Source organism: Ammospiza caudacuta, chromosome 3 (genome assembly GCF_027887145.1).
Source record: "Ammospiza caudacuta isolate bAmmCau1 chromosome 3, bAmmCau1.pri, whole genome shotgun sequence".
In the NCBI taxonomy this organism is placed as follows: Eukaryota; Metazoa; Chordata; class Aves; order Passeriformes; family Passerellidae; genus Ammospiza; species Ammospiza caudacuta.
Genome location: NC_080595.1, coordinates 88,483,766 through 88,627,944, shown reverse-complemented (window position 1 = coordinate 88,627,944; position 144,179 = coordinate 88,483,766). Strand labels below are relative to the sequence as shown.

General features: G+C 37.2%; 1 protein-coding gene across 2 annotated transcripts; it reads right to left on the bottom strand.

The window, feature by feature from the left end:
* Positions 1-67,077: 67,077 nt before the first annotated feature.
* Positions 67,078-143,463, bottom strand: MYOM2 (myomesin 2). Of its 2 annotated transcripts, XM_058800910.1 has the most exons (39): positions 143,403-143,463; positions 138,474-138,551; positions 136,493-136,625; positions 135,351-135,470; positions 133,600-133,738; positions 133,269-133,426; positions 132,328-132,420; positions 122,163-122,251; positions 122,032-122,082; positions 121,589-121,753; positions 116,475-116,636; positions 114,436-114,577; positions 112,668-112,867; positions 111,908-111,961; positions 109,280-109,407; positions 106,154-106,337; positions 102,781-102,955; positions 101,337-101,458; positions 100,534-100,554; positions 99,010-99,197; positions 96,410-96,536; positions 93,194-93,372; positions 92,914-93,028; positions 92,209-92,365; positions 92,010-92,116; positions 90,285-90,329; positions 89,673-89,809; positions 84,781-84,925; positions 84,601-84,660; positions 83,105-83,172; positions 79,274-79,387; positions 77,847-77,934; positions 74,774-74,812; positions 73,992-74,097; positions 71,342-71,505; positions 70,980-71,016; positions 70,835-70,857; positions 69,952-70,007; positions 67,078-68,163 (listed from the first exon to the last, which is right to left on the bottom strand). In XM_058800910.1, exons 3-39 carry the CDS (start codon positions 136,597-136,599, stop codon positions 67,837-67,839), a joined length of 4,392 nt encoding a protein of 1,463 aa, XP_058656893.1. In that variant the 5' UTR covers positions 136,600-136,625; positions 138,474-138,551; positions 143,403-143,463; the 3' UTR covers positions 67,078-67,836. The 2 variants fall into 2 exon arrangements, with proteins under 2 accessions (XP_058656893.1, XP_058656894.1); XM_058800911.1 differs by lacking the exon at positions 100,534-100,554.
* Between the last annotated feature and the right edge of the window lie 716 nt (positions 143,464-144,179).

Genomic DNA, 144,179 nt, shown 5'->3' with positions numbered 1-144,179 from the left:
TAGCACAAATAAAGAAAAAGTATAAAAATTAGCTATTAAAATAAGAAAGATTATTTTCAGGACACACAAAGTGAACACATTTCTTGAAATTGAGCAAAAGAGCAGGATAAGCCAGGTAAAAAAAAAATTAAAATTTGAAAGTTGGATGGAAAAAGTGAATGATTTTTCATAAGCATGTAATGAAGCTGCAGGATTCATTCTAGGTTAAAAAAAAAGACATACTGGTATCTTGATTTGGTCAGGAATTAAAATTATATTAGTCAGGCAACTAGATGGAGATGGCCTTTCTGAAACAGTAGCCAATAATAGAGTTTACAACAAGAGAGATGAATCAGCAGCTCTCTTTTGCTGCATCATGCACTTCAAAGTGAATGCTTTTTCCTCTTTGTTTTGTCAACATTACTGTAAAAGTTCTAGGGGATTTTGGGAAATCTTTTTGCAGTAAAATATATTGGACAGATGAGAAAAAGACTGAAATGAGTTTTACTAAGACAAGGAATTTACCGCTGAGGAAACATTGTAAATAAATTGCACCTTTATTTTGGTTTTCCTTAGATAATTTTATAGAGGCCTGAACTAGTGGTGATAAATGAAGTAAACATATTTCAAAGAAACTCAAACCAATTCCATCAAACTTTAGTGACAGAAGTGGTCCCACTAATACCTGATGACTGTTGTATGAACAAGCACTTCAAGTATTCAGAACACTGATACACTGGGCCACACTGCACAGAAAATAAGCCTATTTCATTTATGCTTTACTGCTGAATGGGGGTTTTTTTTGTTTTTTTCCATTTCAAGAGGTACAAGCCTAAATGAAAAGATAATTAAGATTTGGAAGAGGAAACATTAGGATACTATCTCACAAATATTTGCAAATTTTCTAAACAGAAGCAATCTCTTCTGATTTTTTCAGACTAAATGTCAAATTTTATTGTGTTTTTTACTACATAATGCACATGGTCCTTACTGAATAATTTCTCTCTTTCTCTTATTTTTAACCTTTTTAAAGGATGATTCATTCCAGAGATTAATTAGCTATTTTAAAATGGGACTAACCTCTTTTTGGACGTGCCTCTCCCTCCTACAGGTAACAACAGTCATGTTTTAGTAGCTCTTGGTTGCTGGGATGAATATGAGTGATAGAGTCAGGTGTATTTTCTACTTGCTCCTGCTAATTTATATGCTAGCAATGGTCCCACTCTCAAGAAACAGTCTATTTTGGGGGAATTTTTAGAACTGTTAATATCATTGCCTTTTCCTAATTTTCAAGGTCTACATTGCCACAGTTCCAGAAGCAAGGCTGGAATCCTGGGTGGACACATACAATTAATTTATATTAATGCTTATTAGTGTGCGTAATTATGTTTTATGAAGGCATGCTATGTCTGTTAGGATGTATGGCAATAACTTCAGAAAAACTAAAATATCTCCACTGCTTTCTCTACTAGCTGACTTATGGTTTGCTACAAAATGCTTCTTGGGGCTTATACTATGAGAGTGTAATATGTCCTCATCACCTTCAATTGACATTTCTGTTAGAGTCTAGAGTTATAAAGGAAGCAGTTCACTGTCTGCTCTTTTCAAAGTGCTCCTTTGAGGCCAAAACACAAGAACACAATTTGGTTAGAAAATCAAGATGAGAATGTATACAGTGCAAATCTTGGACTCAAGGCATTCTTACTGAAGTTGTGTGTGTACACGCTTACGTGACAAACATATCTTGACACTATTTGTCTTGCTTTTCCTCCAGGCGTATTGTGTTTGTGTGGCAAACTTTCAGTAGCAGCAGGGCAGGGGACAAAGGGAGCATTTAAGCAGTGGCTTCTGTGAGAAACTTCCAGAAGCTTCCTCTATATTCAATAGAGCCAATGCCAGATGGCTCTGAGACAGACATGTCACTGGCCAAAGGTGAGCCCATCATTGGCAGTGGTGGTGCCTCTGGGATAACATATTTTAGAAGGGGAAAAAGTTACTGAGCAGAAGGAAAATGCAGCCAGAGAAGAGAGAAGTGAGTACATGTGAGACAAACACTGGGGTCAGTGAGGAGGTGCCAGGTGCCAGCCCAGCAGCCCGTGGTAAAGACCATGGTGAGGGCAGCTGTGCCCCTGCAGCCAATGAGTTCCATGGTGGAGCAGACACCTACAGGCCCTGGAAGGCCCCATGCTGGAGCAGGTGGATGCCCAAAAAAAAGCTATGACTCTGTGGACAGCAGGTTCGTGTCAGGATTCATGGCCTTGTGGAGAGAAGAGTCCATGCTGGAGCAGGTTTGCTGGATTGGTGACTCCACAAGGGACCCACGCTGGAGCAATCTGTTTCTGAAGGACTGCAGCCCTTGAAAAGGACTTATTTTGGAGTAGTTTGTGGAGTACTAGCTCCCATGGGAGGGTTGCCACATGAGAGCAGGAAAGCATTATTTCTCTTGAGGAGGAAGCGGTGACAGAAACAGTATGTGACACCCATTCCCCATCCCACTGAAATGATGGCAGGGGAGAAGGTAGAGAAATTGGAATAGGGAAGGAGGGATGAAGGTGTTTTAAGATTAGTTTTAACTTCCTATTATCCTACTCTGATTTTGATAGGTAAATTCAATGACTATAACTGTCAAGTGATCTCCCTATCCTTACCTTGATTCACAAGGGGAGTAATAAAAGGGCTTTGGTGGGTCCCTGTCATCCAGCCTACTCAACAGACATGAATTCCTCTTTGGTTTACAGCCCTGTTGAACATAGAAACATGGAATCATTAAGGTTGGAAAATACCTTCAAGAAACTCACTCAACAAGGTTTTTAAAACGGCTTAGAATGTTTCATGTACTCTGAGTTATAGTCATAGGAGAAATACTGACAAGATATTCTCAAGAGGCCAAAACAACAAAAAAGACTTTACTGGCAACCTCAGAAAATCAGAAAACTTTAGCAAAAGGTTTAGAACAACATTCAATCAACATGAAACACTTCTCAAAGCATCAATTAAGCCCATTCAACTTAGCAAACTCTAAGCCCATTCAATTTTAAGTTACTTAAAAATTCTAAGAAGGAATTAGAAGAAAAAGAGGAAGACTGAATGATAAAATAACCAAACAAAAAAGCAGCCAAACATATCTATCACTTCTGGTTCCAGCAATGCTCAGCTGATAGAAATTCTAAGAGGAGGTAGGGTCAAGACAAATGCTTCTTCCTGTTCTGCTCCCTGCGCTCTATTACAATGGGCCCTTGAACTTTGCATCACATTCCAAGACAATATTTGAAAACAGAATACTCTTAAAAAATCTCCAATTAAAATGAAATTATGAATGATGGCAAACCAGCAATTTCTCTAGGGATGAATTAAACAGAATTCATGTACTTCTCAAAATATGCTAACAAATAATAAAACAAGCTACAAACTTGGGAAGTTATTAAAGAGGTGCACATGTCAAACTGATATGCTCTTTACTCATCAGCAGAAGAAATTTTAGAAGATACATTTCCTGTATCTGCTGACTGCTCTACGATTACCTAAACTATGTCCCAGCCTGTTCCAGCTCCAAACCCTCCAATGCAATTACCCCAGGAGCACTGCAGGACACCATCAAGAAGCTGGGAAGGATATGGGAAATGTCTTCACAGTGAAAAGACAATAGATGAAAAGGCAGGGTACTGCAATTAAAATGTAGCTAAGAGCTACAAACCGATATTTAAACTCTTGAAATCCTTAGCTTTTGGGAAAATGAACCAGTGACCCAAAGCAATCTTGAATTGCTGAGAACGAAGACATGTTATATAATTCAGTTTGTTTCCTCTTTGTGGAAGTAAATACGTAAGTGGAATTTTGCTAAGAAATATTTTCCCCGGATTACTTTTTAATTATGCACTGCAATATTAAATAGGAGCACAAGACACAATGCAGTAACACAATATAGATAATTGAAGTACAAAGGAAAAGCTAAGAGTTCTATTTTACCACACACAGGCAGGGCACTGGAGGCCTGTAAAACTTCATTATCTATGTTAGGAAAAAATTCTGAAATGAATGATGTGTCATTTGATAGAAACTAAATTCTAGCCATCCATTGAAATGCTAAGCAGCATATGCAGGAGACACTTTTGTCACTGCTGCAAGAAAAAATATGTGTTTATTGACTGTTAAATTTTGATGCAAACAGCTATGCTAAACTGAGCAAAACTTATTTCAGAATCACCTGCTTAAAGTAAGCCACAAATATGTAACCATATCAATTCTCTCTGCATCATTTTCTGCTTCAACTGATGACGATGAGATTCAAGAACAACTTGTACTGAGAAAAATAGCCTGGTATGTCAATGTACAGTGAAAGTTAATACATAGTTAAGCAGATTCTTTACATACTTTATTCGATGGCATGCCTAATTTTCACTTAGTTACTACAGTTCACTGCAGAATTGGGTATTGCACACAAGTGATTATTGCATCACATATTCACTATATCATAAATTCCTAAAAACTATATTGTCTTTGATTATTTGAGTTGAGAGCGTAAAGACAAATTTTTGGTGTAGCTGCTTAGTAAATACTTCAAAGAAAATTTTCTGTACTAATTGTATAGTTGTTCAAGGATAATGTCCAGTGTATACTCATCCCTGACAATTTGTTAATTATCCTAGCAATTCTCTGCATGATAATTATTTATATTGTACATAAAATGTTTCTTGTGTTCACTAAAATAGAAATTACTCCTCCATATATCATAGACACACGTTTAAATTTGAACAGACTGTTTCTCTATAGCATAATTGCAACAATGGATTTGCCTTTTATTACATTTTCATCCACTCACTACCCTTAATTCTTCATTTACAAAATTTAATTTTTCTTTCAGAGGAAAATATATTAAGAAGTACATTTCTGGAAGTAGAGAGAAATGTTCATTCCGCCACTGAAGATCAGTAGTTCTGGAGGTTAGACGTATTCCAGTTTTGAAGACAAGGCATGAGACCTAAAATTGTCCTCCTCTTGCCCTCATTCCCATCTTTTGCTTTTGCTCTCCTTCTCTAAACATCTTCATTCTTCTGCTCCACAGCATCTGTGTTCTTCCTTTGGCTTGTCCATTCCACAGCTGCTGCCACAAAGGGATGAGGAGGAATATTATATTCTGGCAGTGGGGAAGCGGGTGAGAATATCCCTGTCTGGAGAACTGGCTGTCATGTCCTCCTCTTTCCACATCACTATTTCTACCTTTTTGTTTTAAGAAGGTTCTCTAGAGTTGCTGAAATGAACCCAGCTGATTGCTAGTTGGAAGGTCTTTAGGAAATTTCTTATTTTTCAAACTGTAATAACTTCTCTTGTGGTTGCCCATACAGATCCAGAGGTGAAGGAGTGGTTGTTTCAGCGTCTTACAGAGCTGGAAACATTTTGTTGTTGTTGTTGTACAGTATGGAGATGACTAGGGTGATAGATTCCAGGCAGGATTTTATCAGTTCCTGAATGTCAACAAAATCTGACCTTCTCATACAGCTTGAGTTTAAGGGTCCATGGGGCTCTCTTACTGCAGGCAGCATCTATAATCCAACAATCTGGAAATAAATTTCTGCTTTTATTAATGAGATTTGTTAACAATGGGATCTTTCTTTGTAGCTTACTAATTATAGTATGTTTTGTTATTTCTGAGTCCTCATCAAAGATAAGATGAAGTGAGGTGGGAGTTTATCTGAGCCACGGATTATACAACAAAAAAATAAAATATCTTTCCAGGCAAACCAAAGTCAAGGCCTTTTCTCCTCAGTTGGGTGTGTTACTTCTCCAGCACAAAACATACTTTCTGTACAGACACAACTCACTTGTAGATGTACATCCCGACATTTAAAATAAAGAGAACTAGGAGTCAGAGCAAAAATGTGGTGATGATTTGTCTCAGATGGTATGGAGATTTTTGCCATCTGCTTCTCAAAAGTTTTAAAAATATCCATTACTTTTCTCTGATTTTTAAAATACATTTCTTAAATATTGAGAGAATCTAAATGGGGAAAATGACTGTTATTATTCGTTAGGCACTTTGTGAGACACACCTAAATGTTTGAATTACATAGTCAAGTCTCCATCATTTATATTGTAGGCATGATTGTCATCTGTATTTATGTTATTACCACAATATCTTTACCCTTCGTAATCTACAAAGCATTTAACCTTCAAAAATTCCTTATGGTAGGGTAGTAGTAGTATTCCCTTCATACAGAAGCAGCAGCAGGAGTGGTAATAGCTGCACTATTTTATTTTTGCACTATTATTATTGTATAGTGCAGTAGGAGTATTGTGTGGTATAACAGTGGTAGTATCATACATGTGACTGGGCAGACACATGGTAAGGACCAATATTCCATAAATATTGAAGGATGTACTGGAGTAACTAGGTGTCTAGAGGGCCTTTCAAATTTCAAATTATTTGAGATTTTGAGTTTTTTCTTTTTCGCATCTTTATCCATCCATATAGTTTTACTGTTCCCTCAACAAACATTCAAAAGGCTTTATTTACATTGCATTCAAATATTTTGAACTGTTCTAGCAGCTGCATAATTCTTTCTCCTCATCTCAGATGGAAAAGCAAAACTCGTGGTCAAATTTAGCAGAAAATATTGCAGATTGTGCAACTCTGCAAATTATTGAAATTTCTTAAGCCTATGGTGTTTGTTGATTCTGACTGTATGCAGCCATGACACCCAAATGCAGTATGGAATTTTCTTTGACTGAGTTCAAATATTGAGCTGTTGAAAACTACCAGTTCTCTAACTTTGTCCATATTAAAGATGTAATATGAATAATCTAAAATATACGATACCTACAGTATTTTTTGCTAGTTTTACAACATTATTACACCAAAATAATCTTTGTCCTACTGTTAAGGAACAAGAGAGGTAACGAACCTGTAGGGAGATAACACCTGGATGTCTATGGTAAAGTGGTACAACAAAAAGAAAATTCTTAATTTCCACATCTCAGAAAGATTGTTCCTCTTCATTAAAATGGTGAAGTAATGTAATAACTCATGTGATTACACTCTTTCATATTTTCAGAAGTTTTTAGAAGTACTACTTAACAAAACATTATAATACACAAAATGGCAGGCCATGGTAAGGGGCCATATTAAGTAGAAATATCACATCAAAACAGTGTAGGTAGGAATTTTGCTTCTATTTTAAATACACAATTTTAAAGCTCTCTTCTTTATATCACTCCATCATACATCAAGATCTATTTTCCTCTAATTATACACAAAGTAATAGTATATTATAATAATTTAAAAATCAGACCTGCTTTACTTCAAAACAAATTTAGAGGTGGATGAGAACTGCTACACAGTTCCCTTCAAATGACCACCATTAGGTAAAATTGGTTTTTTCTGCAGCTGACTATACCACTGAGAGCCATACTAGCAAGCAGGTCGATTAGATAAGAGATTATTTGGTTTTAAGTTTGTCCCATGACAGAAAATCAGCATTATCTAGTGCTTACTGGATGATTTATGGGATAAGAAAATATACCCTGCATCTTTTAGCTGGCTAAATGCTTGTTAAATCGCCAGGCAGGGAAGTATTCCAGTGTTCCTACATTTCTGGATTGGGATAAAGGTTACTTCAAGGATAGTTAAGGTGATGCTCAGGGTGGTTATGGTGCTTCATCTGACTCCTTATCTCTTAAATCCAATATTATTATCAATGAAAATCCAATAATATTATCCAATAACTGCCATTACTGATTTGCACTGAAATAAAACACACCTCTAAATATCTCTTAGCAATTTGCAGCCTTTTAATTACCTTTTACATATTCTTCAAATTAAAATATCTCAGGCTTCCAGAACTTCCCTGAGCAGGTAGGGTATACCTCAGCCTGTTAGAAATGAGAACTCATTTTTCAATGATTTCTAACAGAAAACAGGGTTTTTTTTATTCAAAACTTCTCAATTTGAACGAACAAAAGCCCAGATTTTACTTAAATTATAAGGATGTTTTGAGGTAGAGCCTTCATCTCCCAAAAATGTATGAACATATGAGAGTGTCTAACAGGGACAATATTTGGTGAAAGTCAAAATAAGAACACAGGCTAAAAAAAAAGGCTTTATCACTTGAACAAGCACCTGAGAAGAGTGCTTCTCTTCCCTATGAAAGAAGACTTGGATCAAATGGAGGCCAAGAAACAGGACCAGAGGCAAGGTGGCAAGCAGCAGGACAGCAGAACAAGAGGCAGTGGGCAGAAACTGATGCGCAGGAAGGTCCACCTGAACATGAGGATACATTTCCTTTGTGGCTGACTGAGCACTTGAACAGACTGCACAGACAGCCTTTGGAGTCTGCCTCACTGCAGATATTCAAAAACCGTCTGGATGCAACCCTGTGCAATGTGCACTAGGACAGCCCTGCTTGAGCAGGAGGCTGGGTTAGATGACCCACTGGCATTCCTTCCAATCTTACACATTCTGTGATTCTATGATTCCAAGGTAGATGCTTCCCAAAATGGTGTGCAGCACTTACAGGCTATCCCTCTCTCCTGCCGAAGGCTAGCAGCCTCGAAGCAGAAATGAAATGGAGCTTTGGTTAAGACCAGCATGAATCAGCTTCCCAGTCTTCAATAACTTAGGAGACCAGTCTGCCTGGTCTAGAGTCAAGCATAGTTGTATTTCCTACACAGTCACCTGCTGCACACTTGCCAAGGTGTTTTACAAAGCTCAGTTCAGCTCAAAATGAATATTGATAAATGACTGCAGGAAATGGTAGGCTGCCAAAATCAAAAATCTACATATATCTTTTCCAGATGGTTGTGATATATTTTATTTAAATATTATGCCACTGATTAGGTGTGAATAAGTTATTTTCTGTTGAAGTGATCCTTTAAAAGAGTTCCCATGTACTTTAGTAGCTTTTCTACTAAGAGTGTTGCTCAGTGCATTGGAAAGAAAATGGTAGTGAAGGGGAATATTTTTCTCAGCATACTCCAAGTCAGTCTATTCTGTCAGGCAGCAGGAGCAGGTAGTGATTTGAGACTGAAGTCATATCAGTCTTCAGGTTTTGGAGTGCATGAGAAAATACCTTCTTTGAGTCTTATCACTGTCTATTCATCTCCCTGAGCTATTTCTTGAGATACTGTGAAAGCAGTTTGTTCTCCTTCTGTGAACTGTATTAAATGCACTCTATGGGTTTACTGTGATAGTATATTTATAGAGATGCTCACTGTTTCATTTTAACACTAATCTACTAAGATATTGGTTTTACATGGTTCCTTGAAAAACATTATGGGGTCATGGTCATGATGGAATAATGCACTAGCAAAACTTATCTTCTAACTAGCCCTTCTTTTTCCTAAAAGAAGGTACTGAACAGAGTGCTTATTTTCTTTGACTATACAAAATTTATATCCATCATTCACTGAGTTCAAATTTCAGCCACTATTGTTCAAATGTGAAAAAATAAACAACAAGCCCCCCCAAATTAATTTTGTAATTATATTTGGGGGGCAGTAATTGTTTCATAAGACTGATTTGTGTAATTTAACACTACTAATGAAATTTTATTTTAACTGTGATTTTTAAGTTTTGATCAATGTGTAGCAAAGTTTCTATTTTATGCATATAATATGACCAAGGAAAATGATGAATTTGTTTCATCCTAAGAATAAGAGTATTTTCATGATATTCAAAATCTCTATGATTGGTGAGTAGTTTTACCAATTTAAGAGATCCAAAATTTTCAATCAGATAAGCATAAACCACCAAACTGTTAATACAAATAAGATATTTTTTAAAAGAATATTCTGTTATAGCTAGTATCTGTCATGGCAGATGAGGTTAAATATCCACAAAATTTCACAGCAACTATAGGTTGATCTTGGAACCATGACAACAGTGTGCCAGAGGAAGTGAAGAGTCCCCACAAACAGAATACTATAAATCCTTATTTTGTTGACAAATAATTGTTCTGCATAGATTGAAGCAGAAACTCTAACAGAGAATAAGGTTAAGTAATAACTTAGTGGTACCTGACAGGTTGGAAATATAACCTCAAGTTATCTTAGGCAATAATATTGCTAAAAAACACACCCCCACAGAAATTTGTATATGTAGGTGATAGAATAATGAGCTGTGCCAAGATCACCACATGCGCATTAGGAATTTTATTATGTAAGTATGAGTGACTAATCACCTGTTTCTGCATCATTCTTTCGTTGTTATCTCTTTGTATAAAAAACTGTGCTTGTTTCCTAAAAGATATCAGCTGTGTTTGGTGCTTGGCACCCTATTCTGCAGAACTGCAATAAAGTCAAGTATCTCAGCTCAGTATGTTGATTGGCTCTTGCACATTGGGTAAAAGAACTCATATTTGGGACAACAAGTGTAGTACTTGAAATTACTCTGCTGATCTGCACGGCGTGTGACAATGACTCACATTCACCCACACGCTGAAAGGTAAATTCATCATCCTCCCCACCAAACTCCCCCATTTCCTACCATTCCTGTGTACCCTGCTCAGTGGCAAAAGCACTCTTCCTCCATTTGCAAAACATGTCCCTTTCCATCCTTCTCTCATTAGTCTGATTACAAATTCTGAGTGGTCACCAGCATTTATCCTTTCAGAGGTTTAAGTTCCTCTCCCAGCTTTCCCACCTTTCCTGACTCTGTATTACTTTGATCCTATTCTCCCAAGGTTGGGGGTATCCACATGGTACAACTGCAGCAGCAATCCCTTCTCTCCAGACCTGGTCTGCCAGAGACACAAATAGGAAAAAGAAAGACTGGACAGCAGTCTTTGCTTCTGTAAAACTGCTTTGTACTTGGAAACAACTTGTTGTCCCCTCCTAGGTAAACTAAAATGTATAAATAGGTATATCTACTTTCAGCCCTGTTCTTTTGGGCAGCTTTCATGCACAAAGTTTGGCAGCTAGGGGAGGAAGGTAGATCAATGGGATAAGACCTGTAGAGCTGAAAGGGACCTGTGCCTGTGGTGCCAGCCAGGACATCTGCTTAGGCAGGAGTGAATATGTCCATTGATTCTGAGTGAGTTCTGACTTCTTTTTTAACTGCTCAGGTCTTTCTAGAAACCCAGATCATTTCATGTGATGAAAAGTTAGTCAGCTAGGTAGCATAAGCATTAAAGCAGAGATCAAATTTGTCACATTCAGTTCCATTTAGATGAGTAAGTAAGCATCAAATGTGGATCACAAAATATTATAAATTATAAAAGCAAAGTAAACACTTTCAATTCATTCGGCTGATGAATTAAGGACTCATTAATGGCAGTGAGTCACTTTTTAATAAAATCTATCAACAGAACATGAGAAAGCCCGTGTGGTTGTCATGGTATTTAATATAAAATGTATGGTGAGATAAATGGCTGAATTTTAATGAATAGCTCCCACTCTATAAAGGCAGATATTTAGGCTCTAAAGCCATGTAGCACACACAGTAAATTGTGTGGATCCCAGGCTTTGCTACTGGAATTATAATTAGTCTGTCTGCAATACCATGTGTAAAACAATTCCTTCTCAGACCATGCAGAGATTCTGTTGTGGCAGCAAAGAAATTTCATAAATAACAGCAAGAACAACAGCCACAATATGGGAATATCTTTTTAACAAAAAAAAACCCAACCAACCAAACAAACACAAAAAAACAAACAACAAACCAACAACAACAGATGCTAATTGTTAAGGAAAATCTTAAAATAGAAACATCTCAAAAGTGAAAAAAACCAAAACCCAATAAGATAGGTATTTTCTTAGGCAGGAAAAGGTATCAATTTCTCTTCCTAGAAATCCAGTGGAAATTTTTTCTTGACTCACAGGGAATATATGAGTTTTGTAAGTTGTCTCTGTGACAAGCAGCAAAGAACAGAGAAACAGGCAAGTTATGCTTATTTATTAGTTTTCCATTCTTTCAGTTAGTACTACTAAGAATCTTGCTTAAAACTCTTGAGTTAAGAGACACGAAATATTACCTGTTCACCAAATTATGGTGTCTATTTCATTTGCCTCTTCTTTGTGATTATAAATACTGCTTTCTTTCACCTGAATTACATATCACTCATAAAAGAAACTATGATAGCCACACAATACTTTGCAGGGTGAATGATTCCATCCTGGCACAAAGTAGATATTCCTGAGTCTTGTTAAAAGTGAGCAGACACAAGAATATCATGAAAGAGGAGAGGATCTCACTTTGCTAGGACAATGGGGCACACAGGCATGCTTAAGAATAAATGTGTATTTGAACAGGTTTCATTAGAAGTGATGTAACAGGACTAAAACTGGGTCAAAGCCAACTCCCTCATATAATTCTTGGGTGAATATAGAATGAAAGTGTAATTTTTTTTATCTATAGGACCAGTGATTCATTAGAATTATAAACAAATACTGAAAGATCAGTTTTTTAAGCCAGAAAACATATGATTCTGGAGGAAATATAAGTAAAAATAGAGAACTTGGAAGAGGGACTGCACACTGAAGTGTGTGTTGTTATCTGTGCTAGAAATTTATTTTAAACTGTACCTGTGTATCCAAGTTTAGAAATATTTCAGGGGATTCCTGTTGTGTCTACACAAAGTTTGCCCAGGACTCAAGCCCTAGGACTAGGCAGGTGCATTGGCTTGTTCTCAGCTCTGTTTGCCTGACCAGTGATTTATTTTCTCTGTGCACTGGGATGGGACACCAAGATGATAGACTACAAGTAAGAGGAATAAAACCAGGAACTGCAACACTGACTTGTTTGGGGATCATTACTTGTAAAGTGCCTTAGTATAAGTAGTAGCATACAAAAGAGGCAGAAAGAAGAAGATTCCAGTCTCTCTCTATCATATTTAAATACAAGTAAAATAGTGTGGCAGTCAATGTGAAGATTATTTTGAGAATTTGTAAAACTATAAATTACATCATTTTATTAGTTACATTGATTCAAAATTAGACAGTACACATACACATTTCAAGATCTGTGCTCAACTAAAAATTCTGGGATGCATAAAGAAAGCTGAAACAGCTCCCCTCCCACTCTGTAGTCTTTTCTCCCCAGAAATCTGATTTTTCATTTTGATTTCTTTTTCAACCAGGTTCCCTGGGCAGCTCTCAGACATCAGGGAAAAATAAATTATATGGGAAGGAATGATGCACCCTCTGGCATCTGATTTCACTGTCTGTTTGAGACATTCATCTAAGTGTTCAGAAATAGCTTCATATGCACATGTTGTATTCAATCATATGGTAAAAGAGTAACAAATCTGCTTTGTTGATCAGCCTCTGTTACAGACAAGCACAAAGTGTCATGCCATTACATGTTTGTCAGGAGTTCTAATATTGCTAAAAAGGGTCAATTTGCAAAAGCAGAGATTCAATAAAAATATAACTTAGGTTACATTAAGACATGTCTAGATTTTATGGTTTCCCATAAAGTCAGTCATAAATATTTTAGTGTTGCTTATAGGCAGAAGTTAACAATTAACTGTTTTGTGACCATCCTAATTTATAGTTCATTCTTTCAGAAGGCAGACTAAAACGTGTGGTATAGTAAAGTTATAAACATCTGATGTCATAAATAAATTTGACTTAATAATATTGCAAGGTAGTTTAAATACATAAGCAGACACACACTTGTAGTTAAAAGCTTATATCAAGAGTATTTCTTTCCTCTATTACTTGACAAAAAATGATTAAAATTAAATATCTCTGTATTTTACCCTGTTCTGGATAGTCCTCTATTTACTGTGATTGGAACACAAACTGAGGACATCATTATTGAGGGTCTGTTGTTAATTTAGTTAAATTAATATTAGCATTAGACTTTATCTGACCAAAACAACGCCTAGTGACTTGTGGTTTAGGGAGAAAGAGACTGGACAATAAAAGATTTATTTAGTCTGTCATATTCTGAAAAAAATGTTGTTTCAAAGTAATCAAACAAAATTTAATGCATCTTTAAACTGTGTGAGATAAGGACTTCCTGTGCAAACAACTTTACTTTTCCATTACTGAATTACACTTACTTTTTTTTTATCAGCAGAAAAAAAAGTTAGCAAATATATTTACATGTCTAAGTTAAGTTACTATGCTACTCTGTTGCAGTATATAGTAGCCTCACATCTGCTTCCTGTACTCTCAATTTTTTTGTAAAGAATCCATATGTTTCAGAGTCTTTTTAGAGGCATCCAGCTCATTTTTGGATGCTGAGATATCAGTTATCACACTTAACACAAACAAAAGAGGCCTGATCCCTGATTGTTAAAGTGGTTGTAAACACTAAGAAATTAATTGTTTATGACACATGAAAGAAGATTATGATGTGTAACCCAAAGTGATGTCATAATCTCCTTTCATCACTATGTAAAGTTTATGAGCAAAACTGTGATGTTTTCCTATCCCAGCAAGTGAGTTTCTTTTTTTAATTCGGTGGCCTATTGTTGGCAGCTCAAACCATGGGGGCATGCATTAGCATTAGTACTCTGATTTCAGGGAAAGCTTTGGGAGACAGGGGTGGGTCCAGGCTGAGTCTTCCCACTTTTGAGCAAAATTTCACTCCATCCATGTGCCAGAACAGTTTTCTCTTCTAGACTTTTCATTTTTCAGGTTCTTTTTATTACAGAATCGTAGAATTAGCTGAGTTGGAAGGGACCCACAAGGATCATTGAGTCCAATTTCTGACTCTGCACAGGACCATTCCCAAGAATCACACCATGTGCCTGAGTACCCATTTTTCAGCATATCTTTTACTTCTCTTTGAGGAATTCTATTCATTTGCTCTATTTGATGGTTTTAATTTTGTTACCTTTCTTTTTCTTCTTGTTCCTCTTTCCTTACAAACTTTCTCAAGCGCTCTTGATATTGGCCACTATACATTGTTCTATATAAAACCAGAAAGTTATGTTCAGACAGTAAAATTGGCTATCAGTCCAGGCCTCTGTTGATTTTTACATAATTACACTCTTGAAGAAGCTGCCAGAATATTGGTGAGGTCTGAACAGCCCTCTGACTGCAGTAGCCCAAGTGTGGCACAAAACTGACTCTATTCCTTCTCACTAAAAGCTCTGCATACCTCTGAATAAGAGTCCAGAAGAGCTCAACTCCCCACATTTTTGTGTTAGGATATGAATGGGGTTTGAAAATAATTTGCCAAGAGTATGGAGTCAACTGGCAGCTATGGTAAGCTTTCTCCTTCTTCCTTCTGGCAATTTAAAACGTGGTGTTATGGGTAAATCAAGTTTTTAATGCAGTATCATTCTTTGAAACCTAAGCAAAAAAAAAAGAAAATCTAGCATAATAAAATGTCATTTGCTGCTAGGTTTAATCAAGTGATTATGTGTTTCATTCAGTCTCTAGAAACTTCTTTATGTATTAGTAGAGGTTTTTCCCCCAGAATCAATGCATCTAAACACAAGAAACTCCTAGCCTTTTGGCTGAGGCTGTAGTTTTGTTTAGCTTTAGTTTGCACAGAAAGAAAGATTTACTAGTGTAGAAACATAAATCTAAAGAATGGAGGACATGACCTATGGGAAACCTACAGGAAGCAGAGATATGGAAGGGTTTCTAAATGATCTATCAACAGAATGATTAGACAGGTAAAAAGAGAGACATGGTGAGAGCAGTTGCAGAAGCAAAGACAGAAAATTATTTCAAGCAAAACAAAAAGCAGTTTAGAGGTCAAAGATGATGAAGAAATATTGTGAATGTCTAAGGTTTTGCTAAAATGTCACTAAAGATATTAACAAAAATAGTACCCTTCAATGTAAGGGATAAATTGACCATAAATAAATGGGGAAAACCAGTCTGCATTTAATGAGCTTGAAGTAAAAGGGATTAACAAGGTAGTACAACAAATGAGAATACATTTAAGATAAAGGTAGGATATCTTTCAAAGAGAAAAGGCTGCCCTTTTTACATTGTTAAATAAAAGATCCAGAAAGTAGTTAGAAATTATGTGGAAAGAAAATGCAAAGGTAAGAGTTGTGTGGAAGAGTTTGAGAGTTAAAGAGAGGTCACAATAACAAGAGCAAAGTTGAGGGGAGAACTGCTAGAAAGTATGCAGATCAGCAGGGAGAAAGGAGAACTGAATGTTAGGAAGAAAACAAGGAGGCAAAAAAAGATGAGAAGAAAGTTGTGGTGCGTTTCAGTAATATCATCTTGCAAGAAATGGACAGAGTCCTACATGGGGAAGAGGAAAAGAGAGAGGGATGAAGGGAGAGAGACAGAGAGAAAGAGAGGCAGGGAGGGAAGGAGAAGACAGAGGAAGATTTGAAGTCTGAGTCAATGGTGGGGAAAAACAGATGGAACTAAGGAGTTTTAAAGTAGCTGGAAAATAGTTATTTAGGTAAACAGATGGTAGAACTGAACAGAAAAAGCAGATTTGAAGTGAAAAGAGACAGCCTTCACAAGTACTTAAGAAAATATTCCGCTGTGTTGAGGAAAGTGTGAAATATGCAGATTCAATGACATGAGAAAATAGTAGTTAAATGAAGCAGTGGAACGCCAAGGACACTGATCAGGAACCAGTGTAATGACCAAAGAGAAAATAAGAGAGACGCTAAACTCAAATTTTTGCCATGTTTACCTTTCCTTTCATCTATTTCTTCCTGATCAATTTATTAGCTATTCTCAAAAATGATGATGCCATAGCTCTCTAGTTTTCTTGATTCAAAACAGTTCTGAAAAGCACTTAAAATTTTCTCTTGCTCTCTTTTTAAGATAGGAAGTTAAAAGTCTCACATTATTTTTTGATTCCAAGAGATATTCAAAATAAAAACCTACTATCAGCTCTGCTGGCATTTTTCCCCTGAGGAAGTGCAAAGCTGGAACATCAGTAAATATTGCCTTTTTGCCTAACCTTTCTCCCTGACCTCATATTGACTTAACAGAATCTTTACCACTGTAAGGGACCAAGAGTTGGTCAGGTCCACAGGAGCAGCATATGTTTTCACAATGGTAAAGAGCAGAATAATTCCCATTGCTCTAATATAGTTCATTTCCAAAAAGCTTTGTGGTTTCTAATGACATATTCTTTATGCTGTAAAACTGAGCACTAAAAAAGTCACAATACATGTAAGATTTAAATGTTTGAAAAGGCTCAAAATTAGAGAAAATCTGTCTATTCAAACGAGAATAACTATGCTATAAATTACTCACAAAAAACCCTTTCCTTTAAAAGTGACCTTGGTCCCAGTCAAGAATTTAAGGAAAAAAACCCACCAGCTCTTGGGAGTTTTTTTAAATGCATGCCTCATCAAGTTATCATAATTAAATCATCATTTTCATCAAGCAGTAAAATGTGACCAAAGTAGCATGCAAAATTATTAATCACAGCACATATAGAATTTCAATTGCAAACAGTTTAAGATGCATTTATTAAAGTTTTCCTAAGATAACAATGCAATAAAGTCATGTTAATGTTTTGTTATTGGAGGAGGAGTTAGAGGTATTTTACAAAGTTTATTATTGAAAATATGAAATCCCCAATCGTTAAAACTACTGATATGGAAAAGGGATTTGTTTTGATATATGTTTCTAGGATTCTTACATCATCACTTAATAAACTGAAAAAATTAAACATATTCTTTATATGCCTATATACACTATAGTTAAAGTCAATGCCAAAGACAGCCAGAAATCCTTATCCACAGATTTAAGTCCTCTCTACTTTCAATTTTGACATTCTTAAAAAGATTTGGTTACTTTTTTTATAAAAATGAGAGGCATATTAATACACATAATCTATATGTGCATGCATAGAATACCCCATGGGAAATAATTTGATTCAATTATATGAACATTTAGTCTGTTATAGAAAAGGAAAATATGTGATTTAGAGAATATAACTGAGATCACTTTAAGACTCGTATTCTGCAACAAGGATGTAGTATGCTGAGCAAAACTTAATGCCTGGTCAATGTTGTTTTGACAAGAAAAGAAAGAAATGACAAAATTTCTTTGCCTTCTTTACAGAGGAAAGGCTTTCCTACATATGAAGTGTCCTGAACCACTTCTATATTTTCTGAATGTTTTTTGATCATTGAGGAGTCTCCTTGCTGCCGGCCTATCCATTAAGAGGATGTGTTTCTTATAAAAATACAGGGGTGTTCTGATTTCTGAGAGATTGTTCCTTCTGGCTTGGTCATATCTGGTGTTTTGCTGCTCTGATTTATGCTCAGATCTCTGAACTAAGTTTTCAGTGCTGCATTTATCATATTTATCCAAAAGAAATAGGTGGGACAAAACATCCCACTCCCAGGTGCTATGGCTACATCTACACTGTAATTTGGCTGGGAGGCCACAGATGCTGCCTGAAGGTCAGGAGAGCACAACTCCTTCTACCTTCACTGCATCTGTGGACAGCCCAGACTCCAGCTGATTCTGTAACAAACAGCGCCAAGGCTATCCTTTCTACTCAAAATCAGCCAAACCTCAGGGAGATAGGTTGCAAAAAGAAGACAGCAATTCCAAAGTACTTGTCTCCTCCAACACTATGAAACATTAACAAATTCAATAATAAAGTATAAAAATAGGTGTGCTTTACAGATATAAGTATACTTGGAGATATCTTCCCTGAGAAAGAATACAAACTGGTTTACCTCAAACTCAGACACAACTGAAGTTCTGAAAAAAACCAGAGCTGTTATGGAAATTGCTGACTTGAAATGGACTAGTTTTATTTTGTTTGGGTTTTTTCTCTTTATTTTTAATAATTATGACAACAAGGATAATACAAGGAGTTTAATAAACAACGAGGACTGTTATTGGACTTGACAAAAAGGTCATCTTTAAAATTGTACATTTTGATTAAAAAATGTCGCCTTTTCTTCAATTTAGTGGCCAGGTAAAATACAGTTTGGAGAGCTTTTCCTGCAATGCCCTCGTTCAAAAACAGGGTAAGCCAAAGCAGTTTTCTTGGGTCTGTGTTCCATCAAGTTGTAACATCTCTAAGGACAAAGAATCCACAATATCCTTCTGGGAAACTTGTGCCAGAGTTCAGTTACTTCCAGAGTAAAAGTGTTTTACCATGTGTTCGGATTGAACCTCCTGAATTCCAGTTTGTGCTCATTCCCTCTCATCCTGTACTTGAACATCCCTTAAAAGAGTCTGGCTCTGTCCTCTTTGCATCCTCCCTTCAGGCATTTACAGACATTGCCAACATATTCCTCCTCAGATGAAAGAATTGGTATTTCCTTTTGTCTAGTTTCATGAGGTCCCTATCTGCCCAGTTCTTCAGCCTACGAAAGGCAGCACAGACACCTAATTTATCAGCCCCTCCTCTCAATTTTGTACCATCTGTGAACTTGATCAGTGTGCACTCAGTTATGTTTCCCATGTCATTAATAAAAAAAAATTAAAGAGAATTTCACACAGTATTGACCACTGGGGTACCCTACTGGTTATGGCCTGCAACTAGAGCCCAGTCATTCAACCAGCTCTAATTCCACCTCACTGTCTGCTCAGCCAGCTCATACCTCATCAGTTTCTCTATGAGAATCTATCTCACAGGAGACAAGGTTGAAAAAGTTACTGAAATCAAAGTAGATGATATTCACTGCTCACCCCTCAAATACCAAGACATTCATTCATCATGCAAGGTTATCAGCTTGGTCAAGCATTACTTCTCCTTCAACTCATGCTGATGTCTTGTACCTTGTACTCACCTCCTTGCTTACATGGAAATTCTTGAGGTAACCCTGCTTCATCTGTGCTTCATTGTATTTACTTTCCCTTTTTTTCATATTGCTCCAGGTTCTTTGGGCATCAAAAGTGTCCTTCACTACCCCCATCAGACCTTCTGGTAACTTTATTTCTTCTGAAATTCCAACTTAAACCCCTCTTTACCAGGTCAGCCATCCTGCTGTCAAATATACTTTTGCCATTGTTAGTCAGGTTGATCCCATCTCTCCTAAGCAGATTTTGATCTTCTAACAGATCATGGTGATAGAAAACAAAATTCTGCTCCCAGCACCAGCTCTGCAATCAATTGTTAACACATTGAATCACTGCCCTCCTCCTTATATCCCTTGCCCTCACCAGCAGAATTTTGGAGAGCACTATCAGTTTTTATTGCCCTCAGACCTCTGTAGTCACTTTCCATATCCAACCAGGGTGCCACTAGTGTTCCCACTCATGTCCTTACAGAAAAATGGGGGATTTTCAGATGGGGGTTTGAACAGGGCTCAGCACTCTCTCCACATCCCATAACACAGCCAGTGGCAAGCAGCAAACTTTTCTAGACAACAGGCCAGGCTAACATATCCATATTATTTATCAGTGCATTTCTTGAAAGAATTTCCAGTCAGCCCAAGATTTCCTCCTTTAAAATGCCCAAGAGTAGTTCAGGCCATACAGGCGCTTCCCAACAAGCAGAAAAGACAAGGCCATGATGCTTTTTGCCATCTGTGGGGCCAGGGAAGTTTAGCCATATCAAAACATGCTAGGTCGTGCTGTTCTTCCTGAGGTCAGCCTAGGGGACCTTAGTCCATTCTCTCTTCTAGAATAAAAGAGGAAATTGAGGACCTGGAACGAAGGATCCCTCAAAGGAAAAGGTGTTGTTAGTTTAATGAATGTAGGAGAAGGGGAAAATGTTAGTGGCAATAAAAAGACAACATGAGATGGAAAGAGAAATCATCCAGTATATTTTTATTTTTTAATCTTACTACAACAACAGAAAGAAACGTCATATTTCACAAGGGGTTACTTGGAATGGAATGGGTCATATACTGAAAGAATTTGAACAGAGGATGACTCTTTGTTAGTGGACTGGTTTTAAAAAAATGAAAAACATTTTCCAAGTTGGACACAGCACAAAAAGGCAAACAAAGCATGATAAAGCAAAGGAAGAATACCGTAAAGAGGTTGATAGAAATGAAGATAAAACTCAAGTGTGCACTCAACATAGAAATGAGTTAAATAAGAAATTAAATTTGAATTTATGGAGACTAACAAAAATGGGTGTAAAATCATTAATAGAAGATTAGTAAAGTCCATCCAGTTATTTGCATACAAATAAATATGTGATAGAATGAACCTAAGCAGAATTTTTTTAGAAAATAAAAATAAAAGTATATTAATATCATGGGATATAAATTGTCTTTAGAATAGACCAGAAGCGTAATGCTGCTTAAGCAATTAAGATAGAAAAGGAGAACGAGAATTGTGATATATAGGTAGGAGGATGATTTTGCTAATATATCTCTTGTGCAGTTTTAGAAGTGATGCAGTTGAACAATCACCATGCAGGCTGTATGCAGAGAGGGAAAACATGGACTCCTTAGGTAATCACAGGCTCACAGGCCAGACTGTGAACAATTTAAGATGGAGTGGAAATAATTAAAGTGCTTATCTCAGCTAGGATGCAACTTGTGCTATCTTATTTTACCTGTGCTAGTGTTTGTATAGGTGGTGGAGGGAATGTTATTTCAAACAAATATTTTGCTACAGCTGGACATTTTCTCCATAAACTTTATGTTCTGTGTCCAAAATCCCAGAGGCTGTGATTTAATCCTGCCTTTTTTTTTCTTTTTCTTTTTTTTTTTTTTTATTTCTGTTCAGAGCCATGCAATTTTTTTCCTACTAGCATTGCTTTTTTACTTGTCATTTCCAATTGAAGTTATCTCTCCTGATTCTTAAGGATAAGCAATCTTAGATATTGGTCAGGACTATCAGTACATTTGGTTTGTTTTCCAAGTGCCCAGAGGTTGGCAGGATTCACAAAACTTCAAAATTTACAGCTAATCCATGAGAATATCCCTCCCCTTGGAAAGGGTTAATGAAGAATTTAAGAAAGAGTTTGACATCAGCCAGTTATCAACAATTCAGCATCAAGAATTTAAGCTACCCTCTTTCCAAGGGGAAAAGGAAAGGAGAATTCATGGTGATCTTTCCACATTTGACCTGAGCACATGTACCTTATTCCTTTTTCCAATCTATTTTAAGTACATTTATATGCTCTTTTTCCATCTCTCTTAGTTTGATGTGTTTCTTTCAAAGCTGCTGCTTATCTTCTTGACAATAATAAAAAGTAGTTAGATGCCTTCATTTGTCTGTGATTAAAGACTCTGGGCCTTTGAACATATCTGTGGTTTTGTATGTCTTTTCAGGGGAATTTTCAACATCCCTCACGCAATACAATGCATTTGGTTCATAGTTTTCATAACACTGCTTGGAATCATCAAGACAAAAAGTTAAAACATTTAATAAGCACAAAAAATATCTTTGCTGCAACCATTACTTATTTGTACTCAATATGGCAAGAGACTGCAGACATGAAGCAGGATTTCACTGGAGCTTTACATTGCTTAAATATGAAAAGAAAGAGGATTCTTTTAGGTTCTTTTAAGAAATCACACTTTACTGCATTTTTTTCAAAGAAATTAGAATAGAAATTAGAATGGTTTAATTCAGCAAGTGAAGACTGGAATATGGTTACTGTGTTTGAATATGATAGGGGGAGCAAGGAACAAAGGAAGTAAATAAATTCTAACTTTAACAATTAAAGGAAATTAGTCTGACATAACCGTGAATGAATGCTGAAACTCCATGGATTTTTTTTTCCAAGCTATAAGATTAAATCGAAATATTCTGGAACATCTTTTTTTTTTTTTAGATAAAGAAATGTAAATAGCAGTTTTATGGTGGAATTTAGTACATTTGCAAAGTGTTTGGGCTGATAAATTTCCTAGTACTGTTCTTGGGAGACAGTCTGAAATTAATTCATCTGGAGGAAAACATTTGGGGCACATGAATGGAAGCCAGGCCATATCATTTGTTCTCAGAGGCAAATGATGGTCTCTGGCCTGTTACATTAGTAATCTAGTTTGCAAGTCTTCACTCCTTTCTATTGACTTTCTTGTCCCCAGATGCATCTTATTATGGAGTTCCATATTTTCCTTTCTTTCATAAGCACCATTTCTCTCCACAAACATCCTTATACCACCTATGCCTTTTTTTTTTAATTCTGATTTTCCCACTCCTACCATTTCATTTTCCTGGTCTAGGGGCTCTGTGTGACCTGACTTGGCCATGACAGAAGGTCTGTGTATGCCCATTCTTCTTTCTTCCTTTAACTTTTGTTTACAGATGATCAGAGAAATGCTTTGCATCAAAAATATTTTTAATGACACCTCTATTGAATAAGTAGGAACAAACTTGCATATTTCCTCCCCTCTAGGGTCAGGCCAAACATCCTGGGTTTTGAATTAGATGTTTGTTTTGAGAGCTATATCATGCAAACTTTAGTTCCTAGACCTCATTCGTTATTTTAAATTTATGAAAGAGGATTAAGCAGATGTCAATGCCCTTGTGCACGAGCTAGCAGAAAGTACAACATGTAGCATTCCAAAATCATGATCACTTGTTCATCAATATTTAAAGGGATATTTCTGTCTTATTTCAGGAATGACAGGGGAAAAGATATTATCTTCTAGAATGATTTTAAAGAAAAAAATAAAGAGAACACATATCCAAATGTGAAGTAGGGACAGATAAGAAACAAAATTTGGCTGCAGTGCCACTTTTATGATGGGAAGATAGCTTCACCGTCTTAACTTTTTGCCAAGACAAAGTACTTCCACAGTATTCCTCTAGTGGAAGACAGAAATTTGACATAAAGGTACAAAATGGTTGACATCAACCCATAAAATACTTTCAGCATATTATCTGATACTGGAGATTTATATCCTTCAGTAAAAGTATGTTGTCAATCTGTGCATTCCAATGGGAACTTGGCTAACTCATAGATTATTTTAATAGATATATCTCATAAATCAAAGATTCAAGTTGAATCAAAAGGAGTGAAAATCTCAAAGAATAGAACAGAGGGGACATTTAAAAATCCCAGATACTCCCTTTTTTGAAATATGGCTTTATGGGTAGACTTACAATGAAATTTTAAACAAGCTGTCAGATGCATAATTTAATTTTGACTCAGTAAATTTACTCATATGGTAACCTGGTATCTAGAAGAGAAGAAATTCTGCTCTGTTGAGACATTCAAAAAATGGTGAAGAAAACTTTAGGCATTGGAGGGAAACCCAGGTAAATCAGAAACCAAATTAAACACAAATACGAATAGAAATCATAGAAACAGAAACAAAACTAGAAATATTGCAAAGAAACTTGAGTAAATGCAAAATATGCCCCATTTCCCAAGTGAGTAATATATTCTTTAAAGAAAATCGAAAAGTTGTTCACAGTAAAACAAATACACAAATAAACAAACACCAGAAACACTGTCTAAAATAGATGCTAAACAAGTCTGTGTAAGAGGCTAAATTTCTCCCTCTGCTTTCAAGAAATTCGATGCAGAAAGAAAATATTTAATCTACTTGTTTATCCCAAACCTTTAATTTTAATCATGATTAAACTAGATTTAGTTTATTAAGGCTAAATTTTTCTATCACTGGAACTCATATGCAGCACAGTGAGATCAAGCTTGTATTTATAGTAAGAACACTTTTGTGAGAAACTAATGAAAAAATCAAAAGTTCTCCACAAACAGGCACATAGTTAATTCCTATCCAGCCTCCCTGAATTTCCTTCTCAGCCCCAGGTCCGTTGACTTCTCAGGCTAGAGCCAAGGAAAACCCATCAGCTCCATGGTGTCAGAGACTGAACTCAAACTGACATAAAAAAGTTTTGCCCATTGTAACAAAAACTGTGTAAAGAAGATGCAACCAAAGAAGCCTCCCTGAAAATACCTGACTGGAACTTTGGACTGTGAGTTAAACCACCTAGACAGGATGCCACTGTGCAATCATTCCAGCCTAGGGAAAGTCAAGCAAGGCTGAGGCAGAGGAATGCATTCCCAAGTGGCTTGTTGTGAAAGCCAAATGCAGCAGAGATTCTTCCCTGGCTGAGTTTGGGGTGGGGAGACCACAGCCCACAGATACCAGGCTTACTTCCCCCAAAATGAGAAAGGGGAGGAGGTTTCAGGTGTAACCTCTGGTCAGAGGCAGTGAACACCCATCCTCCCTTACACAAACTGGCCAAGCTGCGGAGCCCCCAACCCCACAAGTCACATCCGTGGGACATTCACGTGAGAGGCCGCTGAGAGAGGGTGCCATAATCCAGCAAAGAGCCTCTGCAGTGCCCCCCCAGAGTCATTCCTGAAGCCTTGCACCACAGGACTGCATGTGATTCAACAAACCCAGGGTTGTAGGAGACAATGGCAAACTCCCCCCACAGGGAGATGCCTGGGTTTTCCTACCTAGCCTGTGCATATATTAACCCATTGAATTCCCTGCCAAGAAGATGAGCTGGGAAGAATCAGCAGAGCGTTGTTGGGATCCACAGAGTGGTGATATTTTCCTTATTCTGTCACTCTCTTTCTGTCCCCCCTACATACTTTCTATTTCTTTCTTTCTCTCTCTCTCTCTCTAATATTTGCTATCAAATAAAACCCATACTCTTGTCACTGACATAGGGTCTTGTTTGCACCTTAATTCAGGCAGAGGCATTTCCAAGAACTTCAGTAACTGGGTATTGACACATGGTATGGGGAGGGTCCAATTCCCTGGGCCTTTGACAGCACCTGGGCACAGTGCAGAGGGCAGGTGGCCCCACCTCTGGCATTTTACCCAACACCTGTACCCTGAAAATCTGCAAACATTCAGACTTGAAGTTGAGAATATCTATTAAGGCAGAGCTAGAGGTGTCTATTAATGTTAGTGTGAGGTGTTTGGTGATGTTAGGCTCATATTCTCCCAGTTAAAGAAGGAAAAACTAGAATGTTTTGCTGCTAAATAAATGCTTAAGACAAAAACCACCACCAGAGCTATGCAGACTATCCTGCTGTATGTGCACTGACCACTGCAAGAGGCTGAATGATAAATAGGTTTGAGCACACAGGATGCAGAAGATGAAAACTTTCAGAAGTTAAAATTTTGAGTTTCATAATTCCCAATTATTTTGTAATGTTACCTCACAGCAGTAAGAATCCAGAACCAAGTAAAGAAAGCAGCAGCGACATATTGGAGGCTTTTTAAGTTGTGACAATTTGTTTCATATTTTCAGTAAAAGTGTGGCTAACAGGAAGACATTTCATAAGTATTTTTTTCTGAATAATGATTTTTCACTCTCCAGTCAGCTACATGTAAAATAAAGACTAAAAAAACAAAGTTGATTGAGAGAGAACAAGCCTTTTGATCCCTGAAAAACTCACCTCATTATATCTCTAAGAGACTATCACCATTATATTAACAATAATCATCTCTAGGATGGAATACATTTTTTTGTCTAAGAGACTGAACAAGCTTTCAAACCCAATTTCTCCATTTCCTCCACTTGCTATAGTTTTTTTCATGTTCTGAGAGAAGTCCTGAAGCATATAAACTCGATTACTTTTGGATGGAACTAAATTTCCTGAGCACACATAACATTTTCCAGTTGCTAATGTGCTTGCAGTCCACAGGAGCACTCCTGAGCTGCTGAAGACTAAAACTCTCAAAAGAGCAGTGTGGAAGTCAGGCTCCCAGCACCAGTCATTTGATTGTATCTGCCCTGTCCTCTGATCATACAACATTCTTACATGCAGCATTCCTCAAATCAATGCTAGCATCAAAGATATTTTGATACTTATCTTCTCAGTCAATAGCTGTTACCTGCCTCAGAACCTATGAGTGTGCAGGAATATTCTGATGCAAATAAGAAACAGAGGAACATCAATACCTAGTGTCAGTGCAACACTTCAAGCACTACCCAGCTGCATTCCTTGCAAACAGTACATATTATTTTTTTAACTTTGCTTTCATTCAGTCTTAAATACTTTGACTATAATTATGGGAGGAAAATATATAATTCTTGTAAATAACATCTTGGACTATTAATTTCAGTTTAATGAGACTGTACTCTTTCTCAAAACTTGGGTATGCTATTTGATTTTGATCTATTTTTCATTTTAGTCCAATGGCTTTTAAATCAGGTCACTGACCAGTACATTTGCACATCCTCAATGAAAGCAAATTTACCCACATTATGCTTTGTGGAGCATTTTAATGTAGCAGCAAGTGCTAAGATTGTATTATAAAATCTTGCAGATAAGGGCATATAATTTTATCTGAATAGCAATACTAGTTAAACATACCATGTCAGTACAGCTCTTCTCATTCCTGTTCTTTACCATTTAGCAGCAAAAATTCCTGACTGTCAGTTAAAATATTTGTCTACTGAGATCTCAAGAGTTAAGCAAGTAAAGAAGTGGGACCAATTTTAAAAAAAAATCTTGAAAAAGATACAACAATGTCTGATTTCGGGTTTTTTGCAGCATTTGCTACATCTGATTACTTTGCAGTTCCTAACAATAGTATTGATGCAAGGCACTATATTGAACTTAAAATAAATTTCCTATTAAATTTTTGGCCTTCTATTTATTTTTAATTTTTTTTTCTATGACACACAATATTGGATTTAATTCTCCATTGCCAGATTTTTTAAGATAGAGATTATTTGTGGAGTTATTATTATTATTATTTGTTTATTCTACCTGTCATAAGGCCAACCAGAAACTCTTACATTGTTTTATAACCTATGTAAAATCCCAAAGGAGAAAAACTTTGAAAGGCACATTTAAGTAACCTTTAAAATTACTTCATTTATCATAAAAATCCTAAAATGCTTGTCAAAAAAAAAAACTAAAGCTTTTATGTTAATATGAAAGAAATCTTTGGAAAGACATTAAAGTCATGCAATGAGATATGATTCTCTGATACAATGACCAAAGTGGAATTGAACTTAAGGAAATCTAACCTTTATCAAAAAATTATTCAGATGAAGAGATATCTGATCTAGAAAGAAAGCTCCCAACAGGTATAAATTGATACTACAATTCAATAGTAACTATAAACATGTTCTTTCAGTTGAATAGTTGGGGCGAAAAAAAATCCAAATGTTTAAATTTAAATATTGAACAAGAATATTTCCAGTATCTTAAGTATCAGACTTTGAATAACAGCATGCCAGTTATCTGCTACAGAGGAATTTTTTGATAAATATGAATTATAGGATGTAAAGTATTTTGCATCTCTCTTCATTTTATTTCTAATAAAATAAATATTGCTGACACTGAGGGGATTTTTTGCTCTAACATAATTGCTACCATATGTTTTGCCAATAATCTAAGACATTGTGTCCAATATTTTGGACTTAAAGCCCAAATAGTTCTCTGATGCAGTGACCCACAGATCCCTGACTCTCAGTGGTGGGCAGGGTGTGTGCTGTGTCCCACCTGCTGCATTGTTAGCCAGCTCCCCGTGGGTGGAGGTGCTCTGCTGCTGTAAACCTCCATCCTCACAGGTGCAGAGATGATGGTTTTGATGGTGTGGCTCAATGTGGGCAATTAATAAACCCAAATAAAAGAACATACAATAAAATTATGCTTTTCTTTTGAGAGAAGCAAGCTGTAACATACTTTTCTAAGTTTCCAGGCCTTAGGCAAGAGAAAGCAATCTGTAAGGGACCACAAGGTGCTCTGGTCATAGATTTAGGTGATATAAGTAGATTCAGAGCAATAACACAGTCAACACCTACTGTTACTCCAATGTGTTCAAGCTCTTCTCTTCAAGACCAGGTTGGATGGGGCTTCTGAGTAACCTGGTCTAGTGGAAGGTGTCCCTGCCCATTGCAGGGGGCTTGGAGCTGGATGATTCTTAAGGTTGTTTCTGACCTGATCCATCCCATGATTCTGTTATCCAGAAACACCTTGAGTAAAAACATAAGAGAAATAATATTTATCAATAAATATTAGACCAATAGCCACAATATAAAAACCATTTATTTTCCTTCTAAACTTGCTCAAATTCTGGGAAAAGGACATAATACACACATATTATAAAATAATCTGACTATTAAAATATCTCATGGCTGTTTTAATATGCAAAGTAATTTTTACTTAAAAATGGTCTTTATCTTTTCCAAATAGGAACCTTTTGAGGGAAAATGGATGCAATTATGAAAAATAATATTATATTTTCTCACATATAATAATCTATTTCCTATCACATTAATAGAGACTGTCAGGGCATAAGGGAATGATCTGGTTACAAAAGAATATTAAAATTTGAAAATAGGTTCATTAAGGATTTTAAAAGAAGGGAAACCTAATAAACATTCAACTTTTGTGTTCTAATTACATGATGATTGATCAGTAGTCACCATTGTCTCCTGTCACATGCACTAATAAAAATCTCTCCCAAGTGCACAATAAAGTGCCAAACAGCCATTAACTGAATTACATAACAAGCATTTTTTTATTTAAACATTTTTAGTAGTCTTGGTTGCATTGTTCAGAGTTTGGTTTTGATTTTTCTTTAGTTATAGTGATAAGGGGACATTAGAGATTCTTTCCAAAATATATTTTTAAAAAAGAAGGAAAAGAAGGAAAAAAAAGAGAAATCTAGCATATTCACAAATGAGCTTTAGGTAATGAGCTTTAATTTAATGAGCTTTAGTTAGTTATTAGACTACTGCAGTAGCTTCAGAATAATCTCCAGCAGAATCCTGCCAGTGGGGCCATGGACTGCAATCTATACACTGGCTTGGAGGAAATTTCCACTTCTCTCAGACAGCTCTCACAGGGAGTTTAGAACTGAAATGCCATTGAATTAGTAACGTTACAATTTATCAAACCTGCAGAGGATTCACTTTTTTTCTCTTCTCCTCTTATTGAACAAGTGATACAGACATTATTGATGAAATGGTCATATGCTAGTCCGTCATATGGAGCATTCCAGGTCAGTCTGTAATTTATGCTTTTAGTGCAAAGAAGAAAAAAATCCAAAACCTACAAGCCATTTTCGGAGAGTGACAAATGTCAACATTCAGCACCTTGTGATCAATTTTAATTCCTGTATTATGTAAACACACATGTTAATTTCCTGTCATTACAGTAATTTCAGTAAACATAATTAAAATAAATATGGATCTGCAGTTAATTTACAGTTGTACCTTGAGCTATTACTGCTATTTCTGATTCTAAATGTGTGTACCTAGCTGTAAACAGAATGTAGAAATTGCACAGCTAGTTTTTACTGCACTGAAATACAAAACAGTTCTTACAGTTTGGGACTGGAACTGAACAGTCTCCTCTATTTAATGAAAAGATGAAGCGAGGAGAAGGATTTCAGAGGCAAGACATTCTCATACAAAAGCAAATGGTTTACATTCTTGGTGTTGGCAGAGATTATCTTTACAAAAGATATTAACCTTAGTAAAGGTTAAAATAAAAGTCAGAAATTGGTTGCTAACAGCTATAACTGTATATCAAAATTAGGAAGCATAACTTTTAACAAGTACATATAATTTTGAGAAATGCAGCAAATTAAACTTTTATTCTGGGAAAAAAATAAAGTTATTTTGTTTGAAACACAAAACATAAGGACAAAATTCCCATACAGTTAGTAAAATTTTACAAGACCCTGAAAACAACAAGGAACACTTTGTCTTGCAGACCAGATAAAATTATTTCTTTTTCTTATAATTAGTTTTAGATGCATTTTCAAATTATTTTGTTGGAGGAGTGAAAACAGCAGGTTTAAAAGAACAAAATTTGATACTTTAGGTTCTGAGATTTGACCTGAGCTGAGAAAAGGCTGTGGTGCAGTGAGGAGATGTAGACTCTTTCTGGCAAACTCTGCAGCTTTGCAGAAGTGTTTATCAGGCTTGTAGGGCGCGCTTGGACTCATAAGAACAGTCTTGGCTGTGCTCCAGGGCCTTAACTCCTGACTGCATGGCTCTTGCCTGTTCTCAAGATCAGCACAATAGTGTTTATGCTGCAGAAGAGCCAAACTCAGCAATGCCCAGCTTTAAGCTGGCCTCCCAGCACTTTCTCAAGCAGGGAAAGGACCATAGTCATTAAATCCCAAGCATATTCTGTGTCTGTAGGTCACACACCAGCATTTGCTTGCCTTCACGCCATAAGATGACTAGCCCTCTCATTTACCTGGAAGACCAAGTTACAACCAAAAGCACCTGAAGTCTTGTCAAAAAGAAAGGCACCCAGCTGAGAAAAAATGTTAAAATCTCCTTAAACTTCAGAGGATTCTCAATAATATCACTAAAGGAAGCCTCACCCTCATTGTCAGGAGCGGAAAGGGCTACAGGCAGATTGACACCCCAGCCAAGCATCCAGAAAGCCTGCTTCATGCTGCAGATTAAATGCCTGCTTTTAGTTTTCTGAGCAGAAGAAATTTTCTAGCATTGCAACTCTTTGATACCACAGGTAGGAAAAAATCGTGTGCAGCTAGACAGTACATAGAGATCCTAGAGTCCAATCTGACTCACACCACACATGATATCTGATGCCTTCTGTGCACATTCCCTTTCCCTCCACACCACACAGGAGTTGCCATGTGCACTGCCTTTTGGTTATCGACACTGTACATTCAGAGTCCACAAATCCAAATCAGATTCTCTTTTTTCAGACCTTCCCCTGCCTTGAAAAGTAATTCTGGTTATATGGAGAAATGAGACACTGTAAGTTCTAAGAGTTGTAGTTTTGGCTTAAGAGCATTTAGAGGAACACAGGGCAGGATCATCTCTTACTCTGAGGAGAGAAATTACCATGGGCATGCCTCAGTTCTGAATATTGGTAATTTTCCAATTTCCTGTAGTTTACAGAATCATAGAATAGTTTGGGCTGCAAGGTACCTTAAAGACCATCTAGTTCTAATCACCCCACCATAAATGGGAACCTTCCATGAGACCAGGCTACTCAGAGCCAGCCTTACCCAGCCTAGTCTTAACATGTCCAGGGATGGGAGTTTCATCTCTGTGGGAAACCTTTTCTAGTTCTTCACAACCTGCATAGTACAGAATTTCTTCCTAGTATCTACTCTAAGCCTTCCTTCTACTCTCCTTCAGTTTAAGGCTATTCCCCACTCTGCTGTCACTACACACCCTTGTGAAAAATTCCTCTCCAGCTCTCTTGCAGGCCCCCTTTAGGTACAGGCAGGTGCTCTAAGGTCTGCACAGAACCTCTCCTTCTCCAGGCTAAACAGCCCTCTTCCTTCTGCCTGTCTTCATACCAGAGGTGCTCCAGCCCTCTGATCAATTCAGTAGCTCTCCTCTGGATTTGTTCCATCAAATGTATGTCTTTGCTGTGTAGTTATCAGTTTCTTTTTATGTATAGGTATACATTGTTTGTAAGTTGTGAAATCTGTTTTGGCATTCACTGCAACACCAATATTCTTCTTCATGTTAGAAAGCCTGCACTTAGTAAGCAGCTTGTGTAAGAAGAGTTGTTGGGGAAGATTCTACTCATGAGTCCTTTAATCCTTCTTCACAGATTATGAACCCAGAGGATACTGACTGAGCTAAATCACTGCCTTCTTCTCTATGTGGACTGGAGGGAAAAATCAGCAGTGTTAAACAACACTTTCAAGTTTCAATATTGTTGAAACATGAATAATTTTTCTTTATTACCTTCTTTTCATAAAATATATTCTTCATCCTTTTTTTTACCATCTCAGAATTCTAGAATCATCTTTATTGAATTCATTTTAAGAGTACCTTTGACATTATTAATACTTCTTTACCTTTCCTGGAAAGAAGCATCACAGTGATGATGTCCATGATAACATCTGTCTTTTCATAATTAGACCCCGTTGATAGCTTCTAGTCATTATACTAGCAATGAAAGCACCTTCTTCTGTTTGCAATAAAACAGATATGAGCCTCTATTGCTTAGGATCCATCTAGGCTAAGATTAGCTTAAAAATTAGCAAAATATAATATCTTTGACAATTTCACCTATTACTGAAACTGCATTATGTAGCAGCCTCATTACCTACGGCTACATGGGTTTATATTAGAAAATTATTTGTTTATACATACACTCAAATTTACCAAATTTCAAACTTTCATAAAGTCATTTTTCTGGCTCTGCTTTCTGCCCGAGGCATTTTTGTGTGTCACAGGTGAAAACACTTCAACAACTTTTAAGTACAGTGTGCAAAACAAATACTTTGTCACCATTATTTAAACATTTTAGAATGAATTTAATACCTTTGGTTTGCAATAAACCCTTGACATTTGACAAGAAAAGTCTTGGAACAATAAAAGAAAGCCCACATCTATGTGTAAACTAAGCAAAAAGATTTTTAAATCCAGATATTCCCAAGTTTTCTTGGTACCAGATGTGCATCTATAACAAAGAAACTGAAATAAGGAGGAAGCTGTTAAAAAGTTTTCAGTCATTATGTTTATAGGATAAAACAGGAATTTATTTCATTCATCTGATTTGAACAACCAAAAACCAGCAGAGAGGTAATGAAGGGCTTTGCCTCACTTCTAGAGGACGGCATAATAAGGACTAGCAGCCAGATTTACCCTGCTTAGGGGAGTCTGGTTTTGTGTTTGGAGCTTCCAAATAGCTAGTGATCATCTCTTTGACTTCTTTTCCACTGAATAAGAATTTATCTTGGAAGAAGAATATTGCAGCCCCTGGCTGAGAGCAGGGAGAGACCCAGAGAACATTTAAGATCATGACTTTACCAGTACACAGGAAGTGCCAAGCAGCAATCTTCAAAATGACCTGTCTAGGCAAAGCACTTTGATATATTCTATTAAATTATGCTCCAATATATAAGATAGCTAAGTGCAAGTTGTCCAGTGAGAGTGGTCCATGGTCCATGCTAATCCTGAACCATGCCAAAAAATCTCTTGAGAAAGTGTGAGATCTAAAAGCATGTCATGAGCTGCTCTGGCAACTCACAAAATTAAGTTCCAGCATGCAGAAATATTCCTTGACATTATCATGTTTACTAGCAAAGTAGCAAAAAGATGTGGTTAAACTGTACAACTTTTATGCCTTTCAGCAGGATTCATGTTTGTTTAGTCAGCTGTTATTTTCTAATGGTCTCAGAGAAGGATTAAGCATCTCAGGAGGTATCTGACCGTAAGGACACACAGTCAATATGAAGCGAGATATCAGGTAGAGACGAGTTTGCTTAAGTGTGTTACCAAAAAGAGCTAGGTTTGACAACAACGTCAGTAATGTTGGCCTGAACCTCAGACTGGTCAAAGTTTCCTGCTCTGTATCTCATTTCTGAATCTGTTTTTGATGCTACATAGGGTTAGGAATAATGCTGTGAGCACAGAAAAGGAGACACCTCAGCCATCTAAAAGGAATTTTATTCCTTACAAAGTCATGCTTACTCTTGTATGGTCTTATCAGGCAAATGTCATTACCACATTTGCACATCATTGTAGAAAGTGCAATTCAGTGGAAAGACAGCAATGCTTTTCTACCTAGAAAAGGCCATTTTCTCATGGTTCAAGTACTGTCACGTAGAGCATGGGCAGGAACGCAGAAGCTGAGAAGGGAAAGATATTGATTTGGAGGAACTTCAAAAGAAACTGGTAACTGCAGATGTATTGTGTGAGGAGCAAGATACGATTGGTGTGAGTTGAAATACGCTCTGAAAATTCAGCCTGAACCATGTTTGTGTTGGAAAGGACCTAAAAAATCATCTAGCTCCAGCCACCCTACCATAGGCAAGGTCACTTTCCACTAGAACAGGTTGCTCATAACCCCTCCAAGCTAACTGTGACAGAGATTAGGCATGTACAGCTTCTCTGGGCAACCTGTGCAAGTGCCTCATCACTCCCATAGTAAATTTCTTCCAAACAGCAAATCTAAACCTACCCTCTTTCAGTTTAGAGCCATTCCCCCCTTGTCCTGTCACTTACATGTGTTTGTAAAAAGTCCCTCTCCAGCTCTCTTTAAGTCCCTTTAGGTACTGAATAAGCACTAAAGGCTGCTCTAAGGTCCCCTCAGAACCTTGTCTTCCCCAGGTGAAGCAGCCCCAGCTCTCCCAGCCTATCCTCATAGGAGAGGTTTTCCAGCCCTCTGCTCATATTTGTGGCCTCCTCTGGAGTGCTTTAACAGGTCCATGCTGTTCTTGTGTTGGGGCCCCAGAGCTGGACACACCACTTCAGGTGGGGTGTCATCAGAGCAGAGTAGAAGGGTTGCATCAAATTCCACTTGTTTTATCTTTTCCCTGATATATTCTTTCATCACACTTTGATACCATAACCTTTCACTAGACAAGGAAAGGAAACAGATGAAGTGAATTGATTCTTTTTTCTGATGTTCAATTACCAGCCTTATAGATAAATTCACATGCTTTAAAACTTCCCTCCCCAAACAGGTCATCTTTAGGCATGGAGAAAGACAGGAAGCAAAATAATATGCTTCACTTACATATTCTGTTTTCTGTGTAGCTTTATAATGTGCAAATTATTCAAGAGAAATAGTTTCTTGGATCAAACTGAGCTGAAAAAAACATTAGTGATTGCCTAAAGCAACATAAATAAAAGAACAAAGTTATGGTTTTTATTCAGTGTTTGACTTTTGTTCTTGTTTTCTTTTCCATTGCTGAACCACACTTCTCAACAAAAAAAAGACCCTGGTTGTTTGCAAGTCTTACATAATTTCACTTGGGGACTGTAAGCTTTAGCTCTCCAAAATCAATGCCAAATACAGTCAAAAACACAAAGAGAAAGATCCAGCACCAAGTAGCATTGGAATGTTTCCAATTTTTAATTTTGCTGTAAAGGAAATACAAACTTCAGCATATAGACATAAAGCCTATACTCTTGTAAATAAGTCCTCAAGACAACCCATAGAAGACTGCAATAAGGAAGAAGTAAAATGAGGAAAATCACATGAAAAGGTAGTACTAATGAGAAGAGAGCAAGCTTGTAAAACAAGGGACTTCTCAGCTGAGGTCTTTACAAAACTTGTACACATACATCACCTGTAGCACTCGTGAAACTGAGGGATTTACAATAATTTACATCTAAAAATATGGTAGTGATTATCTGTCACAACTTGCCAAGCAACAAACAGACCATCTTATCAACTTTGATTTCCATTTTCATCAGTGTAACCTTGAACATGCCCTAGACCTGTATAAATAGACATTCTGTTAAGTATTATAATTCTTATTAAAATGAAGTGAAAAAGTAATAATTCCACATATTGCAAAGCAGTTAGTGATATCATCATCCCCTTGTGTTGTATGCATATTTGTTTATCAGCATGAAGCAGCTTCTTATCTCTTTTCAAAGCCCAAGGCAAACAAAGTAAACATTTAATTTGAAACATCAGTAAACTTATTGGCATTTTTGACTTACGGTGAACTCCCAGTTCATTGACAAACACCAAACAACACAACTTTCTCTACAATTGTATCTACTGGTGTGGGAGAAGTCATTATTAATATCACTGATGCCTGTTCTTATACAAGCTCCTTTATTCCAATATCATTTGAGAAAACATTAAGCAGACATGGATTGATGATTTAAACAGATAAACTCAAAACTAGTTTTTAATCCCCTGAATATATATGTAAATGGATGATGATGGCTTTAATGGAAATTTTGCCTGCATAAACATTGCCCTCTAATGGGAGAGGAGGAACAAGAGCTATTCAGAATTTATATTTGGATCCCATGAGTCATAACCATTTTAAAGGAGTGGGTCTTATTGTGCTTTTATGTAGTGCTTTGATTAACCTCCCATCGCTCCATGGAGTTTGAGGCTTCAGGGATCTTCATCAAGACTGATTTCCTGGATAACACAGACCATTTATTTTCACCCAGCAACCCTTTTATTAGTACAAAAAAAATCCAAAATGTTTAATGTTAAAGCATTTCACTTCATAGAGACTGAGACTGTTGCATAGCACTGCAATGAAGCAGAGAAGCTCAGTATCACTTCAGAGCCCCACAGTAGCAGAGAACAAAATAAAGGATATACACTTCAATAATTCTGCAGGATACTCTCTGCTTCGGGTTGCCAAGGAGGAAAAAATGAAGGAACTCTGCAGCCCTGTGAATATGAATGGCAAAAATACTTCTTTCCACTTCTAGTCCTGACAGTTGCTCAGCTTGTATTTTTCTTTACACAAATGATTGTTTTATTCCCCAGCCAAGTGACATGGTTGGCCTCAGGGCACTGCCTTACACTGTCTTGGTCACCTCTGAGGTAAGAGTGAGCAAAACAAAATAAAAATAAAGTTTTTAAAAAACCCACAAACAGCAAAAAACCCCAAAACCTCCTAAACAACTAAAACACCACACAAAAGCAAACACAAAAATCCCCCAATCTCAACATACAAAAAAAAAATCCACAGAAAAAAAGGAAAACTAAAAGACAAAACATAAACAAATAAGCAAAAAACTTCCTTGATTGTGCCTAGAGGAAAACTTTCCTGCGGATCCTGGAGAAAATATTAGAAGTGGTGTTCTCTAATACCATGTGTCCTAACGCTGAGTTACCCTCCTTTGGGCAATATAAATGCTCTCAAAAGGTGAAGTAGAGCTTCTTTCTTTCTTTTTTTTTCCTTTTTTTATTCTCCAAACTAATTTTTATTTCTCTGAACTATGGTGAGTCCAGCACCTCCCCAATGTTTGATTATCTGCACAGCAAGTAAAATTCATCTTACCTTAAGGCTAATTTTTTCTAACATTAACCACCAGTCACTGAATCCTGCTCTGACTTTTTCTAAGAATGTTATAAAGTTTCCACCCATCAGATTCACTTATGTGTGAAATGATCTTTCAAGCTGCTTTTCAACAAGCTCGAAGGGTTGAGTGCTGTAAGTCTCACATTGTTTTGCAATTCATAGATCACTTTGAGTGCCTTCCTTCCAGCTGTCTCTATACACCCTCCTTGAATTGCAGAGGCAGATGCAATGGATTATCATTTCAGGCTGAACAGCAGTGCAGCTAGAGGCAAGCTCATGACCCCATATCTACTCCTTACCTATACAAGGATCACATTACTTCTTCTTGCCCCCAGCATTACACTGTGGAAGACACCAGGAGCTGGATATTCTGGGTATCTTAAAGCCTTATTTTCCAAGATTTACATTCTTCCCCTGCAGACTGCCTTCATTTCTTACCTATACTAACTTATTTTTCAGCATTTAAGTGCCTTTTTTGGGGCATCCCAACACTTACCCTGGTGGTTCTATTTCTGCATGAGAATATGCAGACCTCATTGCTTATTTTTCCATCAATAGTTTTGTCATGGCTGCACTTGCCTGGTAAATTGCTTCATGATCTTAAAGAAAAATGTTACATAAATAAATACTAAAATGATAAACCAAGGGTAGACTTTTGTTATTTGCAAAAAATAAAAAAATAAATTAAGAGATTTGCAGTAGACAAGCCTCTAATTCATCTGATAGAACTGTTATTTCTAAGGTCAAAATTTTTTATTATTTTGACATTGGATACCACATTATACCACACAATATAAATAATAAATAAGTGTAATGCATCCAAAAGCAGTTCTTACTATAGGGTTATAACAATATTTTTAAACACTAAATTTCTTTACTAAGGCTCGGTGAAACAGGAAATCAAGAAAAGACACCAGGTCTGCATGAAATATTGAGATGTTTGATTGAGCAGGGGTGGGAAAAAAATAAGGAAGGTATGGACATGATAGACTAAGTACCTCAGAGTCATGAAGGTGATTAAATGATTGAAGTATCTGACATATAGGGAGAGGCTTAGAGATCTGGGAATGCTGAGAGGGATCCCAGAGGGATCTGAGAACTCAGGAGACATCTTATCATTGTTCATAAATACCTGATGAGAAGGAGCAAAAACTCTTCTCAATAATTTCCACTGGCAGGAAGAAAGGCAATGGGCAGAAACTGAAACACCTGAGAATACATCCAGGCACAGCAAAAGTCCTTTTTACTGCAAGGATGGTCAAACAGCAGAACAGGCTGACCATGGAAGTTGCAGAGTCCCAGTTCTTAAGCCCAGCTGGACATGGTCCTGGATAACCTGCTTTGGCCCTGCTTGAGCTTGGAGAGCATTATCTCCAGTAGACCTTTCCAGCCTCAATTGTTCTGTGCTTCTATGCTTCTATAAAAATGTTGTACCATTTTAGTAGTCTTTAGTCTATCAGTCTCTAATATTTCTATTATCTCTAATATTCTCTATATTGAATCTTTCTCTTTTTAGCCAATAAGAGCAATTATATATAGCTTATCTATTCTATTTTCAGAGAAGATGACAGATTGACTGACTGAATACTGCCAGCAGCAGAGGTTAACACCCAAGGCAGTGAGGTGATGGAAAGAATATTTTCTTAAAATCCACATACCTTTTGGTATTAAAAAAAAAAAAAAAAAAAACAAAGCCATTGGCATTGGCAAAAGCTAGACTGGAAAGACTAGAGGAAAGACTGTCAAGAAACAACACAATAAGTAGGAGACAAGTTGCTCAGCATATCTGAATTTCCTCATGTTTAAAACTTACGTTATACCAGAGTTAATACACTTTTAAAGCACTGGCTTCAAGCTTGGAATGCTGCAATGCCATTTGATAACATTCACTCTGAAGTTCAGCTCTGATCTCAGTGCACTGAGACACAACTTAACCTGCAGATGTAGTAGAGTCATTTCATGACTGGTAAACACCAAAGCATTCAACTTCTATGCATTTCTATTTTTAAAACTGGACTAGAAGTTCATTCATAGGATGCTCAGCATCTCAGTGTCCTCAGCTGAAATGCACACAGGAGACTCCCCCACTAACTCTTAAGATGACTTTGCGTGCATGTATATGTGTGTGTATATTGCATGCCCAAGCTGTAGCAGCAGCAGAGGGTGCAGGGGAGCTCTGTGAGAGGAGGCCACGGCTGCCTTGAGCCAGAGATTCCAGCCCATTCCAGCCTGCTCCAACCAACCCACTACAGGACACAGCTAAGCCCCACAGATGGGTGGGAGCACTTCTGGCAAAGTGCATGTAAGAAAGGGTAAAAATGATACAGAGGTAGTGAGGATTGAGGGGGGAAAGTCAGAAAAACAGAGAAACAGTGGGATGGGGACAGGAGGAAAAAGAGAGAAGGAGCAGGTATTCCCAAAGGCACTGCCGCCATGGAAGACCTCCAGGGCAGCACAGATTTATCATAAACTCCCAAACTTCTTTAGGTCTTTCTGTAATTAATGCCAGCAAAAGTACTTCAAAGGGCTTTTTCATAAAGCAAAAACACACAAAAAAGGTTGAGAAGTATGAAGTGGCAAAAAGGCCCTAAAATATCCAGACTACAGACCATTATGCAAGCCCTATTCTGTCAAGGGAGGAACAGAGTGCCTGTTGCAATAAAAAAGGGGAGAAGAGGAGGTGTCTTTTGAACCTGGGGAAGGAAGAGTTGTGTGTTTTCCCTCACTGTTTTAATGTTCGCATTTTTGTCTCGTTGCTAATTTTCAATACGTAAATTAGTAATTAAGTATTCATATCAATTGGCAACAAATGAAATTAATTTTCCCAAGTCAAGGTTGGTTTTTTTTCCCCACAAGGGTTTACCAATGTAAATTATGTCCCTGTCACTATCTCAACCCATGGATTTTCTCACTCTTCTTTCACCCATTTGCTCCTCTGTCCCATTGAGGGCAGGGAGGGAGAGGAGGGGCTGCACAGGGCCTTGGCTGTCAGCAGAGGCCAGTCTGCCACAGACCAGCGGCTCCTGATATGAATCTAGAACCCTGAAACCTCAGATCTCCCAAGTGTGCCACAAAGGCACTTGGTCAGTGATTTGACTGTGTGATCACTACAGTTTGTTGGGAAAAGTATTAGGAACACTGTTGAGAGATGCTGCTATTTTATGTGGAGCTATTTTCAGTGTCTGTTTCAGTATAGGAAATTTATTCTAAAGAGTGTATAAAAACTCCAGCTGGTGTTGCCTTTTGACAGTGTAGTGCGTGTTAGCACACACAACCAACTGGAGAGATCTGGCTTGGTAGATATCTAGCTAACCCTGATGCACAGAAGCAGTAGAGAGAGGTTCAGTGAAGCTTCCCTAATTACACCTAATTTATGTATATATCTTTTCATAAACATTGGCCCCTTTTCTTCCCACAGTACCATTCTAAGGATCAGCATTCTACTTTTAACCAATCAAATAATCATGGTCCATAAAGGGCAAGAAACCAGGAACAAGAGATCTGCTGTTTGTCACTTAGCATTGTAGTGCTTAGAATTTAAGGAGTGGGGCTGGATGGCTTGGAGGCAAAGCCTTGCTCTCAACCATGGTCTTTGCATCATCTCCCTGAACTGCACGCGTGGGTTAAGTTCAGAAGCTCTTGGAGATTGCCTGTGGGTCTGGGCTTAAGCTGACCTTTTGCTTGAGTGCAAAAATTAGTATGCATTGCAGCCTTGGTAATGCTCAAGAGCTTTTTTTACTGAAGTACTGTGAATGGAAATGTTTGCCTTCTTTGTTTTGCAGTGCATTTTCAGGGAAGTCGCTGCTGTTATTGTTTGTCACTTGTATTTCATTGGATTTCAGAAGAAGTACAATACTCTGGTCCTCAAATTTACACAGTATTCCTGAGAGAGAAACATTGTTGAAAAACAGTGAGGTCTCAAAGGTTCCAAGACCTACTGTCTTCAAAAATGTTAAGATTCCTTCAACAGAAATAACTCTTTTAAGGCTTATTGACAGCTGCTGATTTGGAAATACATTCAATAAAACAGCTAATCAAATCAAAAAAGTGGCAGTAACAAATAATGAACACTCTGTTTGGAATGAGAACATCTGGTCATCCTAAGATGTGGATGTTTAAAAACTACAGCACTTAAGGCCAAGTTCCCATTGTCTTCTGAATATTTTATCATAAACATCCAAATTTACTCAGCTCTTTCTCTAATTAATGTCAACAAAAGTATTTCACAGGGCTTTGTCACAAGGCAAAAACACAAAAGCAGTTAAGTGCATGAAGAGGGTAATACATAACTGAAATAATGACTATAAACAAAAAGTGCTAGAGAATAAATAATTCATAACCAGACCTGTCCAACTGTCTTAGTAAAGCTAAAAAGACAGACATATGTTTATCCAAAATACTCCTATTAAAAAATACATTCTACCACAAAAATAACACTAAATCTCAGATGTTGCTTAGAGCAGACAGAACAAACCATGAAAGGTCATCATATATTTAAAAGCATTGTGGAAATACTGAGTAGTTCTGTATTGCTGCTATGAGGTATAGAGACTTGGTTTGCCTGTTTAATTTGATGCTGTGGGATAAGTGACTCTAAATAAATAATTTGTTTCAACAGACTCTGCCTGCAAGTGCCAAACAGCATGCACATGTTTGTTCATCATGTCATCATTTCTGTTTAGGCCAAGGAGATTGTGAGGACTTGCATATTTTTCAATATGCCTATCTGAGTAAAACTAGTATATACAAAATAAGTAATGCCAATACTACTGTTCTTGTCTAAATTTGATTAAAAGATTAGAAAGCAGATGAGCTGTGGTAAAATTAAGCTCACAGATAATCCACAACCCATATTGCATCTGTGTACTAACATACTCTCCTTCTCATTTGAGTAAATTAGCCCTCATTTAGTGATGTGTTGTGCTGCCAAACCACTTCCAAGCAGTTTGTTTTATCTCTACTAAATCTCACAATTTAGACATCCCATAAAAATTACACATGAGTGCAGACTTTGAAAGCACAGAACTAGGAAAGGAACTTTAAGAGCCTGCTCTTGTGGCAGAGAGAATTTGCTTTTATTATTCATTTAGCTGGGAATGAACAAACACAAGGGGACAAATAGGAAAAAAAGGGGGGAAGAGGAGGCACACTGTGAATTTATAACAGAAAAAGAGGGCACATTTAGGAAAAGACACTCCAGAAATATGGAATCCATATTCCAGAGATTATTTCTAAGGGTTGGGTATAACGAGCAATGTACAGACATGGTTTACTTCTTTTGTACAGACCTACACATCATTTATGCCATTAAAATTAAAGAGCAGTTGTCCTGTAAACCTTTCAGCAGTCCTTCTGCTCTGTTGCTGTACTGCAAATTGACCATGAAAAGGTTTGTTTGATGACAGATACCCACAGAGCAGCCAAGGTGGGCACTGGCACCAGGCAAGAGGGCTTGCTGCATCACAAACTAGAATGATGAGAGGACCAGATTTGGAGCCTACAGAGCATGACAGTGAGACCAAAGAAAGGTAAATTTGTGGAACCCACTGGTACCACAGGAACCATAGCCATCTCCCACAGACAGAATCACAGCAGATTTGTACATGCTGGAAATTTGGGGCTTGCAACTTTTAAAAAATCTGCCTGGTTGTTTAAAGGATAAGCTGCAGGGACAAGAATGTGCAGTATACACTTGTGTATACAGATACAAAAATACACAGGAACAAATATATTTCTGAAATTAAGCCCTCAGGAAAATTAGTGATCTGTGGGAATACCTGGCAATAACATGATTTTGGCATGAAATACTGAGGAGTATGAACATTATTTTCCTGTGATATTGGTTCACAGTCCTGGAGGAGAGGAAAACACTGGGCTGAGAGTTGAGCTTGCCAGGATTCATTGAAATCAGAATAGGAAATGGCTCAAAAGTCATCCTCATACCTGTATTATGTTCCTTCAAATATTCTTTAAAGGTTTTCTTTGCCCCAATGGCTACAACCTAGAGCACATTACACCTATTTATGTTCAGGGTTAGCTGGGGTTCTCTAACAATCTTCTACACTTTCAGCTTTTCCTGTCTCTCTGCTGCCTCCAAATTTTCAATTCTGCAGTTTAAGGTCTTCTGTTCTGTGCCCTATTTGCACATAGTGTCCATTTCATGCATTTGATTCCTCTGTATTACAATATGAATGTATTACAGCAGAAAAACAGGTTTTCTTTATAACATGGCATATTGCAAAGATTTTCTTCTTTCAAGAGTTTCACAGAAGGTAGACATTATTATGGGGGTTTTGTTAAAATAGAACTGTATTTTCCATACCTCTACAAATCTCCAGATTTACGTTTGATACTGTTACAAGTTCTGTTTTACAGAAACCTGCTTTTTCTGTGGCCAATTTATGTAGTAGGTTTATGTGTTAAATTTTACTGAGTTTTTTACCAGAGTCCAAACCCTTTTAAAACAATTGAGATTAAAATAGATTTCTTGTTGGTTTATTTTGTCTCTTTTAGTTAGCTCCAGGGGGTATTGTCCATCAAGCAATTGATATAGATGCAGTATCTACCAATCAGTTTAAAAATTAAAACAATTATTCCCCTAACTATACCAATAGAAATATTGCATAATCCAAAAGAATTATGTTGTGTTTTTTTTAAAGCGAGGGTTCTGTTTCATTGAACAAATATTATATCTGAATGGAGCCTTGAAAGAATGTTCATATGCTTTCTTTAATTTAATTTTAGACATGTTTAGTGAAGAGAATAATTCAAATTATTTTAACTATCCTTTAGAAACAAAAAGTCTGATTCTAACTGATAGTAAACTCCATTAAACTTCTAATACCTTTTCAACGTGTTATTAGCTACACAAACAAAAAGCTCAGAAGAAAAAACAAGATGTAAAAAAGCTGGGTTTATTTTTATCACATTTATCATTTATGTACAATCACTACTTGTAACCCAAGGCTTTTTTATACTGTTGGATATTCTTTTAACTTGGCCTTCAGACAGGAAAATATAATTAATTGTTGACATTTGTTTCTACACCTGTGATATAAATGCATGCTGTGATTGCTGTCACTTTAGTCTTTGGAACATTTCTACATCCCTAGCAATAAGAAGACACAAAGGTGGTGGTGTTTTGTCCTGTAAAATGGTGTCACGCATTTGTCCCTGTCATTGAATGCATTGTTTACTAACACAGAATATTTGAGGTCGGAAGAGGCTTTAGAAGGTCACCCAGTGTGCAAGCAGGGTCACCCAGACCTTGTTACCCAGGACCTCTCTCTCCTCAAGGGAGTCAACAGCTCCTCCCAATTTAGGATGATGGGCCAAGCTACTGCAAATGCCTTGGACTTCTGTGTCCAAGGGCCAGTACAGTGCTATGAATGATACACAATGAAGCCTGAACTTAATTGGTGGGCACCAGGAACACAAGCTATTTTCAATAGTGTAAGGAAAATCACATCTTGGTCAAGTGTTAAAAATATACCCGTAAAAACAGAGTAAACTAACATAATTCCATTTTTTGCTGTTTGCTTATGTGTCCTTGAGAAGCAGCTTATTGCTTTCTACCCTAAGAGTAAATATTGTGGTGATTTTCTTGAGCCAATAGCCTGTGAACAGCTTTTTAGTGGAGGAGAGAATGAAGTGGATGGAAGGCCACTGCTCCTTTTTTCTTACAGAGAGCAAAGCCCTTCTGCTTTGCAAATAACATCTTGAATAACATCAGCCATGGTTAGGTTTATGTGAGTGGGATGACACACATCACTCTAAGGAAATGAAAGAGAACATCAGCAGGCAGCCTAAATGGCAATGTATTTACTTCTACAGTATTCATATATTCATAAATTCACACCAGCTGAGGATCTGGCTCCTGAAGCTCCCTTTCAGTCCAAGAAAGCAAAGTGCCTCATCACAGAGCAACAAACTGCTCACAGTTGGTGCCATTCAAGGTGCAGTTTGCAAAAGCAGAAGTACTTTGGAAATGCTGGAAAAATAGAAAAGACTGTGGTTTCATATCCAGTTCACTGAAATACTCTGTTCCCAGATTCAGGGTAATGACCAGAACAACATAGTGTTTACTGCTAGTTTATAAGACTCTGAGAAAGCAAAAACATGAATAATTATGTTTGAAAATTAATAATTCTTCTGTTAACATGTATATCATATGGTGAATATCATAGAGAGCAGTTTGTGGAGATGAGATTTTCTCATTTTCATAATTCAAAAACTCCCTTTCTCAAGCAGGCAAGCCTCCCAGTCAAGAAAACATACAAACCTGAAAGAGGCAGATCCCATTAAGATGGATGTTGTCTAACAGTGCAGAAAATATGCTTTGTTACAGAAAAAATAATTTTCTAGTAAATTATATAAAAAGTGAAGTAACGATATTGGATTTCTACTTCTTTATCAGGAATTGATTTAATTTACAAGGCAGGGCCAAAAAATGCTTACAGAAGTAACATTGATCAATTATATACTGCTCATATTGTCAGTGTATAATTTTTTTCAGGATGAGTTAATTACTTTTGCCTCATTTTCTGTGCATTCTTAACATCATAGTGCTAGAAAGGATATTTTGACACAGGTTAGATCTTGGAGATGGCATTGAGCAGGAAGTCACTAATTAGTAATAGTGCCTAACAGCACTTTTGCTGGCTCAAGGAGCAGCTTTTTTTAATAAAAGCCTACCTTTATACTACCTCTGCATGGCACATACATGTGGAAGAGAAAAATATGCAGAAGAGAGAAGTCTAGGTGAGGTAAGTCAACATCTCAGCAATATTTTCCCTTTGCAGCAGGCCAGTACAGAGGCAGTCAGTGAAGAGCTGCAGTATGTACTGCTGTGAGCTGTGCCAGCAAATAATTCTGAACAGCAGAAGTGCAGAGAACCACTGAGGTGGTTGACACGGTGCTTGTAGCAGTCTGCAGTGGACCAGCGTTCTGTGACACTGAGAAACTTGCCTTTGTCTGCATCTCCTCACCTTCTAGCCCTTCCATATATAAAACTTTGCACTTGATCTACCCAGTCCTTGGCAAATGCTCTCATCATTTATGCTTTTTTTGGTAGGGAAAAAAAAAGAAATAAAAATAAAAAATAAGAAGAAAAGAAGGTAAATATATAAAGGAAACAGAGAGAGACCAAGGCAGAGAGCTCATAAGAAGCAAATGAAAGTGATAGAGGACAGTATCTTAAGGTCAACATTCATTTAATTTGAGAATTTAGTTGTGCGTCTTTCTTGACAAAGATCTTTCCTCTATTCCTGCAGAAGCTCTGCAAGCAGGAGCAATTTTCACCCATATTAAACATGACAGAGCTTAAAACATCCACCTGTTCAAGCTGCCCATATTTAATGTCTTTTTTACTTTTTTTTAAGGTAAATTTATACTCATATTAGCAAACTCCTTTTCTAAATCACCACCTCTGAAATGAGGGGCTGAGAGGATGACAAGATGAGTAAAATTTTCTCCAAAATGGGGAGACTCGTAATTGGACTGTTAGAAACAGCAAAAGTAACAACTTTACTGCATAGCTTTCTCTGGCACTGCTCCTACCCATGGCAGGCTGTGCTTTAGGAATGAGCAGTCCAAGACATTGTGAAAAAGTCCATGTTCCTGGGCTTCTGAGCTTGAGCATTACCCTTCTGCATCATCCTGTGTGCCATCTTCAGCAAGGGCTTTTGTTCCACCCATTTCCCTCGGGTCTGCTTTCATATAACTCCAGACAAGCTCGTCTTGGGCAAGCAATTTCTTGGGCAGAGCACATGGAACCTTTTCCTGTGTGAGAAAGGTTGGAGTGCCAAAGCCTTCCCTGGCTGAACCTGGGCTGGGGTCCCTTTGTGCATGGGAGGGAAAATTCAAACAGCAGATTTAAACAAAGGGAGGAAAGCAGGATCTGGGCAAGGGGGAGGGAAGGGTGCAGTGAGTGGGCAACAGCATGGGACTGGCTGTAGGAAATTGAGACAAGCTAGATGGTTTTTTTGGAGGGCCAGTTTGCGTCCAGGCTCTGCATCTTACCATGAAACTAAATTTTACATGTCACGATTTTTGTTATATTCTCAGCTCTGCTCTGGAGAGACTAGTCTGGATACACTTTCAGAAGCCATCTGTTCACAATATAGGTGATCAACACGCTTTCTGCATGGCCAAGATCTGTTCTTTATCAGCTGTAAGCAGTGGAAATAAAAATGATTGAATAGCATGCACTTATCTCTGCAGCCAAAATACCAGACCACTGCCTGTGCATAGCCATATATTCATACTTTAAGATACAAGCACAAATATGACAGATTAAAACTTTCTGTGTTCCTTGTTGCCATATGTTCAAAGGATAAAAAACCTAGACAGAATCAATCATCTTTTATATAACCCAAGTATTAATTGGAGTGAGACTAATTAGTTGCCTACCTTTGATGAGAAATGAGAAATTAGTTCTCCTCCTCCTCTCTTTTTTAAACGGAAAGATTTACTACTCAATTTTAATGACATTTTCTTTTCTTTTAATTTGTGGTACAAATTTAATAGTGATACCTCTGCAGCACAAAAGCTTTCTGCAAACTGATTCTGATACATAAGCCGCAACAAGACCATTTTTCAATAAATTCTAGGAGTCAGCAGCAAGCTAAATATAATGCTCTGCTGCTGGTCAAAATTAATAAATTTGGACTATGGATTTAAAATGTCAACATGTGATGTAAATGCCAATAAATTATGTTATCATTAGTATATCTGACTATACTATCTCCATTCCAATCTCTCTTAAAAGTAAACAAAGAAATATACATTGCAATTTCATGTGCTGACCCAATAAAGCCTTGCTCATTATCACAAAGCAATGAATAAATGTGTCATAAATAGTTTTGTAGGCTTAAAAGAGATGTACTTCATGTGAACTATGTATTAATGGCAAAGAGCCTTTCTAGTAAAAATTTACTCATGTCTGCTGAATGGAAGAAAAAATATCTATACTTTTCAGTGTCATTTGAGGAATGATGCTCTGTATTCTCACTGTTCATGACATTGGCAGTAGTAGTATTGTACTATATATTGTAGTATATAGCTACAATGTATTGAAATATAAAATACTCACTATGAAAGTATTCTTCTCTGCTAGAAGTTAATGTAAATGAGAAAGCTGGACCTCCTGAAAATTTTCCTCTCAAGAAAATAAGTGTACAACTATTTTCCCTCACATTATAATGGGTTTGAGGGGTTCTAACACAGCTGGTAGTCTGTTGGTACATCTATTTTATCAGTTAATGGATGATAAATTCAGTAGAAAATGCTTAATGAAAGCTTCATGAACTACCCCAGGTCTCCCGAGGCTTACACAGAAAAATTCTAATCTTTCATAGCATGATTTAGTAAACTGCATCAGTGCCATGCATTTCTAGCACACACAGATTTAGCGAACAACTTAGAACTGAAACAAGGCATCATTATTTTGAATAAAAACATGATATATAGAATTTTATGAGCAAAAATGTACCAGAATTCAAATGCATCCTCAGGAACTTATCTTGAATACTCATTTTCTATTGAGGAATTCTCTTTCCCATAATAATACATTCAAAGTTCATCAACCCTGTGGGGCAAAGTTTTCCTTATATAACTTTATATTTACAGGGAGAAAAAATAGTAACATTTCTCTGCCTTTGTCTTTTTTACTATTGTCTGTTTAAATATTGTGTAAAAATTTTGTTTGTATAATTTTATTTAATTGGAAAATTTTATAACATTACATATGGGATGAAAATACTGCACTCCAAAAAATACTTTCAAAAGAGAACATTCTTTGTGGTGAACAATTGGATAAAATAAATGGATTATGCATATTATTTTTATTAAGAACTAAAAATATAGATTTATGAAGTGCAGTTTTGTTCATATTACCTGTACTGTAATTTCAGAAATACTCTACCTAGTGTATATTACTACTTAATATGAAATATGCTGAACTTTATCAGGGAATGTGGTTTCAATGGAATTGTGTGGGTCTGTGTTGGCTCTCGGCCTGGGTCTAGACTTTTTATACAATGTCTAAGTATCAGATAATTCATCATCAATGATTTAGCTGCTGCTTAGCCTCCCTGAAATATTTGTGAAGACTTTGCCTTCACAGCATCTATATTCATCTAGTAAAGGTCTGAATAAATATCCTCAGTTTTTTTCACAAAAGAAATTAATTTTTGAGTCTCTGTATGAAGTGATACAACAAAGCAGAAATGAGCTGAAGATAAAACTGGACGGTGGGCTTTTGGTTCCCAAAATAAAAATTCTTCTGTTTGATTTCCCTGTCTTCAAATCAAAAAGGGTAGCAGATCTTGTACAATTTGTGGAAAACTTTCAGTTTGCTACTACCTTACACACTCAGTAGCCAAGAGTTCAGCATAGAGAAACTGCCTGACAGAGAGGACCCATAAATTCTCCACCTATTGGACTGAAATTTTGTTGTAAGAATTAAATATTGGTTTGTTCTGATAGGATTCTGCAGCTAGAACAAACCACCACACTGAGATTGCAAGCAACAATGCTGACAACCACCCCGACCATCTCTGTCCTTGGTTCCATCCTCCCCCTTCTTCTATGTGTGACCCAATTTCTTTGCCTGCATTCTTCATTAAGTGCCTTTCCTAATGGGAAAAAAATGGCTTTGGGGGAAGAAAAGGGAAGCCAGGGGCAGAGGTTTCCCCAGCTGCAAGGACTGCTCATGGTAGGGAAGCTGAAGACACTGGTGCACATTTCCTGGTCCAGCCATCAGTCTCTCTTGCCTCTCTGCTTTCATGTATCTCTTCCTGACAGCTGTTCAGTAAACACACATCCAAATTCAACCAAAATGCAAAATATTAAAATGTTGAAAGAGGAAATGGAGGGAGAATAAGTCTCATGTGTGCTTGGAAAACGAAATGGAGAAAAGAGCTTACTGATTCCTGAGAAAAAGAAAGCTTTGCATGATTAGTGATTTACTTAGAAAGAAAAGAAAAAGTCATTTTGATATACACCTACAATAAAAGGCTAATATAAATTCATCACAAACAAAGATATTTAAAATTTACATTACACAAAGGTCCAAAAAGCCACAGATTATTACATTGTCAAAGATGAGATATTCAGATTTATCAAAGTTTTGTTTATGCTTGGATAGAGAAGAGATACATGAATGTCAAGCAATTACCATTTTGCTGAAATCAAAGAGGAAGTAAAAGCCTCAAATAAAACAATCCATGAAATTTTCCACCTTCCTCCTCTCTTTTACAAACTATTCATTTCAATGCAAGGACATACAGAGTTACCTTTCCCCTTGCATAACATACTGCACAGTTGAAACCAACAGCAAATTCCTCTTGTCCCAAGAAAAAAGGGACATAGGCCCAGTAAAGTGACTTGCTTAGGAACTGTTGAAATATTATCCTAAATGACTAGTGGAAGGACCCTTAAATGACTATTGAATGACAGAGTTATAGACTGTGGCCCTTGCATCCACCCTGAATCCTGTCCTGCTCTGCTGGGAGTCCAGATAAGGCACAGCTGGCTGAAAGGTGAGTCAGAGCTAGATTTATGGCTTAATTTAGATGCAATCATTTTAAGAAAGGACCAGTAAATTCTCATAAGTATTAATCAGTCTCAGAGCTCATCAGGAGCTCTTTAAATTTTAGTTGGAAGACTGACTAAAGTGAACCAGAGGGCTGTGGTCAAGCAGAGAGATACAGAGAAAATGTTACACCTGAGTGAGCCTGCTAATACAGGAGAAGCTTAAAGCATTACAGTTGAAAAGGAACCCAGTTTAAAAAAACTCTGATTGGTAGCAGAAATCAAGCAACTTCAATTAGACTTGCCCTTAAGGAGATGTCTGGAGCCGCAATATGGGTACAAATTGCATTGCATTGAGAGAATACAGGAACTGTCTCTTTCGGAAACACAAAAATCTACTTTGAAAAAACAATAGGCCTGCTAACATACCAAGTGGAACAAATTAAAACTGTCAACATCACAGAAACTGTTTAAAATTGGTAACTTAGCATGACCCTAAAGCGGAATAGAAATTAGATGTTCTGATAATGTTCAGAAAAATGAAGGCAGAGATCGGCAGCCTGCCCTAGGAAACAGCGAAGTTGTAACATGCAGGCCCCTTCAATGGAGTGTTGGCTCACCCACACAAAACACAGCTTTAGAAACTTTCATAGGTTGTACAGTAATCTTCTACACAATAATCACCCAAGGAAAAGAAGTCATTAGCACTGAGCAATCATCAGATGAGTGATTTATCACTAACCTTCTAAAAATCAGTCATGATGGTCATGAAAACGTCATTGAAAATGCTATGGAATCAATATAAAATCTCTGCTGTAATGTAATGTGTAATCAATAAGCATGTAGAGGGTCTAGTAACATACAACCCTGCTGTCTTCCTAGTGCTGCTGTCTAGTTAAAAAAAATATATGTGCATATACACATATACACATATATATATATGTGCAAATTGTAGCAAAGTAAACACCTGTCCCTGGCATGTGTTTTTCAAATTCAGTTGACAAATTGACAAATTTGATAAACAGATAAGAAAATTAAGACTTCCAAAGTGTTTCCTGTGTGCACAGCAAGAATTTAGGAATCAAACTGTTAAGCAGTGCTGTACCTAGCCTTTAGGCATCCCAATGCAGGACAACTAGACTCACAAAAAACACTATGCCAAGCACAGAGCAGCCTAAGGGGGAGAGATCCTGGAGAAAGGGTTTACACTTAGTAGGTGCCCACTAGTACCAGGCAGCACAGGCTTCCATTTGGGATTTGCAATTTGGAGAGTTCTTGAATCCATTTCCCTCTACCCTCAAAACAAACCAATCAAGCAAGTTCTCTCAAGTAACAGCCTTTTGTAGGTGAAATTGTCTAAGATAAGAATCAGCTCACTGCAAATGTTTTCTGAGGACACAAGAAAAAAGTCAGAGTTTGACAGAGGCAAGCTTGGCCCAGGAGCTCCCTGCTCCCACCAGGGCTGCAGTGCTACGAGGTAACCATAGCATTCTATTCTAGTTATTTAAGCAAATGTAAATGGTGAAGATTAGGGAGAAGCTGGATGAGCATTTGAGGATCATGGGTTTGGTGTTAGGTGTTTCCACTCAGTCTAAATTCCCCATCAGACAACATGGCCTTTTCCTAATCTTTGAATGAACAGCTTTAGGATGGCCTACAAAAGCTGCTTCATTCATTCAAAGTCAAGGAAAACAAAGCGTGAGGCTGCAGCACATTTAATGCTGGCCAGATAAATGTAATAATGTGGTATTATGTTGAACTGATATGCTTGGCTGGTTTCTTGCTGACTGGACCACAATACGCTGGAACTGCAGTCTGTGACCTTTCAGGGGTGAAAGTTGTTCCATGGTGCTGACATTTACCCAGGCTTTGTGAGTTTCTGTCTCCTAATATAGTGACTGCTTTATGAGAGATCTTGACATATTCCATGGGAAAAAAAAAAAAAAAAAAAGAAAGAAAAAAAGGAGAAGAGGGCAGTGTAAAACAGACTTCAGCAACCTAGGTTACCAGGATAAGGAAAGGGGAATGTAAGAAATCTTACATTCATAAGACACATATACTTACTATTATCCCCAGGGAGTGGCAGCTTACCAAAACTCCATTAATTTTACAGCTGTGGCTTAAAGTAAGTGGGTTTTACTGCACAGATGAACAGTGTCTGTTCCTTGCTAGGTCTGTCCTAGTTCCACATGATTCATTTGCTACCTCTAAACTTCTGTTTGCCAGTGCTCCTGGCTGCAGATGTTTCTTCCTGTTCTTCCACTTGAATAATATCTGTTTGTTTGCAGCAATTATCTGCAGATGATAAAACTTGAAGATCTTGAGATATATTCAGAAAACTGCAAAATACACAAGGCTTTGACCAAAAGTTCCTGCAACATAATAGATAAAACTTATCACTAAAAAGCAGGCAGCAGAGCAGCCAGGCAGCTTTCCCATGCACTAATAACATCACACCGTGAAAGCTGTAGAGAGGATGCTGTTGCTCTGACAGATAATTTTGTCAATAACATTGCTTTTCAGTTACCATTTTTTTCAGCTGAATAGTCATTTGATTTTGTTAAAAGCATTTTCTTGGATCCAAGATTTACAATTAAAGCAAAATGAGTGTCCGTGCTATTACAATAAAATATAATATGAAATAGAGAAATATGCAAAGCAAGGAAAAGTATATTGCCTTGGCTTGACTCGTGTTCAAGACGACTTACAGCATTTAACTGAATTATAAGGGAAAGATTATTTAGGGTGGGATAATTCCCTAGTGGGGCAGAAAAAATGCAGCAGGTCCCAGGTTGCCCTCAACCCTACAGCCAGAATAAGGAAGGAAAAGAAAAAAAAAGGGACTTATGTGTGACAGTGACATTACATCTGCCACAGCAGCCACTCAGGATCACTCACAGCAGCAGTTACATTATTGTAACTTATGCCACCAGTCTGGTCTGATACACAGCTGGCCCGGGGTCATGGTGCTGGCATCCAAAGTAATTTACAGCATCTGTGCACCTCCCCCAAGTCACACTGTGTGCCCTGCAGCTGCAATGAAGAGTTTGCATCATTAACTTTAGAGGCATTTAACTTATGCTTGCATTATGACTGCTGCCTGATGGCATCCTACTCCTCTCTTTTTCCAGGTTGCCATGACAAACTAACAATCTTGATGCAAGGACTAGTTAGTAAATCAGGTAAGTTCCATGAGAATTTAGAGGATAGTAGAATAGCTCTGCCTCCAATATCTTAACAGATAATAATTTTCATGGCCCCTTGACAGTGGCAATAGTTATGACTTCTGCATACTGCCTCATTAGCATTTCTAGGATTCAGCATTTTCCAAAGATGCAGCCATTATTTGATTCATGAACACTGCAGAACTGCACAGAGGATGCACATGGCCAAATATTCATTAGCCTGGATTTAGGCACCTGTGTATATGACCTGCATTTTGTTATTATGGATAACATTTAGCACATCTCTTGGCATCATGAGTGTGTTTCTACTCTTATTCTGACAAGAAATCAGCTCCTTTTTCTCCCTTTTGTCTTCACCCTTTACCTAAAACATTTGTTTCATGAAGTTATAAATGATCATTTTAGATGATGAGTTTGGGTTTCTACCTGTGCATGAGTTAAACTGCTTGATTTGTGCATCTTTCTAATGAGCACATGCAGAACTAGGTACTTCCTAGACCTTAGATTCCCCCTCTAAACAGTAAATACTAAAGATCAATGTGAATTGAATTCTGGAAAAATCTTCTTTTTTATAAAAGTACTTCAAGAACATTGGTTTTTTATTCAAAAGCTATGAAAAAGAATGGCTTGTATTGCTCTTGTCAAGAGCAGCAGTATTATGTGACAATTAAGTTAATAAGCATATAAAATTTTTCTTTAGAGTAGCAAGCTGCCATTATGCAGAACAGCATATTTGTTTGTATAAAGAATTTATTTATGAGTTTACAGCTAAAGATAACAGTTCTGCCATGTTAAGCTTACATTGCAATATTGTACATTGCAGTAAGTAGACTATTATGTGAACATGACCAAGAAGGCTTCCAGCACAGATGAGGACATTGTGGAAATCAAACTCCCATATGAATGATTGTTTTGGGGTTGGTTTCAAGCAGCTCCTTTTCTAAAAAATCTTGATTCTCACACCATTTTAATTACAAATGACATTTAAGTAATCTTATTGTGTTCATAAATTATTGACTATAATTCCTCAGGTTTATGATAAAATTACAACCCAGGGATGCTCACCTCACACCCAGTGGGACTTTCTGCAGCCCATCAGAAAGAAGAATCCAGTGTACAGCTGCTTTCTCTTCAACCAGTTCAGCATCAATAAAGAGTAGGGTTGATTCTAATAAATTGATTTTTTTCGGTCATGTCATGAAGGAACAATCACAAGGGAAAATGGTGGTGAGGAGCAGATTGCAGTTCTAACAAGGACAGTTCCTGTAGCCAGTCTTTTCTGACTCTTTCCTGACACCTCCAAAGAAAGGGGCTCCGTAGCAGATAGCTTGCCAAGTTGCTCAGATAATTTGCCAAGTTGCTCCAGGGGCAGCAACCAACTCCAGGATGTTCTTTGGGTGCATCTGGGGAGATCACACTTGTGAATGATGTGGTTGAAGTGGACAGAATAAGTCCAGTTCTCTTGAGAATTATTAAATGCTCTTGGCTTTCTCTGGCCCTGAAGGGCAAATTTTTCTATTTGCTGCCTCTTCTGGTTCAGGTTCTTTAGCTTTTCTGTGCAACAACCACCGGATTAGAATTGAATTCTCTATGTTTTAAATAAAAACTGAGATACTAGCATCAGTCCAGGACTTCCAAGTCTAAATTATGAGGGGATGCAGTGGAAATTCTGGCCCTTGGCAATGTTACATCTCATCGATGGATATGAGGCTTTTTGTACATCTTCTGGCACCATTCAGTCATGATTTTTAGCAGAAATTTGAATTTTATTGTAATAAAAAATAATTAACATATGTATTTTTACTATGATTTTTGAACAATTTTTATCCATCCTTATCGCAAACACCACTTGAAAGATAAATCATCCTGCTACTGAAATGCAAAATGATTTAATGAGACACAGTACTGTAAACTCTGTCTTGTTCTTGTCAGCCTTTTTCATTATCAAGGGAGTGCAATATCAAATTAGTTTAACTTCTTGACTCAAGAGAATGCAAAGAGCTCACAAATTAAGATTCACCTGCAAGAATGTTTCAGCACCAGGATTAAATGTGAATGCCCAGTTGACTGATAAGCAGATTTTAGCACAGGCAAATAAAATCCTTGGGGACCAAACCTTGCCAGCGCCCAACAACATGTCACTTCGTATGACCCCATTTGTTTCAAAGATATGACAAGCCTGAGACTCAAAATTTCAGCCTGATGATATACAAAGGGCTGCATCCAGCTCAAGGTCCTTAATGATCCCCATTTCTGAATGCAAATACAACTGTACTTGTCACATATCTTTTACAGTGACAAAAGCTTCATTTTGCCTCACCAGTAAGGGAAGAGAGGCCTCATTGCTGTTGAGTTGTACACACTTTAACATGACAGGGTCTCATTCTTTTATTCAAGACCTTGTCCCTAAATCCATGCTCTGGAGAAAGAATTAAGGTATCCCTTCATGTGGCCACACTACATGGGACTACTGCAATAGCCTTGAAGATTTTTACAGCAGGAAGAAAAATCAGTGTCCAGCCTGCACAAAAGAGCTGCAAGCCACCCCTCCTCTCCTAGACAAAACCAAAACAAACAAAAATGCAGTTGACTAGCAAGCATTAAATAACTTGTGATTTAACTAACCTGTATCTATTCAGAAAGACTTCTGTCTCTCAGCTGCTATTGAAGTTATGTCCCACATGTTAATTGAATCTCACTGTTGAAAATTAGCAAGTTGCTTCCATTTTGAATTCTGCTGCCCTTAAGGAGGGTTGCTTCCTCATAATACCTGGTGTTGAATGTTTATCCATTAGTCATTTATCAAGCAACAGAAGGATGGCTGGACTGTAGCAGTGTGCATATTTTCACATAGATTTTTTTTACATGCTTTCATGCATAGTACATCATATAACACACAGATTTATCTGTCTGTAAAGGTATATGTGCTGTAGACCCTCTGAAAAATGTATCCCTCTAGGGAAGGATATCCCTGACAAAAATTGAGATTTTTATGGTGGATTAGTCACTGTGTAGAAGTACTCACATTCTCTTAATTTTTTCATTTTAATTTCTTTAAATTTTGACAGAGGCACAGGATCAGTTAGATTGGAGCATATCTTCAAGTTCATCAAGTCCAATCTTTTATCAATCACCACACTTTAAACTAGACCACGGCACTGAGTGTCATATCCAGCTATTTCTTGAAAGCTTACAGGAATGGTGACTCCACCATTTCCCTGGACAGCCCATTCCAATGCTTTATAACCCTTACCATGAAGAAATTCTTCCTGTGGTCCAACCTAAGCCTCCCTTTGTTCTGCTTGAGGCCATATTCTCTGGAAGAGGAAAATCCCCACCTTGCTACAACTTCTTTCTAGGTAGTTGTAAAGAGAAACAGATGGGACAAGTTACATCTATTTTTTCCAAGCTGTTTTTTCAGAGTTTCCTACATTCCAACATGCTAATTTTACTCCAGGTAACAACCTCAATTTTTCAAGAGCCTCAGCTACCCAGGACATTTCTTTCATGACGTTTCTTATGCCTGAAGTGCAATATCTTTTCTCTGATATCCTATCCCCATAATTTTGCTTTTCTGTGAAGAATTTGAAGACTGATCTATTAAAGTTTTTTACTATAAAATGCACTTTTAGTAAATGATAGCTAAGGTTTTGCCACTCTGGGTTGAATAGGAATATTGCAGCAGTATTACCAAGTTTCTCCAATATGATTCATACTGCACAAGAGTTTATGCACGCAATCAAATACTGGTAAAAAAAAAAATGGAATAATTATATCCCATCTGAAATTAGCCATCAAAATAAAATAGAATTTAGAAAAAGGAAAATAAGAGCTATGTGAAATATCTTCTCTTTGTCTTTCAAATTAGATGTAGGTTAACCATCAAATCATTTATTATAATTCAGAAAAGTAAAGAAAACAGAGCAGAACTTAATAATCAGAAAATAACAGTTAAAATATGCACCTTTTTGTTTGGTTGGTTTTTTTGTTTGTTTGTTGTTGGTTTTTTTGTTTTGTTTCAAAGGTGAAGCTGCAACTCTTCACAAAATAACTTATGGCCCCAATGGCAAGGTAATGAAAACAAAAGAGAAGTTTGAAAGCAAAGTATTTCTAGGGGTAAGAAAAACATATTCTAGATTCTGGAGGTTTGTTTTGTACCATGTCATAAGAGCAAAAGAGACGTAAACACTGAGGTTATGGCCACAATGAGTCACTGAATCGGGGTACAGAGAACCAGGGACACATCAGTGAAACTGGCAGGTCGCAGGATCCCTTATTGTTTTTTCTGTTAAAGATTTTGGCTCTATAAAACCAAAGCAAAAAGCTGTATGCAGCTTGACAGATGAAATCACTGCAGAGAGAATACTGATAGCTGTGCAGCTCCCGCTCTGCCTTATATGATATCCATCCCACTGCCAGTCTACCAGAAATGAACATTTAATCAGGTTATGTAGCCCAAACACAATCTTTATTTTGTGGGAGCTCTGTTATTAGTATCTGAACAGCTGGTATAGAGAAGAAACTCTTCAAACTGAACAATTCCCAGCTAGCACCTCCTCAGACAGAAGAGAGCGTCCCACTTTTCACAATGAATAGCAGGTTCAGGTCACCCTACATATTAAGTTTAGCAGGTCCAGTGCTGCTCAGAGATCCTGAGAAGGGGACAGCAAGGGTTGGCTAGAGCTTGATCTGTGTGCACAGAACCATCAGACACTTTTACCACTAGGAAATCTCTACTCATGTGCAAACTAAAATTTACCAACTTGGCCACATTTACACAGGTTTTGAAGAGGACAGAGAGAGACAACTTTCTTCCTCAGATTCCCTTTCCGGATCCTTCTCCATTCAATCTGTCATGAATTTAGATCACTCAAAAGAATTGCTGTCAAAGGTATTAGCAAAAGCAATTTTAATATGATGCTGTAAAGCTGTGGTGTAACAAAGTTCCATGACAAAGTTCAATTTTTTACTGCCACAGGTGTTTACTGTACGTGACCTGGTGGTCTATCCAAAATCAATTTGAGCTCTGATTCAAAACTTATCAAGACAAAAGTCTGAGCTAGTAATTCAAATCAAAGTTATCATATTGCAAGTTTATGCACAATATTGGTTGCTACCAAAGATCAGTCACTGGTAAAAGCTCTCTCTGTCACAAGTAGAAACCTGGAGAGGTTTCCCAACTCCAGGGGAGATCACCATCATGTAGCCATGCTGCTAAGTAGGGAGAGCTCAAAGAATGCTCATTTAGGCTGTCAATATTATGTAAGGGTCTCCACACTGTGGGTCAAGCTTGTTACCATGTGAACCAGATTCAGCTTATGCTGAAAATGATTGCTCCATCAAGAAGGATAAGCAATCCTCCAAAGGTTAGCCCAATCTCTAGGGAATGTGTGCTGGTGTTATTCCCAGATTCATTCCTGAAAGGGAAAAGCAGTACGAGTCTTGGTTCCATTTTTCTGGATGGATTAACCCTTAGAGGCTCAACTTGTTTAACTGTTCAGACTAAAGACAAAGGTCTCTTTGGCCACTCAGAATGTCCCTGTCTCTTTAACATCAAAATACAAGATATCTGAAAGAATAAAGACCGATATAAGGAAGCTGCCAATCCTGAAATGCCTGTGGAGCATCTTTAATTACAGTTTGAGGCCTCAGGAGGAGACTTGGGAGCACAGTTACTGTAAAGTCATTAGCCCATGGCATTTTCAATTAAAGCTTGTCAGGCCCAACGAGATGTGCTCTGATGGAAAGGGAATTACTAGCTATGTTCTTTGGAATGAAATAGTCATATATTTTGGCATCAAATGGACGTGAGGCCTGATCAGAGCCCATCAGAATGTATTGTGCAGAGCTTGGAAAGTGATGTTTCTGAATCTTACTACTAACAGGTAAGGATAAGTTTCTGAGAAGGGAAATCATGGCTAATTAAATGGGTTACAATACAGGTGATTTGATATCCTGATTCCAGCTGGGATAAAGTTAATTTTCTTCTTAATAGCTTATAAAGTCCTGTATTTTGGATTTAGTTTGAGAATAATCTTGATAACACACTGATGTTTTAGTTCCTATAGTACTTACTCTAAATAAAGGACTTTTCAATGTCTCATGCCTTGCCAGCAGGTGTACAAAAAGCTGGGAGGGAGTGTAGCTAGGAAAGCTAACCTGAGCTGGACAAAGGGATATTCCACACCAGAGAATGTCATGCTCAGCTTACAAAACTGGAGGCAATTAGCTGGGGGTTGCTGATTGTTGCCCAGAAAAGGTCTGAACATTGGTGTCAGCATGGGGTGAATAATTGTGTTGGGCACCAATTGTTTCTCTTGAATTTCATCCCCTCTCTTGTTCTCACCCCTTTTCATTAGTAGTACATTTTTTCATTAGTACTACAATTATTATTAGTAGTAGTGTGGTTTTTTTTATTTTTAATGATTAAACTGTGATGATATCAACACCCAAAGTTTGCCTTTTCTTTCCCATTCTCCTCCCCCCAAGGGTGAAGAGCTGGGGGAAGTGAGCAAGCAGCTCTATGGTGCTTAGTTGCCAGCTGGTGCTAAACTATGGCACTTAATGATGTAGAAGTCAGAGCGGTCTGCAAGAGATATTCTCTGATTTGTGGCAGGACACTTCAGGCAGTCACAAAAGGATGGGACACAGACTCCTGTCATATGTGTAAGCCTGAATAAATAAGATTCATAGGAATTTAACTGCCTTTCTAATAAGAGGGCTGTGCATGTAAAAATCGATTGTGTTTAAAGAGAGCACAAAAGCAGGTTTAAGATCTCAGAGTGAAACAGGTTTGCATGCCATGCTTAGAGGAAAAGGTGCATCTGAGAAAAATTGGAATCCCATTGACGAGTCATAAATGCCAGACCGCAGCAGCAGGGGATATGCACCAAGATAAGCAAAAAGATCACACAAGAGCCAAACCTGTTCCTGAAAGGTCAGAACATAACCTTTAACAGCCAAAGCTGACACAGGTGTTTACTGTACGTGACCTGGTGGTCTATCTAAAATCCAAGAAAATTAGGAAGTTTAAGGTTTAAGCCTGAAAAGTTCAGTTATCCCGCAGATGAGTTCAAATACAAATGTGCCAATTAATCATAACACATTTTCCCCTAAGTTACCCAAAAATTAGTGGAAAGATAATCATTGGTTAATGATAATAAAAAAGAATCACAAACAGGAAATTATGTTATCACATACAAATTTCATGTGGCTACTGGTGCTCGGACATCTCAGTTACAACCTCTGAGAAAATTAACCAGTGCTAAGGCATCAGCACTGAACTCAATCAGTTAATACTTTTATTTGTTTGGACTGACCTTAGCAAAGTTTTGGTGCAGGTTAGCTCACACACTCCTAAACAGCTCTTGATCTGAAGTTAGCTTGGGTAATACTGTCTTCACTTAAGATGATACTGAAGTTTGTGGTGGGCACTAGAAGAGGTAAATGTGGTATGTACAGGGTGTTGGTCTAGGGAATAGAAAAGTAAGTCTTGAAAGCAAGGCTTATTTCTTGGGACAGTTTCTGCCATTAAGGCAGGATTAAATGACAGAGGAAGAAAGATCATATCAAGAAATCACAAAACCTAGCGAGTAACAGAGCTGAACAGAAGGACAACTGGAACTAGTCAAAGAGAACACCAAGGCAGACAGATTCTGGCCCAGAAGCAGGAGTATTCAGAGCTTTTGCCAGTTACTGAGCTGCCTTGGGCAGAGGAACTTGGACTTATCAGAACCACAGAATGGTGCTTCTTCAGCCAGAGGGTGTGTTTTGCCAGCACAACAGAGAAACTGCACAAGGCATATCTTATGGGCTTAGCTAAAGGACACAAACAGACCATGAAAGGCTTATGGCATCCATTGGTTGAGAAGCTGCCACAGAGAGGAGATGAGCAAAAGTAGAAACAATTCCTACACTAACAGCAGCATCACAAACAATAAAAGAGTGGGATGAAGACCTACATATTTAAAAGGCTTGAATTGAATGCAACATCTTCATAAAGGCCAAGTGATGAGAATCAGCTATAAGTTGGGACCAAGTGACTGATGGAAAACACAAGTGCTTCCAGAGACTGAAATAAGATGGATATCACAAAGAAGGCAGAAAATTACAAGAGTTCAGTAGAGGACGATGGCCTGTAAAAACACACCAAAAATTCTGGTATTAAGAAAGAAATCTCTAAATAGATTCTTCAACTAAGGACCTAAATTAGACAAAGATGGTGCAGAATTTATCACACCTGACTTCAAACATCAGCCAATGCAATGTCTCCCATCCAAGCAGTTTATACAAAGCTCCCTTTACAGACAGTGGAAAAAATATGTGATTCATCTCACTTATTTGAGAGACCTGTTTTAGAATGGCATGGCTTGTGCCCTACTGGTACTTGTTTCTCTCCACTTCCAAGACGGGAGTTTCAGTGATTAGCTCAGATGGAGACATCTGCATGTGGCCTCGTAACTCCCAGCCAGGGAGCTGTCTTGTGTTTTACCTCCCATTACGCACTGTGCAGGAGGTTGATTGCCATTTTCATATGTGGAAGGAATTTTTTCCCAGGCAGCTAAAGTGGCACATGACTATATGGGGTTCTTTTTCACATACTACCTTGCAATCAGGAGGGCTAGCTTTGGGTTGATTTACAATTGTTGGATTGGCTTTTAGTGCACTTCTTTATTCAAAATGGTCCAGTGGAGGTCACCAAGCCAGCACACTAAAATTTTGATCACCATTTGAACTGTGATTTAAAATGGTAAAGAGCTGCACTGGCTCAGTCTTTAACAGAAGCTGTAGTTCTTTCCATCTGCCTCTCTTCTCCATGCTGTGTGCACCAATGTCATTGGATGGGTAATGGCTTCCCACAGAGGCCCTCAGCAGGGTGGAGGGCAGATTCACTCTTGGGATGTGATGGTGTCTTGTGAAATCTGCATTGGGTAACCTTGCTGGATATTTTAGAATACCATGTGGAAGGCTTTAGCCACAGCTATTAACCATATCACTTCTAATTGCAGTAGAGTGTCTAAATCTCTTTTACCTATCAGATGTCAGCTGTACTATATGAATGTAACAGAGGAGAAACAATAACATAAAAAGAAGTTACATTAACCAAAAAAATGGCACATGTTTATTACAAGTTAACAGTCCTTTACTGCACCCACAGGAAGTTGAAATGTTCACAAACAAAATTACGTGAAGACAAGTGCACTATTTTTAAAACACAACAGTCTGATAAACCTTGAGCTACCTGAGGACAAAGTTAGTACTGAGAGTTACAGACACATTCTAATGAGGAATTAAATATTAATCTAGAAGGCTAGTGGTAGTTTCTTACAGGTCTTGACATCACTGAATCTTGCAGAGGCAGTACTGAGAGCTAGACCTGTGCTCCTCGCTCACACATCTCACATTAATTTTAAATGGAATAATCCCTCCGTAAAAACTGAATAAAAATTGTAGGGCATGGGCCTTACAGTATTGGAAACAAGGTTGTGGAAGATGCTAAGTGTGAGAGGCTTGCATTCAGAGCTGGAACTCAAATCTTCCTTCATAAATATGGTTGATACTCTGGGATTTTCATATCCTAAGGAGAACACTTGATCTAAAATGAGTCTTGCAATATTTTACAAGGCATGCTTAACCTCTTAATGTGTGTCATGAAAAGATTAAGAGGCAGTGTTATTGCTTGCAAAATCACCTGCTATTTCCAGGAAACAGTCATCTGCTGGACCTGTCCTTGTCACTGGCATAAGTATAATGCTTTTAATAATCTCCCATTGCCTAAGTGATGTGTTTGCATCAAAATGATGGATATGCTATAGCTGGCAAAACTTTTTAAGAGCTACTTATTTCTATCTTGTTCCTCTGCTGCCATCAAGAGGTTTTATTCTTAGATTTAAAAAAAGAGAATCAAGTGCTTTATTATATTGCAAAGTTGCCTTTAAAAATTGTCTGCACCTTAACATCACTTAAGGTGCTATTATCACTGAATCTCTGTCTCCATACAAGAGCAGATTAATGAAGTGTGCACAAGCTTTTGAGCTGTGGGATGCAAGTAAGTCTTATGGGCTGAAGTGAGATTTATACTAGAGGCAAACACTGTCATTAAAAAAAAAAAATTCCTCATAAAAAGCACCTGTAAATTGGCCTTAGGAGTAATTTTCATAAAACCTGTTTTTCAGCAAATAAACAGTAACACATCAAAGCAGCCTCAAAGTAAGCAGGTGCTTGAAGAAAAGGCAGCCTGGCCAGCCTTGCAGCAGGATGCCAACATGACAGGCACAGCCAGGACTTTGGCCCGTCAGCACAACTGGCTGACATCTTCTGTGCCTCCCGTGACAAGGCAGTGATGCTCCATTTCACACTAGCATTGCCCAGAACGGCACAACACGGAACTCACACAACACAAAACTCACCAGTGAGACAGAAAATCATTCTAATACAAACATTTCCTCTTAAAGGTAACAGAAACAGCCAGTTCACCACAATGGGCTCCTGGCTTTGTAAAAATAATAGATTTACATGCAGTATAAACGAGTCCATCTCCCTTGACCTCAGTGTGAATAGGTTAATTTGGCATCAGACCTTCTCAAGCAAATCTCACCTTCTTGCTTTGCCCCTTCAAATGTTTATTAATTAAACTAATGCTAGCACCAGGTCTGTGGAGGGCAGGTGCAAATGCTAATGTACCTCGCCATGTATTTCATCTGAATACATTACCAGAACATCCTTTTTGTCCCTTTGATATCCATCCGATTTTATTGCCCCTCCTGGCAACCAGGAGCATGTTGACTCTGAAAAGACAGTTCCTTTTAAACACAGTTGAACCAATTCATTTCCTGGAACTGATAACAAGATTTTTAAATGTGTACAAAGGAACCAAATGTACACTGAACACTGAAATATGGGAAAGAGTTTCTAGGAAGTCCTTAGCCTTTAGAATACAATGTTCCTGTGAATGATAATTTCTGTACTTCAACAGAGGATTAGCTGTCATAATAAATTATTTCTGTTTGCCTGGAAGGAAATAAGTGAAACTTCCTTAACTAAGAAGGCCAGCAAAAGGTACAGCAGAGATGAGACTAACCTTGTCTCCTGTGCTCAAGGATACCTCTGAAAAGCTGCCATAACATGCAGTAATTTGATAGTGTCAACTAAAATTAACCTGTGTATTGTAGAAGGAGATAAGAATAATATTAAATTCCTGCTGATACTCACTTTGTATGTTATGGAGACTGGCTCTGATGTTTTGTGAGCCTGCCATAATAAGATTTTGAAAATCTTAAATACCTTTAATAAAAAATTGGAATAGAAAAGAAGAAAATATGGTTTATTTTGTTGAGACTTGCTGAAGTTCTTGTGATGACGGATTGCTATGAAAATATATTTTCTTATTTTGACAGATACAAAGATGGTAAATCCTTACTTTTCTTTGTGTCCTAAAATCTCCTAATTTAACTACTTCATATTAGTACCATGTTCTTCAGTCATTAAACATCTTGGACACTTTAATTCAACGACCAGATGCAGAACATGGGTACCAAACCAGTTTTCACCCCAAAAAATTATTTTTTATCACCATTCAGTATAATTCCTAGATGTTTAAACTGTATTTAAATATAAACTCACTGTTCATTGGCTCTGGGTACAAAAATATTTCAAACATATTTTTATTTAAAATCAAATAATCTTTTAATAAAGTGTAATCAAAGGCTATTTCCTTTACAGAGCTGGCCTGTAGTTTTGCATCATGACTACTTACAGATATCAGTGAGTTGCAAAGGAAGTTTGCAGTCCTTGGAGAATTTGAAACTACAGTGAATCCATCCTCATCATTACTTGTTCAAACCATCAAGTTCCTAACTAGTTTACACTACCATGCCCTCAATCCCTCCTTGACTACTGAAAATTAGGATAAAATTCAAGAAAGGGAGAGAACCTCTCAAATCTAGCATTTAACAAGCTCATGTGAGAATCAGGATGCCTAGGTCTAGTCTCTTTTTCTTCTGTCTCCCAGATGTGTGCTCCAACCTACTGCATCTGACATATGGTAAGTTGGTTTCTCATTTCATCTGCTTTTCATCTTTCTCCAAAACAAAAACCATAGTGGTTCAAGTGAATTGGGTTGCAGACAAAGCAATGAAAGGTCTGTGTCAGTGAGACAAAAATTGAAAAAAAATTAAATAAAGGAAACCCTGAAATTAAATTTGTTCCAAAACTGTCAATTTCCTTGGGTTTTTTTTCAGTTTGTCTGCTGGGGTGGGAGGGAGGGAGAAGTCAGAACAATTGTTTCTATATTTCCCACACTTACGATCAGAAGCTGAAACTCAGAGTGAAAGACTCAACATCAACTTTCAGCAGTGACCCTGAAACACAAATTTCTAATCTGGTCACTTGTGCCGAACTCTTTCATCCAGTTTCTTCAGTGAAGATTTTGCAGTGCCAATTCTTCATGTGACCCCTCATCCAAGCTCCCATCTCCCACAATTCTCCCTTTTCATCTCATTTATCCTAGAGACTGGAAGAAGTCACAAGAGAGGAGGGCTGCCTTCAATGCCTATCACGAATGTTACTTACCATTAGAACTCTCTGCTGGAAGCTGCTTAGCAAGGAACAAAACTTCTTCTAGGTACAGAGGTGGTTTCTATTGAACAGAGAACCTGATCCAAAACACTCAATTATGTATCATATGAGAGATATGTGAGCAACTGATGCCCATCCTATTTGAATGTTTCACAATAAAAATGTGTTGGAAATTTTGCCTAGAAGAGCATCACTTCACACATGGAAGAGCTCCCTTGTTCTTTTCACTGAGAGGAGAATCAAAGACATAATTATTTTAAGTGACTGAATTGTATATATATCTTCTAGTGCCAGTTTAAGCTTGACCTGTATTGTAAAAAGTAAAATTAATGTTGCAAGTGCCACTCAGTGACTGTGATTAACCATAATTTGCATTCTTTATTGAAAGTCGATAGTCTGCACGCTACCAGCTGTGAAATTGTGCAATAAGCAATAATTAAACAATGAAGAAGAGTAAATAGAACTAGTTAGGCATGATTTGGAGTAGTGAGTAGCAAAGGTGACTTTTAAAGTTTTATTAGCACAGAGCAGGAATACAAAATACAACCATGTGATCTATGGTTCAGTGAGTAAAGAGTGAACATTTGTAAAAGTCTACTAAAGTCACATCTACTAAAGTCACACAATTGATAGAACAAGAGTATCACTACTGAAGCAAGACTATACACTAAACTTACAGGACACTAAGGGCTTCAAAGCCCAAAGGACCATCTCTGAATATCTATCTAACTGCAGTTCACCACCTTTACTGGCAGGACATTTGTTCTCAGAGGCTTGTTGGATTGCCTGGACTTTGGGGTTTTTTGCAGAGGATTGACAAGTGTGAAAATAAAAGTTTACTGCAGTTTTGTGGGTTTTGGAACTTGCCATTTCATATGGGAACCCCTGGCAGGAATTTGTCTTTTCACTGTTTGCAAGTCTTACTGAATTATATGCATTCAAAATGAGATTGTTGCAGATGTGTACAGCACCACTGCACAGCTACCTCCCTAAGCAAACTTAAAAACTCAGTTTCCCTTTGGACATTACCAACTAATTTTGTGTGGCAATAGCTCAAATACAGCTCATGTATTCTATACATTTGTCAAACATAGAATGAAGCTTCACTTGTTACAGAATCTTCATTTGCCCTCAGGTTTGAGGACTTCTTCTGATGGTGGTATTGGCCTGGGTTTAGCAAGTTGGCCAGGCTTAATTTCAGGCATTTTTTCACCATGTCTGTACACACTTACAGTGACATCCACTGTTTCCCCACCATACTTGTTCTTGACATGGATGCTGTATTTGCCTGAATCTTCTGAAGTCACCCCCTTGATGGTTAAACTGGCATATTTCCCCTGTTCCAGTGAATACGCATAGTGCTCATCAATTTCAAAGGCCTTGTCATTCTTGAACCAAACCACTTCAGGGTCAGGATTTCCAAATACAGTACAGGTCAGATTCAGTGTCTGAGGGAGATAAACAGAAGTTTGAGATCAGTACTTGTTTAACCTCCATATTACTTTTAGGCATTTTTTATTCTTAGCTAATTAAACTAAGACATGATATCATATTCTTGAGGACTGAAAAGTAAAGTCCCTAATATTTATTCTTCCCTTGATTCAGACTTTCCACCATCTCACCAGTAACTGTGATACAGTAATAGCCTCAGGGTTGCAGTGTCTGAAGATGGTAAGTTGGACTGTCATTGCAGTCCTGCCTGCAGGAGACTCCTGACAACCCATTAGTCTGACATGAGGTTCAGGCAATGATAGTTTTAAAAACATCCTTGAAGCTTCCCTGTACACAGCAGGGAGGAGAACTGAGCAAATCTTTTCTGACCAAGGCCTCCTGAGGTTATTGCTTGAGATGATTAAAAAAAAATTCACTTAAAAATAGAATACATAACATGAATCACTGGACATCGATTCCAGGTGTGGCTGACTGGAAAAGTAGAAATAATTTATGAAGAATAAATAATACATAAATACTGGTAAAATGCTCTTAAAATCATAGAATGGTTTGGGTTAGAAGGGACCCTAAATATCATCTGCTTGCCATCCCCCTGCCATGGGGAGGGACATCTTCCACAGGCAGGAACACCTTTCACTAGATGGGGTTGCTCACAGTCCTGTCCAACCTGGCCATGTGTTACATGCATGTGAAGCATATTCAGAAAACAGCTGACATTATCGAATGGACCATCCTGGCAGCTTAGCATTTCTCAATGACTGAATTGAGATTTGAGGAGCTTGTAAAATTTTCATGAGGATTCTTCCAAATTTTTATAGATGTACTGCTGAACCCAATTTTGACCACCCTCTAAGTGTGTGTGTGTAAACTTCATGTATTTAGGTACAGTGATCACAGAAAAAAAAAGGGAAGAAACATCTGAAAACTCACTGCACAAAATTTGGCCCTAGATAAAGTCACCTTAAGAATTCAACATATGTGGCATTGTGTTAGAAAAAAAAACAGGAAAAAATAAAACAAAGAAAAACCCTACCGTTAACAACCCCAAACTGACAATTTCTACCAGAATTGTTCCTTATATTCTCTCCACGTTCCCCTTCAGGGAATGAACATACTTGAGGAATGTTTTTCTTGATTGACAATGACTGAATAGGTGTGATATAACTCAGAGTAAAAATAAAACAGGAAGAAGTTTTCAGTGATCAAAAGCCACATATGTTAACAAATAGAAGTGGTCTTTGACAATTCATGCATCTGAAGTCAGAATGCTGAAGGAAGATTTACATACTAGAGGTACAATGCAGTGGCAAGCTAAGTCAGTGGGCATTCTTGAAGTGATATTGTGTAGGAGACAAAGTTAACTAATAGCATACAGGAACTAGACTTACTATAAAATATTTAAAGGACTGATGAGGCAAACACAAAAACAAAAATTTGGGAAAATAACCTTGTGTCTAATAGAGTGAGTTTTATTCTTTCAGTCCTTTTTGGAACATAAGCAACATTAAATTACTATTGCTTTCAAAAGTCATGTCATTTAAGAGAAATTAACAATTAAATCATAATAATTAATCAAGTCTCAGTAGGTTGGTATTAAAAACTTACCAGATATATTCCACAGTCATTTTAGATAATTTGGGTCTATTCTACTTATGAAATTATAGATTTGAACTAAAAATAAAATTATTCTCCTGCTTTCAGTTTCATGAAACCATTTGCATTCCCTCACCTCTTGATATCAAAGAAAACCTCTCACTGCTCAGCATAACAAAAGCTGTCCTTACCTTCCCATCCATTATGGTAACGACATCAGGCAAACCACCAATGACTTTACCACGATCTAGGGGTTAAAGAAAAATATAGTATTCATATGAAGTTTAGACTTCAAAATTACTCATTTCTTAATGATTTTGGAGTCATGACTCATGGCTTTTTTTCTGCCTTTTTTTTAATCTTTAAAAAAAACCAATTTTTGTGATATTCTGGGAGGGGTTTAATATGTTGCATAGTCAGTCCCTTTAGATTTTTTTGGCCAAGATTTTGCTACAGCATTCTAAACTGATACACATAACAACCTTGAAGGTACTGCTGAGCTTGACAGTTTATGTTTTGGGCCCAGAGCAAAGTAAGGAGGGTGCTTTTAGCATCTTAGTGGTATCCAAAGTCCAAGAAAAATTTGTTCTGCCACAGACTTTGTGGGCAGAAGCATCATGTCACCACCGGGGAATTGATATAATTTCCAGTACTCCTACAGTCCCTAACTGTAATGAGCTTCCCCACAGTCTGGGCCTCAGCAAGCAGTGCAGAACAGGCAGCAGCAGGCAATTTTTTACTTAATAGATAGATCCCAATATTCAGTATTCTCAGAAGCTTTCAGACTCAACACCTCCTTGTATGACACACAATTCACATTTCACCAAATCTCTGCAGACACAAGAAGATACAGTGGAGGCTTACAAAATATGTGAAATGTTTAGTGCATTTCCATCTCAATTAAAGACAACTAAATCCACAAATTACTATTGTTATTGCAATATATTGTGCTAACACAGAATTTCTGCAGCCACAGAACTCAGTAAGTTATGGCAGCATATCATGATGAATGCTTTAAAAAGAACACTAGATCACATTGTAAAACACCTATGATAAAATGTAAAATAAACTTACTCTTCTCAGCAAAAGCAGCTGCCCTAAAGTTGTTGAGAAAAAAAGAGAAACATATAATGTTATTGATGAAATTAATAATAAAATATATTTTGACACAGCTGACACTGATGGTACGGCATTAAAATGCAAAAGATGCAGCACTTACTTGAGTCGCTGGAACTCTTCATATGCTTCATCAAAAGCTGTAACCAAACAATTGAGAGAGATTTTTGTCATGAACATAACTTGCATTGGGGCTCAATAAACATTTAAACACATTCCCATGCTAAAATCCCTTTTAAAACCTGTACACTGTCACACAGTAGCACAATTAGAAACCAGACCCTTGAAAACTAATGCAGCCGGTGTTGAAAACAGATACAAGACTAAAAAGATAATAACAGTTACAAAACTTACCTATGACTGGTTTTGATCAAAGACTCACTGTTTTTATAGTAATTCTTCTATTTCCAATAAAATCTGCATAATCTATGAAAAGGCACAACAAATCTGATCTTATAAATATACCTTGCCCAGACAGATCAAGTGTGCGTTTGAAGGTTTCCTTGCCACCAAAGATTTCAAAGGTGTAGTTCCCCTTATCCTTTTCAGTGGGTTCACTTATCTGCAACCAGGCAACATCATCTCCACCTCCAATCTTCATCTTTTCACCAGAAGAAATCTTAGATTCCCTGGGGGGTAAAAAAAAAAAGGTTTGTAGAGATGAATTTGAGTCTTTTCCTGTATGTTGTCCATAGGAAACCATCTTTAAAAAAGTCACAAATGATAACATTTGTATTCCTAAGCTATAGATAGATTGCAACTAATGGGCTTATTTTTCCAGAATACTCTTTGCTTCAGGGAGGGAGTATCTAACACTGAAAATATTAGCTTGAGTTTTCATTTCTAAGATTCATCTGTTCACCCTTTTCTCATTCTCCTACCCTCCTCACACAGAGCTAAGGAAGGAAAGATGTATTTCATTAACTTCAAAAATCAATTTTAAAAAGGTTTGTGTAAAATTACTCTTGCACCAAGTTAAAGTACGTTTTTGGTTTTTAAAAAAACAAGAAAAAATTTATTAACTGTAGATAAGTAATAAAAACTTTTTAAAAAACAATGACATTAGCTGGATTTATCATCACTTCCTAGTTAAGGAAAAAGGAAATGCTCTGCAGATTCAGATCAAGTGGTCTCCTTGTCCACAGTCTGTCAGGAACAGAGGAAATAGAAGAAGCTATTTAATGAGAGCATATAAACCACACCATTTTCAATGGCTCAAGGAGAACTTTCTTCTTTCACTCATTACCTACTGAAATACTTCTTTCCATTCTTCCTCCCCAAGCATCTTTAGCTGGAATTTTTTATAAATTAGGTCAGTTTTAGCTTTTTCTTGATCACTCATTTTATTTGACTACACAGAAGTGATTTGACTTCATAGCTAGAATTATTTTGATGGTGAAAAAGTATTTTTACCATTTTCCTTTCTTTAAGACAACTTCATTGAGTTCAGCCTACCAAATTAGATTTCTGGATAGAAATGGCTATATATTAGAAAATATTACATATAAAGTTTCTCACCATGCCCTGAGTAGATGATGAATACTATGTCTAGGACTTGTATTGTATTTCATGCTATGCAGGACAGTGGATAATTAAATGCTAATGAGAAATTTACATGGTGGGAAAAAAAATTAAAATAATGGGTTGTGTAGCATTTTAATTTTTCCAGGAAAAAAAATTTGCTATAACTCCATTTAAAGGAGATTGGAAGTTGGGACAGATGGATTGGTCATTTGGTTGGTTTGTTTTGGTCTTTTACCTTTAACAGCTCTGATTATAGTCATTGTATTCATATAAGAATTGAAATTTTATTCTTTCAGAATCTCTGTTCAATGATCTTCAAGACAATCAAAGTGTAAGACATTATAAAATCTCAAATAATCAGGGGGTTCTCTATGTAAATGTAAATGCAAATGTAAATGTCAATGCAAATGTAAATGTAAATGTAAATGTAAATGTAAATGTAAATGTAAATGTAAATAATATAAATATACTATTTATAATAATATTATATTTCCATTTTAGCCATGTAGCATTCTTTATTTTTATACTTCTATGAAATGGATAGTAAAATAGCCTGTCACTTTTAAAACTCAAGCAGATACAGTAAAAGGCAGAAGCAAATGTTTTTTCTTTTCCTTGTCATCACACTCATATCACTATTATGAAAGAAGAAGAACTTTGTAAATACATAGTCTGAGATATAAATACAGTTGCACAGCCTTGCAGAAGTGTTCTTGAGCTCCCTGAATGTGATAATTGATGCCTTGATTGTGTTCCTGTCTTCATAGAAAGCATTGCAAATCTAGGACAACACATTGATAAGCCAGACTATTCCTGTCTGAGTCAGACCAGTTGACTGAAGAATGTGGAAGGTGAAACTTCTTGAAATGTTTTAAAATCCTTTCAAATATTAACTGCATTTTCAAACAACTGAGGGCTTGACATAACAAAACATTTGAACACATATTTACCTGTAAATAGATTATTTGACTGTCTCCAAAGTCAAAGATTAATGTAACATGAGAGTGGAAAACTATTAGCAACTTTAAAGCTCATTTTCAGCCATAATCTCAGCTCTGAGGATTATTCTCAAGGTATCCTGCACCAATTGAATATCTTTTCAAAGAAGATTATCAAAATTAAAATATTTTTGGTTACTTAAGACTGTATCAGTTTGGAAAAAAATAATTCTAATACAAGCTTTTATTAAACTGTGAGTGCAGATCCTTGGTATTCACCTAGAACTGGATGAGAGTTTCATGCACTTTAGAGAAAGGGCAGCCTTGAATCAGAAACTTTGCCCAAATATTTTGCTATCTTTTAACCAGTCAGATAATACAATAGAAGACAAACAGCCCTGTGTTGAATAAGAGAACACAATACAGTAAATTCCTTTTCACTGTCTGTTACACCCCTCCTGAGGGTGCTGGACGAGCCTTTTAATATTTCTTTTATCTTATGTACTTTCCATGTTAAAAGAGAATATATTGTTCTGGAATGAGAAATTCATTATTGCGTTCCAATTCATAAATTAATGCCATGGAATAGTAAATATTAAATTGTAAAGACAGCATTTTTTCTCAAATAAAATTGAAAAAATATTCTCATCTACCTGTGGCTCCAGCTGACTTTCATTTCTTCATTGTAGTATTTCAAGAAACACTGGAGCCTTATTCCTTCCTCAGTGCAAAGAATCTTCAGTGGAGAGGCTGACTTACCTAGATTAAATAGAGAATATGTGGATCAAATAAGAGAGACAGTGGAATGAACAGGAAATGGAGAAGTGGATTATCTGTGCTGTCTGGACAAAAGAAAATTCAAGACCTGGATCATGATTTTCAAGTATCACAGGGACAATTGCCATACCTCTCAGGGAGCATCTGCTGATTTATATCAGGTGAAATTTCAGTGTAAGTTTATGAGTTTATTGCCATATACAAGCATCATGACTGGCAAGATCCATTGTTAAATAATAATCTAATCATGTAATTTCCATGAAAGAGTAGTATAATGATTCTATTTGCATAAAAATTTTATTCTTGTGAAAACCCTGTTCTTTTAGGGGAAAGAACAGCTTTTCACTGGGAACAGATTCAGAACCTCCTTCTCTCTATATCAAGGTTCACTTACTGATGGAAAGTAGGAAGAAAATTATTGCTGCAATAATTTCACAGTATCTAAACCAAACAAGCCAGGTGGAATAATACTTTATTCCCTTTTAATAGTGACAATTAGCAAGGTCAAAACTGCCTGTTCAGAAAATTATTAATGCCCATAATAATATACCATTGGGACTCTCAGAGATTTCCCACTTAAAATAAAAGTTTTCTGTCTCAGCTTCACGTGACTTCAAAATAAAAAACTACACAAAAATTCAAGACAACATTTACTTACCACTCATTCCACTCAATGCTAGCATTATATCATCATAAACTGCAGAGAGAAAAAAAAAAAAAAAGGAAGAAAATGTACCATCAAATTTCAATCAGAATATATCTTCTTTTATGTTCAGTTTAATTAAAGCAATATGGGAAATCTTCATATCCTTAAGCAAAGAAAACCATTAAATTGCAACAGGTGTAAAAGAGAAATTGGAAACTGTCTGTGTACAGCATATGAATTCTGTGCTATGTCACTCAGTATCTCAGCCTTTTGTGGAGTCAGCTGTCTGGTGCCAAATCTTTGTCTCTCTCCCTTAGGCTAGCAAAAAGAAAAAAAGTCATTAAAACTGAATAGTTCACATTCAAAGGAGAGTGCAAGTTAAAAATAAATTATCTCATTCTTGGCAAAAACAGTTTCATCTTCTCGCTGTAGGGTGGCATTTGACAGAAATGAAGTCCTTTAATAGCAAGTGAAATACAGCAGGTATCATATCAAGCTTTTGAAATATCACAGAGCTGATGGGTTTGCAGCAGGAGAGAACCCCAGAGACAAGGGCATGAGAGTGAGAGACCCTTTCATAGCAGAAGAATCATATTGAATGACACCGTGTGAGATGAAAGGAAAGAACCACCATAGTCTAAAGAATGTATAGCCAAGTCTGAAGGATGCTTACTCAACACTGGTGAATTTTTATGAAAATAGTAGACAGAGAAACGTGTGAAGTTCAGAAAATACTACATATATATTTGTTCTGTATTGATTTGTATGTGCACATTTTTGTCTCAGCTAAAAAAATCATGATACAGTTCCATAATTTTTTGCAATCTCCAGTATGCTTCTACTGACACCTTGACATAAAGACATGAATTGCTTATTATATATATCTTACATTACAGGTGTCTGAGAAGGTAGGGTTATGTTAACCATACTGTCTGAATGAGGCTGGAGGTTTTTTTCTGAGAAAATAATGGGCAGAATTTATGCAAAAGAAAAACACCTGAGAGACTATCAATTGATAATACAGCCTTCTGCAATAAATCACAGCTTAAAACTTCAGCTTGATACTCATCTTTTCCTCTTGTTACAGATACTTCCTCCATCTGCTGAAAAGGAATGTTAAGATTTCTGTTAAATTGAGTTAATTTTTTAACACATCTTTCTCCTCCTATTAGGAGCTGGGCAAAAAATATTCATTATTTAGGACAAATGTCTACATGTGGTTGGGATGAATGCAGATTCGCTTTGGCCTGTTTGGTGTCACCTAAGGAAATATATCCAGGGAAGCACTCTTCACCAAAGTTAAGTAAAATTCACTCATGTTGGCAACAGATCAGTGTTTGTTATGCACACAGAATATTGTGAATTGGAAGTGACCTACAAGAATCTTGAAGCCCAAGTCTTAGGTGAATAGCCCATACAGGGATCAAACCCACCACCTTGGCATTATTAGAATTATGCTTTAACTAACTGAGATCATCTCAGGGTCAAAGTAAACAGACATTTTTAAGTGGAAAAATATTAAATGTAAATAGAATTGCTGTATCTCACTGTGATGTCTGATATTATACAAAGCCTTTTCTAAATATCTATCATGCATCTATTTTAGATTATAGTCTCTTATTTGCATTTAACTTCATTTGAATGTCAGTAGATACTGAGCTTGAAGTAACTTGCCCCATAGAATAAGCAGTCTTCCCTGCTCCTGCTTGACTGCTCTTTTTATCCTTTATGTTTCAAGGCTAACTCCACCATTTAGCAGAGCCATTTTCTGGTTTAATAGGGCAGTTTTCATGGGTTTGCTGGTTGACATTTTCAAAGCCACCTGGACCCACAGAATTAGATACTGTGAATTCTCTAAACAGGCATTTCACTGTACATTTCAAGGTGTACAACACAGTTTGCCATACCTGGAGTACAGTCACTGGGAGCCCTGACCATATGAGGGAGACCTACTGAACCTTTTGCTTATTCCAGTGGTCAGGATACACACACACAAATCCATAGACTAAGGGAATATCTGTGTATATATCAAAGGGCAGGAAGGGAGGAGGTGATTAATGAGAATATACTGCAAAGTGTGGGACCTGAGTGTGACATAAATAGTATGGAATAAGGGACAGAAACTGTACTGGTTTTGGCTGGAATAGAGTTAATTTTCTTCATAGTGGCTTTACAGTGCTGTGTTTTGGATTTGTGACTAAACCAGTGTTGGTAACAAAGGGAGGTTTTAGCTATTCCTGAGAAGTGCTTGTACAATGTGGAAATCTTTTATTTCTTCTCCTCACCAAGAGGAGGCTGAGGGTGCACAGGAAGTCAGGAGAAGACACAGCCAAGAACAGTTGACCCCAAGTGACCCAAAAGACATTTCATACCATATGATATCATACCCAGTATAAAAAGCACAGGGAAGAAGGAGAAAGTGAGGAGCGTGGTGTTTTTCTACCCAAGTCACTGTTACATGTGATGGAACTCAGTTTTACGAGAGGTGGCTGAACACCTACCTGCCCATGGGAAACAGTGAATTAATTCTTTGCTTTGCTTTGCTTGTATGCACAGCTTTTCTCTACCTATTAAACCATCTTTAGCTCAACCAAGGATTTTTTCTCTTTTCTTCTTCCAATCCTCTCCCCCATCTCACTGAAAGAGAGTGAGCAAGAGGCTGTGTGGGGCTGAGATGCCAGCTGACAGTAACCCACAGAACAGTTTTATAATCTAGAATCAAAAGCACACTCGATCCCCACTGAGAGCACCACATGAACAAAGCACTTTGTTGCTTAGGGTTTTTTGTAGATATTAAAGCTTAACAAACCTGAGAGAGAGTGCTCTCCTATAAAATGGACTGTCTTGCTGGTTAGAAACATACTTCATCTCCTGCCTGTCAAAATGCTTGAGATTAATCACAAAAATGCCCAGTATCACCCCTCCTAAAGTGCTGATCTGCAGCTCAGGTCTCTATAACATAAGAGAAATGGAATTCAAAGAATGCTAAAAATACATGCAAATTTGCCATTTGCAAGGACAGATCTTTGACACCTCTGGAGAACATGTGGAGATCATTATTCCATTCCAGTAGATTGAATGTTACCTTTTCCTGATAATTCAAGAGAAGATACATCATGACCTCTATCATCTGATAGTGTCGCCTTATAAACTCCTTCATCTTTGCGAGACAGCTGCAAGGAAAACACAAGATATTTACTGACAAACTTGATAATACTGCCTAGTACTCAATTTGCTCAACACCTGCACAATTTTCTAAATAAAACAACAGAAACTGTACTGTCTTCTGGATAAATAATCTTACCAGAGAGGAGATGGAAGCTATGAACTGCTGTTTCATACTTTTTAAAATGGAGATGAATTTAGTTCTTAAGCCTAAAACTTATTCTGATTTCAGTTCAATTTCCTCTAGAAACCATGAGGTTTTTTGACTTGTTCCAAAAAGACAGGATTGATCTTGGTCAGTGGAAATTACAAGCACTGTAGTAAGATATAACAAGGCATAACTGCAACCTACACAAACTTTAGAAACCTAATTTTTCTTCAACAAAAATGATTACTTTTTGAATTCTGTAAATCATAACAGCAAATCTGTATCCTGTAACATCAGCTCCTTCATGCTGCTTGCATTCAAGCAGCAACTGTAGTCAAATTATAACTATTCTAAATAATTAATTCAGAGTTTATATTCTGAAATCTATCACAGGGATATTGAGTTAAAGGCAGTAAGGATTTTTAGGTTTTCTGTGCTTGTTTTAATTTCTTTTAAAACCTGAAGGAAAATATACAAACATTTATATACAGATTGGAGATGACTTAATGCTTAGACTTATACAAATCCAGAAGCACATAAACCGTAGCAGAAATATCATAAAATTTAATGACAAGCAACAAGAGCGATCCAAGACAAGTAGAAACCACCCTCCCCAAGAAAGTCTACTCAAGAAAAATGAAGTAAGTCAGTATCCTCTTTCAAGGGAAATGAAGGAAGGAAATTAGAAGAATATGAAGGCAATAAATAAACTATTTAGATGTAATGCACATTGCTGAAAGCAGAAAATCTCATTCTGGTAGGTTTTGTCACTTCACAAAGGCAGCAACTATGCAAGTTAAGGTTTCAGATAGAAGTTGGGTTATTGGGTTATCATGTTTGCATAAAGATAAATCTTAAGAAGCCATAAGCTTCAAACTTATTTATTTTAGGCAATAAAACTGAAACACTGTTAAAAATGAGGTGCTTGAACAAGTTGAAAAATTAAGGAGTAATAATAAAGAATGAGGTACAGGTCACCCAAGTACTCTGAAGCAGCTTAAGCATGAACTCTGAGCTGATTAAAAAAACAGATACTTTTTGCTAGCAATAGTTATTCACCAGCTAATTGAAGAGTAGAAAATATGTATTTTCTTACAACTGTTCATGAAAATCATGATAGCTGGCTTGCTGCTTTGTGTGGCAAATCTACAGTGTGTCAAGCAGAAGCTGTCGTTTGTAACCGGCAGGCGATACAGTACCTTGGGAATACTGAGGTGACATTCTCCCTTCTGAAGATCAGGCAGCTCCTCAACATCCACCCCAGAACCATCCTTATACCACTTAAAATCAGTCTCCTTCTTTGTGTTTGCAACCTGTACAACAGAAAAGGCACATAAGCCTAGCTATGTCCTGAGGAAATGTATTGCACTGTGGGAAGCCACACAGGTACTTTCAACATATGAAACCATTGTTTTTATAACACATGTCAAATAAAGCTAAGTAAAAAACCAATTTCAACCAAGTCCTACTAAGCAAGTCTTAGTCCTACAGTGTTTCTTTGCAGCACAGTATACAGGTTACAACGTCAGAGCCCTGTAAAATCCTTAAAGAAAATCCTGGCAATCTCGTCCCTTAAATGGTTTTCCATCCTTGCTCTGTGCTTTTAGTTTGTCTAGAGATAGCTGTGGAAGAAGTATCTTTCAAATTAGAGCTTCTGAACTCTCCTTTATCTTTTTGTGTTTGCCCTGTGACTCCAGAGAGTTGTAACATAGAACTTAGGCCCTATCTTAGTCTTTGGCCAATTTGGAGATTTATCCCAGCTACCTAAGTAATGTCTCCTGTGGATAAGTTGCAGCAAGCAACTGAAATCACTATTCTGAAAGCATCCAAGACTTCAAAATTGTGACCTGCACCAAAAATCCTTTTTTATTTTACCTTCTACATTGAGTCCTATGGGACAGACAAAGACCTGAAGAATCTTACAAATTGCAGTCTCTCCCAACAAAAATGGGCTTAACAACATAGTGCATATGCAGAGCAGTTGTTTGAAAGCAAGAATTTTGCTGTAGTAGCAGCCATTCATTGAAACAATACTTAAATAGACTACAGATTGGCTATTTAAGTACTGTTCTAATTTTGATATAAAAAATGCATATTGGATACACTTGAAGTATTGCTGGATAAACTACCTCAAACTGTGAATTCTAGAAAGCTAAAAGTGCAGGTCTTTTTAGAAACCCCATATATTTTAACCCTCACTTTCAAAAACACTGTTGTTTATTTGACATCACTATCCCCATACCCTTCTAAAAGTCATAAAAGTGCAATGGTATTTTCATGTATAGCCTGAATTCCCATTCATTACAGCTTTGGTAGAAAGACAGAGCTGGCAAGATATTTCTCAGTCCCCAGGCAGTTGTTTTTAAAAGGCTCCTTAAAGAAAAGGCAAAAAACGGAACAAATTACTAGAGGGCAGCCAGGAACTTAATACAGGTCTGCAATAGTTTTCAAGTGGCTTGCTTGAAGGAAAAAAACATGCACCAATTTCTAACCCTTTTACATTAGAGAAGTCATTTCATAGAGGAACAGCTCTATGAAAGCTCTCTGTAAAGGTGACAAATAAGAGGGTCTTCTATACTCATTCCTAGCCATCTCTATCAGACATGCTCAAATTAATCACATCTATTCTTGCTTAATAGCCAGCATGGTTGCTATGGATCTCTGGCAGTATTTGAGATCACCACCTGGCCCAAAGCAATGACTTGCTGAAGAAAAGTGAGCAGCATTTTACATTTACCAGTAACTACAAAGTGGCTGTTCCTGTAGTCCTATGACATGAGTGGCAATTTTATTTGAACAAAGCCCGAAGGAACAAGCCTTTAATGCTTTTCAACAATTTTTCATCAAAGACTGTTAGCACTCAATCTGACAATAAATAGACTGAGTTTCAGACACGTGCAATTTGCAGTGCTGAAGTTATTTCATGTTCATTTACTATGAAATGTTATGTTTTTCACTGTTTAGCCACACAACAAAAATCTTGCTTTTAACAGACACAGTAATAAGGGCCAAATAAGGACCAAAGTTGTGCAAGAGCAAGTAGCTTCTGAATGTTCAGAATTACTAGAAGTAAAATGACAGTAGTTGCTAGCATATGAAGAAAAACACAAAACAAAAAACAAAAAGCAAACACCATCAAATTATCTTTCAAATGGACAGCTGTGTTCCACTGACATTGAGGGGCTACAATACCAAGAACTTGGTCATCAATCCCAGTTAATTCAGAATTAAATACTAAGTCAATCCAAAGTCAGATCCAATCATATAGAAAATAAGGAATATATGAGGTAATATTTGGTATACTCTTTTATAACACCATCCATATTTTTACATAATTTCTGTTATGGGCCTAGATCATACAGTCAGCCCCTTGTCCTACGCAGGCTTTCAGTTGACATGATTTCCTGGCTTCCCTGTGCCATGCAATGGCTTTTAAAATAGCCAAGGTAAAATGCCCTCTCTTACAGATACTTCCTTCACATTATCCCAGGCTCTTAGAAGAGGCAAAAACTCCCTTGACAATTTTTTTTGCAGAGGTGCTGTAAACAGTGCCTGGAAGAGACCTGGGTCCAGTATTATGATAGGCCTGAGATGGCAGAGATTATTCCTTGATTGTTTTTATCACCACAGAAATAGCGTGGAGTGGCCACACTTCTGGCTTGTTTGTCAGGTGTCTGGAGTTTAAAGGACAAACCCAGACTTTGTTTTTCAAACTCTTCCTGTGTATAAATACAAGTTAAACATCCATAAACAACAGTTCCATGTGAACCTAACAGCCAGTCACATACTAACAGTAACAAACATTATAAGGTCAATATCATAGTTAAAATGATAAGTGTACAAGCAGCCCACATCCTAGATTTCATTTACATAAAATGTTCTGACCTTGTGAACAAAAAGCACACTGGTGAAAAGCAAATAATCAGATGCTCAGCCTTTCACAGCTTCAGTGCTATAAACAGGCTTGACAGTCAATGAAAGAAGGATAATTTCAGATTAATTTGTAGAGAATTAACACTAGCATAACTGGTTCAGCAACATTTAAATACCCATGCGAATGAAAGGATAAGCAGGGTTCATGCCTGAGGCACATGCATGTGGAGATTATAAAGCAGTCCAGCAAAGGTACTGTGTTAACTAATGAGTGTTGAGCCCTAAAATGTGAGCACATGGAATGGCAGCTTCAGTACCAGGTCAGTTCTGCTGGGAATTGAGGTTAAGGGTGTCCTAGTTAATGAGTAGGAAAAAAAAAGAAATCTCACAAATGTGCATGCAAATTGCTCATAAAGAATGATTCAAGTTAGTCTAATTATAAGTCAAAAGTTTTTCGAAAGAAGAGGAGAAAATTGATACAAAATAATCCATATCAGAGGAAAAGAGAATGAAGAAGAGTTTGATGCCTGAATTCAATTTACTTAGTTTTTCAGACCTCTAATTAGTCACTCTAGAAGAGCAAAACAAATGAAAATTTATCTGTTCAGAAAGGCATTTAAGATGTTAATAGCAGAAGGTACACTGAAATCAATACACATTATCATTACTTAAGATTCAAAAGTCATTAGCCAAAAATAATTTAAAAATCATCTTTCATAACCTTAGTTCTAGAAGTCTTTGTAGCACATTTGATTACAGCTGATTAAATAACAGACTCTTTATTAGAGAAATAAGAAAACAGTAAAGAAAGACTTTGAACTCTGGCTTTTTTTAGCCATTTTTAAGGAAGAAGAAAAGGGATACATCTTAAGGGACGTATTTTGTGTAAATTATTCTTATGGCTCATAATTTTTATAAACAATTGGACCCCCTAATAACACATTTAGAAATTTCCTATAATTTTTTTTGTTTTCATTAACACTACTGCTGAAGAATAGTAAATCAGAAATTTTCATATTCAAATTTTCCAAATAATAAAAAATAGTTTTCATATGAAACTTTCGGTTTTAAAGGTATCTAAGTAATTTTTTACATTTTTTCTACCTCAATTCTTCCTCAACATATTCTAAAAACTAATTCGAAGTATATTTCCTTACCTTACAAGAAAGTAAAACTTCACATTCTTCTGTAACGTTCCAATACAAAAACTCTGAGAAGTGGGGACCTAAAAAACAAAACAATCTTAAAGCAATGTTGTAGAATGAAGAGTAGCAGGAAAAACAGTGAAAGAAAGTAAAAAAGATGACAATTTCAACATACTTACACAAGAACAAGAGGGAACACCTGAATTACCCATGCACTAGAAGGAAAATCCTGCAAGTTGTTATCATAATTACCCAGCATCTACATTACAGCTTAGGAACATGAATCTCATCTCTGAATCTGTATGAATCAAGTAATTTTACAAAATATAAAATGGTGAGTGAGAAAAATTACTTTATTGAATATCTTTCTGTCAAATTGCCAACTAAGCAGAGGAAAGAAACAAAGTAGCTACAAACAAGCATCCAAATAATGTATTTCTTGTAAAAACAACACAACAAACATTGTTTGCCCAAATAATGTAAAGCTTAAAAACATGTTAAATATTACAGGCAGAACAGAAAATATTCCTTTTCCCCATGAAGGTCCCAAACTACAAAGAAATACATCCTGATGAAAATTTGCTGACACACATGCCTTTTTTAAATTATTGTGTTTACTCATCCCAATAAATGTACATGTCTTTGTGATGGCAGGATCAGGGGCCTTAAGTCTGATACCCAAACCTGGGAAGTTGGAAAGTCCAAGACTTTGACTTAAATAATTCAGTATTGAAAGATTTTGTCAGTTTATGCTGTAAGTGGTATTATTTCTTTCCTAAATCAATTTTAAGCAGCCTTCAAAAAATAGAATTACATTCCTTCTGTATAGAATCTTACTAAGATTATATTTAGGAAATACTGAAGATACTTAGGAAAAAAAGTTTTAAATTATTATTGTTACTTTCATCTGGAAAGCCATCTGCTTACAAGTGAAATTTACAAACTAGAGCTCAAGTTCAAATTTTCAAGGATTTCACAGGGATAGAATTCTGAATTAGATATCCAACTGGAATTTTCTCATTCAGCTGCAAGCAATATTGATAACGAGTATGTAATAAACTATACAACTGTATAGCAGCTATGCAACAAATATACATTTAGTTTCTGGAATTTTGCTTCAATTGAAACGATTGGGTCAAGCTTTTAATCTTCCTTATCTGGCACTACTTGTCTGTCTACTCTTCTGTCAATTATATCGAGCAGACAACTTGTATGCTTAAACTAAATGTAATTAAATGTTTTGTTGGACTGGAGCCTACAGTAGGCACACTTCTCATGAATATTGAGCAAAGATAACCTCTTGTGAGAAGTCATTTTTTCTCTGCTTAGTGAAGGTTCGGTAACAAATTGACAGTGTTGGAAAATAAGATCCACCAGGGTTTCAAGTGTCTCCTAAGATTGAACAATATCTTCTAATAAAGAACGGAAGCTGTAAGTGTTTAGCATTCCCCAGGGATGAATCATCAGCTGCAAACCAGGCCCGAAGTCACCAATCTGCTCCATCTTACCTTGTTTTCTGAGATATTCCTTTCGTTGGAGCTCAGACTCAGCCAATACTCCCTTGAATGCTACATTTTAGAAGAGGTGAATGAAATATGAGTTAGTCACAAAATTACTCCAAGAATAACTGAAGTTCACTTTGTCATCAGAGTCAAAGTTTCAGTACTTCAATGTTTCAGTGAACATACCATCTCCAATGAGAACTAATGAAGACTGGTTTTTGGCCTTTCCATCCTGAATCTGTACTGTGTAGGTACCTTCATTGTCAATTGTAAATTTTTCCATCACCATTTCTATAATGCCATTTGAACGGTCACAATTTATTTTATGCCTCTGAAATAAACAAATAAGTACTTTAGCATAGTTTAAATTACTTATGATTCCTATTGAATAAATTATGAGTTATATTCCTTCCCCCACAGTCAACCTCTTTCATCTCCTTTTAATTGTAAACTAAGAGAAGAAAACTTTGCTTTTATTTACTCTTGTGCAAAAGGATGCCAGTGGTGACAGAAACCTCTGTGTGTAGCTGCATTGGGAATCCTCAAGTCATCATAATATAGCTGGTTTGCATTTGAAAAAAATTGTTTATGGCACTGTGCATATTTGAAGAGCCTAACAGCCAGCCTTTAGCTGCATTACAGCTTACAGTTAAACAAGGGAGTTTGCTAGGGAGAAGGATTATTCCTTGCAGAGTCCAGAAACAACTGGAAATATTAAATATGGATCTTCAAATAAGATCACACCAAATCTAAAAGGTCATCCCTACTAAATATCTGAGACATATATAGCAGTCAATAGTGTATCTTATTTTCTCATAGGAAAAAAATATTTTCTTATTTAATGTTAGGTGTAATTTTCAAAGCACACTTTAAGCAAACAACCATGAGAAAAGTAACTTGTGCAAACTCCACAGAGTTTCTGGGACCCAAAAGGGATTGACCAAATCCAGCAAAAGAGAGGTATAATTCTCTCAGGATATATAGTTACTCACTTAAGTGTTCACAGAATACACAAAACACCAAGTATTGACTTGAATTCAAAGTCAAATATGCTTTTCACTGTTTGTGTCCTTTATGTGTTTGCTTTTTATTAAATATTCCAGAAAGATAAATTATTGGCAAGCATCATCATGGAAACAGAAAATTACAAGCTAGTATTGCACAACCTTTGCAGAATATGGCTTTAGAATTTTCAGGTAGTGTTTTAGATACAACCATGTTTTACTTATATCCTCTTTTATTCAGTGAGTTACAACTATGAAGACAATGTCCCCAGCTGACAGTGATGTTTTTTGAATCTCAACTAACAAACACCTAAAGCTACGCAAAGATAACCCATAGAAGTTTCTTGGTGAATACTTGTAGGTAAACAATGTGGCCAAGGGTATTACACACTAACTTCCAGTCAAGATTGCACAGAACAGTAAATGTCACTATCTAGGAGTTATATGCAGTGAATTACTATAGACCCTGTTACTTTTAAATTTACTATACATACTGTTAAAAGGAGACATGATGTCTTACAAATAGAATCCTTTGATAAACCTCTTTACTGGTCTCCAAAAGTAAAAAATGGTACTAAAGTAAGGGATAGATAAAGTTTGAGGAAGGAGAAGAAAGAAGAAATGTTTAAAAAGCTAGTAAAAATGCCAATTATTAAGCTCTCTAGAATCTTATTGAAATGGAAGAACCTCTAAGTCCACTAAGATCCAAAAATAGTAGGAATGACCCCACAGATATATCTGCTTTAGCTTTGAGGAATGCATCTTGGCCAGCCTCAAAAACAGACTCACTGTTGTATGGATAACAAGTCTGGAAGAACAGTGTCACACAGTCAAGGTATTTAGCATTCAGTACTGGCATTTTCAAATATACAAATATTTTAAATCTTAATGGAGGTAATGGGGTAATGGAAGAGTGATGAAAAAGAAAATATGTGGAATTGAAAAAGCAGTCAGCTAACAGATTGATCAGAATAATAATTTTTTAAGGGGATATGCATGTTAACTTGGATACAGGATTTCCCATACATACTGCAAAGAAAGACACAATGTCAAAGAATGACAAGATAAAATTAATTGGGAAACTAAGTACAAAATCTACTTGTGTTAGAATTCATCTGTGAGAGTTACGGTGATAGGTGAGGGAGGTTAAAAAGAGCATTAATAAACTTACCTAAACTATCAATAAGTTCTAATTTCAATGTGCAAAAGTCAAACTCTTGCTTACAGCCTCTTCCCCTCAGAGGTCAAGGCATTTACTTCAAGAGTTCCCTGGCAGAACAATAAATTAAATTTTGCCAGAAGCAGAAAATTTAAAAAAAAAAAAGCAAGATGTATGTTTTAATCTGATTCTTTATGACACTTTTCTTTTTATTCTCTAGTTTTGTTTTAAAAAAATATTAAAATATTAAAATAAAATGTGAGTAAATGGGGCTCAATTCATTCAATTTTAAGCTTATTTTGAAATCTTACCAAAAAATCTCCCTGTTAGGACCTAGCAGGAAAAATTTATCACTTTAGCCAATGTCATGAATCAGGCCCCAATTCCCCAGCATAATGGTCTATTGAACATGTTCAGTGACTGTAGCCCAGTCTCCAGACAGGTTTTAGAGTGCAATTAGGCTTCTAACTATTGCCATTATGCAGCAAGATGAAGTTCAATGATTTTATGGGCATCATAAATATTAGGCTTTTATGTGACTTTCCACAAAAATATCATCTGTCTCCAAACATAAATGTCACCTGTGGGTTACTAATTAAAGAGGTGAAATAATGCAGCTTCATTTCAAGACTTTTTCTGATGTCAACACTTCCAGAACATATGCAAACTAAAAATAGCTCATTCTGTCTCACAAACATTGCCAAACCAAAGTATTGTCATTTCAATACATCCTAGGCACAAATATTCAGGTTTTCGGTGCTATGGTTTATTACTTCTTAAAGAAAGATAAACAGATAATTATTTTACTCAGAAATACTTCTTCTTCCACTCGTCAATATGTAATTAAAGTAAATGCTCTTTGCCTTTCTATGGTATAAAAATGCTGATAAAGCTTCTCTGACCCAAACCAGGATTTGCATTCTCAGGAATGAACCAAATCTTTCAAACAGCTGCAATGAAGATGAAGTCTTCACAGGAAAGTATTTCCAGTACTGGGCTTATGGCCTGTAGATGAACCATGTACGTGCCCTGCAAAGGCATGACCTTACTTTCTTCTCAGCCCATCCTTTTTATGCCCCTTTATATGAGAGGTCTTCCTAGAGCTATAAAAATGTGGGAAGCTGGTGGCCTACCCTCTCATCTCTATGTAGCTGCTCAATGCACAGTTTCTACTCCAAAATTTAAAAAACAAAATAGAAAGTGATAGCATATAAAATTTTTAAGTCTATGAAGGCTGCTGCATTGTCAAGTGCCTCCCACATTATACATAAAACTATTAATATCAGCCTCAGAAAGTCTTTGGGAACAGCATGTCTTGTTGGTTTGAAATCCAAAACTGAAGCAGCCATTTTCTTGAGCTATTTTTCTAAAATATTTGTGCTTAACACTGGTCTGTGTGTAAACTCTCCTTATGAATAGACAGAGTCCAACTCTTTTTCCAGTATGAATAGGCTCACTCTGCAACAAGAATTCTACACTGAAAAAAATATTTGAGTTATAGATTGGCCTTCTTTTCAGGTATTATCACATCTTAATAACATGACATTTAGAAGCTATGGGATCCAGGGAACTACAGGCCTGTCAGCCTGACCTCAGTGCCAGGGAATATAAAGAGGTGGCTACATCTTGAGAGACACCAAGCACAGGAAGACTAGGGGATGAGTCTAGTCTTCAGCCAGGACAGGCTTGTGAAAGGCAAGTCCTGCTTTACTGACCTGATAACCTTCAGTGACAAGGTGACCCACTTAGTGGATGAAGGAAGGGCTGCGGATGTTGCCTACTGGGAATTAAGCCAAGACTTTGATACTGTTTCCCACAGCTTTCTCCTGGAGAAACTGGCTGCTCATAGCTTGGATACAAGCAGTAGCTCCTGGTTGGATGGCCAAGGGCAAAGTGGTGGTGAATGGAGTTAAATCCAGTTGGTAGATATCACAAATTATGTTCTCCAGGGCTCAGCAGTGGGGTCAGTCCTGTTTGATATTGTTTCATATTTAATAATGATCTAGAGAAAAGGATCAAGTTGAGTGGGAGTGTTGATCTGCTGGAAGGCAGGAAGACTCTGCAGAGATATCTCGACAAGTTGAATAGGTGGCTCGAGACCAATTGGATGAGGTTCAACAAAGCCAAGTGCCAGGTTCTGCCCTTGGGTCAAAATAAGGCCTGGGGAGGAACTGCTGGAAAGTGGCCCAGTGGGAAAGGACCTGGACGGGCTGGTCAACAGCTGGTTGAGCATGAGCCATCAGCATGTGACCAGGAGGTCAAGAAGGCCAGTGGCATCCTGTCCTGTATCAGCAACAGGGTGGCCAGCAGCACCACAGCAGGGATTGTACTCAGCACTGGGGAGGCCACATCTCAAATCCTGTGCTCAGTTCTGGGCTCATCACTGCAAGACAGACATTGAGGTGCTGGAGTGTGCCAGAGGACAGCAGAGTTGGTGAAGGGTTGGGAGCACAAGTCCTGTGAGAAGCATTTGAGGGAGGTGGGGTTGTTTAGCCTAGAGAAACAGAGGCTCAGGGGGGACCATTAATGTTCTCTACAACTGCATGAAGGAGGCTGTACCCAGGTTGAGATCAGTCCTTTCTCCCAAGTAACAAGCAATAGGACAAGAAGAAAAGGCCTCAAGTTGCATCAAGGGAGTTTAGATTGGATATTGGGAAAAATTTCTTAACTGAAAGAAGAAGGCTGCCCAGGGAAGTGGTTGGGTCACCATCATTGGAGGTATTTAAAAGACAAGTAGATGTGGCATTTAGGGACATGGTTTAGTGGTAGACTTGGCAGTGTCATGTTAACTGTTGGATTCCATAATCTTAAAGGTCTTTTCCAACCTAAATAACTCTATGATTCTGTGATAACAATAGAAACCTGCAGGTTTCTTAAACAAAATCACTTACATACAGTACTCATTATATACTTACATCACTGTTTTCAACTTCTTTATCATTAATGACAAATCTGAAAGTAGAATCTGGAGATAAGCTTTCAGCCTGAATCCAGAAACGAACTTCTCCTTTATCAAGAACCTCATAAGCTAACTCTGATTTCAATGGTATTGCTACAAAAAGAAAATAATCAAAAATCAGTAGTTCATGAAACCTTGTGAGAAATAGGAATATCATAGTAAATACTAGCAATTCCCTATTATTTATGGATCTCTGGGTATCAAATTAAACACAGGGAAAAGTCCACTAATGCAGTCTTTGGCTGATTTTTAAATTAATTTCTCAAAGGGAGAAGAGAATGTACATCTTACTGTTTGTACATTGTGTAAAGATTTTGCTAGTAACAATCTATAATGTATTGTCAAAGTTAAACTTGAGACATTTAGGAACGATGATCTTATTTGATGTCAATTAATATTCTTCTAAAGAAAGTAAAAGATGAGGAAGCAATGTGTTCCATGCTCAGTGAAACTGCCATGAAAAATGAAGTTGCCATTGTCTCAGGAAGAATCTTTCTGGAACTCCAGTCATTAGTATGTAATTACATTCCTTCTGGAAGTGTCTAATAGATTCAGATCTTCAACTTACTTGGATTCTTTATTTCATAGCTTAATGCCATCAAACGTTCAAACTCTGAAAATAAGAAAAATGTTCACGTTTTAATTTATTCCAAAAAATATAGACAGCAAATGGGTGTTGATGGAAATAAATATCAGCATCAGCAAAGTTATCTCCTTGAAGCTTGTATATGAATACACAACTCTTTAAAAAATGACTAAAAAAAAAGATTTAGGAAACTTAACTTCTTATACATGGATTTAGCAAATGTTCCTACTGCATGCATTTTAGTACACATTCTCTTATGCAAGGGAATCTAAACAAAGGCCAAAAACTATTTTATACTTTAAAAATAGCAATATAAAAGGAAGATTGGAAACCACAGCTTCTAAGCAGTGTATAAGGTTCCTTTATGCCCTGACTTCCTTTCTCAGACTGTTCCTGAAAATTTTGTTTTATTGTGTCAGGAAAAAAAATTGAATGCAGGTTAGTCTGAAATCAGTACAGAAAGTTTTAGTTAATGCACCAAATCCTCATGAAGGCTGTGTGAGAGTCTTGAATTTAGTTTTTTAGATTTTCATACTAATCCTATTTATCATAGTCATTACCAATAAAGATTTGGAAAATTAACATTACTGCCAATTCCAAATTTGCAGATAATGTAAAGACCAGAGAAAATTAGCATGGATTTATGACATGATAGAGGATTTAGCAAAATCACAGGAGAAGTTATAGCTTTTGAGAGAGTAAATGGGCAGTAAAATTAGGGTTTTCAGTGTTAAGATGAAAAATCTGATACTTGTGCAGGGATCCAGTGTAAACAAAATTGTAATTTTCAGTGATATATGATCAGAAAAGACTTAGGGGAAGTATGGGATGGGAAACAGCTTCAGTGCTTTATTAAAAAAAATTAAATTCAAAGCTAGAGCAGATGATGACAAGATCTACAGAAAGATTTCAGAGTGATGCTTCAAAACTTAGCTAAAGGGCAGTGCTCATGATAATGGCTCGGAAGTCTTCCATGTCCTGGAGAACTTTTTTTTTCCCCTTGAACATGGATTTCTTCTCAACACCTATTTGGAAAGGGTGGTTTGACATGTTTCTTACTGTGATTCCTTAAATGGCTTAGTAGGTTGAGAAGCAGAGGGATTTTAATACTTGGGGAACTAGGCAGAGCAATTACAGCTGAGAACTGGGAAAGCAGCAAATTTTTATCTTTGTTTTTTATGTCAGCATTTCTCAATGATAGAACAAAGTGAGACTGAAGCAAATTAATTGTGAAACCAATGGAAAAAAAATAGCTACAATGAAATAAAGCAAAACTAATAGATATGCAAGCTTAATGATAATTTGACCCAATGTATTTAGACCTTGTTAAAGCATCATCATTTTCCTCACTTATTTCCTGCATCTCAGTTATGAGAAACTGCATCTAGAGCCTCAAGCACAACTGAAAGTGTAAGGGATATTTACAAACATCATTATAATCCCAGCATAACGAAGACAATTCTAATTTGCCATATTTTTTATCTTTATCTAGAAAATGTTGCCTGAAGATACCCCAACTTTCATTATTATGATAATCAGAAAAATAAGTAATCACACAAAGCCTGTTGAGGGTTCTTTTTTGTTTTTCTTTAATGCATAGGAAATAATGTGAGAGTTGTAGGGTTCTATTCTGTTTTTTCCTGGGGCAATTTTTAGTGCAGTTGAGGTGATATAGTGAAGAGAGATTTGAAATTGTAAGGACCTTACCTTGATCATCCATAACAAAGCTGGAGGAAATCCCATCTGTGTCACTAACTGAGATAGAGTAAGTTCCCAAGTCTGATTTATCAGGATTTTTGAAGTACAGCTTAGAACTAAAAACACCAATTAGAAAGAATATCATTAGCTGTGTATCACAATTTTAACATGACTTACTGATTTCCTTTGGTAGATTGGCATGACTTACTGATTTCCTTCTGTTTCAATCTTAAACTTATGAGAATCATCAATCTCCTCATAAGATTTACCCCATGCAAAATGAGATGCATCTGTTGCTTCTTTGCAGTCAAAAGCCAGGTAAATATTACCCTCATCATCCACACCTGAATAGATCTCTTTTGTTCCTGAAAAATAGGAATCAACTCTTATGTCAAGACTGCATTTTCCTGCCAAGGTGCAATTCATAAATTACTAAAGCCCAGATCTATTTTGTCCTAAAAGATACTGATTTTATTAGCAGATCTGAAAGCAGGTTTATGTCATATGCTGGCTCAGCATTACATGCTATTAAGTTTCTTACTCTACATGCAAGAAATGAATGATAATACTAATAAATGCTTATTGAGAAATAAATGAATAAGATATAACTGAATATGAGAAGACATGAATGTTAAACCAATTTTATTATCATTCCTGAAGTTTTAATAATGTGTTTCACAACAAATAGCACCTCTGTTAGAATAAAAACCAGAACAATTGATTATCAAATAACTCCTGAACTAAGTAAAGGAAAAAATTCTAATCACTGTCTCCATATCCACATGATTGAAGTTTTAAGGCTAAGAGATTCTTAATTCTTTAAATACTTATATGTGATATAATATCAAATTAGGTTGATGAAATGCAATTCCAAGCATTTTACAAACAGAGGAGATTAAACAGTTCATTTTACCTGGCCGTTCCTCAACAAGCACTGGTTCAGATATTTCAGATGACTTGCCTACCCCAGCATCATTCACTGCACGAACTTTGAAAACATAGGTATGACCCTCATGTAAATCAGTGACCTTAAACAAGATAAAGGGAAAAGCCAATTAAAAAAATCACAACTATTTTGTTTACTCATATGAAGATATTAGCAGAAGCTGAAGTTCAAATGCATATCTTTTTTATACTCAACCAGAACTTCTAGTACTCAGTTTTATATTAATATTATTCAATGAAAATGTTACCTTAAAATAGCGCTTTGAAGTTGGTTTTTCATTAGCAGTGATCCAGTCTTCTGTATCCACTTCTTTATAGTCCACTAAATACCCAGTAATAGGGCTTTTGCCTTCATACACTGGAGCTTTCCACAGAAGAACTAGTGATGTATTTCTAACTTCACATATCATGAGATCATAGGCAGGACCTAAAATATTTCGATATTGGAAATTCACTTCAACATAATAAAGTTTTGCAAGCTGCTCCAGTAAAGGCTGAAATGTATCACTATAATTTTGATTGTATCTGCTTTCAAAAATCTCATCCTTTACAATACTCTTGGTACAGGTGATATTTAGGCCATTTCCCCCTCATGGCTATGTACAGCAATACCCGCCTCAAACAGTGAGTGACATTAGTATTCTGAAGCATACTTGCTTAGCTAGATCTCAGTAACTCTATTTTAAGGTTAAGCTAATCATGTGGAAAATCCATGCAGTTTAAGATTTTCCAACAAGAAAGAGAGGCTTCTTGTCTATTATTTAACTCACCAGCCTCACATCAAAGTTTCTTCACTGGGCCTGATTCAGGTTCATAATTTAACATCAGGTTTTTTATCTTTTCATTACTATACATGAGCCATGATCTTTCAAAGTAATCCCAAATCCAGTGGCACCAAGGGACTTTGGATCAGGCTTCTTGTTCCCTGACATAAGAATTTTTATTGTGAAGTGGACAGCTGAGAGGAACTTCTCAGGATGAATGATATCTGTTAGAAGAAATATTTAAACCAAAAATATCCTGATACTCTACAAATAAGTGAGAGCTTATGTTTGCAACTACCAGGTTATGTTCCTACTATACTTTCCTTCTCCTTCACCTACCTGTTGAAGTGCCATTCAGTCTAACTAATAGCAGTTATTTTTACTATACTCTTGATATTTATTTACACTAGCAAATAAATAAAAATGTAAAGGCATAATTATATAAGTTTCCTACCATGGTCAAGTTATATTGCTTTTTTCTTGTGCTTTAGTTCTAGAAAGCTGAAGATTTAAGAATTAACTTGAGACTTAAGGATTTCCTCAGTTTTCAAGATACTAATTTTCCCTACAACACATCTTACCATTTAAAATAATCACAAAAAAAGGAGTAGAAAGCCTTACAAATAAATCTAATTGCCATTCCAGCCTACATGATTTTAACCAATGATGAATGAACATAAAATTTGTAAAGGACGAAATTCAGCAAATACATTGGGGGAAAGAAAAAAAATTAGAAAAGTTTTTCTCCAAAGTGGATAAAAACATTTCAGAAAATAAACATGTTAAATACCTGTTTCAGACCTTATAAGGATAAATATTAGTTTTCTCATGGAAAGAATGCCATTTTCAAGGAACCTAAAGTATTCCCTCAGGGTTCTTTAAAAATCCCAATCTGAATGTCCATATATCCACAAATAATTAAAAATACATTGACAAATGGACCTGGTAGAAATCTAGAGAGTAGAAGGAAAAGTGTAATGAAGTATATTCTATTCTGAGGAGTCTGAGACCCCAGACATTTTTTTTTTTAATTTAAAGCAATGTAAGATAATCCATTAACTATCATTACTAAGACACAGAAACTCACAGAGACACCTAAGACTGAAGTTCTGTGGAAGGATGAAATAATTATGGACTCTGGGAAAAGAATCCATCACTTATGCTGGAAATCCTGCAAAAGGTTTTGGCCTTTCTAAGGAAACCTTCCTTCCATATCAAAAGGTGTAAGAATATTTTGTTGACACTGGGAATATATTGCAGTCACATTGCACTAATCCTCAGTACCTTTAGTAAGTCTGGGAAGAGGGTCAGCTCTTTTTCCCAGTCTTCATTATTTATTTTCATTATTGCTGAACCATTGTTTAAAAATATATTTTGAAAAAGGCTTGTGAAATATTTAACAGGTTCAGAGATTTGAGGGTTTTTGCAGGGTGGGCAATGTTCTTTGCTTGTAGTGGGTTTTTTTAAGCAGGAGGAAAGCAATACTGTCTATTCAACTCATAGCATAATGAGAACAGTGTAATCACCCAAACACTAAAAGGTCAGATTGTTCATTATGGAAATTTCACTCTTTCCATTTCCTTAAAATACATTTCATTTCATTTCATTTCATTTCTTTATCTGTCATTTAAAATGAAGGATAATTTTCACTTCTTTACACACTGCATAATTTCAATTTTGTTTTGAAAAAACTGTAGAGATCATAAATTGTAGCTAATTCCTTTAAAAAAAATAATTGTTCAAATGATGATCCATTTACACTAAATATCACAAGATTATAAGAAAATATAATTAAAGTGAGTAAAGGTCAGGAGATTAACCCTTTTGATATTGACATTTTGGTCATGTCATTAAATCCATTTGGTAAGATTTTTGAATTCTGAAGAATTTAACTAGAAAACATAAAGACAAACACCTTTTCAGCAAAGAATATGGGCATATAAAGGAACTACTTGGAACTTAACAGTGTTGTTTTTGTTTTAGAGGGCAAAAAGAGAGGGATTTGTAAGCAGGCAAATGACCTGCAGAAATTAGAGTTACAGGTGCTCTACTCAGCATTGAAAAATACTTATTTGGAATAGGGTTTCCACTTTGTGCACTGCCACTACCACTGTAGGTCTGTTAGCACATTTTTCTAACACCTGGCTAATAATAACCTCTCAGGTAACATCTAGGTACAATCCAGGGGAACACACTTACATGGGCACACTATAGGAGAATATAAGACTAGCTGTGCCACTTGTCCCTACATCAAGAAACAGAAGAAACAGACCCCTCTCATGTGTTATTTGTGACTGTAAGCTAATGTAGTTTTGGAATCTGAAACTCCAGGAATATCCTTAACAGCCTGCATTTTTGGTGCAGAGATATTGTGAAGGTGGTGAGTGTGAGGTGGAGCTTGTAGGGCTTGAAGAGGTGATAGAGATACAAGCATAGACTGAAGGCTCAATGTTCTTCTGAGCTGGTGAGAGCAGGGAATGAAAAGGACACTCAACATGCTAAGAAAAGGTCATCTGTTCCCCAGTAAAGAGACGTCATCATTAGAGTTGTGGCGGTAACGTCTAACAGATTTCAGAAGAAAGGGCAATCTCAACAGGAACTATGGAAGAAATTAAGCAAAATATAACCTGCAGAGTTTGGCTGGAACTCCGTGGCTGTGTTTTAAGGACTTTGAGATTCATGCAGAACTAATATACTTACCAGGTTCTGGCATAGTCCAGGCTTTACACTTAAAATGCTCACTGGGATCTGAAGGTTGACCTATTCCAACCAGATTTGCAGCAGCAACTTTGAATTCATAGAAGGCATCTTCAGTCAAATCCTCTACCTTTTTTCATTTGAGAAAACAATTAAATATATCAAAAGCCATTGTTTACATTCATTTAATAAATACTTGGATATAAACATTAGTTAATTGATTATCAGGCCTTAGTGCTGTGTGGAAGAGTCTAATTTGAAGACTTTACTCTTAAACCAAACACACTGGCGACTTCCATATTATATGTCCACGTTTCAGTCACATAATCCTCTCAATAACAGCACACATATTTTGGCATGAAAAGTTGCAAGAGTTCAGAGCAAAGATTCAAGGAGCCCAGTCAATGAATGACCACTAGCAGGTACTTACAGGTGAGTGTTCTAAAATTAAATACCTTCCTGCATTGCTTGTGAATGGCTGTTCAGAAGCCATTCACTTAAGCAAGAGTTAATTTTGTGTTTTGCTTAAAAAGGTCACAAAGGACTGATCTAGGAAGAAAAGGAAATTATAGGAAAATAAAAGAAAAAACAATCCAATTAGTTCCACAATGTTCTGGTGTAACTCCAGGAAAGAGCCTCTCAACAGTATTTTGTGACTTGTATGAATCTTTCTCTTGATGTTACCTACCACTACAAAGTGATATTACATTACCACTACTGGTAATAGGATGAGCAGAATCTATAATAATCCTCTGCAAACGTCCCTGGTAAATTAACTCTGATTCATCTAATGAGCCCATCCCCACAGCAGCATCTCAGATTTTGAGATCAAAGTAGAGGACTGAAAGGCATGAATATCTCGACACCCAGAACACCTCACGGCAGCAGCCCTCTTCCATCCTTCTTCTTCCAGAACACCTAAATACCAAGTCTTCTACACCTGATTCTTCTGAATAATTTTCCTGCAGTTATATTTAATCATATGACTCAAGAGAGACAGGTAAGAGTGGTACTCCTAGTGGAGATGCCAAAGAGTTTTAGATTTTCATTAATAAATAGTTGTCTTTGAAAATGTGAGATAAAAAAGGATTTTGGTGTGATTTTTTTAATGATAAAAAATATGTGATGGTAACAAACATATGGGGTGTCATCAAATACAAGACCAAAGCAAACAAGGTAACAGAAAAGTCAGGCACTAAAATAATTTAGACATACTTTCCTGAAGACAAGGAGCTATATAGTTTGACCCAAAAGATGGAAAAATAGATCAGTCTGTAAAAATGACTTTGAAATCCCAGGTTATTAAGGGAAAGAATATTTGTGGGGCTCCTATAGAATTATTTTATCAGAGAAGATTAAACCTTTAGTGATTTCCCAGTGCTGTACTGAATATCTCAGGCATTCTCTGTTTGCAATATGTCATAAAATATTCTGTGCTACTAAAAGCTGTCTTGGTTTTGTTTACCATCAGTATTTCACATTCTAGCCATTCAAGCTAATGTACAAAGAAGCACTTTTAGGAACAAATACAGTTACTGGCAGGACTGACACTTAAATACCTAGTTAAATTCCCAGTGGTAAACCATAATTTACATTACTCATTTGTTTACAAATGCATTAAAAATAAAAATATGTGGAAAGCATTGTTTAGTATTGCCCTTTCATGCCTATCCTACCTGTCCTTTTTTATTTCTCACCATCCATGGTCGATCAGCTGTGTCGGAGATGCCACTCATAGAATCAGTCACAAGCACACATGCATCTGAGTATTGCTTCCTGTCTTCTGTGCATGCAACATTCTTCCTCAGCTCATCTGCATTATTATCTTCTACTTAAGTGTCAAATACCTGCAAGACTTACTTCTGTCCTAAGGTTTACAGGAAATTTGCTGACTTGCAGAAATAAAATTTTAAGTATTTGTGAGTAAAATCTGCTTGTTTAACTTAATTTAAAAAGCATCACATTGATTGATTACTTGCTATATCCTATCTCTCTGACTTTTCTCCATGGAAGTTCACATCCAAATTTCCCTATTTTAAGAAACATTACATGAGTTGCAGGTGCAAGCAGAAGTAATTTATTTCAAAACTGTACTCTGTGAAGGAGGTGACGAGACATAATGCTGAGTTCATTAATAAACATGCTTTTTCAGCTGAAGGCAGATTTTGAGAGTAAGAACAGAGACAGTTATATTTTTTCTCAACTCATCTCCATTTTTTTTGCAAGTCCTCAGTCCTACAGAGAGCAGTTATCTGTCCTGCTAAATGCTTCCATCCTTTCTCTGTATGTTGTTACAGTGGTGATGTATACAGTGATCATTAACGAAAATAGCTTGGGGAACATTTTATAGCTCATTCCTCTTATTCCTTGTGAAAAATGTGCTTCACACTTTTCCCTCCAAAATTTACTTATCTCAGTGCTCTTATTTGTATTAGAATTTCACAGTAGGGGATGGCAATGATCTTTTACCCAGGTGTAACACTGCTGCACTCTGAATGGAAGTGCCTAGTTTTGTTGAAGTAATTATTTAAAGAATTTCTCTGTTAAAAAAAGCCGAAGAAAAAAATTCAACTACAAGAATATAATGAGCAGAAAATACTAACCGTATAAATTGTCCGGGTAATAAGGGAAGAGTTGACTTCATGCCAGTTTTGATGGTTAGCTTCCCTTTTATCTATATAATAACCAAGGATTGGTGAGCCTCCACTGTATCTTGGTGCTTTCCAGCCAAGGGTCATTGAATGCCCATCACAGTTCAGAAGAGTGATACCATGAGGATATGAAGGACAAGCTACAAGGAAATAAGCAACCTGAGAGTTAGGACAGAGTCTAAAGCACTGCAGTGTAGAAGCTGCTTAGCATTTTTGGTATTGCTTCTGTTTTCTGCAGCATACTGCTCTCAGCTGCACAATGAGAGCAAAGTAGTTGCTAACCAACATTCATTTTATGACCAGTCATAAACATGGAAGGTTTTAAAACATCTGCCTAATGTTTTGCCCTCTCAGAAGGTAGCAAGGAAGAACAGATGATCTTTAGATAATGCCAGTGTCTCCAAACCAAAAATTATGCTAAAATATTTAAATAGGTCAGAAGACTTCTTCCTGGGAAGAAAAAAAAAAAAATAAGCTGCTCAAGTCATTATGGAATACAGTAAAAATCATCCAGTAAAAAAAGAAAAAAGTCTATAAACTTGAATGAAATTAAGTCATGCAACTGACTGATCTATGGCCACCACAGTTTTCCTGTACTGTCCTGATATTATATGCTTTATTCAGACTGTGACTGCTTTTTCACCCAGAAAGAAGATATTTAGATTTTCAGTCACTTAATTTTTCTGCCTATGTTGAGGCAGAACAATAATGTCCTTCATGAGGTTCCTTGCATGGGTTTACTCCCTTCTGTAGCAGAAGTAGAAATGTCAACAAGACACCTTCTTAGAGATGAATAAAACCCTTTTTCTGAGCTTTTTAATCCCCTCCTACTGGCAAGCACCCCTTGTAGCAAGTAGTTTTGCATTTGTCATCCATACTTGAAAGTCTGCTCAAAGATAGCCCTTTCTTGACACTGGAGAGCTTCAATCAGTACAGCTAAACACCTGTCCCTAAAGCTGATCTGATACCTTCAGTTGAATTACCAGTATAACTTGAGAGAATGTAACTTACCTCATTCAGAAGAGAATACAGTAGTACAGTCCCTGATCTTGTAGCTGTACTAGCGGTCACCATGAAAACCAATAGCAGTCAGCAGAGCTGCCCTTTCATACTTTTTTTCAGATATGGTGCTATACTCAGAGGTAACAAAATGTGGTCTTTGTATTTACTGCCACTTCTTGGTAAATAAGAATGACTGTAGCAAATTTCTTTAAATAATCTTAAAGTAATACTACAGAAAGATTCTGGCCATGCTAATGCTAGGTCATCTATAAATAGCCCCGCTAAATTCCTGTAAAGGCTACAAAAATGGATAAAAGCTGTCCACATCCCATAAGTGTGTGTAAGATCCACGTGCTCTGTGTTTGATGATATACCCCATGCAACCCTCATCTCCAAAGCACACAGTGAAAAACAGGTGCAAGTGCATTTACAACACTGTGGTGATAGATGTGCAAGTGTCCATGCACCACCTACCCATATGAGACACACTTCCTCCTAAAAAAGTCAAATAGAGTAACTTTGTCAGTAATATACAAATTTACTTTCTATTGACTACACTGAATTATAAATCTTTTAGAGCATTATTTCTCACAAATATGTCTACTGGTTTTCTCCAAGAGGTTGAAGGCACTCTGCTGGGGAAAATGTGCCCTATTTAAAATTTTTCAGTATGGAGCTGACACTGCCCCTTAATTCAAATTGAATCATGATAGCCTAGACCTGTGTATTCTTTGTTGCAAATATTTATATAACCCTTCACTCAACATGTACCGTTCCCACTAACGGCTGCACGACTGATCTTACACAGAAATTTTGTTTGTGGGATACCAGAGGAGGTAGACTGTGCTCCAACCTGGAGCAAACAAAGGGGATTTTCTGTTTGGTTAAGTTACACAGTAATAAAGCTTACTGGAACTCTTCTAAATGGAGCAGATACTGTGCTAAAATGTTTCTGAGCGTCTAAGTCACTCAGAAACTAATTGTCTAACTTACTCAGTATTTATATTTCTTTAATATAGCCTAGGACCAAAAGGCAATCTGGCCATTAAAGTTCATCTTATTCAATATTTCTAACAGTCATTATAAATAACTTTTTTTATAAAACAATGTCTCTTCTCTAGAACAGCCACATGCCAGAGAATAGACATCATTAAACCCATGTGCATGGTATTATATTATTGTATATATTGTAGTAAATCAGACCAAAGTTGGTGATTGCTGAAGATATGTCACTCATTTGGGAAAGAAGAAGCTGAACTGCACAGAATCACACTTACTAAGGGCTGCCTGCACTGTTACAGCCTCCGACTCCTGCGAGTTCTCACTCAATCCTAAAGCATTTGCAGCTTTCACACGGAAGACATACTGCTCTCCAGTTTCCAAACCATGAACAACAAACCTGGGTTAAAAAAGATAGCATCACACATTAGTGTACATTTTACAGAAATCATTCTATGCTGTAACATGATATTGTTGTATCAATTAAAAAGCTCAACTTCACAAAGGAAAATATTTCCAAGAAGGAAACTGCAATAAAAGGCATGATGTAATACAATATAAGTGGAAGGGACACTGTAGCAAAAATCACAATACTCATCAGATTGTTAGTACTGATCTGGCAGGTGAAGTCAGATAAAATATATTATATTCCCTCTGAACTTTGTCTTGCTAAATTCTAATCTATTCTGGGAAGGAACTGTATTTTTCATTGTAGTTTTATTGTCATTGTCAAAAATAGTTTTCAATTTTGATCTGAGTTTCTTAGGTAATTACTGTACTAAATAAAATACTCAGAGCTATGCTATTGCACTATATGATCAAGTATGAAGAAATAAAATGTTTTTTTTCTTATTTTTGTGCTTTCTCAACCCCCTTTGACCAAGAATTAGTCTCTACTGTTTTTAATCATATTTCTTGACTACTTGAAAAAAGGACTCATCAGAATACAAATGTCAGCTAATGACTGACATAATACACTAAACAGTATGATGTGCTTTTTATAGAAAATACAAACTAAAAATCTAATTTTTGCATTTGGTGATTGATTTCAATAAAAATAAATATGATTTTCACAGAGGAAATTGCTTGAAGAATCTCATAATGAAGTTTGATATCTTCAGGAGGGAATAAGAAATCATCAGAAATTGAAACAGTGCTAGTGTCATGACAAAGGAATCAGAAACAGGGTCCACTGTTCTTTATCCAGAGATGTAAGAGATCAGGGAGCTCTGATGTTTCTGGAATGGGACACTTGGCTTTCCTGCACAATAGTGTCAGCTGCCAAAGCACTTTTGTCACCATATTTATAGCAGAAATGGCCTGACCTTTTGCTCTGTTATTCATGGACTATGATAAAGCTTTAGAATTCTCCCTCCTTTCTCATACTCTTCCTCATTAGGTCTGTTTACCCCACAATATAACTCATACTTTAAAAGGGCGTATTTTGCACTTTCCCGTGTCCAAGACACTCAGAATAATGTCTCTAGAGTTTGCTTTTAAAACTCAAAGTCAGGGAATAGAAAAATATATGAAAAAAATCAAAAGGTGAGGAGAATGGCCCTGCAATTCCGAAATCTTGGCTCGGAGAGTCTGCAGACTGTTTTTCTTCCCATTCATTCAACATTCTCCTTCAATTATAATCCTATTGCTTAGCACATAAATTGTCTTTAAAATATCCTGCAGTTTTCAAACTTCCCAAAAAGACAGGAATGTTATCAATACCTGTTATATTTAATAGGTTTATGGTTACTGGGTTCCCAGCGGTTTGATCCCACCACAGAATACTCAATGTAGTAGCCATACAAATCCTCTTCATGTTTTGGTTTATCCCATTGAACTACAACTGATGTTTTTGTATTCCTTGTGGCCACCACCTGACCAGGTGCAGATGGTAAAACTAAGAAAAAGAAATAAAACATATACATATTAAAAAATACATAAAAATAAAAGTTATTTGAACTAGATGAAACACAGTATAATTTGATCATATTTAATCACTACAGCTGTAACTATTCCTATCATGTTAATATTGTTATATGATATGCATTTTAATACATTTCTTTAAGTCTGCATACCTATATATATCTGTGTATACAAATATACTTTTTTCTATTTTTTTCTCCGAATGCTCTGTGAGGCTCCTTACCCATATGATTTTATACAGGTTTTATGATAGCCAATTATAGGACCACATATTTTCAAATATGAGTGTGGATAAAAGTATACAGACATGAAAATCTTCACTCACTAATTTCTCTCTCAAATAAGAGGTTGATGTATAGCCTATGTCCCTTTAGCATTACTGTGCCAGTAAGAAATGAACATAAACTATAGAGATATGATATCATGAGGATTAAGAAATAGTCTTCCAGTTAACTAATGACAGCCCCAATTCCAAAAATATGAGCTTTTCAGGATAACTTTAAGCATATATTTGAATGCCAAAAGTTTATCTAAAAGTAGCTAGATGAATGTCATAGAAGCATAGGAACACTGATTGGAAGGGATCTCTGGGGATCACTTAGTCCCTCTAGCCCATCACTGAGAGTGGGATCCTCACCAACACTAAACCAGTGTGTCAGTCACAGATTTGTATGAGTCTTGAAACCTTCTGACAATGGAGATTTCACAGCTTACCTGCACAACCTTTTCCAGCACTGCACTCTTGCACCTTGCACCTTTCTCGTTAAAAGAGTATGCCTAGAATGAATTTACTAAGCTACAATTTTTGGCTCTTGCCTTTATTTGCCATTTGACAATGCTGAGAAGTTTGACACCATCATCTTTGTAAGTCTTCAAACTAAATAAACACCTCTCTAATCATTCATATTCTCTAATCCCTCGATCATCTTGGTTGCCATACAGAGGACCTCTCCAATTTACAACAATCCCTGTTGACTAAGGAAGTCAGAACTGGGAAACAGCACTCCAGGACCAACCTCAACACCACCAAGTAAAAGTGGATAAAGCTTCCTCCAATCTGTTGACTATAGCTCTCTCAATGTACTGTAGTATGCAGTTTACTTTACATGCAAAGAAAGTTCATTGTCAGTTTACACCGATCTAAACAGATGAATGTGCATAAAAAGAACCAGAAATATTGAGATCCAAATGGAAAAAAAAAATCTTAGCAAGAACCAGCACAGAGTCTGTACACTATAAAATATCTGTCTGAGCTTTCACAATGCAAGAAATAAAGCAAGGTCTCAGCCTAATACATCAGGTTAAGACAAGCACCCAGTACTCGCCTTTTGAAGATATTCTAGTTTCCTCAGATTGATACTGCAGAGAACTGCATGCATCATGAAACAAAAGAAAGGCAGCATGTCTTCCACTTAGTCTTTCAACATTAAAAAGAATAATACTTAAATACTTTAGGCAATAAACTTGTAAGATCAAATGGATTCAGTCTGATAAATGTACCTACATTTAGGCTTTTATGTGTGTCTACAAGCACATATTCTTGAGCTGCCTCTGTAGTCAAAGAGCTAGGGCTTGACTCAGTTACACAAACAATTTAGGGCCATTTTGGACCATCTGTCACTTCTTCATGGAGTTGTCAGACATGACTCGGGAGATAGTACCTACAGTCCTCTGGAATGGCAAACTGAAAGCATTTGAAAAAGATGTCACTTTGGCCAGTTAAACTGAGCCTTCCATCAGTGCTTGGTAGGGTCCTGAAAATTATTCATCTCACCCCAAAACAGACACTGTACAGCTGGGTGATGTCGGGCAACTTATGACAACATCAGCCAGCTTATATTCCAGGCTCCAGTTGCCACAGTCAGAGCAGAAGCATCTACTGCACCTGTAGATACCTACATGGAAACACCTAAATTGAGATTTTAACCACAAACTGAATATTCCTTTACCACTCAATTAAACTGCATGATTTTAAGTATCATTTAGGATGGCCTAGGATGTCCTAACCATTCTTTAGTTTCTGCTCATAAGGTACCAACATTCACTGTGTAATGATTTCTGTCCCCATGAAGGTGTCCCTGTCACCCTTAAGAATATCAAATGACACTAAGTGCTGGCAACTAAAAGGAGCCAAGTGTTTCTGATATATTTTAGCTCAGGTAGCAAACTCTGTCTCTGAAAATAGTGCTGAAATTTCTCTTTAAAATAGATTCTTCTGCATTGTGCCTAATTTAAAGCTGTGAGTCATGCAGAAGGTGTTGTGTTAACCCCTAAGGGATAGCTGATTTTCTGTACTAAGTGCAATAAATACAGTGTTTTTCTTCCCTACCTTGGGGAATGTTGAACAGTTTAAATAATTTATATGCATTAATGAGACATCAAATCAAGAATATATGAAAGCAAAAAATGCTTTTCTTTGTCATGTAGTCACAGATCAAGCTGAAAGTATGGATTATATTTTTAACTGTGGTATATCAGATACTGTAAGTATTTTATATATTACTAGAAAGTGCACTAGTAAGATATGTGCACTTAAGGTGACAGTAATTAATACATCAAGCTGTTGTGTGTGGCTTCTGTAAAACTGCAAAAACAAAACAAATATTTCAAAAACAAGATTAATAGCCACTCCCTAAATTTTCATTTGTGTTTTTGAATGTGACCCCAAGATAGACACTTCATTTTCATTTGGAAAATCACCACTGAATATGTAGTTGTATCTTTCCCTGAAGTCTGCTCATCTGTATGACAGAGGAATAGTGCACTAGCAGCAATTTGCAACTCAGAATGCTAAGAAAGAAATGAAAGGTTACCTTATCTAGATGAAACTGTAGGGAATAAGGTAGTATATAATTACCTGAGCCAGCAAATATAATTATCAAAGTTAGTGATTAACCTATTTTTTGATGTCACATTATTAGAACACTAAAGAGCGAATAGCTAAAAATAATTATACTGATTATTGTTTTCAGTAGCAAGGCTTGTGATCACTAGGAAAATTCAGGGAAGTCTCTAAAATTTAGCATCTTGGCTTTTTTAAATCCGTCACAGAACTGAACACAAATAAAGTCAACTACTATTATTATAGTTATACTCTAATGAGAGTTGTCCATTTCCAGTTTGTAAAATATCTATTGTTTTTAATATTAATGTCTTGCAATTAATACCTTACCAATAGTATCTTGTGGTTGAATAGGTTCTGTGATTTCAGATGGATCACTGATGCCATTTTTATTTGCTGACAACACTCGGAAAACATATGGTTTTCCTTCTGCAAGGTCAAACACTGCATAGCGAGGAGATTTTACTGCAACCTGTGCATTGACTCTTTGCCAACTTCCACTGCCAACCATGGACTACAAAAAACAACAAAAAAGCCATGAATCATTTCTGTGAACTGTCAAAAATTGAACATATTGCTGTATTGCATCCTGTCATGAATTTATTTGAGAGCTATGAGAGAAGGATCACTCTCAAATGCCTGACTTAAACATATGCAAATTCTCATTGCTGCTGCATTCCATTACTCTACAAAAAGATCTGAATAGCTCACTGTCTCCTTGCCTGTCTCGGCTTCAATACATGCACACTTGTACATACAGCCAGCTTTCTTTCAGGGCTGTGACTGTCAACTGTGATTGGCCCCAAAGAATTACTTACATGTCCTGCAAAACTCACATGAACACCTAAAGGTTTGGAGTCAAACAAACAAGCCCTAATCCAAACTCTGTAGAAAGGTAGGGAGGGAAATGTTACTTTACTCACAACTTTATTTATTCTGTTGGGTAAGGTCATGTCCCCTAAAAGCATTCATCAAATAAAGTAATTACTTTTGTGTATTCTCAGTGCAGCAGCTGAGCTTATCATCACCACAACTGCAAATGGAGGAGAGCCAGAAAATCGGTACTCTGAGAAAAGTCTGCTGTCCATTTGATTTCCCACATAAACTGTTTACTCTAACCAAAAATTAGTCATGGAATCTTTCAGAAATTTCAGTAAAACTCAAGTGCCTAATAAACAGATTGAAGAAAATTTCCTTGGCACGTAGATAGGTGCATAGAAATTATATGTTTATAAAATTTTGGAACATAAAGTCTGGGAGCAAAATCTGATAGACTGTGTGAATTTCTTAGAGGAGCAACAGTGTTTCATGGGTGCTTGGAAACTACCCTTTATATAATGACACCTACAATAGACAAATAATAATGTAAACAGCTGGAGTCCATATATCAAAATCTTTCTCATAGGTACTAACCCACCTACGGTTCTCAACAAAAAAAAAAGAAATATTACATCAATTTTCTTCAGAATAAAAAGCTTTAAAATATGAAATAAATATTATTTTGCCATACATTTTACTTCTTGCCATGAAAAACATAAATTTCTGCTTTTCACAAAGAATCAGCATCGCATTTTGTTCTGCAGTTTGATTTGATTTATCTATCAAAAAAGTATTTCAGGAGAACATAGAAAATTATTTTCTTTTTGTGTCTCTGAAGGCTTTACAAATACATTTTTATTCTTCAGGATGGAATCTTCTTTATTTAAAATAAAATAGTTAGAAACTGTTGAAAATTAACAGATGACAGTGGAAAGCAAAAAACAAACATTCCCCTATGAACTGACTAAGCTGTTCATAGATACCAGTTATTTATGCAAAAATATTTTAGATTCAGGTATTAATTAGTACAACGAAGCTCTTTTTTCTAATAATAGCCTTTCTGTCCCTATTCTCACTTTCCTTCAGTAAGTCTCATGTTTAAATGAGACATTTTTTCATCATTGTCATTTACTGTGTACTGTTTCTGGAGCTATATAAATTTATTTGTATAAAACAAGCAGATACTGTATCTTTTCTAATTCATTCTTAGAATGAAATCATCCAACCAGATGTAGGTGTCCACTCAATGGAAAACTCTGAGCTTTTTATTTGGGCTATTTCTGCATATTCTGGAACTAATAAGGTGTTACCATGACAAGAGCTGGTTCAAAATCCTTACATCGATATTCCTGAAATGTGTAGATAAGCAAGAGATATGTAAGTGGGAATAAATGCAATAAAGGATTATATTTTATTACATAGAAAGAAAAACTAGATACTTATTTCTATGAAAATTTTCATTACTTCTTTTGAATCTATATGACAGACTGGGAGAAATGGTCACACTTGCTGGAAAATTTAACCAGTGAGTGGTGTTCACTTTATATCAATTTGTTCAACATCCAGCAAGTAATGATGATGAAGAGTGTAGAAATGGCCTATGGAGTTCTTTTGAAGTGGAGGGGCTTTTTGTCTGTCTGAGAGGGAAAAGACAAGCTGAGGGGCTGCAAAAAAATGAGTGACATGAACAGGACAGCTGGGGAATAAATTGTTGAGGGATGTGCAGAATTTTAGATGTGCAAAGAAAAAAATTGGCATAGTAAGGGCCTGAGAAAAGGCTGTTACAATATTCATGGTGCAAATTGAACGTGTGGCAGTTTTATGAAGAGGTTTAGTGTTTGTGGACTGGTAAGAGGGGGCATGTGCTAGAGGCATAATTTGTAAAAACTAAGTATAGCTTGACCTCAGTTTTAGAGGTCAGGTATGAGGCCCATTTTACCTACGAGGAAAGCTTTGTAACAAGTTGCTCCAACCCAATATAATTTAGAAACATGGTTCAGGAAGAGATTTATCTAAATTTTATTCACTTAGGTGGATGAAGAACAAACTTCTCATACTGTGAGCACTGAAGTCCCCTTTCAATTCAAAGAGAGGAGAAAGGCAGCCACAGAGTACCAGGGACCAGTGAACCTGAGACAGGCATCTGCCTCTTTGCTGACCTTACAGGGGATAAATTGGAAATGTCAGTGTATAGTAGATGCTGCCATTAGCCTGCATAAAGTGAGGATCAAATTATGAGTTACTGTTTATTCCTTGTTCTATCACAGAACTAACAGAAACTTCCCTTTTTTACAGAGAGATTGAAAATTTACAATTGTGCCTATAGGATTGTGAAAACTATAGATGTTTCTTTTATTTATTTTCTTTTTTAACTGCTACATACATAGTTATTTGTTCCCATTTCGACAGCAGTAAGCAAATAGCATAGGGGAGTACTTTTCTCTGGTCCTTGAATTTCAATGCTCATTAAAACTTGCAGTAAGACATTTGATTATCCATGCTTCTCTAATATCCCACTTCCAAATCCTGGAAGACCACAGTTTTATTGCCCATTCTGCAGATCTGAAAATGCTTTGAGTGTGACTGCCCACAGCAATGAAGCACCTTTCAACAGAACACCATTATACATTGCAGTACCTTCTCAATGAAATACGTCAGTGGCTCCCTGCCACGGGGAACAGGTGGATCCCAGCTGAGTACAACATATGTTTTGCTGATTTCTGAAGCATGTACATTGGTGGGAGGGCTTGGAATCTGAACATCCCCTGTAAGATTAATAAATGCAGCAAGTGTTAAACAGCAGATTAACTCCTGGGTCAGCATTCAGGGTACAGCTCATCTTTCTGATTCAACTTTGCAATGCTCAGCTATTAGGGGCTGTGATATCATCTGTGCAGTTCACCTGATCACTTCAATTAAATTTTGATAAATAAAACTTCAGTATTAATAGCTACTTACTTACTCTTTCAGTAAAGGTCAAATGTGCTCCCTGAAACTTTGTGCATTTGTCATACTTTTTTCTTTGATCACATTTTAATTACTTCAATCTCCTAGTAAAACCCTACTCACTATATACCAACATTTTTTGATCAAAGACAGAAGTCTAAAGACTTATTATGAGAAATTAGAATTTAAAAAAATAGCTGAAAGAGAAGTACAATCAGAAAAGAAGTTTTAAAACAAATAGAAAAGTGGAAAAAGGAGCAATTTATCCATAATGGCATTATCAGCTGTATAGTCTAAAGCATTTCTAAAATCTGTGAATCAGAGACACAAAAATATGTCACCAGCCCTCTGATGGCCCTACCACATAGTGTGGCCTGATCAAACCCCTCTCCCCACTCACTCTGCAGAGTCACCAGCAGTGTTAGAACCAACCTGCCTACCCTGGGCCAGCTCCTTTCATGGTCCTGCTCACTGACTGCAAAATGAGCAAAAGCTGGTTCTGCTATCCAAGGGATTGCAATGGGGTAAAACAGCACCAGATGGGAGAGTGACCTGTGATGGTCCTGTGATGGACCTCTACACAGCCCTGAAGAAGCTTTGACTTGGTAGTAGGTCAGAAGTAGCAACTCAGCAGACAACTAAAAATTTTTTCTTTGTGGCTTGTGATAGAAAAAGAAAAAATCTTTGTTCTTTGAAGGTAAATTTTTCTACTTCTCAGGCTAATAAAAGAGCATATATCCTCTAAATGTTTGTTTTTAAAAAAGAGAAAAATATTTCAGTAATAATCTCTAAATCATGGCAGTGATATTTTAAACTATATATATATTTCTGTAGAATGAACCAGACTCAAAATTTACACTAATACTATTTCATCATAAATCAAAACCAAACCTTTTTTAAAGCAAACTGACATATCCAATGAAAATTTATTTCTCACAATGCTTTCTATACTTGATTTCCTACAAATCTATTTTTTTCTTTCAGAAAGATACATGAATCAGCTGAGTTTAAGATGAAATTGATGACATATAGTCAAGAAAATTAAAATAATCCTTCACAGCATTAAGACAAAAGGCTTCCAAGTGATTCCAGGTAACAAAATCTCAACATGTTTTCTTTCATTCTTGAAAAACCAAAAGCTTCCATACTTTGTAATGATATAACATGGCAGTAGAGAATGGTTGCCAGAATGGGATATCAGCCTGCACTAAAAAGGAAAACCACCTGTGCTCTTTCAGAAATAGTCTCCAATCTTGCAGATGAAAGTAGTGATTTACATAAAAAATTATATTTCAATATTTATACTCTATTAAATATGAATATTCATGTGACAGAAGTCCAAATATCATTATTTATGACTATTCCAGAGTGGCCATTTACTGGACCTGATCATTCTAAGGCAATCCTGAGAGCAGAAGAATGATCTGTGAAGCCAAAGAAGACAATTACAATCTGATATTGTGATGTGCCTCTGATCCTGTAATACCCATATCAATTAATTTAGGGTTATTATAAAACCCTAAATTTAGGGTTATTATTATACTATTATAAAAATAGAGAAACTTCATCTGTCCTGTCCATGCTCCAGGAAAGCCATTTAATGTCTGATTCTCCTTCAAGCTACATTTGTTCTCAGACACTTTTTTTTTTAATTTTGATCCAATGTAGTTAATAATTTTAACAGTTTAAGTGTAAAGAAAGTCATTATTCAAGTATAAAAGACAAATCATTCCATAGAGAAACAACCAAAACCAGAAAAAATTCAAACTTTGTCTCAAAAGTTGTCAGGGATGTCTCCAATTCTCCTGAGGAAAAACACTATTTAGTCTATACTTTTAACCTTAAGAATAACCTCCGTATTCAGGTAGATATATATTATTTAAAGAACTGAGATGGATTGTGCAAGTTTTTATGAGAATGGCCATAACTTGCTCAAATAGTCAAAATCAGTTTAAAAACTATACTTAGCTCCCAGAAAGCTAAGTATGAAAGAGAGGAAATATGAGCAATCAAATGCCCAGTCAAATGGGCATTTAAATGTTCAGCCATTTAAGTCAGCTTAGCACTAGTAAAAGCAAAAAAGTGACAAAATGCTGTTGACATATAAAAGTTTTGCTGTTGAGAGTGCGATGTTCTCTATCTTTTTAGACATTACTCCTCTCTTGTGTTCTTTCAACCTTGCAAGTCATAATGTGGATGTATTTCTTAATATAGAGACTTTATCACTAGATGGATTTCTTTTCAAGTTATGTTTCTAGCTATGATGCAAAATTCCTGGTGAATAAGCAGATGTAGTGAAATTGCAGAAATTCTACATACCTTCAAGGTCATCCTTACTGATCACAATCTTTCTCCCTTCATCCACATGAACAACTGTTAATCAAAATATTCAATTAGTTTCTCAAACTAGTTCAATATATTTACAAATTTTGCAAATTATTGTTTTTCATGTGTTCAAAAGCCTGTATACCTCTGTTTCTATAATGTTGTTATTAAATCTTTTCCCAGATAGAGTCAACTTGAAGTCATATACTGGTTTTTTCACTTTCATAGGAAAGCAGGGCATGATAGGACAGTACTATTCAAAGATGTGCTAAATAGCAAGAGTCATAGTCACAGTAGATAGATTTGAGGCAGATTAGTAATCAATTGTGTCATGAAGTTCACTTTTTTTATAGGAATTAATCATAAAGCACACACACATACATAAAACACATATAAAGGAAATCTGAGCATATTCAGCTCAGATTTTACAGGCAACACTGGGGCAGTGCTTTAAGGTATTCATAATTACTTAAATTCCCCTCTGACCAAAAGGAGCACGTGAAACAGAAGATGTGCAAGTACCTGATATACAGAATCTGCACAGGGGTTTAGGACAAGGCTAAATCAATAAAACTACTCCCCAGGGTAAGCTGGCTTGCTCTATTCATGAAGAAGCTCTTATAATGCTGCTTTGCAGACTGCAGTGAGATATTCAATCAAAGGAAGAAATAAACTCTTCTCCTTAGGTTAACTGGGAAAACGGAATCCTAATTTAGTTTTTTTTTTTTTTTTAAAGAAGCCTTGAATAACCTACTTTGTGTTCTCTCCAGGTCAAGGGGGTCAAGTGCTGCAACTGGTTCGGAGGCTCGAGAAGGCCGGCTAATGCCGGCACTGTTCACTGCTCTCACACGGAACACGTACGACCGTCCCTCTTGAAGACCAGTCACAGGATACTTGCAGACTTTTACAGGAGCATCATTGCACTGGACCCAGTTCTCCAGACCTACTTCACATCTTGGAATAGCAGAAGGCAGACTTTGTTAGTATCACCTCACAATAAATATGCCCCATGAAACCCACACCAGGTCAGAACCACAGAAGTCACCTTTGCTAGACTGAGGAGATAAACCATATACCTCATTAATGAAAGTCACACACTTTATACACTTTCTCTGGTCAGCCCCACTCTGTTCATATTTTTTTCATAATGCAAAGATCACTTTTCTTCCATGGTTTTTGGCCTTTTCAAATCTATCTGCTTCCCTTCTGTTTGGTTTTTTTCCTTGTCATGTAAAGAATAAATTATTCACTTTCATTTTTAATATTCATCTCCACAGAACATGATGAATTTGCAAGATTCACCTAATGATTTTCATTTCATATTTTCAGGTAAACTTCTTGGTGTCTTTCCCTCCCAAAATGACTGGGCCACAGAGTATAGGAGTCATCAAGAAGAAGAGTGATATTCTCATGCTGAGTCCTTTGTGTGTACATATACAGTTTGTGTCCTACTAATATAAACTTTTGTGTAGAAAACTCTCTGTTGCCCTGACTGTACCAGAAAACCGTCATGTCATGATCAAGAGCTCCTTGGCACCGCAGTGATACAAGCAACATGTCAAATGGCACATCTGACTAGATGATACACAATATAGGTGAAATACTCCTATGATCTATGCATAAATTGGATATAGATGGTAGAGTCCCCAGGTCTCAAGTTAATTTCCTCATACTGACTGCCATTCATAAACCTCTATTTTTCCAGTTATTCCCAGACAGTTATCTTTGAATTACACCAAATGACAGGGAAGCAAATAGCAATGAGCTGCAAATGTTGCTTTTAAGTGCACAGCAGTATACATGATGAAATCATTTCAGTAAGGCTTTGCTGACTGACAGTTTCAGACACGAAGGATCAGATGATCTGCTCTGGCTACAAGGAGCAAGAACAAAACATAAAAAACAGTGCTTGGATCCCCTGCTCACCAGCTGCCTGCACTGAACTAAACCCCCAGCAAAATGCAAAGCTCACTGAGGGACAGAAGCCTGCCAGTCTGATTTAAACTACCAACTCCCAGGAGTCCAGGCCTTGAACTCCTGATGTACTACATTTAAGAAAGAAATAAAAACATAATGTAATAACTCCTAGGTTTCAGCTTCTGCAGTATAGAGATTAAAGAGGCTAAATCTAATTCAAGATGCCCATGAATTCTAGCTTTTATAAATTAAATACTGTCAGGGCTCATTCTCTGATGTGCCCATATCTATACTATTGAACGTTTTAAGCATATGATAAAATGTGTCTGCCTGCAAATATTACTTGGAATGGCCTCCAGCCCCTGCTAATTCCCAGACTATGCCCAGAATTGCCTGTGAAAGTACTAAATCATCTGGGCCAAAAGTTTGCCAGGGAACAATCTCGTAATTTAACGCAGTGTGTAACTGAGTTTCAGTGCCAAGTGTCTGTAAAAATACATCCAGAGAACACACACATTGAAAGGATATAATGGTATTTTTTTCTCTTCATTATATACATATTTCTGGCAATTAACAAAATCAAATAAATGCTAATATTTACATACTTGTCAACAAAATATCCAATAACAGGGCTCTCACTGGTTGTATTCGGTGGTTTCCAGGTAACAATAACATAGTCTCTGTTAGCATCATGGCATTTAACATCCATTGGTGCCCCTGGTGCTCCTGCGATCAATGCATCAGCATCTGGACCACAAATTAAAATAAATTGGTTTTGACTTCAACTCCTCTGATACACATCAAAAAGTCAAAGAGTATATTTTCAATTAATTGTGCTACTTGTTTATATGAATGGAAGCCCAAACATTTCATGATGTACTAATTCACTGCAAAAATGATTCAGAACCATAATGTCTATATTCTTATACAGACAAAATGTTCAAGGATATTTTTGAGAACAGAAAAGCTTTTTAGGAACCAAAAACATCTTGTTTTTCATGAGAATTAAAAGCTTAACCCACCCATGTGTTTTTGATGCTCTGTCACACTGAAAGCTGTGACTCAGTGTGTTACCAATCAGACCAAGGTACTCAATAAAAAACATGCAGATTAGGAAAAAAAATCTCTTTAAGAATGAAAAATTTGCAAACTCCTGGAACATTTATAACGCAATGGTTTGTTTATAGTCCTAAATACCACCTTTAAGATACCTTTTTGTGGCTTAATTTTGAGAGATATTGACTAATCTGGACCCACAACTCCTAATGAAATCTCTTAACAGGTAAAGTTCTCTCCCTTCAAAGGAAGATTTCTATAACAAAAAAATACCCTGTAGAGAGCCTAAATTTATAGAGTCTAAACCAAATCAGTTGTGAATTAGTTCATGCTCAGTATCAGATCACAGCCCTTATGAAAAAAGGCAAGAGAATGGCCAACAGACAACACTAGAGACTCCAGAGGACATGGCACAAGGCCAGGGTCCTGGGCATGCAAAGGCATCACATATAGTATAAAATAGACAAGAGAGATGCCTAAAATTTAGCCATCACTACAACAAAAACTTCTAAGAAAAATTTTTTATATATTAGTGGGTGTTTTTCACCTGAATAATGTCTTTTGTGGAATGTAACCTGGACAGAAATAGCTTTAGCAAATTGATCTCATTTTCCTAATGAGATCAGGATGCCAGAGTGGCTTGTTCAAGACATACTGCAAAGCTGATGAAGCCCTTGCACTACTCCAGTGAGGCAGTTGGATTTCAGACCTCTGAAAAAGACATTCACTACCTGTACCCCACACAAACTGTCTGGATGACACTCTCACAAGGCACATATGCTCTAATATGTTTCCAAGAAGAACAAGGTTTAAAATTAATACAGCTACAGTGGCCTCAGTGGGGCAGTTCTAGTTTGCCCACATCAAGGATGTTGTCCAATGTATTTGAGTGAAAGAACTGCTCAACCAGAAATATTTTTATCTTTCAATGAAAAAATATAAAATTGAATACTAAGTTCTGCTCACAGGTACATGTAGAAGTTCATTTTTACTTCACTGAGAGCTGTGCATGGAAATGTGATGAAAAATTCTAACCTTTATTCTATTTTAATACGTTTACCTCCTTTTATCTATGTCTCTTTCGAAAACTGCATTTCTTCAGTCAGCTAGTTTCTTACTGATTAATGACATGACTATGACTGGTATAGTGGTGGGAATATTTCTTTGGCTTTCTCCTACACGTATCCCTAAGACCAGGCACAAGATACAAGAATGCCCAACAAGGCTCATCCCAATGTCTAATCTCTAAAGCCAAAACCATTACAGTGAGAACTGATTGTATGCAAAGATGTTTATTTCCTACCAGGAAAGGAGGTGAAAAATAAAGAAATTAGTTGTTTCTTCACAAGTACTGTTTCTCTGCTTCTCCAGGGAACAAAATGTCATCAGGAGCATGCTCCTCTTGAAGCTCCCCATTCATGTGAGGTGACTGGTTTTTAGTACAGACTACTATATACAAATGAAATTACTATGAAATTCCACAGGGCTAAATTTCTTTCATACTTCAGTTATTACACAGGTCTTTTTCATAAAACTAAACTGCATAATGTTTTTTAATTTCTCCTCAAGAACCAGATTAAAAGTTTACCTCTTACAAACAGGAATGCACTGCATTCACTGATTCCACCTCTTGAAACCATGCGCAGGGTGTATAAACCTTCATCATCTTTGTTCAGATGAGAAAAGGAAAGAGCTGCCTGGCCTTCTCCAAAATACAGCTGTGTCCACTTGGAGTCCTTTAGCAGCACATCTGGAAGAGAAGACCCATCAGACACGTTACTGTGCTGCTAGAACAGCCTTCATCCTAGTGCAGTTCTCTGCCAACCAGGGACACAAACTAATATTTATGCCAGTTTTATTCAGAATTATAGTGCTTTGGATGCCATGGAAACTCTACAGAGAGTAAGCTGCATCTCTCTAAAATTATTTGATCAGTGACTTTTAGAGAACATGAGGTCTAGTAATATACTATGCAGTGCCAACCACAAAATTTCTATCGCTATTCTTTTGAATACACTAAGAGACAAAAATGTTACTCACACTTAGAAATACTAACATGAAAACCTGCCATACCCTATAATGAATGCAGGGTGGGACCTTGTTTCATTTTTAATAAGTTTTGCTTGCTGTTCAGGTCAAATTCCAGTTTACTCAATTTTTTCTTCCAAATTTAAAAAAATAGATTTTAATTTAATCCGAAAACTGCTATAAATATACACCAAACTTTGATCTTCAAGGCATGCCTGTTAAGCATTGAATTAAATTAAATTTAAACCTCTCAAAGGTGAGAGGTGGTGACCCATGATTAATGCATATTAATCTGATTACCTAGTGAAACCAGAGCAAAAAGTGAACAGGATGCTTTATGCTAGGCAAGGGACTTTCTCATGTCATCCTTTTAAATAACTGATTGGATTATTTTTGATTTTTTAACTCCCTAAGGCAAATCACATACAAATTTATTGTAATCAATGCAGCAGAACTGTATTTAAAAGATCTGAATATCTATGAATGTTCATTATTCTATAGCTTAAATAGATTTTGGAGCTGACACTCAAACATTTGCAAAGGAATCAGTGCTCTCACCTACCAGCTGAGTTTCATAAGCAGGTATAAAACATGACACACATTTCAATAACAAAGCATGTGCAAGACACAAGCTACTTAATCTTGCAGCAGTAAATTGCATAATCAGCTAAGCATGTAGTGGTTTTATGAGAAGCACACAAACTAAATTCCATCACATTCCTTCCTGTCCCCTTTCTGTCATGCCTGCCACAATGGTACTCAGACTTGTGTAGAGAGACATGATGTACTTTAAATTAAATCAGAAAATATCTTCATCTAGAAACTTTAACCAATGCATGAGCTCTGCAGAAAATCCTAAGCATAAAAATATTGATTAACCAGCATCTCTGAAAAGCTGGTCACTTATTTAGACTCAAAGTTTCAGTGGATTGGTAGCCACCATTGTTTGAGTATATAGAAATATAGGCAAGCCTGTAATGCTACTAAGGCCAGAATGACCCATTTCCATTCTTTAAGTGTACCTGATACAATTGAGGAGGCAGTTGTGTTTGGTAAGGGCAGAAAAACTTCTCTTCCCCACACAAGGCCAAAGATTCACCAGAAATTAACAGAAGCCTGCTTTTTTTAATGCAGTCTGGATGAATGACTTTGTAGGCAAGACAATTAGAATAAAGTTTGGACATATTTAAAAGTTCTAATAGAACAAGTATCCATAAGCCTGCCACAATAATATCACAAATACAAGTTCTCACTCTTCACAGTCTATTCATGTGTTGTGCTCTGTTATTTTTCCCAGAATTTACTTGCAGAAGACTAATCCTCAGAAATAGTGTGTCTCAAACCTCAGAGGCTGTTTATAATATGTAAGATAATTTTCCTAATACATGACTTTGATTAAAATTCATACAAAGAGCGGGCAACTACTATATACTGAAATTTATTTTCATCATTTATTTTTTTGTTCTGCTGAAATTTTAGCTAGATTCTTCACTCCATGATTTTTCCTTCTGAAATCCATTATTTTATTCTAGATTACAATATGAATGGCTGCAGAATGCTGGTACACAAAGCTTTATAGTATTTATATTACGTTAGAGATCAATAACGGAAAATTCCTATTATCAGCTGAAGTCATGTCCAGATTAGATATACATTCCTGAGGCATTATTTTGATTTTGTTCTTTCAGTATCTTGACTGGTTCTTTCAGTATCCTAAATTGTTCTAAGTGGGCCATGAATAATAGGCATATTCATGTTTGTGAAATCCCAAATCAGTTCAGAGGATTTCACTGAGCTGACTTATATGCCCTTAGGAGTCTACTAGATACCCTCAGTAAGGCTCACTAGTGTGAACATTATTTATACTAGATAAACACATACCTCTCCTGTGTATAATTATAAGTAAATCATACATATCCATCTCAGGGCTTTAGTTACTATTATTTGATTAACACAAACTGAAAAATTTTAGGAAGAGTACTGTTAGAATGCATGAAACAGAAGCCTCTCTGAGTCCCTCAGAGAGAGAAAGGAGGGCAGTGACTGAATTGGAACCTTTAGAGAAACTGGAATATATTAAACCACACAGACATGAAGTAGAAGTGTAAGTTTCAGTTTTAAGTGAGTAGAAACATATCTTAAGTGCCTTACGAGACTGTGTTAGCTAGTAAAAAGCCCTGAAGCCTACTTTAAAGTTCAGAAGTGTTACCTTTCAGAAAATTAATTTAGCTCCAGACATAAGGAAAACATAGCAGAACATTGCTTGCATTTCTAGATAGAACAGATTTGCATGAACAGATAGAACTACGTGCACAGATTTTGTGTAAGAATTGACACTACTTCCACACATTAGAATTAAGGTTGGATAGGTGCAGAAAGAATGCTTTAGAATCGTGTTTTCAGCCGATTGCATGATTCATGAATAAAATCCCCCTGTACTGGGATGCAAACGAGGCGGCAGTAACTTCTGCTAACTGCTACTGCTTCTGCTGCTTCTGCTCGGAACATCGGGACTCTATGCCAGAAAGCTTTTAGCACAGACCTGGATACTCTCAACTCTTCGCCTTCGAGGCTGCTGTATTCATGCAATAAACAACTTCACAACAACAGCTCCTGTCTCTTCGAAGACTCAAGACCCACTCATAATTCAACAGAGTACAGTCTTAATGCAAGAGCAGAATTAAATATTATCTCTCTAAAGAACCAGAATGTCTTAAGCACATGAGGTTGGACAAGTTATTAACTCCTCATTGCTCATATTTATGCATTGCTTCCAGCTCTCAAGGGACTCAACACAAGGAACTGTAGCACATAACAAAGGTTTGTAATGCATGAATTCCTGCTGAGTTTTGGAAAAAGTTCTGCCAGTTAATGCATCTGTATACGTCTTGGAAATATTGTGATCCACGTACTTGGAATGAAGGAAAAATCTGAGCTTGTATGTAACATCTTATTTCACAGAAGTAGAATAATGGGATGAACACCTATCTGACTCCCTACCAAAAATCTATTGGCTTAAAAGAGAACAAGTTTTCATCTCAAGTTTTCACAAATAAGGACTTATTAAGTTAAATAAGGGGAGAAAAAAAGATCATAGTACTGTTACATATCAAGGAATTATCTTGTCATTATAAAAGAACAAAGAAAAAGAGTCATGAGCTTTGGTTCATAGTGCAAGAAAATTTCATGTCCAATGAAAAGTGGAACAGTACTACACATTCCTTGAAAATTAAAAGTTCTTCTTAGCTGAAGTTTCAGATCTAGAATTTGAGAGATTTGGCACTTTGTGAAACTGCACCCAGTAAGACACAAAGCAAAGGTACCCTTGAAAATGATGAACTATCATCTGATGGTTCATCTGAGAGTGAAGTAAGAGATTTTTTTTTAAAATCCTGAAGCATATAGCAAAATTCCTGTATCTTTCAGTGGGAACAGAATCTGAATTAAAGTATCAGCCTTAGATTTTAGGTTATTCAAACAGAAAAAGTAATTTTCATTATCTCATATTTTTTACTTTAGTGACATCTAATAGCTCATCACAAGGAAGTATCCACAATGACAGAAAAATAGGAATGAAAAATTCAGTAGCAGTTTTTCCCTGAAGAATCAGATGTGAATCTGTGTAAAACCATAATGTACATGAAACAAAAGGCACAAAAAGCAGTAACAAAATGGTTCTTCTTCTGATTTTTGTAATCTTGAATTTTCTTGACTGCCTTATTAATCTTACTGTAATTTCTTAGTTTATTCATCACATTTTATCCACTATGGAAATTTCTGCCAATTTTTTTGGGACCAGTCTGAACACCAGTCTTGGAAGTCCACCATTCTCAAATGTGGTCCATCTGGGGAAAGGTCTAACCACTCAAAAATAGCCAAGGCGTTCCTTAAATCTTCAGGTAGAATAATTATTTTACAATCCTACACAGGTTGTGGTTGATGAAAAGTGGTGGGTTAAATATCGACAACAGGCTGCTATCCTAAGCTCTAAGTAGCTAATTTTATATTTTAAAACCCTTCTTTGCTGCAGTGAACAAACAGTACTCATCCAGGGTTTGTGTACCAGTCACCCCAGTATATGATAAGTTTAGCAATGTTGTTCTGAGTGCTTCAAGGTAAGACTGTTTCACTTGGCATGACACAGGTTTTCACAGACAAAAGAGACAAGGAAGAAACCCATTAACATGGCACATAAAAAGCAGAGCAAACATATGTGTATCAGGCCTGGCTTCTATAAGTATTGCCTAACTGATTTAATATGATTTTAATATAAAATTCACAATAAATGCTGGAGCAAGATGAAGGGGAGAGCCATACCTCAGTACTTCAAACTTTAATTTACTGCCCTGTGAGTACCCTTCAGCTCAGTGGTCACAGTATTCAACTATGAGTAATTTTGAAATCTAAGAACTGGCTTTAGATCTCTTCCAAGTAAATGTTCTAACTATTGTACTATCACAATATGAGGTTACCTCCTGCTGCTATTAATGTGTGCTCAAAAATTGTTGACCAAGTCACTTAATTGAGAGTGCAGGACTATAAATTCTAACTAGAGATATTTTTTTTCTCTATCCCAAATTTAATTCTGAGAATATAACGCTCTAAACCTCACCTGCATCCTCAATGTCTCCTCCAGCATTTTTCAGGTAGATTCTATCCAGTGTAATAACTTACCATCTCTATACCACTCAGCACGAGGTCGTAGCCTTTTCAACTCTGGAGTGATCAACATAGAACACTTCAAGGTCAGTGTTTCACCTTCAGTTGCAAAAGTGACTCCAAACTTCTCCAGAAACTGCACATCAATGTGGGTGAAGCAAACATCATGTGACAGGGGCACTATGCATGAGAAAATGAAAGGGTTCTTGAGTACAAGTAAATTGTACTTGGCACAGATTAGTGTCTGATCTGAGCAGGAGATGAAATTTTCTGTTATATTGTATGCTGATCTAGAAATTTAACCAGGAAAGCAGGAGTATCTGGACAGCTCCTACTGTAACTCAATACTTAGAAAGCAAAGTCAGAAGAAACAAGTTGTATCCAGTTTTCTCATCTGTAAAACATTGCCCTGACAAGAGGACATAAATTATCTAAGCAAATAGAAAAAAAAGGCTTACAGTGGAAGGGCATTAGCGCAGCTGGGTGAGGCTCTTCCTCCTCTCTGAACCCTATGAATAAACATAGAAGAAACATTCAATGACGTGAGCATTATATTTATTTATTGTTCTAAATATGAAGTAGGACTTACTTCGCACAATCACAGCACAATTAGTTGATGCCTGACCGTGGACGTTTGTTGCAACTGCTGAATAGGTTGCAGAATCATCAAAGTCAGCTCTGAAAAGGGGAAGGAGAAAAACAGATGTCTCTTTATGCAAAGAAAAATTCTCTTAATGCTTGATATTACAAGCTAAACTATGTCAACCATCAGGAAAGTGTATAAAGCTCTTTACTGGTAGGGAAAGTGTAGAAAGCTCTTTGCTGTCTACACAGTGCAAGAAATCCATGAAAGACAATCAGGAAGCTGCAACTGTTTTTAACTGCAGTTTTACCTCAGTTTAGTGTGCAGGCTGCATTAACTTTAGCAAACTGGAAATGACCTTTAGAGAATGATCAAAAGGAGATAGCTGGACAATGCCAGTCTGACTATTCCCTTTCTGTATGTAACCTTCTTTAATCCATCTTGCCTTTCTGCCATACTTTAGAAAAGAGACATAGAATAAAAGCATATGTCATTCCTGCTAAAATTGTGCCTTCTGTGGCTATTCCCATCTGGCAGACACTAGTATTTTTTGCTCTCTTATATCTCAATCCAGGAAAATGATAAAAACTCAGGAACACTGGTCAAAATTGTTTATGTGCATACAAGGTTTGGTTTGTTTGACATTTTAGTGAGAAAAAAAATTCATTATGCTAGGACAGTATAAACAAATATAAAGCAAAAAATGATTACTTGGTACAAAACACTGATAGATTGTCTCACTTAATACATCCTTCCTTGAAGTTCCATGAGCACATATATGACCAGTTAAGGTATAGGTACAAACCTTGATGCCCCAGTTCTTCTCTTATTTAAAATGGAGTCCATCATGAATCGTTTATTCAGTAATAAATTTAATGGAGGCCACACAAAAGTTTTCAATTATGAGATACAATAGTGTGAATGCATCAATTTAGTTTCTTCTCAGAAGAACAAATTTGTGTCTTTTTGGAAACTGCCAAGTGATGAAATTCTGATTGCACTTGTCCTCTAAAAGGTCATGTATCCCAGATGCGGGAGAAGGAATATGTGAGGAGGTTTTATGGAAATTGCAAAACAGGATGCCAATTTTGGAGTATATAGCAGCTGTCACAGAGACATCAGACACCTATTTTTCACTTTTTGCATATTTCTGGACAGTGTCATATCATAAAATGGTACTATCAGTACTGTGATGGCTAAAGCACAACTAGATGAAAATCCCATTAAATTGCAATTTATCTCTAAATTTACAGGTCTAACAGCTCCTCCTGGAGGCAACTCTACAGCCACATATTTCACAAAATCAAGAAATCAATTGCAAAGTCTATCATACAATTAATTATCAAAGACATAAGAATAAGTCCTAAGACTAGACTACAGTCTTAACCAAAAAGCCTGCAGTTGGGTAGGAAACCCTAGTACAGTCTGGACAGGCATAGTGAGACTGAAAAACAATTTAAAAGAATTGAAATCATAGAATTGTTAAGTTTGGAAAAGACCTCTAAGATCATCAACTCCAACTGTGAACCCAGCACTACCACCATGTTAAACCATTAAACCATGACTTCATGGGCCAGAGCTGCAGGATTTTTGAAAACTTCCAGGAATGGGGACTCAACCACTTCCCTGAGCAGCCTGGTCCAAGGCTTGGCAACCCTTTCAGTAAAGAAATTTTTCTTAATATCTAAAAACTAAACCTCCCTGGTGCAGTTGAGGCAATTTTCTCTTGTCTTGTCACTTGTTACTTGGGCAAAGAGCCTGGCCCCACCTGGCAACAACCTCCTTTGGAGGCAGTTGTAGGAGCAATAACGTCCCTCTGAGCCTCTTTTTTTCTGCAGGTTAAACACCCCCACTTCCCTCAGCTGCTCCTCACAGGACTTGTGTTCCAGACTCTTCGCCAGCTCCATTGCCTTTCTCTGGACACACTGCAGCACTTCAGTGTTCTTCTTGCAGTGAGGGGCCCAGAACTGAACACAGGACTCCAGGTGTGGCCTCAGCAGTGCCAAGTACAGGGGGCCAATCCCTGCCCTGCTCCTGCTGCCCACACTGTTGCTCATACCAGGATGGCCATTGGCCCTCCTGGCCACCTGGGCACACTCTGGCTCATGTTCAGCTGCTGTCAACCAGCACCCCAGCTCCTTTTCCACTGGGCAGCTTTCCAGACACTCTGTGCCCAACTTGTAGCTTGCTTGGGGTTGTTTTGATCCAAGGGCAGGATTCATAATTTTGCCTTGTTGAACCACACACAGCTGGCCTCAGCCCATTGATCCAGCCTGTCCAGATCCCTCTGCAGACCCTTCCCACCCTCCAACAGATAAGCACTCCCACCCAACTTGGTGACATCTGCAGACCGACTGAGGCTGCACCTGTTCCCCTCATCCACATCACTGATGACAGTGTCAGAATTCTTGCTCCAGCACTGAGAATTGGGGATCACCACTTGTGACTGGCACCAGCTGGATGTAATCTCATTCATCACCATTCTCTGAGCTGGATGTTATTTAACAGTTTGGTTCCATGAAGGATTTTAAGGAAATTACAATACCTGTTTCCAGAGCTATATAAAGCTTAACTGATTCTGGACTTGTTTGAGAGATGTCAGACTCGACAGCACTTCTTCGCAATGAATTTTTAAAAGCAGAACATTTTTTTCACTATCCCAGTTTCACACTGCTTAACACTTGTGTAATAAAATGCCAAAAAGTAATATAAAACTGCAGTAAAGGACAATTTCCTAAGGCATGTTATGCCTCTATACTAAAATGTGCATAGTCCGTGCATTTATCACAGCCTCGTACAGTATCTTACTATAGCAAGTTAACAACAAATGAAGAAGCTCAAAAATTTCTTACAAGGGGCATTGCAGAATTAACTGTTCTGTAGCTTTAAGGCATTTTTGTCACTCTGCTATATCACTAACTTAAGAATCTATACATTTAGAACATACAGTAAATAGTGTAAATATAGTAGGTAGTATATTTAATAACATATATTACAAATTAGCAAATTAAACAGCATTCATCCCCAGAAACTAGATCTTGATTGCCCTTATGTTGATGCTTTAAACACGCCTTGCCAAGCCTTGGTGTGCTCCAGCTCACCAAAAGGATTCCCACACACAGCTCAGGAGACAGTGAAGGACCTTTTCCAGAAAGCAGTCTGGATGTCTGGCGGCCCTGTCCTGAAGGGTGAGAAAATGAGTCTATCTCACACCAGGAGGTCACTGTGGCAGAGCATGTCTTTAATTTGCTGTGCAGGCAGAGCCCAGGAGTGCATTTCCTAGGCACTGGTGGCAGGAATATGTCACAGCATGCCCTGCAGTCCTTGTCCCCAGGTACCTGCCCTACAAAGGCTTCCTGCCCTTCAAGCCACAGCCCAACCCACATGCTGCCAAAGACCCACAGAGGTGCACAGTGTCCTCCTACCACCTGCAAGCCCAGGTTTCCCCTGGATGAGCCAGACCCTCCCAAAGGATGGTGCACACTGACCTGTCCTGGCAGGACACTGCTGGGAGAGCCATCCTGTGTGTGCTGACCTGGCCTGATCCCTGCCTGGCCTGGGCATGCTTTAGACAGCACACATTTATGAGCACCCAGCTCATAAATGAGTGATGAACATTTCACCAGCACTGCTGCACTAGGCCATTTCCTCACATAAACAAAGCATTACTTCAGGCTGCTTCACTTCTCTTAAATCCAACTTAACTGCTCTCTAACATTTTGTTGTTCCTATAGAGTGCTGACAACAAAGATAAAAAAACAGCATGGCTTGACTGTGGTTAACTCTGATTAAATCTCACTTTAAACCAGTCATCATCTGCTCTCAGTGTTGACTTCATTTTCCAGTAGAACACCAGATAAAATTGTTAAATAGGGACCAATATCTGTAAGAATTACACAGGACCTAGGATCTAAAGAGAGATTTATTTTTAAAAAACAGGTGGCCTAAAAGTAATCCAGAAAATAAAGAAACATGTACTGTGGACTAACTTGGGGTGCCAAACTGTGCTAAACCACTCAAAGTGTCAGAAATGTAAAGGTGTAAGAACTGCAAAGTTGTCTCCCGAAAATGAAGAAGAAGAATGGCAGATATCTGATTAACCTTTCAAATGGATATATATCTGTGCTCATCTAAATCCTCTCCCCATAGTTTTGCTCTCCTAAGAAACAGCAAAACACATCTTTTGATGAGCTCTGTTTGTGATGGTGCCCAAGGTAGAGAAAACAGAATATAATCTTAAATGTCTCTAGAACAGACAGGAGATTCATAAAAGGGTCATATCTTTAACCTAATGAAGCTCAAAATCTAAAAGTAAATATTTCACAAAAGTTAGTGATAGAGTTATAATTAATTTTCTCAGGAAGAACATTAGAAGTAACTGACCAAATAGCTGACCACATTCTTACAGCATCCATTTTTTATTTTTTTTTAATAAAGTGAAAGGAGGCTCTTACAGTTATTACAAACACATAATTCCACAGGCCAGGCACTTCTTGCTATTTAAGAGGTCAAAACAACTCTACCCATTTTCTGTAGCTTACTGCTTTGAAAGCAATTTATATGTCTTTGCTACGATCACTCCTCTGACTGTCCAGAAGAGAAATAATCTTAGACAGCCTAGTACTCACTGAGACCCCTTTAAATCTTATATTGGAAATGTAGGGTTTTAGTGGCTAGGAGCTAGACAGCACTTTTGTTTCATATTCACTATGAAGAAAGTTGGACAGGATGGTAAGTTACACAATGTTCTGACTTTTCTTTTGTGCCAGATAATGCTCAGATAGAGGATTATCCTGGAAATTATCTATTTCCTTGTATGCTAAAAAAATCTTAGATTTCCTAAATTGCACTGTAAAGTGCACTGAGTCAAGACCTGCTAGAATCTACATTTGTAGTACCCAGGAGGCAAGGTGTGGTCTAACAGTTATTCTTGTTTTATGATGGAGAATGTGTTTTTCAGCCTTTACAAAGGTCAGATAAAATATGCATAGAGTACATTTAGATAGCATAAAATGTGACTGCAGAACTGTATCTGTCCCAAGGTACTAATACTTTTTTGCAAATATTAAATTGCTCTGAATCCACATGAGGTTCTGAAGTGCTAATACTTGTGTGGGGAATATTCCCCAGGCAGATACATCTATTTAAAATGCATATATTCATCCAACTGCCTAGTGTACATTTAAACACAAGAGTTAAGAGTGAAATAGCATCTTTGCCTGAATTAGAACACAATTCAGTGCATGTAAGGAACACGAAGCAGTATGGAGTAAATTACAGAGTTAAAAATTACTCCTTTGAATTCAAATGACAAAATTTTCAGTGCTATGTGACATCAATTGTGGAAACACTCTGCAGAATTGCCATACCCTGCCCTGATTCTCCAGACAGAATGAATCTGACTGATTCTTTTTGTTTGGTTGGATTTCATGTTTAGGGAAGAGGGACCTCATTTCCCCATTTCCTGAAGCCCCCAGCTACAGCAGCTTATAGGGGACAGTGACTGACAAACCAGCAGATCAGGGATTTGGGGGCTGTTTGCCTTTCAGCAAGGAAAGGAGAGCAGTACACCATTTTGCTGCCTGTACCGCCACTGATACTGCATTCCTGCAAAACCCAGGGAGCTGCAGTGTGTCACCCACCCACCCGGCACAGCCAAAGGCTCTGCGGGCTCTGCCGGAGGATTGCCTTCGTCTCAGCACCTCTGCCCTGCCCTGCTCCCCCTCCGGCGGAGAAAGGGCGCGCCGCGCTCTCCAGCTCTCCCGATTAAATCATCTCAAGCCTTTCGTGCCTAATCAAACTAAAATAGCACTCTACTGACCGCACAGGGTCATTTGTTAAATGAGAATAGCTAGAAGAGAAGGTTCATTCAATTTTTAAGCATTCCTTTTTTGAGGCGGCGCGGGTAATGCTGAATGCGGGGGCACCGGAGCAGAGAGAGGCTGGCCCTGCCTGTGCCGGCAGAGTTACAGTGCACTCTGCAGGCCCTGCCTGTGCCGGCAGAGTTACACTGCACTCTGCAGGCCCTGCCTGTGCCGGCAGAGTTACAGTGCACTCTGCAGGCCCTGCCTGTGCCGGCAGAGTTACACTGCACTCTGCAGGCCCTGCCTGTGCCGGCAGAGTTACAGTGCTCTCTGCAGGCCCTGCCTGTGCCGGCAGAGTTACAGTGCACTCTGCTTGTGCCGGCAGAGTTACACTGCACTCTGCAGGCCCTGCCTGTGCCGGCAGAGTTACACTGCACTCTGCAGGCCCTGCCTGTGCCGGCAGAGTTACAGTGCTCTCTGCAGGCCCTGCCTGTGCCGGCAGAGTTACACTGCACTCTGCAGGCCCTGCCTGTGCCGGCAGAGTTACACTGCAGTACACTGCACTCTGCTTGTGCCGGCAGAGTTACACTGCACTCTGCAGGCCCTGCCTGTGCCGGCAGAGTTACACTGCACTCTGCAGGCTCTGCCTGTGCCGGCGGAGTTACACTGCACTCTGCAGGCTCTGCCTGTGCCGGCGGAGTTACACTGCAGTACACTGCACTCTGCTTGTGCCGGCAGAGTTACACTGCACTCTGCAGGCTGGAGTTACACTGCATTACACTGCACTCTGCAGGCCCTGCCTGTGCCGGCACAGTTACACTGCACTCTGCCGGCTCTGCGTGCTGCAGGCAGGAGTTACACTGCATTACTCTGCACTCTGCCGGCTCTACCTGCTGCAGGCAGGAGTTACACTGCACTCTGCCAGCTCTGCCGCATGCTGCTGCTGCTGCTGCAGCTCCAAACCTGCTCCTCTGCCACTGTTTGGGCTGGGACTTCATCAAACAGGAAAGGGAGAGGAGCCTAAGGAAAGGCAAAATGCTGTCAGACCTTGAGCCGTATATATATGAACCTGGGTATATATGAATTAGTTGTATATACGAATCAGTGTGGCCACACCACACTGGCAGTGCCCTGGAATGTGTAATGTTCCCTGCCCAGCTCAGCTCATCCTCCTGCTCGCTGAGGGGTGGGAGTCAGGAATGCCTGAAGAAGGGAGGAGCATCCTGTTGTCTTCTCTACACACCAGCCAATGTAGCTGGGAGTATAACACAGTCAATCACAGCTAAATAAAACCAGGTGATCCATTTAATAAGTCTTCACAGTAAACAAACACAAAAGCCCAACTCTGTTGCTAAACAAGTATTAGCGACCAAGAAGTTTAAAATGTTACAACTGTGAATTTCTAAGACATTCACTAAGAAAATATTTTTCAGCTATTTCATAAAGCAATGGCCGCCCTCATCTTGACTATCACTGATACAGAAATCTTTTCTTTTACTATGTGCCTATCCATAGTTAAATTATGTGAGATAAAAAAATACATTTTAAACAAACTCACATATTCTCAGACACGTATGATTTATTTGAACTACCAGGAGCTTTCCCTCCAAGTATTCCTCACAGTCTCCTCCTAATAACCTATCAGATGTGAGTTGAAAGATGGGATGAACCACTACCCCAGTGCATATCACTTCTGCAATCATTATGAGATCTGCAAAGAACAGAATTAAACTCTAAACTCCTTTTCTTCACTGCTCAAGGGAGATCTTGAGCTCACACTCCAATTTGAAGAAGTTTAAAAAGAGCAAGAAAGAATTACGGTATGATCATGATAGCTCTGAATGCATGCAAAAATGTGAGAACATAGCATCATAAAAAATATGAGACAGAGAAATTAAAATTATCTGGTTACTGTATAGGCTTATAGGTTCTGGGGAACAGCAAATGGGAGGGATGAAATTGTGTCCAGTTACTACTTTAAGACAACAAGGTGACGGTAAGGTTTTGGTGCCTCAAGAATGTTTCCACTGGGCTCAGGGAATACTCACAGGAATAAATAACACACTTGCATCAGAAGGAAAAAGTTCACTCCCTGGGCTTCGCTGAAGTGCTAGAAAAGTAGCCAAGAAATTCCAAGGCCGTTCTGAGCGGCTGTGGATAAGATTACATTCAGCTCAGCACTTTAGTATGAACAGCTGAGAAGAGCACAGAAGTGGATAGGAAGAAACTCCTGATGGCTCCACCTCCCAGAGAAACAAATTATTCATAAAATACGAAATGTAGGTGCACAAAGATATTAATGGAAGATACAGAATTAATCTATATGTTTGTATAAAAGCATTAATAACTTATAATTTTAAGCATTATCTATCCATCTATTTCTTTCAATGCAAGATATGCTTAATAATGCTCTAACAAAATATTCTTCCATTTCCTGCATGTCCATCTTCTGTGTTTTTAGGACAGAAAATACAGCTGATTATCAAGTTTTGAAATAAAATGGATTAGTAACAAAGAAAAAAATTAATTAGAAATTTTAATTTAATAAGGTCTATAAATCATAACCATCCCCCAGTATTAAATGTAGAAGGGAAATGTGTGGGAGAGCAGCTAGGAATCTTTAGGTGGCAAAAAGACCACACTGCCAGACAGAATGAAAGAGAAATGGAGCAAGAGTTTCTGAAGGTGGCAGCTTGGCTGAATGTGAGGGAGTCTGCATGAGTACATACAGGTCTGGGACTAGCAGACACGGGGTGGGGAAACCTGAGTGGGTGCCCATCAATGACTCTGTGGTATGTCGGAACTTGCCTGAAATACAGCTGGGTCTGAACACTCCCAAAGCTGGTTGTGCCTACATGACTGATAACTAGCAGAGAAAAGATAAAAATCACCATGGGGATGGAAGCCATTATTATCCTTCAGCCTCATGATTACAGGTGTTCAGGAAGTAGCATCAGCACCGATTTTCATTTCTTCTAAAAGCTATTTACTCGCAAAATGTCACAAGGGGACCTACTACTACATAACTGGCATCTGGAGTCTCCAAGCAGCTCCTCAGGAGCGCTACCAAGGGAAATGAACAGTCACAGCCACTCACCATCAGGAAGTGACCAAAGTTTCATCTCCTGACTGGCACTCACACATATCCAGACAAAGGGGAGACTTTTCCATTTACCTGCTAAAAGGGAGAGGAGTGAAAAAGGACAAGCTGGTTTTATATTTTAACCTCCTGCTATTATTTTCAGAATTGATCTTGGCAGGAAGAAGCAGTGGTATGAACAGATTCCATGGGTACAGAGAGCAGTTAGCAAGCATGGCCGGGGGGTAGAGGACTGAGTGCCTTTGAAGCATCTTAGGAAGCAACAATCTGGTGATTCTTGCTGCCAGGTTCTCTACAGGGATGTGTTTCTCCCATCCTGAGCTACGAAAAGGTTGAGAGTTGGGCTGGACTTGGCTGCAGGATGACAAAGGCAAGTAGTCTTTCCCAAAGACAGAAGAAATCATGCACTTATTTTCTGTACTAATGCCACAAGGCTGTGCTCAGGGCTGCTTCCACTGCTGACAGATGGAGACAGGATAGATTAAATGTTTGGCCAGCCAAGTGTTAGCCACAAATATTCCAGCGCAGCTGATGTTCATGCTCTGGAGAAATTAAAGAGGTTTCTGTCTCTGCTCTAGATATTAATTTTCTATTTAAATATTGTAGTAATTTCTTCATTTTTATTCGGTTTTTATTTTTTTAAAAAGCACACACGAAGTCATGTAACATTTTAATCGTTTCAGAAAGCATGGGATTAGTTTATGGGAAGCTGTTATACTCAAACATGTTCTATATCACAAAGTTAACATTTTGAAAAAATAAAATTACTTTCATTAGAACCTTTTAAAAAAGTTATTTACACTTCCTTACTTTGCAGAAGAAGAAAAAAAAGGAGGTGAAAAATTAAGCAGGACCTAGCATACAGTAAAACAAATACAGCCATGTATCCCTGCCCTGCCCAGCTGTAATTTTGTTTACCTAAAAGAGCTTCATGATGACAAGAACATATAATTTTCCACTTCAAATGCTGAGAATATATAATTCTAATAAAAAGGAACTACCATTTTTTCAGCTACCTGCCTCTTCTTTTTATATCTTGTAGATTGCTGAAGTTAATGAATACAAATATCTAATTTACCATTTCATTTTCATAATCTAATATTCAGGTACTCAGTGAACCTTCTCCAGCCTAAAAGTGAATGCCAACAGAAAAGTGTGCTGAATTTAACAATTCTCTTACAGCCCTTGTGTGAATTTTTAATTTTATTTGATATAAAATACTCTGTATAGACTATAAAAAGCTGGTTTATTCTCCAGAAAAATTTACCTGTTTATATGTAACACATGTACTCCATATTTGCTTTCAATTCTGTACTTTGTTGGATCACTTGCAGGAGAAATCAATTCCTCATTTTTGTACCTGACAATCAAGAAAAAAATAAAACTCATTAATATCAGCAACTATCCCTTAACATGGTAGATCTTTGGATTAACATATAATTTACTATTATCTGAACTCTCTCTGCTTGCACAGAGTATTTTCCAGTATGTGTGGATAGATAAATATTGGGCCATGAAGGTAAAGCAGGACCATCATAGCAGCAAGGAAGTGGAAAGAGAAGATGTGCACTCAATCTAGAAGATGAGAAAAAGAAGTGAAGAGAAGATGGCATGGGGCTTGAACTTTCAAATCCACTAACCCTGACACAAGATGGGAAGCAAACTTTATCTTCCGCCACAGTAAAACACTTCAGCACAAATAAAGGGGAGCAGCAACAGAATTATGCTTCATGTTAGGTCTTTACAGTCCAGCCTGAGGCTTTCATATTTATAGGACAGCACCTGTCCAGGGAGGAGGGCAGCTGAAAGAACCTTTGTGTCCTCAATGACCACAGATTCGGCCTGTGACAACAGTGGTGCTGTGCACATTAACCCAGGCTTAGAAAGTAGCCTGTGAGTTCTGTGTATTTTGCCACTTGCTACTTTGTGTTCAGGAAACTCAATGGCCAGAAAGACTGGAATGCCTTCCACTGTCAGCCTTCTGAAGTGCTTGAGTTAGTTTCTCACATTGCACGGGGCCACTCAGCAAGTTTTCCTCCCACTCCTTCCACTGCAGTATCAACTGCTACGATCCAGCACATCTAGGAGGATTATAAAGGGGATTTAACAAAGCCATTATACACATGACACTTATCAGTTATGGCATAACTTTCAAATGAAAAAAGCTTAACAACATTTTTAGAGGGCTAGGAAAGGCCAGTCTCTTACCATTGTACAACGGGCGTTGGAAATCCTTGCACAGTGAAGCAGAGGCTCACGGACATCTTTTCCCAGATGGTGTGAGACCTCAGGCGCACTAGAATTTCAGGGGCTCGACTTATTCTTTCTTCAATGATATGTCTTTCCAGAGCCATGTTTTCTTCTACCTATTAAACATGGGAAAAGAAAAGAAGCATCTGGCACCAGACTCAAATAAGGTAGGAGATCCAACCAATTCACAAAAAGATGTTTAATCATTACTCATATTTGAAGCACAGGCCTAAAGTTCAGTACACCTTGTAATTATTTTTGCATAGGAGCAAAAAGATCCAGCAGGTACCATTCTTTGCACAGCAAGTCTATCCAGATGTTCTCGAGCTCGGTGCCTGGCAGTGTGAATCTCTTTTTCCAAAGCAGACAACTCACTGGCAAAACGGATTCTTTTCTCATCACTTACATGAGTTTTTTGCTCATGAGTCCTGTGGGACAAGAAAAAAAATCAGGTAACCATTGTGAAGTTTTAAGTTTGTCACTCATACACTTCAGGGCACCAAGGGCTATGAAACCGTATCAGAAGGATGTAAAATTTAGGTTTGGAATCATTCTTTGCATCTATGTGCATATCCTGAGCATGCAAAATCATGTGAACTTTCTTCATATTCCTTCTCTCTGTATTTGTGGGGCCATATCTCTAAGTCTTGAATTCTGCTATGGTCACATTGACATGGTTCCCCACAGTCCTCCAGTAATCAAGATCAAGAACCTGCCTAGCCTCCTTCTGGCCCCTGATTTTCCTTCCCATGGGCACAAGAAGGCAGAGAACTGAAGGCAAGTTCTGTGCCTGTTCACAACCTTTTAAAAGTTGTGCCTAGCTCACATAGTACCCTGAGCTTTAGAAGCTTTAGAACCTGGGAGCTCTTGTAGCCCCATGGGCTGTATCATCTGACCTCGCCTAAAAGATACAGACCAAGGAGTTCACAAGGATTTGATGAACAGTTGCATGCAAAAAAAGCTCTCCCTTGACAAGGATGAGCAGGAAATATTATAGAAACTACCAGGAAAAATATAAAGTTTGGGAAAAATTGTGAGTTGTTCCCTGAAAACCTAATTCCACAGATTTTCCAGAATTCCTAAAAATACCCCAACTCATAAGTGTTTTTAGGAGGAGCTAGCTCAGTTTCCTTCATTCATGCTGATTCAGTAAACATGCTGATTCTCTTTTCTTTCCCAGGACAAAAGAAGGTAGTGAATATCAGATATTTCTACCATGTCTGTCAATATAGTCAACATATGGCATGACTCTAAAAGCATAACCCAAATAAGAAAACTTCCACAAAATTCAGTGAGTCAAGAAATTTTTTGTCTGATACTTAAAAAAAAATATTTGTACCTACCATTTCAATGTACTTTAAATACCAGCCATGTCTTGCCATTTTTTTATATTGTTGAATTTTAAAACAGTTTTTAAAACCTAAATTAAAGCATACAAAATCATTTGATTTTCCTAGAGATTTCTGTTCTGAGGTTATATATTTCAAACCGATCCAAGTACCAGAACCATATGGATGTGTATGATTTGCACAACATATTTTCTGCAAATAAGACAGAATTCCTTCTCATAATATAAATCCTCTATGTCTTTGGTGCAGTAACTGCAGAGCATAGCAGAGCAGAAACAGTGAAATTCACTAAGGAGAATATTGCCATCAGCATGGTTACTTTGGGACATCTTATCAAGGCAGTAACTAAGACATGACAGTAAACCCTTTTGATATTCAGGAAAGAATTTAAAACATTTAAAAGGAATAGTAGAGTAGCTCTGTTCAAAATGAGTTCTGGGTACTAGGTGGATTCTAATTTATTTTTGGTTTAAAGCTGTTTTCAAGGGTCAGAGTGGGGACCAGGGGAACAACTCTGGGTTGAAATATGAGACTGAAAGTGACACTCAGTCATTTAGTGTTCCAGCCAAAATAGATTAGTGAAGAACAGTGACAGAGAAGCCTCCAATCTTGTCAACTCTGGAAAGAGCCCTGGCAAAAGAGTTGGGACCAGAGCCACTACACAGGTCAGAGCGGACCAAGAGAGCTTTACCTTTTCCTGGATTCCTGCATTGCTTCATGAGCCAAGGTGCGTGCCCTCCTGGCACAGAGTCTGCATGTGGTTTTGCCCAAGCCAGTCGATTCATAATAAGCAGCCTGCCTGGAAGCAGCCCTTCAAATATAAAAGACATTGTTATAACCCAGCAATTCAGGTAAAACATGAACTCACAAATGTCAAAGAAATTACTTTGAGCTCAATGAGCTGAACACCGTGACTGAGCACTGTTCAGCGAGAAACCTTTGCATTCTCACTGACTGCACTAAGTGGTGATTGTCACTTGTCCTTCCAGGGCTTAATGCCCATCATCTGTCACTGGGGTCATTAGGCATTTTTATTTCATTCTATTAAATTTATATTTATTTCAGTCTTCAATCATTCAGGTGTGATGATAGCATTTCAGTGAACTCCAAGGGTACCAGACTGTCTAATACACAAATCATAAAGATTCCCCAGAGCATTGTGTGTTTCAAAGTGTTCCTGCTTTTCTGTATTTCACAGATCTTTCTGCAACTTTCCTCTTTCATAAGGGAAACTGGACCAGCTAGACAATTAGGTAGGCATGTTAATTACTAAGTAGGGAGAATGGCGATTCTGAAGCAACCACAATACAAAGTTTCAGGCTTTGAGATACAAAGAATGTGTTTTTCCTGGTTAAAACTCTGAGAGATTTTGAGAGCTTAATGAAGCATTAAGCTTTCATTTAAGTTTAAAAATGAAATTGAATCACAAAATCTATTATTAGTTATAGCCAACTTCAGGAGAAGGAATATCATCATGTCATACAGAAAAAGGGGTAAAAAGTTGTTTGTATGACTTACAATAAATTTCACGGCATTTTTTCTTAAGTCGAAGTTTCAATTTTAGCCTACAAAGAATAATTTTAAGTTTAGAGGTACCAAACAGGACAGATCCTAAGCTAAAAGGCCTGTGTAGGTATCTTGTAATGCTGCTAGGAAGTTTAGCTGTGCTGGTGGGAGACTGCAGACAAGGAGCATGCCAATGGAAGGAAGTGGGAAACTATCATTCTGTATAAATCACAGTCTTTGGGGTGGAGGGGAAAGGTAAGTATCTTGATTCTAAGTACTGACTACCCAAAACAGAGACCTGCTTATGCTCAAGTACACAGCACTTACTTTCTTGCTGCATATTCCTCAAGAACATATCTTGTCTGAATGTTGCGATAGGACTGATCAAAGTGCTTGTGCCTCCTCTGGTAAAACGGCACTGCTACTGAAGACATGCTTCCTCTGTGACAGCCAGTAGTTCCTGCAGAGAGTGGAGTTAGCCATACATTTAGTCATGCACACATTTAGCCATATATTCCAAACTCTGGTTTGATATTTTTTGATATGTAGACATGTATGAATATGTCCAAATGTATAAAATTGCACCAATTTGTGACAAATAGAGCCATCAGTCACACACCTCAGGCTGTATCTTATCAGTCGTGCAGTGTGAGCTATGGAATCACAGATGATAGCATGAAAGATATTCCAGCAGATCATATTTCTCCTTCTTTGCAGATGTCATTTACCGCCTCCAGAGAAATTTTCAGGGATGGAAATTTGACAGATTTTTGGCCATTGTTAGACAGTTCAGCTCTCTGTTCTTCAAACCTTTCACTTTTTCCACTTTGGCAATTAATGCTCACTGCATTTTGTTCAATTCACCATGACAACAAATAGACAATATTCTCTCACTTTTGTAACAGCCTGTTGAAGATTTTCTTTACTTTTCTTTCCTGTTCTCTTGTTTAAACTCAACAAAGCTGGCTTATGCAATCTTCCCTTGTGGATTATTTTTTCTGGACTATAAATCATTCTGGGTTCCTTCTTGTGGACTTCCTCCAAAGCATGGCATAGTTTTTGATCAATATTTGGACAGAAGGTTCTAAGAAACATTCTAGGTGCCCCTAGAAGCAGTGTGGGGGACAAAACCACGTTTCCCACTGAGTTAGATTTAAGCAGACTACCAACCACATTATTGAAAGAACATGGAGTTACCTACATCCCTTTGTGCTCATTAGAAATATGATTACAACTTCTTGCAAAAGTGGGGAATATCACGAGCCATGTTGTGAGTAGGTGCCAGCTTGTGTAACTGCAGTCTCAGTGGGATATGGGGTTCTCTACTCCTGGGCCATTTGTCCCAACAGTGGTGAGGGATCCCAACTGAACAGCCAAAACCTCCCCCATAAGGCACCTACACTTCAGCGACCACAGAAGCAAGCTCCCAGTATAAGTCCATAAAGCAGATGAAGATTTACTCAAGTAAATTACTGCAGTAACATGCAATACCCTACTAAAAGCTGACAGGAGCATCCCTGCTGTTATGCTCCCTGTTGGGTGCAGGCTGCCAGCTCCATGCCAGCACCCAAGGGACAGGCTGAGGCACAGCCTGGGATCCACCTCAGGGCATCCATGGCAATGGAAGCAGCACCAGCTCACCCAGGGAACACATATTAGGAGTGTATCAGGGTCTTGAGGACAGCAATGACCTGACTGTCCCAGCCCAGCCTCCCCTGCCCACAGCCCAGGACCCTATGTCAGTCCCCAGGGCCATCAGTTTCTGCCCCAGAAATGACACAACACAACTCCAGCTCCCCACAGCCTGGCCCTGCCTGGATCTAGACCATGCAAGAAGAACCTGCCTTAGATCCACACCAAAAGTCCAAATTTTCAAATTTGTAATAAAAAGTCACATAAATAAGCAGTGTCATGATGTATATCAAATGAAAGCTCAAAAGGATTTGAAAAGAAATAATATAAACTCATTAAGATAAAACATTTAACAAGTTAAAATGACAGTTAATATGTACCATATTTCCAGCACATAGTATTTATCAAAAAAAGGAAATGCTAGTCATTGGTTAAGAAGAGTAAAAAACTGTAATTGTGTCTGATTGTTACTTGCAGATAGTCAAAGGCAGAGCTAGGTGCTCCCAAATTATGATATTCTCATATCATCTACTTTTACTTTTCCAAGAAAAATTAAGGAGCAAACAGTAGGTATACTTAATAGAAGTCACTCCTTATTTTATAATGTTCGGAGATCGAAAGAGATTTTTACAATTTATCCCCTCATAGCTGCAGCTTCTGCATAACTTACAGTTACCTTTTCAGTTCTTTTCCAAGATGTAAGAATGACCAGTCACAGATTCAGTAATGAGAGCTTTAGGCAAAGCACAAGACACTGCAAAACAAAAATTAGACAGGTTGACAACATTACTATGGGGCATTAAATATTGCCATATTTATCGAGAAAGATGAAAGTTAGCATGACCCAAGTTAGTTCAGTACCTCACAGAGATGCTGGCTCAGTAAGATGACCTCATACAATGCTGAGCTGACATGGACCCCTCATGGACCTATTAACCCATCTCATGACAAAATGTTTTGGTTCCATGAGCAGAATTGCACAGACCCACGAGCAGCCTTGGCTTCTTCTAGTTTTGATCTGCACATCATGTGATTCTACATCTGCAGATATTGAACACTGCTTTTCTTCCTGCTAACTGTGTGACTGTGTGTATTACACTGGATTTCCACATTAGTTCTTATGTTAACTGGACAATGAATGGCATAATTTTCCCTTTTCTCTATTTTTAATTAGCCTTTTTTCCTAAATGAAAGTGCAAAAGTCAAACACAGATTAAGCTCACTCCACTGTTAAGCATTACTCATGTTCACATGTGGCCAAGTTAAATAATTCTGTGAATTTATCAACATGCAATGTAAATGTTGCTATGTATATAATTCACACTGAGATCCAGTTTATAAGGATTACAGAGTAATGTCCACTTATCCAGATAGATCAGTCTAAGTTATTTTCATTTTTGAGAGAGGAGAAAACACCATTGTCACTTACAGTCCAGCCTTTTCACTAAATGTAAAATTTACATTTTAATTAGTCTATTTTCTTCTATTTGTCAGCATCCAGGACTCCTCAAATTTTGGTTCATATATTTTTCAATTTACCCAAACACCTTCAGTATAGAAACAAGGGTAGCCATCCACTCACATCCTTCATGCAAGTAATTAAGAGAGCTTTTTAGCAGCCAGACTCACTTTGCCTTCTGTTAACACAGAGGGGAGCTGCCTGGCAACAATTCCAAATGTAATAATAATCATCAGTTAATTGCAACAACATTTTCAGAGTATGTATTTAACACTTAATAGTACTGCAAAGACAAGTATCAGAAGAGTAAAATCAAAGTCCCACTGTCAAAACAGCATATAGGGTATTGAGCTCCTGAAAAAAGAAGCTTATACTGTATTCCTAGGAACAATATGTTGACTGTTTTACCAGTTTTCCACTGATACGCATTTATATGAGATTTTTGAAATATATTCTAATATTTAGACAACCTACCACTAAGACAGAGAACATTATATGCTGATGACAGCTTAACCCCAGTGAATTTATTGATTTAGATGAACCAAATTCATTAATGACAGTGTCTGGAGACCTAGTTATACTGGCAGGTGAATTGGTAGAACTGACTCAAAAGTGAGATGAGGGAAGTGGTCCAATAACAACAACGACAAAAAAGCATAACTCCAGAGAAAGGCAAATTAATTATCTGAATGATTACAACAAATTAAAGCAAATTAAAAAGCAAATCTCAAGTCTTATTTACCAAGTTCTACCACAAGAATTTTGGAGGTGTTGCTGAAATACATGGCCTGTGTGTCACAAACAATCCATGAATTACATCCATGCACATCCTATTAACAACCCTGGACTTCAAGAAAAAAACTTAGAATTACAGGAAAAAGATGATCCTAAAACATTTGGTGTCTCATCTGACCTTTACATTGTTAGTGCAATGTAGCATCATTGCACTCCTTTCTTTTTATTATTATTATTCCTATTTGTTTCTTCTATTACTGTAAATGCTGGGGACATCAAAAGGACCTAAAGTGCACTAATCTAAGTGCTGTATAAATCATCCAGAAGATTATTAAACACAAAGAAAAATATTACCTCAGCCAAAATCTCCTTAAGGATTAATGACATCAACCACAGGTGAATTAGACTGTTCAAGTCAGTTTACAAACCATACATTTCTTCATGTTTTGTAGCATGTATATAACAATTTTTATTGACCATTAGTAAAAGGCCAGGCACCCAGGTCAGGATATGCATAGTTTTGTGACACAGTAATACTGATCTGAATAGAAAGCCATAATCTAGGACCACGTGACAAGGGGCCACATTCTTGAGCAGAGAAGCCAAGGGTCTGATATAAACATTGTTAGTCAGATAAGTGAGTTAATTTAAGATTTAAAGGACAAGCAGTAAATTGTAGCATGATCATTTACATTGCCTCAGAGAGCAGGCACACGTCCAGCTAAATTGATGGATGGCTTGACAAATGCCATGGTAAGAGGAACATGGCTGCACTCACCATAGATAGATAACTTCACTCCCAGGTTCAGGAGGCTCGTGTCATGAGCAATGCACTGTACAGCATGTATTTTCTCAGCCTGACCTGCCTGTGCTATACCCTGCAACATGCACTTCTGAGCTCATCCCTGTTCCTGGCCATCTGCAGAAGTGCCAAAATTATTCACGTGTTCTTGCCTGTCCTCACGTAGACGGAAATTTCTTTGTCCATTTGCAGATTTGAGGGCTTGTCCTGTTTTTCCCACGACTTTGACATTTTTTTCTCTATCTGTCTCTTGTTCTGCTAGCTGTTCTCCACATTGTTCAAAGTTAAATGTTTTCAGGAAGCTGCCAACTTATACTTTTATGGTGCATAAAAGCCCTTGATATTTAACTGATAAAATACATTTAAATCCATATCACTTACATACCATAATGAAAGATAGAAAAAACCCCACCTTCTATTAATTGCTCCTAATTACCAGTATAAAAAATTACCATATTGCCTCAAAAAATATGCAATCCGTTCCAGATGGTTATATCCATGCTTCAGACATTGCAGACTTAATAACATATTATAATTTTCTCCCATAAAATGACTTTAGTGTAAATCTTGTAAAACCATCATGAGTCATTATGCAGCTCTAGACACTGCAGTCTAAACAGAATGGTATAAAGAGGATCTGAGTAATTCTTCTCCATTTTGATAAGAAACTAATTTGATAAAAAATGATATGACAAAATTTCTAATATGTCTCTCCAGTCTTTTTTCTCTGTACACGTGTATATTTAGATCTTCCACAAAAAAATTATGTTTTGTGAATGAAAAACCTACTCAAATATACTGTCATTTTAAAATGTTTCAGGACTTCTGTTGAAGATCGTGTTCAGACCACATAATAATTCAGTTTTAGCTCTTTTGACAATAGAACAAACATGCTCATCATTAAAAAAAAAAAAAAAAATCATATGGAATTCTCACTTGCTTACTCTGCTGAATTCCAGACATCATTCAGTGAACTTGAACAGTTTTTGTGTTTTTCTTTTTGATTTCTTTAGCTACATCATGTTTAGTTTTATGTTTTACTGACCACACCTCATTTTCATGGAAATAGTATTTTCCTCATTTCACCAATTGTTTTAAACAGATTCAAATAATTCCCCAAAATGCATGCATTACTTTTGTTATTAAACATAATAACAACAAAAAAAAAAGTTCTCTCCTCTATTTCTACTTATCTGAATACCCAATAAAGCAACATTTTTAAGCAGCTGACAGTACCAGCCATCACAGATCTTTCATTTTTACTAATCACAGGTCTATAATTTTTCCTAATTTCATATGTTCTGAATAAGTAAATTTAATGCAATTATTTCACTATAGCACATCTATGATTAGTTAGATTGAACACCTTGATTTTGTAATAGTCCCTGAATGGCTTGCTTCACACTCTAGCCAGGACAGTTAGTGTGGAGGTAATTTGAAATATATAATGGGTGGTCACAGTCATATCCCAACCCTTGACAGGGACCTTTGCTCTGTGGAGGTGAGCAGCAGGCAGGGTCATGGGTACCCTTCCCTCCAGCAAGGTAATTGTGGAGGGAAGCACCAGATCCTGTGTTTTAGTGAGTCTATAATATAATGTAATTTTGTATTTTCTGTGAATCTCATGAAGGAGAGGAGTGGAAGCTTCCAAACTGAATTTCTTTCCATATCTGTAATAGAAGCTGAACAGTATATATCCCAGGTAGGGTACTAATGTGGTCGTTATCTTGTGAATTCATGATCATACAAGACTGGGATATAAATGAGGCTAAATTTGTCCACATTGGCTTGGATCCTTGCCACCCTAACATTCCAAATGTTCAAACATGTTCTGATGAAGTTTGAAGAGTTCCCTTTACTTGGCAAGTGTATTCTATCCCTTCGACTCGACAGCTAAGAACATTGGACAGTGAGATGATAAAAATCATTTCCCACCATCCCAACATTCACTATCCTTTGTTATGGTATTTTTATTGGCTCATAGGAATTGTCAACACACAGGTATAATTTCAAGAGCATGAACTTGATTTCCCAGGACTCTATCAGTGGTATTTAGCTGGAATTTTCATGTGGCACAGAACATACCACTTATTTTAGAGTAATACAGACACCAGAAACATATCTTCTGGAAACATATACTTGAAAACATGGCAGACACAAAATAAAAGTAGATTTTTTGGCCTACCTACATCCCATTCTTCAGCAGGCCAAATTGTTTTGCTAGCTACTATAAGATTTTATACTTAATTATTTACACACAGACTTCAGAAAAAATCATACAGTATAAGCACACAAGAAAGTGGCATTGCCAATATTTGTGCAATTGGAAACGCACATATACCGATAGAGCTGTGGATTTCTGCAGTGTAGTTCTTTATATGCAGAAAGAAACAGAGGGAATGCACAATAAAATCAAGGTGACTTTGGACAGGACAAAACAATCTTACTTTATTTTTTGTTTTGCTTTTCATGAATCAGTTTGTGTCCTACTTATCGTTTGTTTTCCCTGAATAAAGTAATTTTTTTTCCACAGGAAAGCACTCAACCTCCTCCTACAAGCGCTCTCATTTGTTCTGTACAAGAAAAACATGGATAGAAAATTGACTTACCTAAGGATATAGAAAAACTGCAAACCAGAGAGGAAGACCAGCCTTTCCCAGCTTAGCAAACACTGCCTAAGGAAAACAAATAATTCTCCTGTCTGAAGCTACTGCCCCTGCACTCCTATTTAAGGGCAGATGCAGTGCTATATTTAGAACCAACCAAGTGATTCTCCCAAAACTGGGGTCAGCCTAATACGTAATAAGGGAGTGATATAAAGGCAAAAGAAAAGCATTAGCCTATATGGAGTTTAATACTGAATTTTAATAAAAGGCAAACTCATTCTTTAAAAAAGCAGCTGCTTATGTTAAAAGTGGGGTTTCTTTCCCCAGCAACACCAAGCACATGGGAAGCAACCGAATGCCAGAAAACAGTTTAAATTTTTTATTTAGAAAAGTTTGAAGTTTTAAAATAATCAATAACTTAGAAGACCAGTGAGCAGACATAAACTCCCGAATATTATTAGTAGAGACATGAGATCCCCTCGGTGCTTCGGGCTGTAAAATGAGCCTCCCTATTGCTTTCTTAAGAGCTCCCTGGATGTGAGAATGTTTGCAACAAATGAAGGCATACCAGTTGTATAAAACCCCTATTATTTTCATCTCTAATACATCAACAGTCAATCGGAGAGAGATTTTTCTACATCTTGTAGGTAAAGTAGGAAGAATTTAATATGCATAGAGACATAAGCGTGTAGAGGAAAAAATACAGCCAGAGCAGTCACTCTGTGAGACCTTGGTGGTCCCTGATGCTTCCTGATTATTACTGACTAAAATGGATGCTTG

Excerpts from the sequence above, each read along its gene's own strand:
- MYOM2 (XM_058800910.1), bottom strand. The coding sequence starts at position 136,599 with ATGTCTTCAGTAGCAGTGCCGTTTTACCAGAGGAGGCACAAGCACTTT. Across the intron at positions 135,471-136,492 it reads GAGGAATATGCAGCAAGAAA|GGCTGCTTCCAGGCAGGCTG; the intron begins GTAAGTGCTGTG and ends TTATATTTGAAG. Across the intron at positions 96,537-99,009 it reads TTACCCGGACAATTTATACG|GTAGAGGATTTGACTGAAGA; the intron begins GTTAGTATTTTC and ends AAATGAAAAAAG.